The 144,179-nt window shown below is 38.8% G+C and overlaps 4 protein-coding genes across 10 annotated transcripts in view; 3 read left to right on the top strand and 1 right to left on the bottom strand.

The window, feature by feature from the left end:
* Positions 1-6,877: 6,877 nt before the first annotated feature.
* Positions 6,878-19,481, top strand: CYP19A1 (cytochrome P450 family 19 subfamily A member 1; the record flags this gene model as incomplete). Its single annotated transcript, XM_080626483.1, has 9 exons — positions 6,878-7,022; positions 7,974-8,124; positions 10,193-10,347; positions 11,561-11,737; positions 12,460-12,574; positions 14,422-14,536; positions 15,185-15,347; positions 16,836-17,077; positions 19,230-19,481. 9 exons carry the CDS (start codon positions 6,878-6,880, stop codon positions 19,479-19,481), a joined length of 1,515 nt encoding a protein of 504 aa, XP_080482609.1.
* Positions 19,482-49,650: 30,169 nt separating this feature from the next.
* TNFAIP8L3 (TNF alpha induced protein 8 like 3) lies at positions 49,651-94,929 on the top strand (the record flags this gene model as incomplete). The annotated part of the gene is made up of 2 exons (XM_080626593.1): positions 49,651-49,702; positions 94,367-94,929. 2 exons carry the CDS (start codon positions 49,651-49,653, stop codon positions 94,927-94,929), a joined length of 615 nt encoding a protein of 204 aa, XP_080482719.1.
* Positions 94,930-99,972: 5,043 nt separating this feature from the next.
* Positions 99,973-122,023, bottom strand: AP4E1 (adaptor related protein complex 4 subunit epsilon 1). 6 transcript variants are annotated; one of them, XM_080626717.1, is made up of 21 exons: positions 121,836-122,023; positions 121,303-121,374; positions 120,339-120,462; positions 118,107-118,180; positions 117,008-117,129; positions 115,946-116,105; positions 115,254-115,420; positions 114,555-114,628; positions 113,891-114,013; positions 113,692-113,801; positions 113,276-113,415; positions 111,835-111,947; positions 111,577-111,722; positions 110,561-110,863; positions 110,182-110,296; positions 107,997-108,132; positions 106,670-106,925; positions 105,316-105,891; positions 103,518-103,702; positions 102,534-102,691; positions 99,973-102,101 (listed from the first exon to the last, which is right to left on the bottom strand). In XM_080626717.1, the coding sequence occupies exons 1-21, from the start codon at positions 121,992-121,994 to the stop codon at positions 101,941-101,943; spliced, it is 3,474 nt and encodes a 1,157-aa protein (XP_080482843.1). In that variant the 5' UTR covers positions 121,995-122,023; the 3' UTR covers positions 99,973-101,940. The 6 variants fall into 6 exon arrangements, with proteins under 6 accessions (XP_080482843.1, XP_080482844.1, XP_080482846.1 ...); XM_080626718.1 differs by having other exon boundaries at positions 111,577-111,695; XM_080626720.1 differs by lacking the exon at positions 113,891-114,013.
* A 4,496-nt stretch (positions 122,024-126,519) lies between these two features.
* SCG3 (secretogranin III) overlaps positions 126,520-144,179 on the top strand; it is a gene marked incomplete at both ends in the record, with an annotated part of 25,549 nt that continues 7,889 nt past the window's right edge. Inside the window, 8 exons of one of the 2 annotated variants that reach the window (XM_080626094.1) lie at positions 126,520-126,835; positions 127,535-127,587; positions 128,140-128,185; positions 128,279-128,494; positions 129,532-129,674; positions 130,658-130,819; positions 131,142-131,319; positions 133,469-133,585. In XM_080626094.1, coding sequence (XP_080482220.1) covers positions 126,751-126,835; positions 127,535-127,587; positions 128,140-128,185; positions 128,279-128,494; positions 129,532-129,674; positions 130,658-130,819; positions 131,142-131,319; positions 133,469-133,585 — 1,000 coding nt within the window. The remainder of the gene's footprint in view (positions 126,836-127,534; positions 127,588-128,139; positions 128,186-128,278; positions 128,495-129,531; positions 129,675-130,657; positions 130,820-131,141; positions 131,320-133,468; positions 133,586-144,179) is intronic. The other variant, XM_080626093.1, reaches the window with a different exon arrangement.

The following is a 144,179-nucleotide window of genomic DNA, read 5'->3' as shown; positions in this document are numbered from 1 at the left end:
CTAAAGTAACTAGAAATTTCTAGAATGGTACATCTGAATCAAGACTTTCAGAATACCGGAACTTTCACTGACTAGTCCCAAAGACAACATTCAAACCAACCTGACAGTATATTGTATATACTCTATTTTGGCAGCTCACTAAGCTCTAAGATCAACAGCAACATAAAAAGCTTATTTAGCCATTTCAGCAATAACTCATCATCTGGATAGTTCTTGGTTATATGTTAGGAACATCAGATCTCGGGCATTAAGGATCACTAAAATGATCCAGTAACTTCTTTGCAATGTTTAAAGGCAGGACTTGAAGCTCCACAGTACCAGAAAAATCACTTATATAAAACCTAAGAAGAGCAGCCTATAGGACGGGTATTTTGCTATCACCTTGCAGAAATTACAGCTCCAAGTTCATTACAGTGGCTTCAAATGGCTCCTCCATGATACCTGTATGTGTGTAAAAATGAATCCCTGTTACAAATTCTAATTTAACCCAAAACATACCTCGGTAGATGACCTGGAATGATAGGCACAAAGATGCCTTAAGTTCACAAGATGAAGGCTGTACCACCGTGTAAAGGCACAGAAAAGAGGCACTGCCTTTACTACAGTTATCCAAACAAACAGTAATATTCAAGTAGAGTCCTACAGTCATAGAAGATACTTTTAATATATTTGTTTCCCTGTCAGTGGGTTCAACCTGAATTGACCAGTTAAGTTTCATACACATGTTGGTACTAGCTGGTGCTCAGAAAATTAACTGAGCAAACAGACTCCAAACAATAGGAATGTCAGCATTTACAAAGAACTGCAACTACAACCTTGTCAGCACCTTGAAAGCTTACAGTACACTAAGTAGGAGGGGTGACAAGAAGTTGAGTTCTGTGGCCACTGAGGGAGATAAGAAAAGCCTACTATTGTTTACAGTTGTGTATGAGACACTGGTGGCCACCATTAACATATAACAAATATGCAGTAGCATTTTAGAAGTGATACTGAAGGCAGCTGACAGAACTTAAAAAAATCAGAGAAACATACTCAAGGGATAGATCCTATCCAGCTATGAAACAAGATAACAATGTCATAAGAAGGCTCAACTAAAATGAAGAAAATTGCAATTTCAAATAATAGCAGCGTCATCAAATCTAACAATTTTTCTTATCTACAGTACAGACATTTTTTCAACCCAGGACAACTGCATAGTCATGGATATTTCTGCATCTCCATCTCACTTGCCCTCTGACACAACTTTGGGCTCCCACCTCCTCCTTTACTTGTGAAAAGCCCTTTTAGATCGCCAGGATGACCATTATTAAACTCCCACTTCTAAGCTTCTGCTGAAAGCTGTCACCCCTTCCTTCCCCTCTTCCTCCTCTTCTAACCTAAATAACAGATAAAATTTTAAGGGCCATCTAGATCAGATTTCATAGTAAGCAAGTGGTATGGGATTATTCTACAAGGCTATAATAATCATTCAACCTTGCTAGAATACATTTCCTTAGCATTTAGGTATTATAGACCTCTACAACTACACAAATTTTAGCCCGCTGACTCAAACTCTAGAAATGACTGAGAAAGATAACTATATACAATGTATTCATTCCCTAACGTTCACATCTACCATAATCATCTTTTTTTTGAGCTGCAAAGGATTGAATTAAAAGTAAGAAAACACCTAAACAAGTCAGAGTGCTTTCAAAAGCAGAATAGTATAAACATCTAACTTTAAAAGGCTGCTCTGCACATTGTGATTGCAAATGAAAACATCTATAAGAAGACAGGTATCTTCAGGACCAAAGGATCAGCTCACTAAAGCATGGATTCAGAGCGAGTGAAAAATTAAGAAAAAAAAAAGTTATAGTCAAAGAACATCACAACAAGACTAACACAACATCAGATGACCACTGAATTGTGATACAAATCTCTCAGTGACATCCCCATTCCCTCCTGAAAGAATTACAGCATTAGAAGAGGCCACAGAGTATCAGAGAGAAATTTCTAGGGTGTTGCCAAGTAAAAATGCAATCTGATGCTTACAGAATAACTGCACAGCTCAGTTTGCAAGGAGCAGTAAGCACTCCCAAGTTTAAAAGAGTCTTTTGATCTGTTCTTAACTTTAAACCCCACAGACTTTCAAGGGAACAAGACAATCTCTGTGTCAAGGTTTATGTGACATATGCTGTACACCTGAGGATAATTATCCACTTCAAATTAATTAATTGCTTAAAAGGAATGTAACAGTGTAACAAAAAGATCTATTTTTTTTAATGGGTCTTACAATAGGTTCCACAATGCAACTAATTTTACAGTAGTTCCACATATGACCTCTTATTCAACAGCTGGGAACAGAATGCCTGACTTTGCAATAAAATCCACAATTTAAAGGCAGTGTTAAAATAGCTCTGTGGATCTTTTTCAGCACAAGCTCCATTACACAAGTCTGACATGCAGTTAAGAATCAGAGACAGTTCTCATCCTATGTTAACTGCTATACTACCAATACAGCAAGACAGTTACATGTCTGAAACTAATTAAAAACAACTACTTTATTTGTCGAAAGATACCGTGTTCCTTTAGGCCATATCAACGTTAGCAAACACCATGATACAATGGGAGCAGATCTGCCAAGCGAAACAGTTGGTGATGATTCACTCCCTACACTATACGCATTTCATGGGAGTTCACTCTGATATAGAACTAAACCTGGTTTGTCATTTGAATCCCCATTAAAATCCCTGGTGTCCTTGAGAGATAGCTTTAGAGAACATTACTTCATTTATTTTCATCCCAAAAGACCCCAGTTTGTCCAGGTCCTCCTGGACTACTGCAACATCAGGCAGCATCCACAGAACAAATACAAGAAAACCACTATTTACCTAGCTAGACATTAGCCTTCTAGTTGTTAAATGCACACCAAAAGCTGTCTACGTACTTATGTGTAAAAAGGTGAACCTTTACATTTTAAGCATCAATCTTAACTGAGGGAAAACAGACAATATGTAGAATCATGTTCTAGAAAGAGAGGAAGGCTACAGAATTTTATCTGGAAAAATAAAGACTTACTGGACTTATATAAGCCAATAGATTTCTTTTCATGTGAAATCAGTCTATTTAAAATTTTACTTTTCCAAACTGTTTAAATAAACCTATGTCACTTCTTCGGATGCTGCTAGTATTGGTCACTAACATTTTGGGATTTATAACAAGTAGCAGATTTTTGCCCTGTGTCTCTCCTGACAGAGGAACTGTTACAGAGAAAAGAACCAAAAATGATTCTTCAAGAATTTTCAGACTGTTTTATGAGGGCCTGCTCAAAATTATGAGTAGTTTTCAGCTCCAATTATAAAATACGATACATGATTTTCCTTTCATTGACACAATGTTTAAGTACAAAGCTTTAACTGGAATAAAAGGGGTCAAACAGAGTTGTCGTTTAGACATATGCACTTTTTTCTTTCCTGTGGACTGTCATAATTCATCATATCACTTTTTGTAAGAAACCATTTAAGAGCCTAGAATTTTCTCACAGAGCTTTATAGTCAAGACTTACAAACCAGTAATCTAAGAGGCCCTCAGCTGGCAGATGCTTTTCCAGCTGTTAAGATCCACAGTTCTTGTCAGGTCAGGCAGCCTGTGCACATCACCTGTATTTTGTCACAAAAGCACTTCCTTAGTATAAGTCTCTTTTCTCTTTTAAAATTTGATTTTAAAACCTTTCTCGCCCCATCTCCATCCCCCCTTTATAGTATAAGTAACAGAACTGACAAATCCCTCTGATCAAACACATACCTCAACCAGCTGCAAGGAAAGGAAAATTATGTGCAGAAGATTTCAGGACAAAATGAGAAAGAATAATTAAAGCTTCTTCTATGAACAATGCGCACTCAAGGTTTGTTCCATTTCTAAACTTCTGCAATCTATTCAGTGTCAACTTACTTACTTGGCTGAGCTTTTATTAGGAGCAATTGGACAGTTCTTAAAAAATACAATGGGTACAAGCAGGACGAGCAGTTCAGTTGAAGTAGTTTTAAGGTGAATTTTTCATGGTCTGGTTGGCTTTTGCAATTTAAACAAAAAAGCATTAGAAATGCAAACCCTGAAAGTGCTTGGATTATACTCATTGATATGAGGCAAAGAACCTGCCATGCAAGAAATGTCAGTTGTCTAAGAGCTTGAGGAGCCACGTTAACTAAGAATTAGACTGCTTTACATCAGTTCAAGAGTATGAAAAGGACTTAGATTTAATACAGTGCCTTTAATAACTTTTATCTACATGAGCGCGTGATCCTGCATATAAAAATTATAAATTTAACAGCACTGATGTATTGGATATCATGTAACAGCAAAAAATATTTTATTCCTTTAGTAAAAAATTTCTCTGTCAAAGCAAAGATAAGCTTTAGCTGTGAATAACTAAGAACTGAGGAAGATCAAAACTCAGGGTCAGTTTTTAGTAAATAAAAGGGGGAGACTCATGCTTGCAAAGTACACCATGCAAACATACCAGCACCTTGAACTCGAAGCAGGGCTTAACCTACAAATATAATATTCACGGATTCATGTCTGAACACATAGGTGTTTTTATTTCCTATCAAATGCAAAACCACCTAAATACTTCTCTTCATAGGGAATATGAGGCAGAGAAAGTACTGTACAGACATACCAGAATGTCTTGGAGACGAAACAAACAACAAAATCCAACAAAAGCCTATCTATTGCAATGAAGTACAAAGATGAAGTTCATCCAGACCCAGAGACAAAGCAGCAAAAAAATATGAAAATAAGTGCCCTAAGTGTAGTTATTTCCTTCAATAATGCTGTAAGCTCATGTGAAAGGCACTGAAACTAATACGAGTATTTAAACATACATAGAGGCACATGCTTGTTGTGGTAATAAGTAGCACTGAAGAAAATTTAAAGCTAGCATTTTTCCTTGTTGAACAAGCCTCATTAGTGCACAACAGCACATCAGTTAAACTAATAAATCCCATTATAGGATTAAAAAATGCTTCTGATTACAAAAACATTTTTTACAACATGCAGGACAATGCAACGGACAAGATACATGTCTCCATGTACTTATCACAAGAGGTGTACTGCTAGCTATTGGAATAGCACACATGTATCTAAAAGGTCATCTGGCATATTGTGTCATAGTCATTTTGGATCACAACAATACCAGCAGCCTTGCATAGCAATCATCCAAAATACTGGAGGTGTTGCATGCACTTGTGAAGTTTTGAGCTACTGCTTGCTGCCTTCCCCAGGGTTTTGCCTGTACACTATTGATTTTCTACTTCAACTACAATTACCAATCTTCTCACTATTTAAAAAGCATCCATGACATACTTGGCTTAGTTTAATATAATTATATCATTGACAGTTACTACAAAGTAACCTCTACAAGCTGAGACCAAAGCACAGAATAAACAAGAAAGCACTTGCTGACCGTAAACTGTTACTAAAAGCTTCCTATTAAGTGGACACATGCTTCAATTTTGAGCTATTGCTGCAAGAAGGACCAAAGCAAATCTATTCTTAATTACTGTCAGAGTAAAAGTAAGAAGATGCTTTGTTAAATTACTGTGCAGATTCAACAAGAATCTGTCTGTGGTTATGGAAAGGGGCTCTTCATCAGAGATAGGACAAGAGGTAGTGATAGGACAAGAGGTAATGGATTTAAACTTAAACAGGGGAAGTTTAGATTGGATACAAGGAAGAAATTCTTTACTGTGAGGGTGGTGAGGCACTGGAATGGGTTGCCCAGAGAAGTTGTGAATGCTGCATCCCCGGCAATGTTCAAGGCCAAGTTGGACAAAGCCTTAGGTGGCATGGCTTAGTGTGAGGTGTCCCTGACCATGGCAGGGGGGTTGGAACCAGATGATCTTAAGGTCCCTTCCAACCCTAACTATTCTATAATTCTATGTGAGGTATCATTGATAAAATAACATCTTCCTTCTCAGGTACAGTCATCTCTCATATTTTATGATTTAAGTCAAAAACACACAAAACAACTTTGAAGGAATCCTTCTACTCCTGCATTAACAAGCCTGTCCATTTGCTTGGGGTTTTTTTATCCTGTGCCAAGTGCTGGTTACTGCCTCACGAAAAATATGGTACCAGACATTCCATGATCCTGGTTTTTTGGGGGGTTTTCCTGGGTTTGGGTGTTTTTTTTCATGGCATACACTATATTTTTCAAATTATTTGGCAGAACCATAAAGCAATACAATACATTATATACAAAGGTTGACAATTACAAAAAACCCCACAAACAACCAAACAAAATCCTCACCACCATAACACATTGTTTCAAACAAAAACCTGAGGTACTCTTTATGTGCATCATAAAAAACTACTGTAGTCAGTCTGAAAATTCAAGGACTCTGACACTACAGGCACGCAGGAAGGAAAAAAAGCTAACAGAGACAAAAGCTTGCGAATTAACTCATTCAAGGCTTCCACACGTGCTAAAAGCTTAATTTCTTGTGTTTTGGTTCAAAATTTCAAGGAGTAAACCTCAGTATTGGCCAGCTGAGTCAGTATCAGAGATAAGAGATCTGTCAGCCAAAGTATCCAAAACTATGCTTCAACACCAAGGTCAGGAAAGCTTTGTTATGTCCAAACAAAAAGAGTGTCTCTGCTGCATGTCTGTTTTGACTTGTGACGCATCTTGTCCTGGCAAGCAGTCCAGGCGGCAGTCATCACTCTCAGTATAAAATGAGGCTACCTCAAGTGCTAATTTGCTCATTTACAAGACCTACAAAGGGGTTGAGAGGTACCAACTAAAGCTGAATCTATCTTTGAAAATAGAAAGCTTCGACAAACTCTGCCTCTTTCCCCTTTCTCTCTCCCTAAAGAAAAGCAGGATCTCCTGGAAAAGATGGTACTGGAAACTCTGAATCCAATGCACTACAACATCACGAGCCTCGTACCAGATACGATGACAGTGGCCACAGTTCCCGTACTCATTCTCATGTGTTTTCTGTTTCTAATATGGAATCATGAAGAAACTTCATCAATACCAGGTAAATTACCTTTTTTGTTTCTCAAATTTAAGTGGGAAGTAATGCTGAGTAATGACTGCATACCAACAAAATTTACTAAGAGTCAGTTTCAATAATACAGTTTTTCAAATAATTAATAAATCAGGCTCACTCTAACCTCAGAACCTCCATAATAAACCTGGCTTAGCTATGTAAGTATATGATATTCAGTTTTCTGATTTATTATGTATGTGCTAGAAAGATACTATACCATTTTACAGATTCTAGATGTTCATATTTTCATGTGCATTATAAACTAATTTTTACACACTAAGTTTAAAGCTTTCTAAACTGTCTTTACTAGACACAAACTATTATCTAGGAAATTGCTCAGATTTTAGAAGATTATAAATTTTTCTCTCCGTATTTGCCATCAAAGACCCTAAAGAACAGAAAACATCAAATGTTTTCCTTTTCTGAGGGCCTCTTCTCTAACGTGGGGCGTCTGTGGTAGACCTTACTGATTCAGCCTATATTTCATTAGATTCAATGCAATTACATACTCCATGAATGAGAGCAGTGTACACATCTCACAAAGGTGTTTGACAAGAATAATCCTAAATCAATTCAGAGGTAACTGAACAAAGTTCTGAGAGAAGATCCCCTCCAAACATCGCTCAATATGCTAAAACTCTTCAAAAGTTAAGGATTTGTTAAAATAAAAAATTAGAAACCATATGCGATTTTTCTAGATCATATCTTCTTTCTAATATGTAACCATGAAACAAAACATAAGCAATCTCAAAGCAGCAGTTTGAAATTGTACGAAGTAATGAAAGTCATTAGTTGTATGTACAATGCAGGGGCAAGTTTCTCCAATGCAGGCCTTGACTGTCATGTCTAAAAGCTCCTTTCATTCATGGGTGATGCTCAGAGGTTTATTCTTGTCAGTGACTACTGCTCAGACCAAACTTTTCTTACCTTATTTCTTAGGGCCAGGATACTGTATGGGAATCGGTCCCCTCATTTCACATGGGAGATTTCTTTGGATGGGAGTAGGTAATGCCTGCAACTACTACAATAAGACATATGGAGAATTTGTGAGAGTTTGGATCAGCGGTGAAGAAACATTTATAATTAGCAAGTAAATCCCTATTTTCTATCGTTAATAATATGAAGAGCTTTTCATATTTTTACACCCTCTTTGCTACTTTTTTCCTAAATTAAAATTGAATTGAATTCTATGGGAATTCTCTCATTTTCTTTGTGGAAAGGAAGATTAAACACTGTGGCTCAATCATAAGAAATGTTTACCATCTCTTTTATTATTCCATTTAACATTAGGATTATGTATTATACAGGAACCTAGAGTGATGCAATGCAGGATTAAGCCAAATTTTAGTTTCCTGGATTCTTAAATTTCTCCTTAAAATGGGAATAATGCTTGAAGATCATGGCTCCAATTCAGCAAGTTAATTAAACAAATGCAACGTTATAGGATTATAAGCAGTTCCACCCAATTAATAGGATTACTCATAGACTTCAATTATACTCAGTATTAAATGTAACTGCAGTCTGTCATTTTATTAGCTGTAGTGAGCAGTTGCTTTATTTTTACACTGGATCTTCTGGGTGCATATGAGCTATGCCATGAAAAAGAAAAACACACCCAAAAAATTAAAAATTATTACCATGTGTAACTGGTGAAGAATCACAAACTTTTTATTAGCAATGTCAATCAATCTGTACTCAGCTTTCATTATGCAAAAGCTTTTGAAAGACACCATAGTACAGAGGACTAACACAGGATTTGCCATGTGAAGCAAGTCAGCTTCATCTCTGGTTTTATCTAAGTAAAATGAGGTAAACATGACAAGAAAGCTATTTACATTCTTATTCTACACAAGTATTGCAAATATCAACTAATGCACCACAAAACTAAACCAGAATTTTGTAGAAGTGTACTATTTTCCTCAATGCCATCTGAACTTTGACCATGAAATCTAATCATACTGAGATACTAATGCACAGAGAAAAGGACTTGCAGTCTTAGTTACAGCAGATGTCTTTTGGAAGACTTAATTAAATAGTTTCGTAAGGAAGATATGCTTATACAAGGTCATATGTCAAAATCCTCCCTTAAAACATTATTTTGCATCTTCTATGTAGATGTGTTGAATAGCGGGAAGCAAAATGAGCATCCTGCACCTTTTCATTCCTCAGCACAGATGTCATAATTCAACATCATCTTCTCATGTTCATTAAAATATGGATGATGTCCCTGAATGTGCAAAAAGCCTTTAAGATTAACTTTACCTCTAGCTGTGCAAAACTAGGGTAAAACCCCAGCACTGCCCAAGTCAATAGCAAAGTCCTATGTACACTGCTTGACTGAAAAAATAAATTAAACCCATGTAAGAGGCCTGGGATTTGATCCATAGAATATGCTACATGGTAAAGAAAGTAGGGTATTGTTTCATTTCAGTCTCTATTCTGTTCTTCTTTCTTTTTCTTGGATTTCATTTGATCAGGTTTTTACTATGTCAATGATTCTAAGATGCTATCTCCCTCTAAAAGAAATTGTATCCTAAAGCAATAAAGCTGGTCACAATCTTTTTGCCAGCATGCGTGAATAAACCTAGTCAACTGTAAAAAGAAAGGCACATATCACTGATTTCTCTAACATGTCTAGGAATATTTATCCCACATATATAATCATATTGTGATGCTGCATATTTAAATTGTACATATATATTTATACTTTCTGTATGTGTCTGAGAATGACCAAATAGCTATAAAAAAATAGCTGTAATTTAATATACATCATAATGAAAATAGCAACTGTCAAATACTTACACCTTATCTTCTGAAATATGTGACATTGGTCATTGAATACATCATATCTATGTATTTCTATGTATACACACTATTTAGATTAAAATATTTTTTAAACCATTTGCATTTTAACTTAAAAATAGTTTTAAATCTGAACAGAATACATTATTGCTTTATATACAATCTGAAGGCATTTCTCAGTAAGATTCTTAATTACGTAAAAGGAACAACAATTAAGGTCAAGCATTATGTGTCCTACTAAATTAAGATTGCAAGTCTACTTCAGAGCTATAGAATGACAGTAGGAAAGGTCTGTGTACAATCTATGAAGCAGTATTTTTGGTTTGGGCTTTTTTCTCCCTCTGTTTCTTTCCTAGATCCTCAAGTGTGTTCCATGTAATGAAACACTGGCATTATGTTTCTCGATTTGGGAGCAAGCTTGGATTACAATGCATTGGCATGTATGAAAACGGGATCATATTCAATAACAACCCAGCACACTGGAAAGAAATTCGACCCTTTTTCACCAAAGGTAAATCAGTGTGCATTAATTCACTGCATCACTATCTCTTCTGAAATGCTTTTTGTCGTTTGCAAACTTAAATTACAGAAATCAGTTCTCTTTGTATATCCCATAAATTATTTTATTGCACCTTCTTTCACACTTATCCTGCTTGGTGCGCTATTTGAAATGCTCCTGAAGTAGTTTCACAGATTTTTAATCTCATCCAATTTAATGGTACCTACAAGCTGTGGTTTTAAATGTTTTACATTTCAAGTCCAGCACGTGTATTAGTTCAACTGGCACTTCCATAAATAGAGTTGGGTGTTCCTATCCCAGCTCTAGCTTCAGTTCTAACTGGGAAAAAAATAAAAAAGCTTTCATTACAAAACTAATTTAGAAGAGTTCACAGGAAATCTATTTATTAATCCTTTAATATACTAGGAATCAATGTAGTAACAGAGAAAAAGAATTAATTAACATCACTAAGTTGAAACCAAATAGGAATTTGCATTAACTCCTCTTGTCCACAGACTGAAGATTTTCAGCAACTAGTTAGAACTATTTCTTTCCTAACTGCCACGCTTGCACTGCAAGCTGCACAGTTCAGAAAAGATTCTCACAAGCTGAGAGACTGCAGTAGTTTCTGACAGTGATTCCAGAATCTGAAAATAAAGCCACACCTAGAAGAAATCAATTATCTGTTGGTATAAATTTTCTATATTATTTTATTGATATACCTTTGGTCCTCCATGAAACTTGGCCTTTCTGTTTGATTTTGCTATTGAAAAATACCAGCAACTTTGTACTGGTTGAAGATGACTTGAATTTTTTCATTTATTTATTTTTCTACTTATTCCTAGAACTACCAGTCCTTTCTATTCACAGAACAGACCTCCTCTCTTCTCAGTTACAAACATCCAATCCTTCTCAACATATATTGGAAAATGTTCTTGAAGCAAATATCTTCCCTTAATGTGGTGTGGACCTAGCATTACATTTGTGAGATGAAGTAGCTCAATGCAAGGCATGTTTGGACTTCAGGTTCATTGCCATTTTAACTCAAAATACTTACATTTTTCTTTCAAAATATGATAAATCACAGGGTTTCAAAACGATTTTAAATCAGTCATTCACATGATAATGTTTTACATTGTATTGACACCTTTATCACCAATTGATTAATTATAAAGAAGGTTCAAAAGTTAACCAATCTTTTGATCATTTTGCACATGTATTTCAGCTCTATCTGGTCCTGGTCTTGTGCGCATGATAGCAATTTGTGTTGAATCAACAATTAATCACCTGGACAAATTAGAGGAAGTAACCACTGAAGTAGGAAACATCAATGTGTTGAATCTTATGAGACGGATCATGCTTGACACATCTAACAAGCTTTTTCTTGGGATTCCTTTGGATGGTACCAACAGCTCTATTTTTATACTTTATGGTGGCTCTAAAATGCATGTCCAAGGAAAACTCACTGACATCACTCACCAGTTTCATTCCAGAAAACAGAGCAAGAACAGACTTCAATATCACCATATTATTAATTGAAATAAATGAGTCATTTTAGTTATAGAAAGAATTTTATATTAATAAAAATATACATTAACTTGTGACACTCACCTTAAATACTACCATTTAGAGAAGTTTTTTTATGCACTGAATTGGTGCAATACCAGTATTATATGCATGTAAGAATAGGAAGTCTTTCCATCAAACTAAATTATTTCCTTGAAAAGTTTGCCTGACAATTTATGTCTTCTATGATTTCTTCGTCCTCAAAACCATGTGACAGAAATAACATTATTGTGATGTTTAATTACCCCATTTCAACATGCTGTAAGAGTTCTGCTTCTGCTCCCTTGTGGGAGGGCATTTGGCTTTGGTTGACATACCACTGTCTCCTTTAAACTAGCTATCAAAAAGTTTTACAAAGATCTATACTTTTTCTACAGTGTGCTACAAATGTTTCCTAGTACTCTCTACCACCATTAAAAACAACCTTTTATCAAATCCCCATGAGTAGGGAACAGGACCTTATTAATTTTATTTTTTATTCTTTTTTTTTTAAGCATTTTGATATTTGACTATTGAGGCTTGTATTTTATACTGCTTTTTGTTAACATTTCTTTTCAGAAAGTGCCATTGTCCTCAAGATTCAAAACTACTTTGATGCTTGGCAAGCACTTCTATTAAAGCCCGACTTCTTTTTTAAGATTTCTTGGCTGTGCAAGAAATATGAAGAGGCAGCGTAAGTATCAGCAGTTTTACAGATCATTTGCATGGGATTCTTTCTTTCTACAAAGATTTTCCTTGATGTTTTCCTCTGACTTTTTGAAAATAAATTATAAAACTTGCAAAGGTGGCTGGAGGAAGTCCTCTGTCTGCAGACCTAAGATAGGATCAGAACAAGATTTGCCACAATGCTAAATGTGCTATCTTAGGGGACAAGTTAAGGCTGTTGTCTATTTAGCCCTATTTTACTCACCGAAATATTAGTTAATACCAGCTCAAATGGGAAATTAAATTGAAACCACTGGCTAAGTTCAAACAGACATTGAAAAGCCGTGATATGGTGTGAAGTTACCATTTGCCATTGAGTTAAAGATGGTCAAATAATAAGCTACAGCTCATCCAAACAAGAAAACCTTCTATGTTCATGACTGTGTCCCAGAATTGTTCATCACTGAACATAATTCTATATATTGGTTCTCCCAGCATTGATTTTTGAGCCAACCACTCATTTTTCAGTTAAAACTTGGTACTCAGCATGATAACCCATTTCAAGGGGTTTTTTGAATCCTAAGTAAGGAACAAATACATTTTGCCATCTTACTATTTTCAAAACTACAAAATGCATATTCTATTTTTATGACCCCATTCTCTGCCTTCTGCCAAAAGAGGACTGGCTATAAAAAGAGCTGGCAACCAGTTTGTTCATTTTGGATTTGGATTCCATCTAGTGAGAGAAACTACTACTTATAAAGCATGCGTAATAAATTGTTTTGATAGTGCTATATAACATAAAGTCTTCAAAGGAAAGATGGAGGTTCGTTTAAAATAACTGACAACTCTTACCAGCTAGACACAAGATTTTGCTTCCCTAACATTCGCTTCTTAGTTTTATTATGGCACTAATTAGTGCTTTACCCTGTGATTCTAATAATAGCTAACTGTGGTGGCCCAGTTGTTACTAGAAGCCCCTGCAGGCAAATATTGATGTTTCAAGAGCAATCCTATTAAAATGAGTTTATTCATAAATTTCTATTGCATAAAAATTATAAAGATCACTAGACTTAATACAATACAAAAAATAACTTCAGGGCATAATGACTTCTGACATTCTTCTGATAAAGTTTGCAAAAAGAACTACTTGCTATTTCTAATACATAGAAGATGTTAGAGATAATAGCAACTTTACCGGGTTTAAGGTTTTAAATGTATTTACCCCTTCAAAGCCAGTAAATTTTTCTATCCCAACAAAAACAAGCTCAAATGGAAGGCCTGAGGATTTAATTCAAAAACTTTTCAAAATACTTTTTAAAAAGCATTGCTTACACATCTGTTGCTAACTGAAAATCCCAGTTATAAAAAACTGTTGGACATTGCTTTGTTTTCACCTTTGAAATAAAAACTGTTGTCACGGTGTTATTTAAATATGAAAAATTTGGATCAACCCTACTTTCAAGATTGTCCAATTTTTCTAACAATTATTCCTCATGTTCTTTAAGTTCATTTTATTAGCTGATAAACTACAGTATAAAACAGAAGGAAATAAACAAATTCTTTGGAAATGTTTATAAATCTTTAAAATCTCCATTAATAGCATATACAGACATATCTTCATCCTTTTCAGCCTATCCTATAAAAAGATTCTAGCCCAAACTACTAAGCAATTATTTAATAAGAAGATGAAGATACATCTTCCCTTAGTACTATTCCTTTTTCAGAGAGCCACATAGCCACTCTTCAGAATATTTCATTTCTGCCATCCTTAGATATTTTCCTTGGTATAATCTCTATGTTTCTGGTCATACCCTAGTGCACACTAGAAGTCTGCAGATATTTATCAATATGTTGGATTTCATCTGTTTTCAGCAAGGATCTGAAAGGAGCAATGGAAATCTTAATAGAACAGAAACGACAAATGCTTTCCACTGTTGAAAAGCTGGATGAACACATGGATTTTGCGTCCCAGTTGATTTTTGCACAGGTATTGGCAAAGTACTCAAAATATGGTTAACTTTGATTTTTGTGACATTCCTGGCAATAACAACACAGGCTTTGACACTTAAACCGTATGTGTCTATCTGAAAGTCATGTCTTCATAAAGGGATACAGAAATTAGCTGGTTCTGTAGAGTCCCTAACAGTGATTCAAACATTGAATACTTACATTTTTGGGAACAGGTGCTTTTCTCTTTTTTTTTTCATGGCTTAAACAACATTCTTAAAACTCTTGCATCCATCCCTGAATGTCCTCCACTCTTTCTCTAACCCTTGTATTTTATCTTGATTTATTGCATTTTGTTGCAAAGGCTTTAAATGCTATGTAAATCCTATCTTGTATAACCTCCGACAGCTCACCAACTCTGTGAGGAAAGGCAATAAATCAGTAAGAATACAAGCTAAAAGCAAACTCTTGTCTTCAATAAGATAATACACACCCAGCAAAACATGAGGTTTCTGTTTTTCTGAAATAGAAAAAGAAAAAAAATTAATGAATGTGAGATAGACTGTAAGGATTTTTACTTTGCTTAAAACAGAGACTCTAGATCCTTCCCATTCTATTCCTATAGGACCTTTGTTGGCATCAGAGGTCAGCAATCCATGTTTTCTCCAAAATTTCCAATTTTTTTCAGAACAGAGGGGATCTGACTGCTGAGAATGTGAACCAGTGTGTGCTGGAGATGATGATTGCTGCTCCTGATACTCTGTCTGTGACTCTCTTCTTTATGCTAATACTGATTGCAGAGCACCCCACAGTGGAAGAGGAGATGATGAGAGAAATTGAAACTGTTATGGGTAAGCAGGAAATGCAAAGTCAATGATGTGGGAATATAATTTTGCTTCAGTAGTGAGTTGAGTATTCAAAGGCTGAAAATTCTGCTTTCTTTTATCAGAAGCATATGCTGTAAAATACATGAACTAAGATTTTATGCAACAGATTTTATTCAAAGTCAAAGGAAAGGAAATGAGAATTTACTAGATAATTTCAAATAGGAATCATCACAACTGACAATCTATTAGAAAGAATGTGCTATATTTACTCCTCAGTGACAGCACAGAAAATCAGTGCTCATAAGTTTCAGCTCAATAGGTTTAGTTGAAATTTTCTATTTACCTTGAAATAGCAAAAGGGGACACTAATTTCAAGTACTTCACCAATATTTCTCTGCATATGTCCAGAACCTACCTAATGTTTCACTATGACTGCAGAAGGGAAAGATTACAGAAAATTAAAATTATAAATTATATTCTGCTGTCATCCATTTGTATAGCAAACTGGTCTCTTCCAAGTACTAATTATTTACCATTCAAAACACAAGATATTCCAAATTTTGATTCTTCCCCTTCTCTAGACTTCATTCAAAGCCTGCACTGGAGTAATATAGAATCTAATTTCATCCATTCTTATTCAAGAGTTACTTCTGGTCAGTTAAACACTGAAAAATGTATAACTCCTTTACTCTTTTTACAAGGTGCTTTTAATAAGCCTTATTTTATTGTCCTCATGAGAGTTAAGTATACATCTTTCCTATTTCCTTTTGATAGCTTTGATCTCTAAGGCAGTAGCATATTGTTCTTTTTCCTTAAGCAAAAAAAAAAAAAAAACAAAAAAAAAAAAAACAAAAAAAAAAACAAAAAAAAAAAACAAAAAAAAAAAAAAAAACAAACAACTGAGGTAGTAAAGCTGCCTTTTATGTTGGAAATCTATTGCTGTAGATAAACTTCCCTGTAGTTCTTTAACTGCTTGTGGCTTGAAACTTAAGGTAAGGCTCCCACTAGCAGTCCATTGTGGCACTGACACTGTGCTGATGGCACCAAGCTGGGAGAAATTACTCAGGGTAACTGAAATAGTCCACAGTAGGACCTTGCTGTATATTCAGCCAAACTCAACCACATGGTGAAAATCTAAGGTCCCCATACAGTTCTTTCCTATCTGCAGAGTATTCCCAGATTCTGTTTGCTGTCAGCTCTCAGGAGTTTCCTTTGTTGTGTCTTGTTCTCAGTCATACGAAAGTCAGGGAAAGACTTTTGTCACTGACAAGAAAGCAAAACAAAGACTGGTCTTAAGAAGGTGAGAAGGTAATAAATTAATGAACTAGGGTTTACGCTGATGAACAATATACCAGATTTCCAAAACATGTAAGACTACATAAAACTTATTAGAACCTGTTGGATCCTTCATACCATTCAGGACCTGAGAACTTTCCAAAAAAGTTTTGTAGTTGTACAATGAAGCTATTAAATTCCTAACCAAATTCTTCGCCACCTGTTTTCTTCCACAAGGTGACAGAGACATACAGAGTGATGACATGCCAAACTTAAAAATTGTGGAGAATTTCATTTATGAGAGCATGAGGTACCAGCCAGTTGTGGACTTGATCATGCGAAAAGCTTTACAAGATGATGTAATTGATGGCTATCCTGTGAAAAAGGGGACAAACATTATTCTCAATATTGGACGCATGCATAAGCTTGAATTCTTCCCAAAGCCAAATGAGTTTTCTCTTGAAAATTTTGAGAAAAATGTAAGTTTCCTATCTTATTTCTTACAGAAAATTGGGTATTATCTATTGATAATGTCTCTTTCTCTTATTTTGATCAGGAACTTTGTGACCATAAGACTGCTTTGCCTTCGTCTAAGTGCCTCTTTAGCTGTAAATCATTATTTATGAAGCTGGGCCAATTTTTTCCTATCAAAATATATTTTAATTGAAAAATAGTTATGAAATCAAAACCAAAGTTTTCCCAAACATCTTAATTTTAATTTAAATTTCTGATTAAATTTGTCAAAGAAGCACATAGTTCCCATTATATCCCCTGACACTAGACAAAATAAAGAGGTTTTGGGGAGCTAGAGCCATACAAGTAGCACAAAACACTGAGGCCATGTAAGGATTCTCTGGAGAGATGAAGCAGTATAGTAATTCTTGAGAGTGAAAATCTAGCACCCATTTGTTTTAAATCCTAAATAAAATTAAACATATAGACCAAAATTAAAATACTAAATTTGAACCAGCTCAGCACTGCAGATGTTGAGTAACTCAGTCCCAGTTCAGATCAGCATTCCAATTTAAGTTAGAATATAACTCCCCAAAGAATGAGAATTTTCTTTAGTCTACATTACCGAATCTGGTATCAAAAGCAACATGTGAATTTTTTTACCTATATGTAATGCTATCAGACATCTTGGAGTACCATGTATGCCACACACAGAAATGAGCACTAAACAACCTGGTTAATTTTTCTAAACTCCTGTGTGATTACCCATAGCAAACTCTGCACTCAGTATTGAAAACAACAAATCAAGAACAAAGTCATAGTAGAAAATTCAAGAAAAGAGTAAGTTCATTGAAATAACTACTCACTGTGAACTGTTTCCATTTTGCTACCCATTATTTTCATTGTAAGTATTTCTTTCAAAATGGATTTCCTGTTCATTTCATAAGTACATTTTGCTTCTAAAAATATTTCCCCTTGACCAAATGTTTAACCACACATTTTCTATCTGACTTGATGCATTCTGTTTGCCACACTATTATTCTGGCAGGCACAATTTTCACACAGTTTTCTAAGTGAATAACAACGCACACCATCATTTATGATAAGATGAGCATTGTTAGAATCCAAACATTTTTCCATTTTCCCAGGCTGTGCATTTGCTATTGTGCTGTACTGCCAGCTGCTGTACTTGCTCTGTATTATAAACACTTGTATTTAACCATCATTTTTTTAAAAGTACAGCTCATTTTATTTGAAAAAACTTTAAAGGGAGAACATTTTTCAAGCTGAAAATGAGAAAAAAAGGGACACTTTTCTAGACAATTTAATATAAAGCAACCTTTTTTACTTTATTCTTGGGTTAAATAGGAAGTCAGAAGACAGCCAATATCTTACTTTTTAAAAGAAAACTACACAGATAAAGAAAAAAATTTATAGCCAGACTTGCTTTTTCTTACTCATAACAACTATCTTGGCAAATCATTAGCAGTACTATTTATGCTGTTGGCTGCTTTGGATAACTGATCTACTCAATGTCAACAGGAGGAGAAACTGGCTGTGCATTCTTCAACAGTTCTGGGAACCCTGCATTTCACATTTTAGTTGATAGGACAGAAGATAATTTTGTGTTAACTCTCTATCAGGTATCAAATAAAATTTTCACCATTACATTTTATGACTAATTCTCAGAAACACTAGCATTCCAATGACAACTGTAGTAGGTTCAGGGCTTTATGATTCTCTTTAGACAAGGCATCAGCCTGTTTCTCAGATATTTATGGGCTTTGTAATGAATATTTTCTGAAAAAAAATGTTTAGTGAACTCTAATATGGGTTAAAGAGCAAAAAGCTTTACTCTATTTCACAGCTTGTGGAAAAAATCCCTGTAGTTCACTGAACGAACAGATTGAAACACACAGGGAGAATTCAACTGCTTAAACCTACAGTCACTGCTATCTTAGCATTTCAAATGGTATGCTTTTCCTAGGTGTGTCTCTATTTTCATCTGACCTGGATGGGAGGGATTGTTCATTGTAAGGGAAAGAAGTAATTGCTCTTAGGAGATTCTTCCCACAAGTTTTTCAGAATTTTTCTACTACAAATTTCAATCATAATTTTCACAAGTTTTATGAAGAAAAAAATCATCTTAAAGTTTATGCCTCATGTTATTCTGTGCAGGTTCCTTCACGCTATTTCCAACCCTTTGGATTTGGCCCTCGAGGCTGTGTAGGAAAGTTTATTGCCATGGTAATGATGAAAGCAATTCTGGTGACTCTTCTGAGACGCTGCCGAGTACAGACAATGAAAGGAAGAGGCCTTAACAACATCCAGAAAAACAATGACTTATCTATGCACCCAATAGAAAGGCAACCACTGCTGGAGATGGTTTTCACACCAAGAAGAAACACAAACAAGAACCAGGGTGACTAAAATGGATCAGCATTAAAGTTACAGGGCTTTCTCAGTCATAGCAACTAAGAAATACACATAATTTCTAGGCAAAGATAGAGAGTAAAACATTTTGTTGCCCCTAAATGGCTAAAATTTCCACTGACAACTTGTTCTGCCTGCACAGCAGAACCAGGTTCCAGCCACAACTTCAAAGTCATAAAATAATCCTGTTGCTAGGTGATGCCACAATATATGCAGGATTCCTGGCTACTTTTTAAAACCAAGCTCAGATGATGTTACGCTTTGCTTTTCAAACAGTGCAAGTTAAAAGGTTTGGGGGTCAACAAAAGAACAAACCTGACATGTGTTTAATTCCAGGACTACACGTGTACCCCTCTCCCTCACCTCCCTGAAGCTGGACCTAGCAGTATTTTGACCATGGCAAAAGCTCTAATTATCTATTTTTGAACACATCTGTATGAATAATATCAAAGTTGATTTTAAGACTAAGAAACAGTTTAAAATATTTAGGACATATCAAGTTATAAAAAATGTTTGTATAAAAAGTCATTCAAACATTTTTCTTTGCTGTGTTTCGCTGTCATACCGTGCTATTTGATACCAAAGACTTACAGTGTCAGATTTTACTGAGGGCAATAATTTTCAGAGTACTGGGTAAAAACCATAGTTGAGGTAACTGTTTTAAAAAGCCAACATTGTGCTATAGAGTATGCTAGAGAAGATCTGTAAACATCTTGGTAAAGACCATCTAAAAATAAGATAATGAATATATAACATTACAACTAGTATTACACAGGAGCCAGGGGGCAACACCCATTTCCACCTCATGTGGTTAAAAGTAGAAAATTCCCACCTCACCTCAGTGACATAGTGGTATAAACCTTTGGAATATCTCATGTAACTTCTACCATCTCCATAACTTTTAAACTAGAAAACTGTTAGAGCTGTTGGGAGAAGAAAAAACAAACTAACACAAAAAAAGCCCAAATGGAACCTCCCACCCCCCAAAAAATTGTTGAATCTCATTCTTATTCATTCTCTATCATAAAACACCAAAAAGGGCACTTCACTGGACACACATTTCTTATTTGTACAAGAAATTTAAGAAGAACTACACTGAAGGGTCTTTTTCTTGGGAATAAACTACTCTTTTATACACAGTATGTATCTTTGCTTATTTCACACAGAAAAGCATTTTCATAGTGATAATTTACTCTCTGATTTTCCATCTCATAATTATAGGTCTCTCGCTATGTTTTTTCACAAGGTTGGAATTAATAAATTACTTTTATCATTCAAATTTTTAAATAATTATACAAAATCATATAGATATATGGAACATGCATGCTGCTCTCATTCCTTTAATATATTATATAGTGTTGAATTTGTAGGCTGGAATTTCAGAAACATGATTACCATGATTATTCTATGGAAGAAAAAAAGAAGTATCATATTTTATTTTTTGTAACTAAGACTGCAGAATTATTTCCCATTGTATTTTAAGTATATTCTTTCTGATACGCTTTGCACATAGTGTTTCTGGTCCTCAAATTTCTACAGTACTTAATTTTGTCCACATTTGGACAACAGACGTGTTAATCCGAGCTGTTAGCTAGTTTGAGCCGTTAGCTAATCTGAGCCCTGTTCTCCATTATCTGTACTAGGGCTGTTACACAGTGGTCTATTTGCATGAATGTTTGCACGATAAGGTCCATTTCCACTCCTCACATACTTAACATATGTTTGAGAACTGCAACTGGTGAAGCACTGTGTCAAAGCTTGCCATGTGGATATAAACAGTTTAAATCTTTCCAATGTATATATGCCATTGCACAAACAGGGCAGTGATTGTTACCAGGTACTGTAAAAATTTAAGAGACTTTTAAAACTACATCAAGTCTACTATCAGCAAGTGACTTTTCCATTAATATTCAATACATCAACATAAACCAAACCTGATGACTATGTTTTATACATCACTGTGATTATGGGCTGCTCACAGCACATAAACACGGATGTTGTTAGAAAATAATCTAATTATCAAATAAAAGTTGTATTCACAAAACCAAGCTTTAAATCATGTTTCACTGTGTCTTCCCAACCTAAGAATCACAAAAAAGTACTTAAATGTATGTGCATACAAGTGTGAACTGATTATTGAAGTATTAGATACGAGGATGAAACCTGGGGTATTCTAAAATCAAATTTACCACTGCTGTCGGGGGATATAGTATTGCAGATTCTTAGTAGTAGCAAAGCAGAAAATAGAAGTAATTTGAGTTCATACAAGACTGTTTGCCTAGGAATGCACTTTATTGAAGCTTTAAAAAAAGGGAAGAAGGAAGAGGAAGTTTCGGTGATTCTTAAGATAAGAGGGATTTGTGGATGTAACAAAAAAGCTTGGCTTGATGACACAAAGGGCTCAGCTATTTCTGGGGAAAAAGAAAAGAAAAAAGAAAAAAGTATCTGAAATAATGAAAAAATAAAACCAAGCAAAGACATAAACTGACTACGTAGTTCAAAGTAAATTTCATCTCTTTCTACTCGTATCATGATGGCATGACCCATTCAATTTGCATCTGTAGAATTAATTTATTTCACTTTCAAATGAAAGCTTGCAGACTAATGATTCTTGTATTTGGCTAAATGACAAAACTGGAAGGTAGTAAATGGCACACTAAAAAAAAATAAATCTAAACCCCCCAAAAAAAACCCCCAACCCCCTCCCACCCTCAAAAAAAACCACAAAAAAGAAAAAACCCAACAAAACCAAAACCAATCAAAATAAACCCCACAGGAACTCTGACATAGCAGCAGGAAATGGATACATTTGTCAGATGGTAACCAATCATGATACTCACCCAGTGAAGACATTTTCCTCTATTACTAATTTTTAAACATTAATAAACAATTGCCATTTTATTAGTTTACTTTCTGCATTCTCCAACACAATTCAGTGTTATAGCCTCAGTCAATATCCCTTTAAATTAAATTCTTATCTTTAAAATTCTAATTGAAATTTTACAAGAGCAAGGAATTTATCTCTGATGGACAGAGAAAAACAGTTGATATGTTGGGCCAAATCTGCTCCAATCTATTGTGAAATAAAATCCTTCTCTAAAACTGGAATTTGTTGCTGTCATACTGATTTTAAAGGGGCAGTTACCAAGGACTTGCGAGGTTAAAACCGTTAGGGCTCAAAACAACATTACTTATCTGCTATGATTGTGAGCCTTAAACTTGTGATATCTATTTATAAAAGTTCTGGGTTTGTATACTGTTACACACGCAATGTTTTGAAACACCGATCTTTAATTTTATGACATAGACAAGCACTCAATTCTACAGATCTATACTACTGTAGCAATAACTCTATTCAAATGCATCAATGCATTAAAAGCATAATCCAGAATTGTCACCTTTGTATATTGTGAATTACAGTCACTCAAAAAACCCTACTGCTTTCGTAACGTGAGATGATGTTATGCTGCTCATTTTTGCAATCATCTCTTCAGTTGCAGATAAGGTTATTTAGGTACAAATACAATTGAAAAGATCTGAGTTAACACTGCACTCTGAGCATGGTCCAGTAGATGGCACACACAGAAAATTTATTCATGCAACAAGAACAGCTTATATATTACCAAAGGCCCTGCTGATACATAAAAGCCAACAGACTCCTATGGTCTTACTCAGTTATTAAACACTTCTTTAGGAAGAAGTGAGTCATTCTAGATTCATTGAAAGTGCAGAAGGTGAAAGAAAACTGACCCTCAATAGTGTGAATGAATTTATTGGTATTATTCCAATTAGTCCTGGCATTAGAACAGTTTTTTCAAACATCACCTTTTAGTAAAAGTGTTCTCCCAGTCTACTTGAATGGAACCTGTATGCACCATCTGGCATCAAGACTGATAGAGCCCTGCTTAGTAAGTTTAAAAATTATTGCTGAGAGATTGTAAGGCTCTGATGGTATTTTAAGAATAATTTAGCTTACTTTATTAATTGGATGCATTGATACTAACTCACTTTCCCTTAGTATGACATTTTTAGATTATATTTTACCCTGACGCTTGGCTAATTTAATTTAGTGCTTCTATGGCATTCTTCCATAGTCCGCAGTGGAGCAGGATTCTCTAATGAAATATTAGCATCTTTGAAGAAAATTTGATTTTTGCATGTTGATCCTTCAATGAGCAGTGCAAGTCCCAGTACTTCATGCAGCCTCACCACAATTCTACAGTACTTACTAACTCATTAACACAGTCGAAGAATTGAGCAGGTCTTCTTGGTAATTCTTTATTCTTTAAATAATTGTTGGTCAAAAAGCAAAACCACTTAATTCAGCTGCTAAAAGGATACATTTGGCACAATGTGCACAACTCCATTAAAACTGCCTGATTAGGCCAGAAAATACCTCCCATCGGATTTCAATCATTTAATTCCTCTTCAGTTTTAGAAGAGTTGATTAGCACCTCACTTAATGCTTTATAAACTTACCCTTACCTTGTAATGATATGTAGATGGAGTTGAATTTTGTTCTCCATTTAGAGTCATTGAAAGATTCTTGCAAGTAATTATAGATCAAAATAGCTACGTTCAGAAACTGCATCTTCTAACACCTATACACATATTTGTATTTAGACACCTTTTTCATTCCAGCAAATGCAAGAAGATATTTTTGAATGTTAAACAATAGTTTGTGAGAGACATGAGAAGAGCACAAATCAGTATTATTATAATATTAAGTATGTACGGTGCTAACTGCATTAAGAAAATTGCCCCTTACTTCCATTTCAGAAAGCACATAATTAAATTTTGCAAAAGTGACTGAATGAATACTAAAGCAGCTGCAAATGGATCTTTTTCTGTTTGATGTGAAGTGAAATGTTTTCAAATGAAGTTTCACCAGCTCAGATATATAAATACAGATGAAGCTATATTCACAGGTCTTGTCTTTTTCCTCACACGAAGAATAATGCAAAGATACATTAAAACTACAGAAATGTTATCAATCCATTATACTACTGCACCTAAGGATCTCAAAGCATGTTAAGAGTATAAGTCTTGAAAACAGACCTGACTTGCTAAACTCATGCACCACATAAACATTTACAGTAAAAAAAAAAAAAAAATCCAATGTACTGTGTAGCTCAGGAACTAATTGCCTGAGGGCCCCTTCACCTAGATGAAAATCTTTGGTCAAAACCCCAAGACATCAGGATCATAATCCAGTTAAAATGCCTTTGCTTAGACACCAAGATATATGGCCAGGGTCTGCATCTATGAGGATGCATGCATTGTGTAAGTAAATAAGATTATATACGCAGTAAAAATTTCTCTAACACTATGTAAATCACATGATCTAACAATTTAGCCAGTGGTTATTAGAGCAAGAAATATACAATAAGTGACAATACTTTGGTTAGAATGTAGAGTAAAACTCAGAGATAACAATGTTGCAGACTAAATTAAAATGAGAAGGTAAGCCAACTGTTATTGTAAAGGCATTCATGCAGCTCCAGGGATCCTACATGTGCACAAGATGACACAACCATCAGATATAACACCTCCTTGTCAGAACTGGGGAGGCTAAAGTCTTCTTGTGATACTCCACCTAGGGAAGAATAGCCATCAGCCTGTAGACTCCACACATAACCAAGATGCAAGAAGAACGCTTCAGGAGGAGGGATATATATAGCCTGCTAAAATGTACTGACTATGGTTCATTAGTGCTTGCTTACTAACCAGGTTACCAGTAAAATATTGACTGACTGTCTTCCATTTGTTTTCCTTCTTTGCGGGCAAGTACCCTGCTTGAAACAAATGCAAGAACCTCAAGGCTTTTTGGGTTAGTTGGTTTAACAGCTACTTAAAATTACATCAAGGAATGACAACTCCCCATTTTCAGTTTCAGCTACACACTAGAGCTCTTTGTCATAACAGGGGAACGACACATTGCAAATACAAAAGCCTGTTGAAATTCTCTTAAAGTTGAGTCATTTACCATCAATCATTTCTGAAAAGTGCCATGGGAACTGTAGCACGACCCAACAAAGGATAAATTGTTTCGGAGAACTACATCTTACAGGGTTAAAATGTTTTCATATAGCATACTAGTACAAAACATTGGCATGAGATAGTGAGACTTGTGGTTCACAGAACAAGGAAGTTTGTGCAGACTATACACAGAAGATACACTCTCTGGTGTGGATTCTCACCTGGACTCTCTCCATACTCTTTGGAACTTGTGCTAGTCCTTAAAAGCCCTGTGGAAGAGCTCAAGTTTAATAAAGCCAAGGCTCTTCAGTTTAGCTGCTAATGCAGATAATAGAATCCAAGTTCAGACAATTGTAAAAAAATAAGATAAACAAAAATACCAACAACAACCCACCGTATTTTTTTGAAAGACAGGGCAATAATGTAGTGTGCAGTACTGAAGTGCAGGAAGTCTCCAAACATTGTAAACTACTGAAAACCGAAGTTTGCCATGTTCTTTAAAATTCTCATTACAGATCATCAATTTGTGAGCAGCTTAAAGTATAATATTAGGCCTACTTAAATTTCAAAGCAGTCATTGAATTTGTTTGAGGTCTACTAATATGAATCTCTTTCCACAGATTATTTTAGATTTTAAAAGAATGTTTTATATTTATTTATTTTCATTTTTTGGCTATTATTTTTAATTAAACTATTAAATTCCCAATTCTCCTCCAAGAAATCAATGAGTTCTCTGTAGAACAGGGTATAGTCACAGAGCATGGATAGAGCAATATGAGATTAAGCCTTCCTATTTATAGTTTCATTATGCCATTACACTACTAAATTTCTCTTTCTATAGCATTCTGAACTCTTTCATTCACTTCCCTATCCATTTTGCAATAACATGACAAAATACAGCTACAACAGCTTAACTGATTTATCAGGTGAGAAACTTTCCAGAGCAGAGACTTGGGTCACATATTGCATAGTATTTAGTCCTTGATCTCTTTTTTCCACTTATGAATGTCTGAAATAACCTAAGTTCTGGACTGGAGGCCTCCAATGCAGCATGAATTTATGCATAAAACTACACAAAACTAAAGGTTTTAATGCATGCTTTGATATAAATATGAGAACATGCGAAAGAAGTAAAGCCTGTTGGCATAATGGAGAAAACAATACTTGGAGACCTGTCACACTGTCCCTCTGTTGTGGAGAGAGCTAGTTAAAGGGCTCCAAAACACAGCCAAGGGACAGATTAGCATTGCTACAGCACAGGCAAACAAGAGCAGGTCTAGTGCTCAAGCTCATTCCTTAGCACTCTCATTTAGCAGCAGACAACTCCTAAAATCAAGGAGTTACTGATGCACAAGTAAACATCCCCAAACATTAAGAATCATAATAATGCACTGTGAATGGAAGAAACCATAGAATTCATCAGGAAGAACATGTGATAAGAAATAAACACATCTTTTGTGATATATTTAAGGTGGTTTATTACCCTTAAGAACGAAGTTCCTTTTCAGTGAAATTCATGATAGTTTACTAAGCTTTTTTATACCCACCCCTGCTGAATTACATTTAAATGGCCTGCTGTAAGAAGAAAACAAACCAAATAAACCCCAAGCTTTTGTATTTAAGACTAGTTTATTTTCTTCAGTTTGGGTTGAAAGTAGATTTAAGATTAGCACATAAAATGGGTTTAGATTCTGAACTCCCTTTGAGAAAAATGAATTCAGATATAATACTGGCTTCAAATCCATTTCCAGAGTATAAAACAAACACAAAAGAATATTTAAACCTTTTCAACTCTGGGAGATTTAACTGCAGGTTACATTCAGTGACACACTTTCAACAAGTTCCTGTAGTAGCCAGACATGTATATTAATCTGTTTAAAATTTAAAACTATCTGGAAGAACTAGGAATTTAATTAACACCTCTTAACAGCCATTTCTGAAATCTCCATATGACCACAGATATGTTCTAACCCTTCACTATAATTTTGAGCTTTGATGTTACAGAAAATGCAGAAATAGATATGCATTAGCTATGCAAGACTATAAAGCATATGGTCTCCTGATTACTTTAAAATAAGCACTCAGAAGTTTAATGAAGAGAAATAATTGCCCTCCCCTTACTAATGATGATTCTACATCTGATGCATCACATCTTTTGTATGTAGCATAGTAGGATACTGAAATGGAGAAACATGGATTGTTTTACCTACTACAGATGCATAGATAAGTGTGGAAATCAAAGAATAATGCATACATTGCTAATTCCATTTATCCAGAAGTAGGGATTACAGTCATGTATTGTTTTTCTGTGTGCTCTTCCCAAAAGCTTTTGCACTAAAAGAAAAGAAAAAAAAAAAAAAAAAAAAAGAAAAAGGAAAGGAAAATAATTAAAAAATATTTTCAATCTTACAAGTTTTCTAAACCATCCAACAAGACAGAAGAGAGAAATGCTGTAACTAAGAAAACCACAATAGAACAACAAACCAATCAAGCCACCTTTAATTTATTAGACATCAGAACATGTCTGATGGACACCCAATGGAGCCTTCTTACACAGATCCAGTTTTGGTGCTCACAATTCATTAAACTAGAAAAAGCTCAAGAAATGAATAAGAGTTTCCTAGTTCTGGTGCCACAGAACTATTAGGTTTCACCAAACAGAATTTTCATGTCTTCCTTCCAGCTCTTTAGGAGTCATGTACTAGGCAGCGAAACTGCTTTTAAGAACCCAAAAAAGCAGCAAAGACTGAAACAGAATAGCTAGATTTAAATCACTGAAATTCTTGAGAAAAACAAATTGCTTCTATTGAGAACAAACTGTACAGATCACTTGAACCCATCTGTTATCCCCTAGAAGATGACAGAGCACCACATGGATGAAATGCAGCCATCAAGAGCCATGCTTAGACAACATACTTCCCAAATAATCTTCTGTTTAATAATCCCTCAGTAATAAAAATATCAGATAATAAATTTAGACTGTAAAGTAGGGCTAGTTGTGCATTCAAAATTAATGTCCAAAAGATGCTAATCAAGACTTTTTAGAATTAATTAGGAAACAAGTTCTGTCAGATCTATTCGAAATCCTCAGCCTCCAATATCTCTTTAGAGTTAAAAACCTTTTAAAGACAAACAAGAACAAAGCAAACATTTCAAACTGGCCTAAATTATTTTTCAAAGCAGGTTTCATATATTAATAGCAATACGTTTTCGCCAAGTGGGCATAATATCTTTGGGCCTAGAACAATGACTCAGAAAAGTAATTATTCTTGTGTAGACTGATGTTTGTGCAAAAGGCATATAGCTGATAAGCAACAGAGTTGTCCATGACAACTGTACTGTTAGTTTCTTATTAAAGAATATCAAAGGACTGATTATTATTGAGCAATGATTATATTAATTGTGTGTATGCATAGGAAAGGTTCTATAATTTTATTTACCTATTACAGTCAATGACAAACCTCTTAGGATTTTTTCCCCTCAACCTTTGAAAGGAAACCCATGCTTTCTTTACTAGGAAAGATTCCTTTCTTTGCATGCCATCATACGTTTGAATACATGTAGTAAATCAAAGTGCTTATTTGCAATCGTATCCTTCTGCTCATACACTGGAATTGAATCTTTCAATAACTATTTTATAAGACAGTTATCTTGCTGTTCTCATGTATTCTGGATTAATCTTCTTTTCACCTTTGCAAGTGTTATTAATTGAAAATAAACAAAGAGCTAATTTTACATTGGACAGTCAGCTTCAAAGAAAGTCTAAACCATCTGGAACGGATGCGAGAGGACTCATAACACTCAGTTTCATTAGATTCTCATATGATCCTGAATGACTGCATCAAAGCTCAAATCTCCCTAACACTATAAAATATGTAACGTTTTGTTTATTTTAGTTTATCTGGTCAGCCTAATAATGCCATTACAGAATGCATATATTCAACTTCTTTCTTTTGTTACTATTCAGAATCACATTATTCAGCCAGTCTGCATCCTGATTTCAGGCTGAGCAGTAGCAACAGTTGCTTCAAAACTACATTAGAAAAGGATTTTCTTATCCTCATCTTTATAGAGCACAGACTTATACAGATAGTTCTAACTGCTATGGTCCAGCATAAATCCACAGGAAATTCTAAAACCATTAAAACTTTCAGAAACTTTCCAAACTAGAGATCAGAGTAGTAACATCAGCAGATATCAGTGCTTTTGTCTTTCACTGTTATGATGCACAGAATACACCAAGCATGACAACTGAAAGCCATTCAGTACTAAAGCAATGTGTCAAGTTCCCACTTTCCAAAATGTTTGCAATTGACAAAAAAAAGTCCAATTGTTCTTATATTTTACAAATACAAAATGGGAAACATTTCCACAGAAAAAGTGATCACTTCATAAAATTCTCATGAAAATTTCATCTCTGTACCTACATGAGCACAGCATGTTCACAGCAAAGAGACATGAGCACTAGTTATTCTCTTTAGAGCTGAAAACAGAAAAAAATGTTGTGTGAAATATACTCCTGAATCAAAGCAAAAGTTTACTACAAGACATCTTTACTAGAACAAGTGGCCATGAACTCCCTCTCTCTCAGTCCTTGTTCCTAATAATAAAACACTGTTCATAACAGGGTTGGCACAAAGCCCAATGAAGGCACAAGAAGCTTTTCCTTTTATGCACTTTAGCTCAAGCTCTGTATGCTTTTATAAGAACATTCTAGAATTCTGCTTTAGAAAAATGACTGATGAGTGACAGGGTGAAGGAAAAATGGGAAAACATCCTGTCAGATTGCAGACATCTCCTGCACTGCCAAATGCTGCTTAAAAAGCTTAGTAAGATAGCCCTTACTAAGTTTTAACATGGTCAGGCATTGCTGTCTGGATTACTAGGACTCACAGGCCCTTCTCACAAACCATAACAAAGTCAAATCAATAAAGCTTTAATAATACACTTTGTAAATATCTTAACTTTATTCTAATTTTGAACAGCTTTACCATGCTCATCAGTGATAAAAATCAGAGCAGAAACACTAATCAAATGAGATTGGTCCCATCATTGCAGACAATTGAAGAATCAGTAACAACTTTTTGCTATCAAAAAGTCTTGTAAGGATGTCCTTGCCTTTTTTCATAAAAATTTGCACCTCTGTCTTCACTACCTACAGCCTCAGAAATCAGGACCTGTTCCTATTTTATGTCAACATACTGCTGACACACAGAAACCTAAGGATCTATAGCTGGGACATAAGGTATTATTTTACTTTGTTCAACTGAGCTAGCAGACAGCAGACATTGGCTGGCTTTCAACAGCACCAGGAAATCTTGTGGAGTGTTCTCTTTCCCCTCTTATCAAAGTTCCCCCTTTTACTACTTAGACACTTCAGACACCATAGTTCTCAAACCTAGATATTATATAGGACATATTGTGCAGATCTCAAAGTCAGAGGGCACTCAGAGCCATTATATCATCACAGCAAGTTGTGAAAGGTTCTTTTCTCAGAATTATTAAAGGCAATCCTTATGAGTCCTATTGATAAAATGTGCCAAAAAAACCCAAAACAAAATATCTCTTCTCTCCTGACTGCCTCGTCCTAGTCTGTCTCTTGATGAGATGTTTTCAGAGACTCTACTCCTTCCGTTTGCTTTTCATCAAAGCTGATGTCTGATAGTTTAAAAGAAAATCTTTTGTCTCACATCAAGCCTCAGACATTGTCCCATCACAGCAGCTAATAATAAGTGATGTTTCACATAATTCTCAGGTGTGGATGTAAAATTCTATGCAATTCCATAAACAAGACCAGCCTATGAAAATACATAAAAAAAAAAGATTGATTAAACTGTAGAAAACCTTGCTGAATCAAGTATGCAACCATCAATAGTTTCCCTCTCTCTTTGCCACCTGTGTCATAATATAGAAATATTTTGCTTTTAAGTCAAAGACTTCAAATATCAGGGAATATAAACATTCTGTCATCAAATACTACACATTGCACTTTTTTAATAAGTGATAAACATTAAAACATACTTTACTCAATTCATCAAGTTTTACTGATCATCAGGAATTGAACAATTAGTCCAGTGCAGTTTAATTGAAATCAAAGATTTACTGAAGTGGTATTGCATTTGTACTGGGAGCTTGACACTTTTTCTCCTCCCCCCCCCCCCCATCATGTTCTTTCAAAACCCCCATATTACCATATGATAAAGAAGAATTTATTTTTTTTTTAAGCACATTTCAGTTATTCTAGGAAAATAGAACGCTGCAGCCTTCAAAAGTCCTGCAGCTGTGAAGACTTATAGGCTAATTAATCTTTCTTTTCTATTTTCCCCCATAGAAAAATAGCAAGTGTACATACCACAGTTTAAAGGTTTTACTAACTACATCACTTTTCTTCCCAGCATTCACTCAATATATACTCCTCCAAAATGCTTCAGCACTTTTTTTTTTTTTTTCCTCATTAAAACAAGCTGACAATTGTATTATGTTTTAAAACTGTATGGTAGGGGGGTTGATCATGGGGTTCACATCATTAAATTACTAGGTGAAAACCTATAAAGTTAACTGCCTATTCTTTATATTACCATCTCAAGTTTCTTGTAGGCAGGTATGAGCATGCTTTGTCCATGGTTCTGAACTGGGAGGGAATCATGCAGTTTCAGCAGCTCCACAATAAACCTGCTTCTCAGCAGGACTTGGTAGTTCGAGCATGGCAATACAACAACTGCAATTAGGCTCTTGCAGTCATCTTGGAAGAGAAAAAAAAAATATTTGGTATACAGGATAATGATCACATGAGGATAGAAAGACACAGAGGTCAGTGCTCCAATAGATATCAGGTAGCCTGAATCAGTCCTTTCTCAAGCCCTACTTAGCAGTGCTCCCCAAACAATCAGATATAGTGAAAGGAGGGACTTAAATCTGTTTCTTAGAACCAGACACACAAAGAGAAACTTTTTTCAGATCATTTATGGACAAACAAAAACCAAATAAACCAAAAACTCAACATGTCAAACTTACTCAGTATTCTTTTTTATTATTATTTTATTTAATTTTCAAGCAGATGTTCAAAAGTTCTGAAAGGGTAAAAACTGAAACTTCTTTGTGACAAGTTAAAGTGTACATAATGATGCACAATCTCTGCTTGAATGTAATGAATTATCAAACTGAAAGCACTGAAGTGCTCAGAACAATTATATCCAGGAGAACGTCTAATTAATGTAGCTGCTATAAAAGGAGCATTGCATCTTTTGATAATTGAGTTTTATTAGAAATGGAGGAGCAGAGGCATAGGATTAAATTGATTGATTAAATTGATCTATTGTTTTCTGGATGAAAAAGAACAATAGCTAATGCTTGGCACTCAGAAAAAGAACCATAATTTTTGAGAGACTGAAGAGTAGGACTCCAATAAACCTTGTTAAAAGACAAAATCTTTCTAAAATCAATTTAAAATAAAAGTAGTGAAGAAATGGCTATAAATTGCACTTGGAATAATCTACTTAAAACAATTTCTTTGCTGATCAGTCATCACAACATAACTACCACAGCTTTTTCTCACATACCAAACACAGTAGAAATTCCAGCTTCTTAGACTGTTACAGGTAGTCAATCCATAATGCATGGATCAAGCTGTAAAATTCTGATATCCTGGACTGCTATAGTTAAATAAGTTTATTCTAATGAGTAAAACTAATCATACTTCTTTGACTCTGCAAGTCCTAAATAGGACTGATATTCAACAACCACTTAGATAAAGAAGCCAAAAGAGTAATTCAACTGTCACTCCTTACTGGGCAGCAAAAGTATTGCTCAGTTGGGAATAATTTAGCAATATATATTTGGTTCATTTACATGAAAGAATAACATCTGTGCGAGAGAGTTTTCCTGCATGTCAAAGACAGCCTTCTCCTGTGAGTGGTCCTTGGCTCACTGTCTCTTGAGTATAACACAAAGTGGAAACACAAAACCCCCAACAAGTTAGCAAAAATTGACATATAAAAAAGTGCTTTTCTTGGTATTTTCTCTTAAGTACTCTGCTGTGATATCGCTGATCTGAGAGTTCAATATCAAATAAGGAAGAACAGTTTTGGATATTATACGTATATAAATTTATTTCTGAACTGTGAGGAAGGTAAAACCCTGTAAATTTACAAAGCTACCACGCATGCAGCTACTCATAATTTTTCAGAAACTAGATATACCGTGGACTTCATTCAATCTGATACTGATTTTTTTCCTGCTCTCTGCTTGAAACAGGACACGCCCAATCTGAAATCATTTACCTAAACTTCCTAATTTTCCAAGTTTTGTTGAGTTCAAACAATTTCAGAGAGATAAGAATTTAATGAGATAATGTCTCAAGGAAAAATCAAACTAACAGTGCCCTGGAACTAGGATTATGTTTCATGCCTTTATATATTGTATTTGTGCTTCAGAGATTAAAGGTGAACTCAATTCATCAGCAATTATACAAGGAAAATGGATCAGCAAATGAAACTCTGCTACATGATAAAAATGGACACATCGATTGAGCTCTTTTTATGAGTTTCTATTTTTATTGTGTTCCTATATTCTTCTTTGTTCGATAATGAAGGGGAGGGGATGTAGGCGTCCATTAGCTTGGGCCCCCATATGTAGAACAAAGTTTCCATCACTGCACATTAGCAAACTGGTCTTTAATTTCTTCCAATTTTATTTAAACTTTGCCATGGGACATCTGTTCTTGTGTGCTATATTGTTGACGCTTTCTACATACTCACAGGAAGATGAACAATAATTTTGAAAGAATGTTTCTGCTTTAACTTAAGTATTCTAGAATGTCCTTTTTAAAAATTAAAATGCCAGCACAGCTCTCTCCTTTCATTATGGTAACAGCTGAGTATCTCTTTCTAAATTGAGGATGTAAGAACAAACCAGACTTAGTGCAACATGTGCTGCAGCAACAGACTTAGGGTACTTACTGGTCTGCATTATACAGACCAAATAAGAGATACTTTCTTCCTGCTAAGCCCTTTGAATCTGTGAACAATAAATGGGATCCAGGTCCAAATGATTCCAAGTTCTTTTTTATGAGGCAAAACCCAACTGCAGTATTCTTTTCTGCAGCAAAATCAGCCCTATTTGTTCTCAATTTTAATTGAAAAAGAAATCAGCTAAAGGTGGAATCAGTCAGATTCCTTTTCTACTCAAATGTCAGTGAATTTGTTTATATAATTGAAGCTGAACCCAAACCAGGTTTTATCTGGAGCTTTAAAATTAACATTGCAAAGACAACCTTATGGGTTTAATCCATCATGCAGCATTAAGTTAGAACTGGTTGCCAGTTTCTAATAAAGTATCCTTTTATCTGAAAATGTCATTTGCCCAAACTAAGCATATTCAAAACAACAGCATTATTTGAGAAAAGGGAGACAGCAATCCCAAAAGTAAGATTTATTTAAAGCTATTCTCTGTTGGCAGAAACTTAGCTTGAAGTTTCTGCTCTGAAGAGCATTTCCATGATCTTTTGTTTCATAGTTTAAAAAATTAAAGGTTTCCAGACTAGCATGGATTGTGCTAAAACGTAAGTCAAGGAAAAATAATGACAAAATATTTTGACCAGATTCCTAAATGTCAGTGTAAGATTGCAAATATCTTTCACTGATATCTAGAAGAACTGTATTGGTAGCCAAGACAGAAGACTGCGCATGGGATTAAATAGGTTCAAGTTTATACTGCATAGGTTATTACTGAAGCCCTCAGGTCAATGGACCACAGTAGGAAAGAAAAGAAAGGTCCTAGCTTGCAAAATATCTTTCTCTGGATTCCTTAGATATTTATCTCTTGTTTCAACTTGCTTACCTAGTGAAAGAAAGAGCATGAAGGCAAAAACATGGCTTAAAGTGGGTATGGCTTAAAGTACAATAGCTGCTACTCATGAACACTCTCTGTGGATGCTTATTTTGGTGTAAGAGAGATTTATCCACAATTAGTTTCATACATTTATTCTGATATTATTGAATGCAAGCATAGAAAGTTACTTTAAAATGTCAGGAACAAAAGAAGTTTAAAGCTTTTGTTTGATTCAAATACATTTTTTAACAAGTATAAAACTAGGGATTGTATTCTAGGCCCTTTAAGTTGACTGAATTAATATGCTGGTTGGGGCTAAAGGAAGAAGAGCACAAGACAACTGAGAACTTAGGATGATGTATGTACAAGAAAGGTGAAGTGCAAAGTGTGACACATGAGTTAAGGGCTCTGCTATTGTTCAAAATACACTACTTAGACTTTGCCAAACAGCATACACAGCTTTCTTGTGGCATGTAAGTAATAAGCATTTCTTATTGCAATACTAACATTATAGAATCATAGAATAGATAGGGTTGGATAGTCTTTTCCAACTGATTTAAAGTTGATAAAAGTCTCATTCAATTGAATTTACTTGACAGTGAACACTTCTGTACTGCTTCTTACTGAAAGAATTTTATTTTAGTGACTGCTACTAAAAAAAAAAAAAAAAGCTTTATAAGTTTTGAAGAGTTCACTTATGCTAAAAAAACCCACAAAATCTGTCAAACCTGACTAGACTTTGTTCACATATTCTACCAGATAAATGCATAGTGCAAAGAGTTAATATTTTCACTCAGAGACCTTCATTTGGACATGAAACACACAAATCAGATATGCCTTTAAACCTGCTAGCCTGCCAATAATCCAGCTGTGTTACAATGGCAGACAATGGTATGGGAGTAACATCCCCATCATAATAAACAGCTAAATCAGAGACAATTTCATTAGCAACCAAAATGAACATTTTGTCAGCTGTTGCTATAATACACAACTGCTGAAAATAGGGTGTCACAAATAATGATAAATATCCATTAGGACATCATTGCAAGGTTTTGAAAACCATGGCTCAAGCTGACTACCATTGCCAGTGTGTCCTTTTTACAAGTCATTATACCTTGTCTCTGAATGTTAACTCTCTTAGCTGATCCTGAGCAATCATTTGACCTCGATATCAGTAGGAAATGCGCATGCTTAGCATTTCACTGCAGACCCTCAGTGCCTCACAGGAGTGAGCTTTTAAAAGAGAAACAAAAGGAGAAGAGAGTCTACAGGCAGATGGTAGGCAGACAGAGAAAAGTCATGCTGGGTTGGCTGACCAGCTAAAAAGAAACAGAGGGAGATGGTCCAGCAGACCCATTATGGAAGAGCCAAGGGGAAAAACTTGGGGGGGGATCACACACAGCTTGCTTCTGTTGCTGCTGTCCCTATTCCCTGAAGTGCAAGGGGTCAGAACAAAGAGGAAATTGGCAAAGAAAACAGCAGCCTTGGTCAATTCACATACCAACAATAGTCGGCACAACTGCCTCTTTCCTTTCTGCTGTTGTCACTGCTTAAACTGCCACAGTTTCTGTAAGTTTATTGTACTGAAGTTGATTTAGACGTTCAAGCAGTAAGCAGATAACAAAACAAAGATATAAGAGAAAGTCCCAGGTTGAGCATGCCTTAGAAGACAGGATTACTGTATCAACAAGCACTGCATCCATTCAACTGGGTGTAACAATGTCCTTGAGAAGTTCCACAACAACATCTGCAGTCAACAGTTACCCTTTATTATAAGAAAACTGCGACTATTGGCGTATATTTATGTACTTATATTGCTCCTGCAACCTCCTAAACTGTCATTAATTCTAAGCTATACTGATGACACCTTCAGTTTAGAAAACTAAACTAGGAAGTCCTGCTTTCCTTTTCCTTACCTTGTTCATGTCTGGCCCTTTCTCACTGGCACTTGTGTGATTTCATGTTAAATTTTTCAAATTAAATAAGTAGAAAACTATTAACTTTTATTTTTACAAGCTATTTTTCTGCCAGTGTTAACTCTCTTTACTGGCTTATGGGAGGAGATGGCAGGTAAGTTGGACAACAATTATGGCAAAAGTAGAGTGCCAGCATTTATGGAGAGGGAGTGGAGAAGCAAGCTTGCTCTTTTTAAGCAACATGAGGTCAACTTAGCTCTGTTACCAAGCTATATCCTGATGTGTTGCGTAAGGAAACAGCATTTAGTGTGGTGAATTATACTGGTCAACCTTTACCAAAAAACAAGAAACAGAAAAGCCCACTTACCATTGCGGTGTACCAAGAATGGCAGGTGCATTTCTGTTACAGACCTTTGAGTTTTCATGATGTTAAAAAGAAACAGATGACCACCTCCTCAACTCCCACATGTGTATATTTATGTATGTACGTGTTAATGTCCTAGCTTTGCAATGATCACCTGGTTTCTAAATGCCATCACCATCCACAAAGGTTTAAAAGTCACAAATGGAGCTATACATCATTGTGAAGAAGAGATCCAGTTAATTATAGCATAATAATATAATTGCAATATAATAATTATAAATAGTTCATCTTTTAAAACACAGGTTCTTATTTTGTAAGAAATATGAAGCACCAAAACTGTGATGGTTTTCAGAATGTTTATAAGGTGTCTGCCATGGGCAGCCAAATTACAAATTTAAGCAGATAGTACAGCCCCTCCATCTTCTGGCTACATTTCATGTATGTGGCTTGCAAGTCACTAATACAAAGTTTAGGTGGGAACTCGTAGGCTACATTTAGTTGTACAAGACAAGTCACATTTTTCATCCTTTATTCAAGGAGATTTTATCAGCTAATGGGTCATACAGATCACAGAACCCAAAATTTATAATGATACAAATCCTCATAAGAACAAAAACCAAAAAACCAACAACAACCCAAAACACCACCCGAAAACCAACCAAAAAAACCCCAAAACCAAACAAACAAAAAAACCCCAAACAAAACAAAAAACCAAAAACAAACAAAAACCACAACCACCAGGAAAAAACAAACAAACAAACAAACAACAAAAAAACAATCAACCCCACACTGGAAATTTTAATAGATGATTTCACCCATTTACCAATTGAGACCTAAATCACAGTTAAAATATTTGTTCTTTTCAGCGTATTTTTCACATAAACATTCTGCATTGTATCCTAATTGTTCACTGGATTATCAAATAGTCTGGCAAGGTCACAAAATGAGAACACTTATTTTGAGAAGATGAAATTCATAAAAGGCATATTTCTCTTAAGCTTTACCTATAAAAGCACTTAATTGTACGTAAAATCTGACAGAGAAGAGGGTAGGTAGAACTTCCCCATTACATTGAGTGGATTACCAAGAAAGTGAGTGAAGAAATGAGGGACAAAAAAACACCCCAAAAGAGTCTTGCCTGTGACAAGAGGCTGAATTTTTAGCAAATACCCAAGACAAAAATCTCATGCTTGTTCCAGGAAACAAACACACTGTGTTCCTCACTGAACCATGGAAATTCACCTAAGTGTACAGGGAAGAAAAGAATTTCTTCATAAGTCAGAAATAAGAGAAACAGTGAATAAAGACTGAGTCATCACAACTAAAACTTCAGCTTCCACCTACATCTCTTACACATGCACATACACAAGATGAACAGCATTGTTTATGAACAGACACATCTTAATATCAGATGAGTCATTACAGAAGGTATTTCAGGATTCATTTTATCACAGCATAAGAGGGATACAACAAATGGACTAAACTCCAACCCACACATGCTTTGTCCAATGCTTTTTAACACTCCCTTTTCATACAGTATTTTTCAGTACCAAAAGCATCTCACTTTAGACAGAAGTCCATTTCTGAAACTGAACCTGTTATCCCAAGTAGGTTTGGCTAGTGTTCAGTGTGATAATGTATGTTCTGTCATGCTAGTTGTATATATCTTTGTACTACTTCTGTTTATTGTCATTTTCACCTTGTATCTATCCTTAACTTGAAAAAAATTAAACAGCACATAATTGGTGAACTACGGGTCACCTCTCCTAACAGTTCCAGTAGTTCACATCAAAATCTGGTTGCAATGGTATCTCAGCTGTGACTATTTGAATCATTCCTCATTCTCACTGTAGATGCTGTGAGGAGGTGAGAAGAACACCACAGGTCTCCTTCACAGTGTTAAGCATTGTTCATTAGAATTCTTAAAACTCCTAGAACTCAATAGAACAAAGAACACTGTCCTTCAGTGAAACCATGAGTAGCCAGACCCTGGAAAAGAAATTTCTATCTCCAGAATGACATCAGCTACTAACTACTTCAGATCCTTCTCTTGAAATTCTCAATACACTGTTAGAACTTCATGGTACATGGCTGACTTCAGCAAAGCTCCAAACACTCTGTTTAGAGATACGTGGCCTCATTAATAGAACTGGCGTTTGTTGTGCATGATTTTCAGTTAATTATGGGGTCCAATCACAGTTCATTGTCCTTCAAAATGGTGGGAACCTTATCTCATTTCTTTACCTAATGAAATGGCATGCTTGCCTTGGTACCCTGCAGCATTTCAGCTTGTAGACTTTGTAATGGCTTTCTATCATTCTTCAAATTCTTTCATTATAACACCTGCTGCAGCAGTTGATCTGTCCTTGGGTCTGTAATACCCACGATGAATCTCTGCAGTGACTCAGCTTGCTACTCATTGTAACTGCTGACAGAGAGCTGAAAGCGGTATATAACCAACCCATGGATACTGTCTGAAATCTGTTGGATCTGTTGGTTTACTCTTGTTCTCCATAATGAACTGGGCTTCTTAGCCATACACAGAGAAAGAGGTCTTGGATTCTCACATTCTAAACCACATTTTGCTCCACATGCTGCTCATCAAGTCATCCCACACTAGCATCCTTCACATCAGTTCCCCTGTCAGAGCCCAATCCCTCTGTGGTGCTCGGTGCTTCCTGTGAGATACTGAGCCTCTGCTTCTACCCGCTTGCCTGAAAACAGAAAATGCTCATGCCTTCCTGTGCCTTTATCTTTACTCAGCTTTCTTCACCCCAATTTTTCGACTGTCAGCATTTTGTACTCTTTTGATCTGCCTTTCATGATTAAAGCATATTATTATTTTATCTCACTACAGTTTTCATCAACATGAATGGGAAAAAAAAAAAAAAGGAAGTCAGGACAAATCCAACTGCCTTCTGGTCAGAATAAAAATGGAATGGATCATAATGAGTCATAAAAGTGATTTTCTGCACTAGTACAACTGTATTTCCACTTTCAAAAATGCTGTTCCACATGCACAGGAATTAACATACTTTCTTTCCTGTAGATGGGGGTCACTCCTATTTTCTTCCTCACAGTAAGTTACAAAATTTACTTTCCAAAAGACCTACCAACAGAGTGCCAGCATGTGATACACTAGCTAAATCTGAGTAAATGCATAACAACTGCCCAGGCACTTGCTGCCAAACAAACAACAGAAGAGATTTCCCTGCTTTCGCTTTAGCAGAGACACCAGTTTGGTTGCTGAGTGAAGGAGGGAGACCCAGTTTTCACAGTTCATAGAAACTGAATCATTTTTGAGGCATGCTTTCCTCTTCTGACCTTTTGGAACTGGTTAGTTGTATTAAGAGTTATTTGAACAAGACAGAGAAAGACAGCCTGAGCTTGTTTTTTTAACAAAGTCAAAGACACATTAAAGCAATACTCCTGTCTACCTTCCAACAATTTTCTTCATAATTCTGAAATCTGTATCTCCTAGGACAGAAGTACATCTGCTATGATTTGCCAGCTGCAGGTATTCCTATATCATCATACCTGCACTAAGGTATTAAGCCTTGTTCACAAAGAGCAGTGAACCCAGGTGTTTTTGTTCTAAATCACACAATACCGGGTGTGTTAATAAGCACTTTTCCTTCTTAACCCTATGGTATGCTTACTTGCTGCATTCTCTTTTTTTGCTTCTCAATATTACTCTTCCCCTATATACGCTGGAAATAGGTAGAATTTACATAAAATTCTTGAGTAGACATCATTAAGCAGACACATCTCACAGTGCTGACCTCGGCAATATTAAAGGAAGATGGTCTTGGTATTATTTATCAAGAGAACAGGTGATTTACATCTGTAGCCACTCTTCCTAAAGCTATTCACTTTGAATAACTATGTATACGTGCAATGAATCAGAACAACTCATAGACACTTCGTATGATACAAGATAAACAGATAGGTGAAGTCTTCATCTTCAATATGGTAAATGAGGACGGTGAACCAATCTAGATCCAGTAGAAAGTCCTAAAAAATAGGACTGCGATTTGCTTTTGTTCCCTTTACCCCCAAGTCCGAAGCCTTTAAATCCTTCTCAATGAGATATCATCTTCCTCCTCACTCCTGAAAAACATTAATAATGATTGCAACAATTCTCATGCTCAATGAAATGCTTTTCCTTGAAAAAGGTGGGAAAGAGGGAAGATGGAACTAGTAAAATTCTTATCCAAGCTTTTCCATAAATTCTCCTTTCAGGAAACAGCAGGACTTGCCAGCTGAACAAAGGATTCTCCCTAAAGACACACAGCCATCAAGGAGGGGCTTTATTGGAAAAAAAAAAAAAAGACATCTGGCTTGAAGGCTACCTCTTGTACTGGAGTAGGTTGTCCTTAGTGCTTGCTAATGGCAAATAGTCTGTAGAGCTCACTGAAGCACTATGGAAAGGTATTGACGGCTTTTACATTTTTTGTTTTCTTCAAAGTTCTACCAGTACTATAAAGGGTTTATGTACTTTAGCTGCAATCCAAAAGTTTAGTCATAGAAAAGTAAAGGCTGTAGATCTACCTACCTACAGTCAAAATTTGTGTTGTCCAAGTTGAAGTCAAGTCATTCAGATACTGTATAAGTACTTCGAGTCCTTCAATGTTTGCAAGAGAAATAGTTTACCTGGAAGAGATCTGGACAGCAAGTTTCTAAGTAATTTCATTCTCTTTGCTGGAGCTGTTCTAGGACTACATGTAACCTAATTACCTATGTTGCGTGTTTGTAAGACTACCCATAAAATGCAATTTTATGTCTGAGTGGATGACAGTCATTTATAGATAGGTGGGTAGCATAGTACCTTTTGCCATGCTTTGAAACAGGCATGAAGTAATGCCCATGCACTGTCAGATGAAGATGATGTTTCTATACTGAAAATCACATCAAGCTCTACAGAAGCCAGAAATGAGTAGATTAGCATTCTGCCATTTGAGCAAAGTCTGTAGATGCTGGAGAATTGCTCCACAAAAAAAAAATTGCTTTCTCTCTCTGTGATTGCCTCTCAGAGATTATGATTCCCTTTAGTCAAAAAGAATAGATTTTAGGAGAAACTCTATACCAAGACTAATCTCAGCTGTAGCACCACTACTTCAGTTACAGGTGCATCACTCCTGGACCGAAATCCACTGCATTAATTCAGTCACCTTTCCAATGTGCAGACAAGTCTTATGGTTGTAAAATGGGAGTGACAGCATCCAGTGTAAAAGAGCAACCAGACCTAGTCAGCTGGAGAACATTGTATGCTTTAAGACTTCTCCTGATAGTATCCAATTTGAAAAATATTACTAAGTTTCTATACAGAAGGTGCAACTGCAGATCTCATTTGCCTTTTGTCAGAAAGCCCAATCTACCATATCCTAATAATGCAGCATGTCTAGCCTACATTATCACATGAATAAATATTAGTCTTCAAAACACAACAATCTGAAATATTTGGTGGAGTGGGTTTTGTTTGCTGAAGAGCAGAAGAAAGCAATATAGAAATAACCACAAAAAGAATGCATTTTCTAGTATAAATAAGTGTATAACAAACATTGTGACTAGGAAAAAAAATGTGGGTTGTTTGCATAAAGAACAGGTTAAGAAAAGTTAGTGAAGTAACTGATGCTAACTATAAAACATTCTGGAAAGACAATACAGTATAGGTCCTCCATAGTTTCCTAGCAACAAATTTCTCTCTGCTTTCTCAGAGTATCATGAAGTTGTAGAATCCTCCTACACGTAATATGAAATCATGGATGAAAACAAGGATGACCCATCTTCCAAACTGGAAGAAGAAAACAGTTTCAAACTTGCTGAAACACAGCTCAGTAACAAGCAGCATCTGTTGCTGGTTTAACTGCATTTTACCTGCATCACAGACATGGTCAAAAGCTTATATGTAGCCATCAGATAATCAAGCCTCGTAATTAACAGCATAACTGAGCACGTGGAAAGTAAGGAACGTGACATATTTTAACATACCTTCAGCGACTATCACTAAATTAAAAATACAACAGTGGCAGACACTAAAACAGTTTTGACTGCAGCTGTTCCTGAGCTTTCTCCAGATAGCATCAGAATGGGGACAAAACAGGAGGCAATCCCCTGCCTTACCCTGTATTTTTATAGTGATACCTAAGAAAAGAAAAAAAAAAAAAAACACCCCACAAAAAAACCTTTAAGATTTATTTTCCCAAGCCCTGAACAAACAAAGCAGAAACCAAGCTCATGTTTTGACTAATCAGTCTTCAACATTATTAGCATCCCACTTTAAATTGCAAGTAAAATAAGCATCTATCAGGGCTTTAAAATAGTAATGCCTAACTCCCTGCTCACAAAAACAAGTGAAGGTCACAGCCTAATCAGTAAAATTTCCACACATAATTTCCTCAACAGAAATTTTCCGCCACCAGAACTACCAGGTGTGTTTTCCATTTGGGAAGGTAGCTTTCATTACTTAAATCACTTAGAATGAAAGGTTTTGAATGCAAGAGTTTGCCAGTCTATGGCAAATTGCATACATAACTTATAAGATAGGCATCCTCCCGAGCACAGAACAAATCATCATCCCCAAAAAAGAAGGGTAAAGCATCTTTAAAAAAATAAACCCAAATATCATTAAAGCAGTACAAAACTGAAATGCCCATGTAATTCAATTTACAGCTTAATATAGAAAAATCTTATTCTATGAGCCAAATCCTACTCTAAGGGAACAGAAAAGTAACAATATTCTCATGGTCAAAAAGTGGACATGAACATTTATGCCATTCAATTCCTGTAGGAGCCTGTTTGTATAAGGTAAGTTACTACTTTAGATAAAAAAAAACAATATACAAAGCCAAGCATGCCACACAAGAAGTATGCACTACTCCAGCTGTGCTGCTTTCCTGTGTTAATATGCATAGATGTCGGCAAGCTTGCCTCCTTGTTTAACTAGTCCTTCTTTAAAAGTTGCTGCCTTTGTTAAAGGTTGCATCAGCTCAAAGATATTTATTGTTTCTTCTTCCTTTCTTAGTATAAGCAGTCAGAAATCAGATCAGACCAATTACTTACTGCTATTAAACCTTACCTGGGACAGTCAACTCACATTCCTAACCTACTCTTAGCCTACAGATGAAAATATTATTTTCTGACAAAATTACCCTTTCTGATAACCTACCAAGAGTAAGCAGTTCAGCAGGATGTAAGTTGCACAGGAGTACAATATTTTTCCATTCTACTTTATTTCATAGGGGATTAAAGTATCTAACAGCACCCAACAAGGCACTGAAGCACACACAGCTAAATTTCAGTCCTAGATTTAAGTCCAGTATTCCAAAAACATCACAGCACAGGTTAGCATCAGTACTAGGCTGCAGTCTCAGTCTGTAACTGCTTCCTCAGCTCTTCTTGAACAAAAGTCAACACTATAAAAAGGCAGAACATAATTCAGCAAATCTAGTGGCTAAATATATGTCTATACTATGGCAGGTAGTTAGAACACCTGGAGGCAGAAAATACTGCACTCTTCAATGCTGGCACATGAGTAGGAATTAAAGAAATTCAAACATCTTGCTCACTGTTTGAATTCTAAATCGAATATTAAGAGTGTTTGCAGAGTACCAATAGGTGCATTATTTCAACTAAAATCTACTAAAACATATGCAAAATGCACGTATGTATATGCATGTTGACTAGCTTCCAGACACCAGTAAGAATCTCAGTTCCTGGCACAACAAAGTTGTTATCAGAGAATCCACTGATCCTTGATACCAGTTAACCACACTATGCCAGTAATGGTGCAGATTGTGTGTATATTTCATGAAGAAAACTTACACTGACACCACAAAAAAACGAGGGGGGGGGGGGGGGTGCGGGGAGAAGGATCTAAAATCTGCCAGAGTACATTTACATGAGTGTATCAGCCATGGGAGATGCTTCTCAGTAGCAATGGCGCTTGAATATGAAAGATATACTATCATAAAATGCGAAGCAAAATATTAGCCAACAATATTAAAAATAGTATATCCTAGGGCAGACCTTTACTTAAATAATGTTAAATTATTTGTGAGAAAAATATATTATCTTACATTTTTACATTTGGAACCAGAAAAAAAAAAAATATAATCCTACCCATGCATCTTTACAGTCTAAACCAGGGAAGTCAAACACAAAGGTGGTAGTGCAGGGTGGGTTCTGGTACGTTTAGTAATGGAAAGAAAAGAGGCACTGCTTCCTGGAATAAGCTTTAAGGCTCAGTTTGAAGGGGGAAAGCTTGAGTAGCAAAGCACAGAGGCAGCTTGCCAATCTTTTAATTAGCAGAAAGTGATAATCTAAGGGTTCAGGTACAGCTCTAAATACAGGTGAAAGTCTGTGCTTCATGTTGGACTTGAAATCACAGCTTCTCAGTATCTCATTTCCCTCTCTCTGAAAGTGAGAAATACTATTATCTTATTTCACAATAGTTCTGTAAGGATAAATACATTAGACATAGATGCTATGGTAGTTGGCCTACTTACTTAGAATACAATGAAATTGTATTTGCGTGAACATGCAAGTATGATTTATAGCTAGAACAGTGAAAAAGCATGAATCCTAGAAGCTCTCCCAGGCAGATCTCCAGCGCTCAGATACAATGAGTGGGCAGAGGAGGATTTCAGGTAAGTTACATATGGAATGAAGATCAAGACCACATGTAGCCAAAATGTGAATAGAGGAGCCATACAGTGATGTAGCCACTACAGGATAGACAGCATCATCTAACTGGGAATACATGCAACAGTTCCAGTCGGCTGGGTTGCCAGCTCCCCTCATAAGTCATATTTGTAGAGACTTGCAGGCAAATGTATTAACCGAGCCTTGAGAAAAAACATTCCAGTGTTTAAGTATCCCAACAAAATATAAGTCTACCCTAGTAATAAGGAAAACAGTCACAAAGCCGGAGACACAGAACTTTAGATTATAATAATGAGTAAATAATTGTACACTAAATTAAAAACATAAGTCATGACATGTCAACTTTCTCCATGCGGAGTCTCATTTAACATGCATCTACCTAGTACATGCATTACTGTTGATAAACCTTTTGTGCTTTTCTCTGCACCAGTATTGTAATGAGTGGAAAATATGTAGTTCAGAGCTGTACACGCATGGAATTTTCCAGGCCACATGTTAAACCAAGTGCTGGACTCTGCTGGGCAGAGAACATTAGGAAGGAGAAAAACTGAATTTTAACCATATGTTTTGAAATGAAACAATATGCTCATTCTGTGACAGCTGAAAACTTTAATAACTGCTTTACAGTTAGCAGCAATAAAGAGGGAAAGTAATCTTGAAATAGCATTTACTGTGGAATAGAAAGTAATTACAGCATACTAGTAAGAATGCTCCATGTATATATCACAACTCTGACACAATACAATACTGATTGAGTTACACCATTTCTATCATAATCATAATATATTATTACTGTGGTAATGCAAGGATAAATTAAAAAAAGGCAAAAATTAAAACAAGCGGGATTCAGTTTCCTTTTAAACTATTCCATGCCAAGAATTTTGTCTTTCAGAGGATCATGAAAAACAATGTGTCCTTTAACCAACTGAACTATAATCAGTGCAGAGAAGTGTGACTGTTCAGAGTTTAACGTTTAATGCAATTGTAGCATGGGTCATACACTCAGAAAAAGAGCCCACACAGAAAACTACACCAGTTCCAACTGGGGGTTGGAACCCGATGATCTTTAAGGTCTCTTCCAATCAAAACCACTCTATGATTCTATGATACTAGAATACCTCGGAAGCACATGCACAGCTGCATTGTATCATGACCCAGAATATACTGTAAACCCTTTGCTGCTGAGGGAGCAGGAAAGGTTCCACTGTACACAGGTCCCTGCATAAAACACTTTGGTGTTTGCTTATGTAATTACAGGCATTATCCTTAGCGAGGCAGAGGCAGAACTTGTCCAGGTCAGAAATTCTGATTTCAAGTTAGATTCTAATTTTCAACTGATTAAGAACCATGCAAATATTTGCACCTCAAATACAACTTTCTCTTCCCATTAGACAAACTCTTCTCTTATTGGGGAGATTTTTAGGTTGCATTTCTGCTGGTGAAAAGACAAAAAGAATGACAAAGAGTCTAAACCATTTCCCGTTTTCAGATTCTGTCCTTGGTGTGGTAGCTAGGATTATTTTGTGTAACTTAATATTTGCATTTTTCTGTAGCTACATTGTTTGTATATCATGCTTGTAGACTCTCCACATCTACTCCAGATTTTGCACTGGCTCCTCATAACAGAATCCTAAAATCGCTTTAGTTTAGATGGTTTTCGTTAGATGATCCTAATTTATAGGGTTATAATCAGCAGCAGTTGGAACATCATTTAAAATTTAATGAAAGCAATTAAAAACAAAAGTCAGAATTTGTTTTCATAGAATAAAACCAAGAAGTGCCTTAGTACAGGCCTAGGGTATGACAGCAACATTACAAATAACTAACTTTATTCCAGAGGCTGAAGATTTTTGTGTCCCAATTCAACATACAAATGTGTGTACTCCAGGGCCAGAAAACTTGAGGTCTTCTATCTCTTCAGGCTCAACCTGATTTGAAGGCAAGGGAGTGTGCCAGGATTCATCCTAGAACATAAGGCAAACTCTGGCTTCATTTTTACTACTGTAGTTTTAGTTCTTATCCTCAATATTGCACAGGATAAGACATCATTGTCAAGAACTTAACAGGACCCACTGAGCTGAAAACCAACCATTCTTATCTTTTCTTAAAGCCACGCTATATGCTAACGGAGAAAGTCTTTACATTTGTTGAGAGTGTTGGGCATAGCCTGATGACAATAACTGCATACATGCAGCTTCAAAGCAGTGTCCAGGCATTGCTTTTTCCAGTAATGAGGACCTATGTGGTTTTGGGGGAGAGAGTTACAGAGTGAAGAAAGAGATATTTGTGGTCTGCAGCTACAAGCATAAGGCTCTGGCTGGAGATTGCAGTAAGCTGCAGTTAAGTGTTTCAGGCACTGACTGGCTTTCAGGGGTGGATCAGTTAGATTATGAGGTCTGGTTTGGGATGACATTCGGTTTCCCATTAGAAAAGTACTCTTACTACTGTCTTCCTGGCATTTTTGTTCTAAAGTTCAAGTGATCTTTGGCCTATAACAGCGGGAAAAAAAATAGAAAGTAATAAATGCAAAAGGAAAGAAAGATTTACCTAACCTCAGAGCTGAACAAATGGCCTTAAACAGGTGAATTAGGGATAGCTCATGACAGGAGTAGCTTGTAGGAGGACACAAGCAAAGCCTGCTTTGCATTCAAGCTATAATGTTTTCCAAGTCAGAGTTCAAAACAATCTTCCAACATGGCCTTCATTTACCAAGTATTACACTTTCACCCTGAGCTTGTGAATAATGTACAAACAGGCAGCAGCAAAACTCACTCCTTCAATATTCTTTTGGGCACCAATATCCAATGGGAACTGACTCTTCCCCCCGCTGTTCTAACGACTAATTTTTTGTGGATACTGATCATTAAGGAGAGGGCACTGGTGAAAAGTGGCAAGGCAATGACTGGAGGTCAGTGAAGGTGCCCACAAGACAAAATAAACGGGGATGCAATGGCAGCAAATGTAAAGGACTGTCATTTCGGTAGTCTTAAGTCCTGCCTGAGCAGCGGCCCTGGCGCGGGTCCGGCTGTCAGCCCAACCACCGCCGGCGACCCGCGGCCCCGTGTCCCGCTCAGCCGAGGCTGCCGGGTCGATGCCGGCGGCTGCGAGAACTTGTGTAACAGGCTCGGGGAAGAGCCCGCTCCTCGCCGCGCCCCCGATCCCTCCTCCCCTCGACGGAGCCTGCCTGTCTCCGCTCCTCCTTTGCAGCCAATGGCACTAAGCGAGGTGGCTGCATGCGGTGGCGCGGACCCAGCGCCCGGGCTGGGAGAGGAGGAGGCGGCAGCCGGCTCTGCTCTCCGCTCGCTCCCAGTTCCCGCTCCCCGGCTGCGGGCACTCCTCCTGCCAGCGGCGGCCAGCCGCACTCCGCCCGCCCCGAGCCGCCCCTCAGTACTTCTGCCCCGCCGGTTCCGGCAGCATGGACTCGGACTCCGCGGAGCTCAGCGAAGGCGAGCTTGTCTCGCCCGCAGGTAAGAGGGGCTGCTGCTGCCTGGCCCCTCGAGCGACGGGTCGGGGGCAACTGCGGGAAGGAAAGGGTTCCCCACACACACACACCCCGCTGCCGCCGGGGCAATGCGAGGCTCAGCGCCGAAGCGACAGCGCCGCTGACCCGCAGCTGCCGAGCGGTCCCTGCCGCCCCGTGCGAGCCCCGCCGCAGGACGGGCACTGTCAGAGGCTGAAACCTCCCCTTGCCCGCCCGCCCGCCCGCCCCGCGGTGGTGCGAGGGGCGCCCGCTGCTCCGGCGGCTGCTGCCGCACAGACAGACCGCGGGAGCGGGACGGGTGCGGCCCGGCGCTGAGCTCCGCTCTGCCGCGGGTAGGGGCGAGAGCCGCGCTGAAGAGTTGAACCGCGACGTGACAGCCGGTTGAATGAGCAGCGCTGGCGTGTAGCGGATGCATTGTGCTCTGTATCCAGAGGCTGCGAAGTTTTTTGGGTTTGGTCAGAGCTATTTTGCTATCGCTCCAGGAGCACAGCAGTTAGCCCTTGTGCAGAAGAGGAGAGTCCCCCTCAGCGGCCAGCATGCAAGGCCCTCGGGCCCAATCGCTTTTGTTTTCAAGCCTTAACTTGTTACCAAAACCCATAACGCTGTTTGTGTAGCTGCTGCAGCCACATAGTTCTGAGATGAGACAGAAGAAAAAAAAAACATAAAACTCTCCTGCCATTTCCAAATCTCCACATTCCTGTGCCCTGCACAAAACAAGCCACTACTGGTGAGCCACAATTAAAGGCTGTCCTGCACAAACAGTAAGTGGGGACAAACTTGTGTGAAAGCCAACATTACCCGGAGGTAGGTTTGCTCTTGGGGCACAGCAAGCATCCATGCATCCTACTGCCTGTCCGTGGGGAGCTACTGTTGGCTCAAAGCCACCCCCTTCCTCATGCACATGAGGTCTGCAAGTCATCCTCGGTCAACAGTGGTGTTACCTGGCTTCAGCAGAGCAGGCTGCAGTGGTGCCACACACTGGCACGTGATGGATGCTGGGCCATTACTGACAGTGAGTGCAGAAGGGACCTGTTTGACCTCCAGCTTCCCATGGTGGAAGTCACAGGCACCTTCTCGGAAGCTGTTTAACTTTCATCAGACACGAGTAAGCACAGTTGGAATGTCTGAAGCGATCCTAGTGATCATAAATCCCAACAGAAAGTTACCATGTTCCATTACGAGATCTTCAAGAAAGGTCTTTTTGCCAAAAATCTGTCCAGTTTGGGCATGCCCTTTATCCCAGCTGGCACCTCCTCCCATCCCCAAAAAGAAAGGTTTCGACACCAAACAATATTTTAACTACAACAAGAAAAAAATGCCAGCTATTTCGTGAAATATATTAACTGTCCTATTAATACAGCAGTGATGAGCAATGATAGGATGAACACCACCCTTACCATAAGATCAATAGGTGTTATCTTGCCTGGTCTCTCAGCAGAACAGGATTTTACAGCAGTCAAATCCCATTCAGTTTTAAATATTAGGAGTCTAGGAGGGGCTATCTTTTTTTGTATTTTCCTACTTGTGATCTAGTAAAATAAGACTAACAACAGGTCACAGAGCTCCTTACATCCATAGAGCTCCATTAGACTGAACTTACTAACAAAGACCACCAACAGCTATACTTTTTCAGCCAAATATCCAAAGCAGTATGTGATGCACAAGTTACAAACATTACATTTATAGACAAATTAATGTACTAGCTCCTGCCAACAACTTACTCCTGTTCTGAACAGGATTTTCTTTTAAATAAATTAAAAATAACTATGCCTGGAGATTGCCATAAGTGCTTTTTATGTCATCACTTGCTAGCTGCCAAGAGTTGATGTTCATCAGTCTCCTCTTCTCTTTTCTATTCCTGCTTTGTACTATCTAAGACAAGAAAAATCTGGAATTTTGACCATATGTGGCAGATGCCTGTGCAGTAGAATAGAATGAAAACATGGTGGTTTTGTCTTAACCAGTTGCAATAATTTTTTCTGCAGTAAAGAATTTCTTGCCATTTGTATCCTTCATCCTCTTCTGAAAAATACATTTTTCCTAAATTTCATTTGGTCTTATTTCTGTGCTCTACCATATGTACAGTGCTGTATCTCCCTGTATGTGGGTGTTCAGTAGTCATGCTGTCAGTCACTGTTGCAGGCACAAAAGCTGAGGGGTTATGGTGTGGGAATCAGTCACCACCTTCAGGGAAGCACTACACCACACAGATCCCAGTGACCAGGAGCATTCTGCCTGCGGCTTATAGGGCAAGCAAAGTGCATCAGAGCAGTATCTGGGACAAACTCCTAGTAATGGTTCAGTTTTGGCCTTTGGTTAGCTGGGATTTTGTACTGAAAGTGGCACCAGCTTGAATGTTTAGCTTACTCTCTTAGGTTCTTAAAGCAGTGACTTCATTTTACACAGTTAAAACTCCTTGTAGCCACTGCCTGCTTCTTGGGCTGTCTGATTGTTCAAGCCCAGTGTAATCCAGTTTAGTTTATCACTAGGGCTCCATGATGCTAATGCAATACAGATGTTTTAAAACACATCTCATTTAAGGGTTTGTACTACTTGTGCAGCACTTATCCAGCCTTTTGCTGTCCCAGTGGAGCAGCACCCCTGCCATTCCTGGGACTCACATGGGCGTGCACAGGATAGGCTACCTTGTACGCCCCTACCATCTGCCACACATGCTTGGCTTCCAAAAGCCAGCTGGAGTCCTACTCAGAGATCCCAGCAGCCTCATTTCCTTTAATAACCAACTTAAAGCCGAGTCTCCAAGGAGGCAGAACTATTTTTTCTGTGTTTATTCTGAACATGTTGTCATGATAGCATCTTCAGATTTCTTTGGTGCAAACAAAAAAGCTCCTTGTACTCAAGTAGTGCAAGATGTTAGCTGTTCTTTAAAACAAACAGAAAGCACCACACCTCTGTGCACAAGAGCATCGAGCTCCATGGCCTTGCCTTCCACGGTCTCACACCCATCCCTTACTGCTTTGCTTTTGAGTTGTCTATATAGTAAAAAAGTTTGGGTTTTGCCAAGAAAGTTACTCATGAGACAAACCCCCATTTAGAGCATTACAGAGGTCTTCATGATTCTGGAAAATATATATATTGTACTGCAAAATAGAAGAGTTACATGCTTACTAGCACTACCCTCAGTGAAATTCCTTGAGTTTTACTGCAACCGGTCATATTTCTTTTCCTATAGATAAGCTTTTGAGAACTGAACAGGTAATTTTAAAAATAGAACACTGTTCTCATTTTTTAATGTCCACCTATTGAGAGGTGGGTTTTTTTAAAGAACTCTTTGGTGGAGCACTGGACTACTTGTTCCCAGCCCTTTCGTAGGCAGCTTAACACATGAAAGTATGAATCACCTGTACCTGCTTTCAGAGCAAGATTGCACAAAAATCCAGGTCATCACCACCAGCAGTGATTTTTGCAGTGGGTTTGGAGATTCTGCATGTGAGAGAAAGAAGGCAACAGATCTTCATTTGGTGTGGCTTGCCCTAAGTGCCCTGACTGAAGCAAGCAGGAATTCAGCCATATAGCTTTTAGGCAATATTGATTTAAACCTTTCTACAAGCTCCTAAGTGAGAACATAATAGTTCCATTAAAAAAAAAAATAAACACGGAATTCTATGTTACACTATTAATATATGATAACTAGAAGCTAAATTGCCTGCATAGTCCTTGAAAAAAAGACAGATTGTTTTTATTAACCTTAACATATCTTGGAGAGCTGGTACCTTCTGGCTTTCATCCTGCTGAAGTCAACAGGTATTTGGCCTAGGAAAGACTACAGCTTGCACTCTAAGTGGAGCTCTAAACTGGTGACAAGAGTTTTGATTTTTGTATTTGAAGCATTAGCACTGTGGAGCATGCAACTTTGTCTGATGCCAGGGATGACAAAATGAAGACAACTTTATCACCAGGCTTGCATCCATAATGGCAGTAGGAGTTTTATTACTGTGTTCAAGAGGGCCAAGATCTTACCCTGAAACTCCTGGCACAAGAATATTAATGCATTTCGGATTTTTAATAAATTATCTGAACTCTACCCTGGACAGGAAATGTATTCTTAGTAAAAACAAGAATAGGCTTAAACATTATTTACTGTTGTAAAACAGCCCCGACAGACACAAATAATATTACAGCTACAGAAAAATTATTTTATTTGTATTGGTTAGCAAATAATTTTCCTTAAAATCATATATCATACTACATGAACTGCCTGTACTTTCGTGATATTAATCTTTTAAGCCTGTTACATATTTTAATCAGTTTTACAAAGTTAAATGCCATTGAAAAGCTAATATATTCTTGTTAAAATTAATTAGAAAGTGTACCATAAGATATTTAGCACAATTATTTGAGTCATCAGTAATATACTTCCTTGACATAAAATGCAAGTAGGCATTTTATAACTCTTTTTGCAGTATTATACTGGTCATTTGAATAACATTTGTCATGACAAAAGGTATATTTTGCCCCAGAGTGTTTGAACAAGGATGGTTTTGATTTAACAAAGCTGTATTTTGATTCTACATAGAAAGTTCCAACTCAGATAAGCAATAATATTTATCAGACTTTAGACAAGCCAGCAGAAATGGTAGATAAAAGCATGTTGTAAGTATGGAAACTAGAAAATAAACAAACAAACCACAAACCAATAAAACCTGTTTGGAGTGGAAGGTGCAGACTCTACTGGATGCTTCTGTTATGAAGTGTTTTCTAGCACCTATCTAATAAACGGCTCTCCTTTCCCTTCTGCTGGAAAACAAAGGAAAAACAAAGCTAGTTGAAAAAAGATGGACAGATGACAGACACGAACTAGCACATCATGGGGAACCATGCTCCAAACTCTCTTACAGGGCTTTTTGGCTCACTGCAAACTGAGGCAAGCATGTGTCCAAGTTTCTCTGCCAAGAGCACGGGCAAGAGACTCTTCAGGATGAGCAAGCAGCAACTGCCTGTAAGAGCAGCAGCTAGGGCAAACACATGAGCCAAGAGCCTGGTTGGGTGAATTTTCTTTGGATCTCTTCACTATTCCCTCCAGGAAACACCTGGGCTGCTGATATACACATAGACCCCTCTTTAGCACAGTGACTGTCAGATTGTCCAACTGGAAAAATCCTGCTTCTGGCAAGTTGAATAAACAACTTGGACAAGCAGGATGGACAGTTTAGCAGAGCAAGTCAACTTGTTCAGCTTTTGGGTTGGGTTTTTTCTTTTTTTTTTTTTTTGTAAATCAAGTGGAATTATGAACTTTATAAAGCACTGGATTGAAGCCTGAGCTGGCCTGCTGCGCAGTAGCCAATAGTAACTGCTAAGCATCAATAGCCAATGTCACTTTTCAGTAGCTTTAATAGTTTCTTCCTACTTTTGAGGATGGCATATTGAAACATGTGACCTTAAGAGGATTTGTCTTCATGGGTGAAGCACACTCTGACTCCCAGGTAAGGATAGCAGGCACATGAAGGATGTTGCATTAAGTTGTTTTAGTGCATAAGTATTTGATACTCCTGATCAGAACTACTCATTTTCAGTACAGGGCATGCTAGTGCCACCTAGATACACATATAGCATGAAGAAGATATCCACAGATTTGCAAGGTCAGAGATAACCTGTTTCTAAGGCATGATGGTTGATTTTACACTCACATGAATCATGTTTGTAAGGGGCTCTCCATAGCCCCAGACTGAGCTGCTCCCACCTGAAATTATGATGCTGTTAGCAGTCAGTGACCAGAAAGCCTCTACTTTTCCTAATAGGTGAATAGGGACAAGCCTTGGTACAGGAATTTATGATGCCAGATGAAGTTCATAGACAGCAATACAAAGCAATATCCTGACACACAGCAATCATCAACCAGTCCTGTCTGCCTTGCCAAAGGCCTGGAATGAGAGTGAGTTCTATTTGATGTGATATTTTGGCAAAAGTCGATGCCTGTACAAGGCAATGAATGCATCTCCTCAAAAACCTCACACTTCTCCTTTGAAGAAATCAATCTTTCATCTTCTCATCTACACCAAAGACTGAGATGTCATGGTAGGAAGACTATCACCTGACTGTTGGTAACAGAAGAACAAAGCTATAAACCTCAGATAAAAGGGAAAACAGTGGGCCGGAAAAATGAGAAAGTTCCTGAAGACCTAGTCTGCCTGAGAAGCCATTGATATTTGCATTTACCCACAGCATCAGCCTTGGGGGTAACAGGCCCTCCCAGGAAAGTAGGAGAACCGTGTAACTTTTTAATGGCACTCGTCTTTTCTGGTAAACTAAGCAGGACCTGGCTGTGAGCCCAAGCAGTGGTACACAATCCTCTAAACTGTTTATCTATTAATATACTTCCTGGCACTGTTTCAGCCCATGCCAGATAGCCTCCCACAGAATGTCCTGGCACTAGACAGAGGATAACAGTGGCCAGTATGAATTAAACAACATTTGGAGTGTGGGAAAGAATTCAGCTTGAATCCAGATGGCCGTACAATGCATGTACAACAGGTTCTGTCCCAGTTTATTTACATAGAGCCTGTGGTCAGCGCAGGGTGCAGAAATTCTTCGCTATTACCATGACTTCTGGTGCACTGCTCAAGGCTGTCCAGCTGCTAGACTGCTTGTGGACCACTCTCAGGGCAGCTGCCCTGGGCCAAGACCTGGATTTGGAGTCTTGCCCAATTAGAAATGTGTTGCTTGCTGTTTGTCTGCAGAAATCTCTCTGCCAGTTTAGAGTTTGGGAGGGCACCTTATAGGCTGGTAAGTCTGACTGAAGGAGGCTTATAGGAAGCTAAGACTAACTTGCTGTAATAATTATGACTTTATACTCAAGACTCAAACATCATCTGGAAAAGCCAAGTTCACTCAGACACTGGCTGGTAGCCCATGATTTTCCTGCTTTTAAGGCAACCATCTTTAATAAAAAAGGCTGAGAAAAAGCGAAAGTCACTTTGCTGTCCTTTTCAGCAGTCACTAATCCTTCCTTGCTAGAGATTCTGTTTGAAGTTTTATCAGTTGGTTCTGTCTAGCCTCCCTGCAGAGGAACTAGTCTCTCTGTATAGATGTAGGCTCCGTTTAACATATGTTGATGCGACAACAGGAATTAGAGCAAGATTATTTCCATCTATGATACAAAACACACTTCACTATTAAGATGTTCCTTTGGGTCCTCTTACTGGTGCTAGTTTAATATGAAAGGTAATCTTCTGAAACACAAATACTAAAAACTAGGAGAATACCATGCTACCACCAATGAGCATCTCATTTCTGGCATTAACTTTGTTTATCCAAGCAGCTTGTGTTACAGGAAAAGCCAAATTTTCTCTTTGAAGAAATGCATGAACACTATTATTGTGTTACTGTTTCCTTTCCAAACAGTTTTCTATTTACTTTTAGAGCACATAGTTTACATGGTCCAATCACTGACATATGCAGATCAAATACAGGTTTATTGAACTTGAAAGCAAGTTGCTCTTTGTTTGGTTTAATTGTTTGTTAATTAAAACAACCATCTTTCAGATGATTCTTTTAGCAAAACCTATGTGCCATATAATGTTATGACAGGTGAATGTCTGGGTTTTGTTTACTTGCATTTAATTTTGACTTTATTTGTGCATCTTTTCACTTTAACTCCCAGAATTCAGAAGGAAGTAGGTTAAAGGTATCAAGAGCAACCTTCATGTTCACTTCAAAGCAGGTTATACTTGGTGCCTTGCTATTTTGATACTCATTAGCACTTTGATACATTATTTCATTAATGATCTCTGTTAGCAGAAGTGTTTACTAGTAGAGGCAAAAAAAAAAAAAGTACACCTATTACGATGGACCGCTACTGGATTTTTTTAGACAATAAAAAATCTATGAGGAAAAATGTTGACCTGGATTACAGATCTGCAAATGGGATAACAAGTTAAAGCCTAAGTATATGTAAAGACCACTTCCACAAACGTCAGCAGGAATAGAGTATACTGGCACTCTACAACTTATTTTTACAGGGCACCAGTTAATCCAGCAGGGTCTTTATACAAGAGGAAGGTTCTGTTCAGTGATTAAACCTCATCTCTATCAGAAACCAGCTTCTATCCTATAAAGGTGTCCCTGCCCATGGCAGGGGGTGGTGGGGAAGCTAAATGATCTTTAAGGTCCCTTGCAACCCAAACTATTCTATGACTTTAAATCTAACCTGAGCTCAGCTATGAGGTGTGTCTAGCTTCTCTCTTACCTGTACTTAGAGGTCTATTTCCACAGCAGTTCTTAGAGGTTGGTATCAGATATTATCCTGCATAAGAAGGAATGTCATAACACTGTGTGTGTCCTTGGGGCAAATATGGCTGAGATTTTACTCCTGCCTGCTTGCCTGACAACCCTCAGGGGAAAAAAAGACCCTAAAACAAACCAACCAACCCAAGCCCAAACCAACCCACAACACAAAAAGACCCCCACACAATCCAAGCCCCCAGACCAGTATATTCATCCAAATGGCATTTCTCCACGAAACACTTTCCCTTACAGAAATCATACGGAACTGATGGAAAAATAAGGGGGGGGAGTCATCCAAAGGACAGATAAATTCCAATGTTCTCCATGATTCCATTATGTCTGGGGGCTTAGGGCAGTTCCAATACCTAGCTGTTAATCAGCTGATATCTGTTTATCCTCCAGACAAGGATCTGTCCTGTAATTTTGAGGCTGACTGTGAACTAGGGTTCTTTTTATCTAGTTGGTATCATTCACTTCAACAGGTTCAAGAGAAAGCTGTGCTGATTTTACTCCGTGCTAGGCATTCAAAAGCATAGTTATGAAGAGCCAGAAAATAGCCACTTCCAGTGTTACGTTGCTACACGCAGCAGCTCATGCTGGTAAAAATGGTTATTTTGACTACATCAGGAGCAGTGAGTGGAACTGCTCCCTGGGAGGGCAGGCAGAAATGCCTCATGCTTTGAAAAGAGGCCTGGCACATGCAGCACACTCTGGCTCTCGAAAGGCAAGGAAGGTCAAAAGCCTTTCTGAACCCTCTCTTTGAATGCCACATTCTAGCAGAGAGGCCAAGTCCCTTGCAGGAATGCAGATACCAAGGTTTTGTCTATATTCTCCATCTTCTAACCTCTACAATCATTTTTAATTCTTTCTCTTTCCACCTATCCTCACCTTTTAACACTAACAATTTGCGTTCCTTTTCCGGGTATTCACATCATTCTAGCATGTAGCTGATGTCTCATTTCCCCATGCCTTGGTCAATATGCTATTCTTTACAAGCCTGAATTGTTCCCATATCGATCTGATTTTACTTCCTCCACTCATTTCTTCTCAAATATTCTCAGGTTTATGATTTCTGCCACTGTAAGAGGGAGTAAATGCTGTCAGGTTATATTTAATGAAAGGGAAAATTGATGGGAGTAAGATTCTGTCTTGTCTTTGTAATTAGAGGTATTAGAAACAGATTTGCCTTCCTAGAGGAACCAACCTGCCTCCTCTGGCAAACAAACAGTACAGGCAGTGGGTTTGAAAATGAGATTGGTGTCATCTTGACTAGTAACGCATGCCGAGAACAGGAAAGTTAATTTCATCTTGAAATACTGAAACAGATCCAATATTTGCCAGAGAGAGAGAACACAAAAGCATCTCCACAGATAACAAGAGCTTCCCTGTTATTTCCAAGTTATTCCTGAACAAAACAACTACTTGAAGAAACAGTATAGCCTCACCCCTGTAAGATCAAATCATTGAGCTTGAACAGCAGATCCAGGGAAGAAATTGCATTTCTCTCCAGACACAGAAGCCTATGACTGTCATTGATAAAATGAGGTCAGAGGAGGACACTGCTTTCTAGTGACATAGCTTAATTACAGGGAAAAAGGAAACCAGAGCGTAGCCCTTTTGCAGAGTATTGTGGTGAACCACGGCGCGCAGATCTTCTCCTCTCCCCCCACCCCCGCAAGTTTACCAATATATTTTCTTAAAAGTTCTCATAATTTTTCATTAAGAGATATTGCAAGAGGATTCACAGAGGCTGCCTCTAGAAATCAAGCAAAAGCTTTAAACAACTGTAAAGAGGTAGCAAAGGTGAGACATGCTTCTAGAAACTAAACTCATGTTCTCTTAGGACAAAAATGCCTCTTTCACTGTTCTTCTGCCATTGAGACAAGTGCTTAGAAATACACCAAGGTAGGCTTTATGGAAACGACCTGAAGTAGAAGAATTGCCAAGAAGATGCAGGTTCACCAGAACACCAACACAGCACCTGCATCCACCTTTCCACTCCACTGCTGACCTAGCTGAGTTGAATCAAACACAAATCAGAGCAGTCTGTCCATTGCAGGGCTAGCAGCTTCCCTGACACCCAGGTTTCATCTTCCATCTCCAGGGTGGCTAGAAACAGGGTCCTCATTCTCATGACAACATCTCTCTGGATCTCTAACTCTTAATGCCAGGCCCACCTCATTCATCCTCAGTCAGCAGCATCTTGTGTGCGATTTGCCCGAACACACGAGGACACACAGTCCTACCCAGCAGATTGGGTGACAGACAGGGAGAGCACTGCTTTGCTCTGGTGCAGCCATTGCCCATGTACATGGTGCAGCACTGGAGGAGAGACATTAACAGTACATGATATGATTTTGCAGCCAGGATGCCTGTGTAGCCTTCAGATTCCCAAGAGCTGTGTCTACACTTGCCCATCCATGTACAGAAGATGAGTAACAGTTGCTTTCGCACTGCCTAGAGCTCTGTGTACTTACCTTTTAGAACTTCTCTAGGAAAATACTGCCTTAGCAACAGCTGAACAGTATTGAGACCGAGACAAGTGATGTGTAGGAAGAGAATTTAAGGTGATGATGCGGGGAACCATTGTTCAATGTTTTACATATTTTCACAGAAAATAATTTAATTTTCTTGAAGTTAGCACAGTCAGTGACAAGGAGGTAGAAAGGTGCATGTCAAATACCTCTGGCTCTGTATATATGAAATATAACTAGACTTACCAAATAACCAATGCAGGCAATCACAGGCTGCGGGTGGTTTTTTATTAATTTACTTGCTAATGCAATGGCTTTTCTATATTGGTGGAGTTCTTTTTCCTCAGCCACATTTGATGGGAATTCAGATACTTGCTTAACATAATGGCACACATGCTAATTCTGTAATACTTTGTTTCTTTCTTCACTTTTACAGGTAACAAAGCAGTATTTACACTTAACAAGGATTGTAATTTAGGGACAGTTGATGCCTGTGTTTAAATCACTTTATCAATGACATACAGATTGTCTGCTGTACAGATCATGTGTTACTGAAAAGATTGGAATGAAGAGCAATCTTTAAATAAGGACTCGGCTTTGAAAGCAATGTGGCTTCTTTACCATGATGAAGTGATGCACAGCATCATAAAGCTCATAAAACTCACAGCAATTTTGTTGCCGCAATTGACAGTTATTCAATTCTTTTTGGGTTGAAACTTGCCTTGGTCTAACTTCTGTTTTGTTTTTTTTGTAAAAGGAGCACATGTCTGAATGAAACTGAGCTTTTTCTTTTATCCTTATGTAAAGCGGACAAAACTAATTTTCCTTAAGGAAATGCTATATATAGAGAAGCTAAATACTTTAAAGTCCTAGACTTCAGTAGTTTTTTTGACATCATCCCCAGAGAGGCCGAAATGCAAACAAACAATATAAAAGCAGTTTCCTCCATGAAAACACACAGCACCAGGAACAGCTTAGTAAGTAAAGAGACCAGTGTCCTGCAAAATGGAAGTCTTTATCCTGTTGGTTCACATTTTTCACTAGCAATGATCATGTCCTGTTACCACAAATGCACACACATCAGTAGGCAAGACTTTAAAGCCACATTTTAAGTATTTTTAACAAATGTCAAGAGCTGAATAAATCATAGAAGGTGCAGGCTCTGCCACTCAGCAGGTACAGTGTGGAATAACAGCTCTGGGAAAGAAGAGAATGCTACTGGGCATTTTTGTCCCATCAAATCTGCAGACCTATGAATCAATCTCTGCCTCCCCATAGCTGCCCCTGGGGAGCACTGTGGCTGGAAAGCTGCCTCTCGAGGGAGAGCTGCACACAATGCTGCTGCAGTGCTGGAAAAAAGCCCTGCATTTTGACCTTTTGCAGCTCTTTCTCAGGCTTTGAGGGTAGCACACCTGCATTGTGCCAGCTGTTGGAGCAGGTTCTCTTGATGGGGTTTTTCCTGGTTTGTTTCTAGCAGATCCACAATACAAAGGTTTATATACACAGACACACAGGAAATTTATATTTAAGGTTACTTTCACTTGGGCTTATACATACACACACATGGTTTTCATGATGTTAAGGGAAAATGGACCCTGGCTTGCCTAAAACAATTTATACTGAAATGGCAAATAAAAATTGATCTCAGGACAGTCCTATCTGAGCCAGTGAAAGCAGGATGACCAGTTCTGCAATAGCACAGTTACTCAAGTAGAGGAGACACCATAGAGGAAACATTAGATAGCTACAGTTAATAGGACAAGAGGCAATGGCTTCAGACTTAAAAAGGGGAAGTTCAGGTTAGATACAAGGAAGAAGTTCTTTACTGTGAGAGTGGTGAGGCTCTGGAACAGGTTGCCCAAAGAAGTGGTGAATGCTCCATCCCTGGCAGTGTTCAAAGCCGGGTTGGGCATGGCTTTGAGCAACCTGGTCTAGTGTGAGGCATCCCTGCCTGCGGCAGGAGCATTTGGAACTAGATGATCTTAAGGCCTTCCAACCCAAACCATTCTATTACATGGTCAGATACGTCAAATTTCAACAGTTGGAATGCTGATTTGGCGTTTACATAATTCTAACATTACAGAAGGATAGACATGTGCAGAGTAGCAGAAAGTGGGAGTATTAAGAAGCTTCCTCATGTTTCCACATGCTCATTTGGAAGAAGACAGAAAGAAAATATCCTGGTTTTCCAGGTTGCCTTTTTTTTCTTTTTCTTCTCTTTTTCAGTTTTTCCATCACAAAAAAAGAAAGCGCCAAACTATGGCAGGATTCCTTTCCTCATATAACATCCCAGGGGCTGTGTGTACTAGTAATACTGTATTCATATTAAGCATGGACTTCCATGTTAACAGTTTGTCCACTGATTTAACACACTGTAAGAGTTATATGTCATACGCATGTCTTCTTAAACTTCGCCACTTTGGATTAAATAACACCTTCCTGAATTTCAAGTCAAATAGGATTTGAAATTTAAGGACATTGTAAAGATACTGGTCTAATTTCTTTGTGCAGCCTCCCATATCATATCCTTTAAAATCTGATGGATGAAGTACTGGACTGACAGCAGGGTCTTAATCACAGCCTTAAGCAAGTATTTCAGTTGATCTGTTTCTCCTCCCATTCCTGGTCTGTTTTGTCTGTTTACCTTCACTATTTTTAGGCCAGAGGTCTGCGTTTGTGCAGTAAGAACCCCAAGATGTTTTATTAAAAGCTAGTAAATAGCAATATCAATGCACTGCATGGTCACTGCAAGTACTTTTATAGGTATAACTTTCAACCCTGAGAAAGAAGCTGCACCTCCGCAGTTAGCACTTAAATATCATCTTAAATATAAAAGCTCCATATGCATTCAATATGGTCTTTCAGAAGCCTTTCATAGAAGGCTGCCATTAGAGCACTAATTCATCACAGTTGACTTTGTCATATTAAACACATTACTGGGATTATTTTTTCTCCAATAAGCAGAGCTACTGCATGTCATGAGACTATGATGTCTTGTGACATAAGATATGTCTACTTCTGTCTACAAACAGAAGTAGAAATTTCGTATTTTTTAGTAATTAAACCAAAGAGAACACACATTTTCCCCCCCCTCATTTTTCCATTTGCTTCCGATTCTGACTGTCCAGCTCTCTGGCAGTGAAAGCATGTTTAGAATAAAAATAGAACCCACAATTTGAAACTTCTCTTTGTTTTGCTTTTCCCTTTTAATACATGAGCCTCTGACTGAAATGAGGAAAGTCTTTCACCCAAAGAGAATTTACCAGAACAAAAGCAGCTTGGCAGAATTAACATGCTCATATTTTGGCATATTTTCTGATACAAGTCTTCCAAAATACAGGGTGGATCAAGAACAGAGAGATCCTGATCAAGTGATAGGACACAAACTTCCTTCCACGACTGTGATAAACCACAGTCTAATAACACAGTCTCACTAAGAAACCCACTGTAAGTCATAGAGTGAAGAGCATTCCCTACAGCACGTAGAGTCACTGTTTTCTTTATAACTCCAGTTTCTGTTCTTCCATGTAAAACAGTGTGTGTTGACCTTACGTACGTAACCCACCTACATCATAATCTTCAAGAGGTTGCTTGCTGCCACACTCACTTGTGTGCAACCCAAGGAATATGGACATTTTCCAGTCCTGTCTGTTCAGACTTTTCTGCAGGTAAATGGCTTTCTAGGATACGGAATTTGTGCTTTAAAACCATTCACCTTCCATTGCTTCATCTCAGGCAATGCCCTGGTGGAAGGAATAATAGATCCTCTGTAAGGTGACAAGATCTGGTAACCTGTCACTAAACCTCAAATTCTAGAAATTCAAATGAATTCTGGCCTGAAATATAACAAACTCCAAAAATAGATCCATCTGAGGCATAGCTTTTCATTAATAGAGCTCTAACACTAATCTTGCCTGTAGAAACAGAGATTGAGGTTTTAGTAGTGAACAGTTGTAGTGGATAACATTATTTCCTTCTCTTACATCTCAAGATCAGTTCATTCAATCTAGAAATGAGATCACTAAAGAACATTTCCCACACACACACACACACATACTGGAATATTGCTAAAGTTAGTTAATGCACACAGGGATCAATGTCTGTTGGAGACAGAACAAGAAGCACTCAGCATATTTAGCATACTTGCAGCCAGGGAGATGGAGTCTGACATTAGAAAAATCTTTCTAGCTGTAGGAGTTACAAGCACTGCATTAAGCCATGAAGGGATGTTAGTCTTTAGCAACAGATTAGACAATATCTCTTCTAGCCTGCTGGTCTTATCTCAGAGAAACAATGGATTGAATGGTTGTTAAAACTTTCCTTCAACCTCATGCTTCTGCGATACTGAAACAATAGACAGCAATTCGAAGGTTAGCTCCGTGATATGAACGATTTTCTACACCAAACCAAATTGTTATCCTGACTTCGCTTTCTGTGTGAGCACAATAACCTTTGCCAAAAATTGGTCCCTAACTCTATCTCATTTTCAACACTGATAGTCTTGCAGATAAAACCTCCAATCTTCCTGTAGAGTGCTCACTTCAGTTAATATCTGCATAGAGAGTCCACCAGTTCTAATGTTAGACAAACAACCCTCACTGTCTCCAACTTTAGAGCTTCTGAGCCTTGGTCACTGATGGGTTACCTAATCACTAGGCTGCAGGCGGTTAACAAACATTGATTTCTAAAGTGTAAATGCAAACTGCGCAGTTTTCAAGGCTCATACGACACAGCTGGAAAAAAAAAAAGAGAAAACCACTGGATTGTTCTTATCCTTTCTTCTCCACAAGCTGAAAAATCACAGATGTTAAACCATGAGATCAGGGTGCACCACTTGTGTGTATCTTAAGCTATCAGATCACATTCACCATCCATTCTGATCTCCCTAGATTCAATTCAGATTAACCCCTCCCAGCATCACCTCAGGTGTTACTGATGCTTAATTGCTACAGCAGGCACTGCCCTGTAAACTGCAGACTGCCCTCGCCTCTCCAGATGCTAATGTTCCTCCAGAAGCCAGGTGCAGCCACCCTCTGTGCCAGCCTGCTTGGAAAGCAGAAAAAGAGGCAGTCTAGGTCATCGGCAAACTATTCCTGGAGGTCTGTCAGTGATATCTTGTGTTTACATACCATGTAGCCACTAGCCATTATTAACACCTAATGGCAATCTTAAATAATACTAAAAATATATCTCCTGTAGATGTTGTAGATGCATCTTGCTTAATGCCCGCTAGAAGCATTTTGTAGGTGTAAATTACACCTGGAGAAAAGGAAGGTGGATTTCTGCTCCATTAAATTACACCATCCTCTCCCAGCCTACACACTGATTAGGTGTTGCTTAACACTGCAGTGAGACCAGGAGGCAAATTAGACCAAAGCATAACACCAAGTGTGTTGCTGAAGAGCAGATGACATTGTTAACTTTGCCAGAAAGTGTATTTTATACATTAAACATTCAAGTTCCCATTTTAATCTTGTTATAACAATGCCATATATAGCAGGGAGGGGGAGAGGGGGGGAAAAAATAGAACTGTTCCTGAAGTGAACCAAGATAGACTAAGCACTCATCCATCTTAGGAATCAGAGTTTTATCCAGGAAAAATAAAGCAAAAAGCAATGTTAAAAGCTAGGAATTATAGCTAGCCTTATTCCTTTCTTTGTAGAGCTATAACTTTCCCCTGGAAAAATCAAAGCAGACTGAAGGAGGGGGAAAATACTGGAATATTCCAGAATCCTGTTGTGAATTCCAACCTCATCCTGGCCCATAAAAGGAGAGACTTGAGACACTTCAGCCTTTCTCCCACAGGCTTTGGTTTCTATGCAAAGTAAGGGAGAAGAGATGCCTTTCAGGTGGTCACTGTGAGGACCAGGTCTTGAGTTGCTCTGTCAAGTCTGTAGCCAGGAACACCAAATCTTTTGTTCAATTTTTATGAATTCAAAATAAGGCTGAGAAAACAGACTCTGCAGCTCCAGACTACAGAAGGAGAAAGATGCAGGCTGCCTTACAGAGACAGGAGTCCAGACCAAGTACAGTCTTGCCTTCCATCTACCTGCAAGCCAGCCTTTAGGAGTTGCAAGTTTGGAACTTGTGAGCACAAAGGTTTTCTTAAGTTTAATCATAGGAGGGAGACAAGGGAAAAGCAATTTTTCCTCTCAATGAGTATGCCACAAAAGTCACTCTGGGCTACGCAAGGAAAGCGCATCAGAACAGAATTACTGAAACACAATGCATGAATAAAACTACTACAGAAAGCAGTTGGCATAATGCTCAGCTATTCTGCTACTAGAAATAAGCTAATCAAGCCTTGATGATACTCTTGAATATTAAAGAAGGAGTTAAACACTCATCTACATCTTAGATGAAAATACCTCAACAGAAAGCATTTAAATCTAATAGAACAGTATTCCCACAGACCCTTTGAGCTCACCATGTAAGAAAACACCATTTCTGTTAACACCACATGAGTATGGAGTATGTACCTGCTTACTTGCTTATACTGGTTAACCCAACAGTTTCCTCTCTTTCAGACTACTAAAGAATATCTCTACTTTAAGGAAAAAAAAAAGGGGGGGGGGACACACACAAAAAACCCAAAACCCAAACAAAAACCTACACAAACTAAACAAGCAAAAATATAAATGCTGCCAAACCAACCTTCAAGTCACAGGGTAAACAAGACCCCTTTAAATACACTGTAAAACAGTCTGGTGGATGTGTTACTGCACATAGTGCCAGCAGACTTGAGTCCTTCATTCGCGCAGGACTTTACAGAATGCTCTGCCAAACTCCACTGTAAGTTTATGGCTGCAGAATTACAGCTTCAGGTTTTTATATGTTTAGCTTGGCTTCTTCCAGCAAAAATCAACAACTTACACAAGCAGTTGAACCCATTCTCAGTTCCATGAAATAGTGAAACAAAACTGCAGTGGCCAGCCAGCCAAACTCCAGTTCCACCTGTGCCTCATGCCAGAGCAACATAAAATGACCACAGAAACTCTACCCTGTACACATACCCTGTAGTGGTGTGAAAAAGCTACTGTCCTGCAGAAGTTTTTCCACACAGACTCCACTATACTGTTGTAGGCTGCACAGAACAGTCACTAAGTTAGACCAAGGCTCCTTTCAGCCCAGCACCCAGCTTCTCACAGCAGCAAATGCCCAGACAAGAACATTGTAATACCAGAAAGTTTCCCACAGCCTCCAACAAGAGCCCCAAGATGTTCCAAGTTCAAAGACAGACCAGCAGCACCAAGGAGCTAAACACCAACCTCACAAGCTGTGCATCCTGTGTTTCAGCCTTCTGTCACTGCCTTCTCCTCCATGCTCCCCTGCAGTGAATAACACAGCAGGGTAGACCCTCCCTCTCTCCCCTTTCAAGCAGCAGGTGAAGCTGGTCAGTGAAACTCTTGATTTGCTGATGAGGAGCACCTTGCGCTATGGGTGAGACAGCAGCAACGCAGTGTTGCCATGTGTATCTCCTATTACTACACGTCTCAGATGCATAGACCCAAATCTGACTCCATGGTTTATGTTATTTTGAGCCATTAATGAATTTTTATCCTCACTTTGGTGCTTTGAAGTCTACTGTGTGGTTTTCCATTTCAGACATTCCCATGCTCAAAAAGCAAATTACAAAGAGGATCACAGAGACCAATCTTCCAGCCCTTCCAGAATACAAATTAAGTCTGCAGTATTGACAATGCCATATGGAAGTAGCAATTGCAGAGTAGGACTGCATAGCAACGCATAGAAAGATTCTGAAAGTATTAAAGGAATTTAATTTTTAATTGGATGTTCAGCTATTGACTGGTTTTAAAGTTCTATGAGTATTTTTGCAAATCAGTGACAGCAGTGTTTGTCGTGCAGTGTAAAACCAGTTACTATATGAAATAAGTATCTTCAGAGTACAGCAAGGCAATTTAAAAGTTCAAAGATACTTTGTTAGTATTATGGGGAAAAACATAATTACCAATTTTGCTCTTAATTAAATTAATTTTGTTTATTAGGCCTGAAGCAATGCCTAATCTTGCAGTTTTGCTTCAGTAAAACTCCCATCAAGTGAGGGGTTAGTGCTAGACACAATGTGGGAAGGAAGCAGGAAAATACTTTTCTAATGAACTTTTACAAGTTGGTTGGAGTAGGTAGCTGGTATTACCAGCTCTGTGGACATGCAATACTTCAGTGCCATCTTGGACGGTGAAAATCACAGTTAGAGCCTGCAAGGGACATAGCTCTGAAGTAGGCAAAATTTCTAGTTAATATACTATCCCACTAGCAGGGTGGTTTAGGTGGAAGTTCTCACTCTGGAAAAGATGTTATTTGTGTCTCTCTCTCACATCCTTCACTATATCTTTCACGGTTGCTAAGAAACAGCAGCATTACAGTAGAGTAATCATTCCTACTCCATTTGAAATTGTAGCTAATTAGCCTCTGTGTGAAGTGGGATTACTAGCATGAGAAGAGAGAAAGTTTATGTTTAAATGCACAAACTGATACTATTGAATAACTGAGGATTCATTGTAAATCAAAATATTCAAATGGCAACAAGCCCTGGGAAGTTCACATGTCCCAGAAGGTTTTCTAATACTTGGGTAGAAAATAGGAATCATGATTAGCTGCATCCCAAAATCTATGCTTTTGCAGACCTTAATAAAAACTCTCAGCTTGAGTGTGAAATCTGATGGGTACAAAGACAAAGATGATGTGATTGGACATGGATAGCATATACAGCAGGAGGAGGTTTACAGCTTAGGAGAAGGTGAGAAGTAAAAATGTGCAGGTATAATTTTTATATGGAAATAAAAAAGAATCTGGTACAAATTATTGGGGAATAAACATGTTTAGGTTACACATATGTATCTGATTATCCATGTCTTCTGCATGTCTTATTTATCTGAACAAATTTAAGCATCCTGGTCTTAACAGAGATGTCTTGGTCTTGTCATTTACCAAGGAATTTTCTAATTAGTGCCTTTGTTGTATGGAGCTGTAGTCAAAGGATTTTGTCACTTGATTTCCAAACGTGAGTGAGAATTTGGTATTTCATTACTAAAGGACAATGAACGAGTGCCTGCTGTTTGAAGCTCAGGACAAATCCATCGTTATCTTTCTAGCAAATTTGTGGTAGCACTAATACCACTTTTTAACTCTTTAAATACTTTAAGTTTAAAAACTCTTTAACACTTTTTAACTTTTTAAATACCTCAGAAACTGATTGCTATGAAAGCCTTATTTTTAATTCTCGATACAATTTCATATGGAGAGAATTTTCATAACTTCCTGTTGGAGAAGAAAAGGAAAAGTTGTTTCAGTTTTTGTTTTTCAAATAGGGATGTTACAGAATGACCTTTCTAGCACAAATGCAAAGGACTTCTCAGTTCTCACTGAGCAGAGACTCTCATAGACTATGTAGGTGCTAAGTGTCAATATTAAAAACCTTCTATATCTACACTGTTAGGCAGCCTTCATTTTAGTATGTATTTTAAAGAGCCAACATGCTATGCATGATACTTTATTAAGCAAGGTACACTCTGTAGGCAAAATCTGAAAGATATTTTTGTTCAGTGTGCTTTGAGAGCTTTCAAGTTATAAAAAAAAAAATGTAGAAAAATATGTTTAAAATCCTTATTTTTAAGATATGTGTGTGTGTGTGTGTTGGTATTTGCAGACTAAGATTCAAAAGTTATTACTCTGATTTATCTCTCAAGCCTCTATTTTACTTCCTCTACATAATGGTATAAAGATTGATACATCTTGTAAGAAATCAATGATTATTTCATTTTACTACTGATTGGGATGTCAGGGGGCTTTTAAGATGTGTTGTAAATAAACAGTTTGACAGAGGCTGTGACCCGAAAGAGAAGCTATGATGATTTTTGGAGCAGCAAGGTGCTATTTTGGAAGTGAGCTGAACAACTAGCTGTTGTCAGAGAGGCAGAAGAAAGTTAGAGCAAATGATCAGCAGGGATGGATGCAGCCCTGACCTAGGAGAGTAGGATGCATTTTACAGCCACAAGCATATAACAAAACCAATGAATGAATTGAGCAGAACTGGGAATCAAAAGGGGGTAAAGCTTTCCTTTCTCCCACTCCTTCCTCTATCCATCCCAACTCTGACTCAAATTCATATGGGTAAAAAAGATCTCCATAAGATATACATTGATAAGGACTTAAGGTCCATATACTGCTGAGAGCTTATGGTTGACATTAAGCAATTTGCAGAGTTTTGCAGGGCTTCTTTGTATGTTCCATTACCACAAGACAATATAGTATTAAGAAATTCTTCAATTCTAGGCATAAAAGATTATCCATGGTTGATCGTGGTTTACAGAAGCTGACTTGTGAGAATGAAGTTTTAAACAGCAGAGTGCACATTCCACAAAAGTCTGTTTAATGGCATGTGATTAAAGTACATAACTATGTATTTTAGTGTACCGTTACTCTTTGAATGTCGTTGTGAAAACATAGTGAGGTGTGGTATAATTCAATGAGATGGTGAGTTTTGTTGCCCAATCCCAAATCTAATGCATCATTTGATTGTAAGGAATGTTACCCAAGGGACTGACAGTCCTACCTGAGCGTAGCACAGTGGCATTAAATTATCTTTTATGAGATTAATCTGTGAATAAAATTAACCATGAGTTAGAGCAGCTCAACTATAATAATCATAAATTCATCCAGTATCTTGTGAGTGCTCTTTGGTAATGCCTCACAGACTAACTCTGTTCTGATTTGCTCCAAAGGACTTTTAGAGTAAGAACTGCATTCACTGGGAGTAGCCAGGGTTCTGACTGCCTATATACAATGTAAAGGAAAAGCAGATGTATTTGGCACATGGTCAGAAACTGTCCTCCCCCTACGCAAAACACATCAATCACTACCTTAATTCTATCAGTCTCGTCAAAAACTACCAGTGTGTTGTCTCCTATGCAGAGATGAATGCAATGTCCTAAAAGCATCAATTTAGATGGCAGTTCCGTGCCCAGAAAGCTTGAGGTCCTGAAACTAACCTAAAGAAGCCTTTATTGAAACCAGTAGATAGGTCTCTAAGTGCCAGCTCCTTAACATGCGGTTATATGGAACAGCATGGCAGGGTAATTCCACTCTGTAGGAAGGAAAGCAGTTTGTGTCAAGCTGTGCTCTGCCTACAAGTCTGAGTACTGACCAGCATTGTTTCAGGGAAGTTCTTGTAGAGGCTGGTGAAGATGTGGATGAGTTAAAAATGGATTTGGCTGCATGAATCCTCTGGCTAAAACTCCTACTTATGGCACAAGCAGCAATAGCCACTATTAACGGCGTATGAGTTGTTGTAGCAGAACGGGAGGCGCTGGCAGGATGTACTGACACTAGGCAAGGGCCGAGTTCCTCTGTTCCCAGTGGCGCGCTCTGGCAGATCTCTGTGCTCCAGTGTTTCAGCTTTCAAAAGGAGCTTTTGGAAAAGGGCTATGGAATAGCCACTCAGTTTCCCCTTGACAGAAAGCAGCAGTTCAGACCCACTAACTGTAGAGTCTTTTTAGGGAACAACCCTAGAAATGAATCAGTGAAAGGCATAGCACAAAATAGGCTGCTGTTTCAACTGGCAACTGCAAAGTACGCTTGTGTTGGGCTATTTCTGTCCTCCTTGTATGAGAATAATTTCCATAATTTTAAATCATTTTTCCAAGTAACACAGTCTGGTTTCATTTTCCAACACTAATGGAGAAGAAACCTTTATTTAAATCTTGCAAATGAACATGAGTAACTAGATGAGCCTGTAACAGAGCTAAATAAATACTCCAGATACCCAAATGAGCTTACATATCTACTCCAAAGTACTGGAAAAAATAAATGATTCTGATTAGTTCTTTGAGTGGCACACTTCCAACCCCAGCAATAAAGGCAGGCCTCATGTACTCTGGAGCAGACGTACTCCCTCAGCCTAGAACAAAGTGAACTCTGCAGCAACGATGACTATAGCCAGCTATGGGAAGGCTGATCTGCCAAGGAATAAGCACTCAATAGTCTACTCCAGTGATTTTCAGTGTTTTATTTTGCAGTTTATTTAACTTTTCTTCAGTTGAGAGTGCTTCTATAGTAAATTTAAGTTTACAGATAATTGACAAGGTTTTCTTTGTTACCTTTTTCACTGACATCTTGGGAAAAGTTCATGGACTGCTCTGATCTGGGTATGTCCACAGTCTAAGACTCAGTCTAGATACGTAAGTTTCTGTAATATGGTTTACCTAGGAGATAGACCTCTGAGGAGAGCTGTGATTTTTTTCTCTACAGAGTTTCATCCATTGCAAGTGGGAAAGGGAATGCTTTATGGTTTAGGGATTTTTTTTTCTTTGGTTTGTTTCACATTTTTGTTTTTAATTAACGTGTCTTTGTTCCTGTGATAATAAATTAGGCCATGGAGTTACACCTATCTCCTCGCATAACTTTAACAGCACAGGCGCTACCACAGAAGCCAATGTTTTCTGTGCTGCACTGTTTTCAGTAGGCTTTTTTTAACATGATCACTATCAAAGAATGAACAATACAAATATAAATGAGCCATCAGAAGTTATAAGCTTTGAAGCTGTGTATAACAACTGGTCCTGAATAAAAGGAAGAACTTAAGCACCACCAGCAGCATATGGACAAGAAAGAAACCTTTCATGTAGTGAGTACCTACAGAGAGGCTCCTACTGATCACCACCACATGAAAGGATACCAAAGAGGAGATGTGCAAGACTTCAGTGGTAGGAGGTTAATACGTTATCTACATCAATCGTGAAAAAACAGAAGAAAGAACACAGGACACTAAGAAGTTAAAAAAAAGTCAGACTGATTTAATTGGAAAGCATCATTCGGCTCTCTTCTTGAATAATTGTTGGAAGCCATCCCAACTCTTTATATATTTAGAAGCAATATAATTCAACTCATAAATAATTTCTTAATAAGCAACAGTGTTCCCAAAGTATGTGATTTAATCCTACTGATCTGATGAGAAATAGGGCTATTCCCTTCATACAAAAATACATTTAGAACATTTTATGACAACAATAATTCTTCCATTGTATTACTCCCGTTAGAAGTAGGGTATCCTAATAAATGCATTTGGTAGCCTGTGAAATGACAAAGGGTTTGGACAGTAGGAAATAACAAATGCTGAACAAATCATTATTGTCAGTCCTGTGGTGTCACAGAGATGAAATTACAATATCATTAGGGAAATCTACATAAATATATGCAAGATTAGACCTGATTAAAGGCAGTTTTAGAAAGACTAACAAAATCCAGTGGTGCTGTGTTGTCACTAATTTCCTGAGAAAATGTAAAAATATGTGTGTCTATACATATTTATGTGTATATACACGGGGGGGTTCGTGTTTGGTTTTGAGTTTTGGTTGTTTGGTTGTCTTCTTTCCTCAAAACAATACTGAGTCTACAAGACCAAGGTCAATATCAGCTCTGTTTGAAGAGGAGCAAAGACCTGGATTCCCTATCATGCAACAGGAACAACTCATTTTTTCAGCTAAAATCTATGCAGCAAAGCTAATGCAAATGGCAGACACAGGAAGAAAGGGCTGTCTGACAGCTTGGGAGATTGACAGGAAAACATACGGAATTTTATAAATAGTACACACATTTCCAACAGGATTACAACCAGTCAATATTTTCCATCAAAATAGCTTAATAACAACATTTCCAGCTTATATTAATGCTAGGTATAACCCATAATTTATGAGTTTCCCTGTTCGTAATTGCATAAGTAGATACAGTAAATACAGCCATAATACCTGTCCAGTCTTAAGTCTCTTTAGGTCCAGAGTGATTATTGTTCCTCAGTCAACATGTCAAATATATATCTGATGAAGGGAGTGCGCCCTTGCTTGGTATAAAACCGCAGTGGTTTATCAGTGCAGGTGGAACTGTGCCAGTGTACACCAGAGGATTTAGCTTCTTAGATTAAAAAAGAACAAATAGTTTCAGAGGCTGGATCTGTACTTTGGGATGAAAAGACCACAAATTCTTTTTGCTTCAGGGTTTATGTTTTTCTATGACTTCAGTGCAAATTTCAGCAATGTTCTGACTCATCTTTGGGATATTATTCAATATGACTATTAAACATTAGATCCATGAACAGGGTTACCTTAGTACAGGCAAAAACTTAGGATGTATTTGGAAAAATATTGGGGGGGGGGGGGGTGAGAAATCAGTTCTTTTTAAATTCAGTTTCACACTGAGGTCTGTTCGTTTCACTCAGAATATACCCTATAAAATGACAAAGCTATTTACATGAGTAAGTTTAAGCAGGGCTTGGGTGTGAAATCCCTGGCTGTTAAAGAAGCGTGTTTTGATCAGTTTCAACTTGCATAGGTTTAAAAAAAGTAACAAATAGTGCTGAAAATCAGCGAGGTGCCAAGGCTGGCAACTGGGAGTCCCCCAAGCCGCCAGCCATTCTAATCAGGGTACTGCTGAAAAGCGCTGTTTGGAGAGCTGTTCTCTGGCAATGGAGAAAGAACTGGCTTTTCATTCATTTTCTTCCCACTTCAGTGGGTTAGTCAGGACTAAGCGAGTAGAATAGGCTCATTATTGTAACTGTTCAAAGGATAAGGATTTTATATTTTTACATGGAGGTGGCTTTGCTGGTGTTACTAACCTCTCACAGTTAGTTAGGACTTCAAAAGTGTTACTTCGCTCCACTTACCACTTAGATAATTCAGTTTATTCCTGTGCATCTCAATTAGGGGAAGCAGACCAAACAGCTTTACTCTCAGGAATTCATTCATGAGCTGTGCTGTAACGTAATGTTGCAAATCCTGCAATGAATCAGAGGAAACTTTTCCCACTGAATCTTTTAATGGTTCCACATAAACCTGTCCATTACTATAAACTTTAGCTAAGCATTTCCCCCTCCCAAGTAAATACTAAGTCTGAAACATTAAGCCAACAGTGACCATCTTAAGCTGCAAGTCCAGAAATACAGCAAAAGGCAGCAATTAAAACTAACTGACACTTTAGGAATTGCTATACTTACAGATCACTTTTGCTGGGAAATACCACACTTGATAGTGCATGAGTAAGAAAAATGTAGTTGTGAAAGAGAAGTGATAACGCTGCTGAATTTGGTGCTTTACATCCATGTTACCCCAAGGGTTGTATCTATGAGCCTGTTTGCCATGCTAGCAAATGGCTCCTTTGCTGTGTCAGTGCTCCAGAGGCACAGAAGTGCAGGGAATGACCTGTTTGTTAGATTACATGCAGGCTTTGTATCTTATCTGAGGAAACCAAGAAAGTAGCTCTTCAAGGACATGAGGAGGTCTTTATGAAAGACACCTTCTTTTATCAAGAAACCTCATACAGCCCTGTACTTACCTGCTAAAAAATATTATCCAAAGCAGTTCCTGGCCACATTAATCTCCTCGGCCCCTAGCATGATAGCACAGCTCATTCTTAGGGCAGGAGGAGCTGAAACCACATTGTCACAATCACAGCCCTGTGTTTGATGAACAGTTTCCACCTCTGCATCACTGCTGCTCATGTACTGAGCAGCGCAGAGATAAACCTATTCGGAAGCATGGAGGAGAGCATGAGGGTGCTTGTGTGCCTACTGAATTATTATTATAAAACAAGATATCTGAAAGGACATTATTTTGTAGAAATGAGGGAGGAAGGAGAAGTCCATTTAGCTTGCACCTTCACCACTAAAGAGAAATAAACCAGGTACATTTTGCAATGGCCTTGAACAAAACAGGAGGTACTGCTATTAATGCAATACAAAATGTCTATTAAACAATAAAGAGTGAGTTAATGCACTATGTGTTGTTCTACGCTCTCCATCTAATCTTTCCTTACCAGAGTAGGTATGTGTTGTAGATTTTACAGGGCAAATGAGTACCTACAGACAACTGGGAAAGTAGATAAAATCGAAATCCATAGAAGTGTACCCATTTCATTTAGACCATGCTAGATGCTGTCAGAGATCTAACCTGGTTTTTGGCATGGTTTTTTATTTGAAGTCCATTTTTCTTGTATAACAAAGAAAGGGGAAAACATTACACAAGCAGGCCCTGAAGAGAGAACAGAGTGTGATTACAGTTGCCCATATTTAACAAAACACATTAACTAGCATATGTGATAAGAATGACAGCCAAGAAATAACACAGAACTAAGAGTTCCAGAGATGTTATAAATCACGAGAGCTTGGTAGAGCTAGCCTATAATATTTCAACACTTTGGAGGTTCTCATCATTCACTGCACACATTTATCCATTCCTATCTCTGAAGCTGTTCTTTTCATTTAATGCTTTGGTGACCTATGCCTTTTGTCTCTTTACTTCTGAAGCTAAAGCAAATATAATGTCATTAAAAGTCACTCCTAACTCTAGCCATTGACTGAAGTAATTTATATTCCCATATTCCGGATGAATTGCATAATTATTTTATGAAAAGACAAAAAAAAAAAAAAAGGAGGAATGAGGCAAGAACAGACTCAGTAAGATTCAGCTTGTTCGCTGTTTGAGAAGTTGTCATAGTGAAAAATAAACATAACTAAGAGAAATCAGAAAACAGTCCTGCCCTGCACTTACTGATCCAGTCCCCAGTCTGGAGAATGAGAGTATGCGAAAGACATACTGTTTGCATTTAGGACATTAATTCAGGCAGTAACTAGTGTGCAAAGCCTGGCTATCCTCTAGTACCTGAGGGAAATCAGAACAATAACAGAAGGTATCCTGTACAGAGACAATACAGTGAGAAACATGATGCAAGGAATCTCAAAAAATATGGTTGATTGGAATATGTCCCCTTTGAATAGTGAGTTCCCGGTAATAGAATTAGGAAAGAGCACCTGCTGGATATTAAATCTGTCTTGGATGAGAAAATGGCTGGAGGCAAACCAAAGTACGTCACGGAAAGTAAAGAAGCATCTTTGGAAAAATAATCTCCCTGTCATCATACATGACATCATAATTTTACATGGCCAGTTTAGGCTATTATCACTGGTATCAGTAGAGACTTTCTCTCATGAAACACTAAATATAGCACAAGGATTCTGATCTATGCAGGAGCAGGTAGAATCATGTCCTAAATCAGCTTGTTCATATACAACCTTAGGACCTAGATGTATTTCAGGGACAGAGCCTCATATAGCAAATGCTCCTACACAAGGAGGGTGTATCCTCTGTGTGAGTTTCAGGAAGAAGATGCATCAGCCAGCCATGGGCATGAGCATGGGACCAGTACGTGGGCAGTGACAGCTGACTACTTTTTGCTTTTTAAGTGACTGTTTCCATTTGTCAGAAATTTTGCAAGCTGTGGCATGCTGCTTGGGGTTCGAGACAGTCTCTCACTATATGAGAGAGAGATTTCTGGCTTTTGGAGGTTTATTTCTTTGATAAAAGCTTTCAACAAGCAATTTCTGTGTATATGAAAGTCAAATAAGTGTCCACTGATGCAACATCATGCTAGCACCACTGGGCTGCACTTGATGACAGTTCACATAATGGGAAGCTAGTCTGAGAGGCTCACTGGGGTGCCCATTTGCTGTGAGAAAATGTGATTTTATCATGAGCATATTTTGCATTGGAGGGATGGTTGTTAAGCATGCCGGAAGGGTAAAGCTTCTGCAGTGTTTTCTCTGTAAGCATGAGCGTATTTAATATTTAGGCAGAGAATATTGAAAAGCAGCGAGTGGTAAATCATATTCAGGCTTTAGGCTTGAAGACAGGACAGACAGCTGGCTGATGGGGAGATGCTGATAGCATATCTCCTACAGCAAACCTGAGAGGACTGTAGCTAGGGAGGACCCAGTGCTGCCAGGAGCTGAAGAAGTGCAGGTGAGCAAGTTCACCCCAAAGGCAAAGGCAGGCCTGAATACTTAGCACTATGCCAAGGAGTCCTCAACAGCACACCATGAGGCCCAGAGGAAGAGAACAGATTGCTGCAAAAGAAACTGTTTGAATAGACTTGGGTGGGAAAAAAGAGAAAAAAAGCATGCCAGCTCTTGAGTTTGGCAGCAAACCCAGCTCCACTAAGGTGAGCCCAGCTGAGCTACAAATCTGCTCAGTTATTTGCCAAAGGAAGCTTCAAATAGATTGTAGTGTAAGGCTTAATAGCATAACACTGGCAACTCAAATTTGCATTAATTAAAATGAAGAATAAACCAAAGGGCTCCTCTTCCAGACCTTTCATGTTGAATAGATAATGTACTATGTCTCTATCGGGAGGACTGAGAAATGTGTCTCTTTTGGCTTAAATCACCCTGGGAAGTTCCATTGAATTAATAATGACTGTTGGTAAAAGTTAAATTATTCTAGAGCATCATTCAACTTAATGATAGAATTTACTTAAATGTTCCTGCAACAGTTATTCCCTATGAGCAGTATAGCAATACCTATATTCAGAGCACTAACACTGGATTATCATCCTCTAGGCTTTGTGGTGCAAACCCGTAGGAATCTCTTGCGATTTTTTGGTATTTGAAAAAATAGTAATGAATGACAGGTACTCAGTCATGCCTTTTTAAGGCTCCAGTCTCCACTTAAAAGCGTACAAATATATCATTTGATTAAAGGCTCTGCATGGCAGTGGTTGCTTTCCACTAATTGTTTAGCAGATGTGAATGTCTCTGGGTTACGCTACTGCGGGAGCACAGAGCAGGAACTACAGACAGATGTTTCAGGAAAAGCTGAACCCTACAAAACTCATGAGCATAGCAGTCTGTAATCCAGTTCCCATAAACATGACACAGTGGAGAACATACAGATAGAGGTGATCCTGCCCCTCCACTCGTCTGTTGTGAGACCCCACTTGGAGTATTGTGTGCAGTTCTGGTGTCCTCAACATAAAAAGGACATGGAACTGTTGGAACAAGTCCAGAGGAGGCCACGAGGATGATCAGGGGACTGGAGCACCTCCCATATGAAGATAGGCTGAGAAAGTTGGGGCTGTTCAGCCTGGAGAAGAGAAGGCTGCGTGGAGACCTCATAGCAGCCTTCCAGTATCTGAAGGGGGCCTGTAAGGATGCTGGGGATGGACTGTTCATCAGGGATTGTAGTGACAGGACAAGGGGTAATGGGTTAAAACTTAAACACAACAAGTTCAAGTTAGATATATGGAAGAAGTTCTTTACCGTGAGGGTGGTGAGGCACTGGAATGAGTTGCCCAAAGAAATGGTGAATGCTCCATCCCTGGCAGTGTTCAAGGCCAGGTTGGACAGAGCCTTTGGTGACATGGTTAGTGTGAGGCGACCATGGCAGGGCATTGGAACTAGATGATCTTAAGGCTGTTTCCAACCAAAGCCATTCTATGGTTCTATAAGTCCCTCTTCAAGAAAGGAATTCTTTTTCTTCATTGTCTAAAAAGTTGAATAGGAAACATGAGATAGGGCAGAATTTGGTTTGTTCCTACGGGACTGGGGAGACCTGAGAAAGAAGTAGATTTTGTCATGCTTCTTCAAGCAGAAAGAGCACTGAATTCAGCAGAGCCTTAGAACAGGCCTAAGAAATGCAATGTTAGGTCTCTCTGAAAAAGGACTTACCTCCCTAAAAAGCAGTGGTAGGAAGCTAAGCATTATTTCCCGTCAGGCAACTGCTAGACTATCTGAGGAAACTCCACAGGGTGTTCACTCTTGGAATACCATATCAAAATCCAGGAGAGATAAAATGGGTCTAAATTCATCTTTGGCAGCTTTCTTGGTAAGCCTCAAGAAGATGCCTATGCTTAGAATGGCTCCAGACAGAAAAGTAGCTCTGTTTCTTCAGCATGTACTACAGACACTAAAAAAACATGCTTAAGATTGAGAAATGGCAAAGTTGACCAAATTACAAGTTTTGATGGAATGATTTTTTTGGTCCCAAGCACAGTATTTTAGCAGAATTTTCTATTATTCTGTTACCATTAACCAGATCTAAAGGCAGCAGCAGTTTTGCTGTTATCTGAAACAGCGAGATGGTAACAGCATGTGAGCTGTGCTACATTTCTTTTTCCTAATATCAGGCAGGGCCTCATTCAGTTCATGTGGAGTCTCTCTAGAGACTGTTGTTGCTGCTGTATTCAGAGGTAACAATTCTGCATTATGCTGGATTCAGCTGATGCTTTCAGTACAGGTGTAGGTATCAGCACATATAACCTCAGTACATATGTACTCAGACATTTCTCAGAATTGACACCTCAGGAGGGATGCCACATTCTGCTTATCTGTGCTTATCGTTGAGACTTGTCCTTTCAGGGTTTTCTTTAGGTAACATAAAGGCAGTGATTTTTTTCATGTTTCCTCTGCAGATTCCATCCTCACTCCATATAGCTGCAGTATCATATGATGAGGATACGCATATGTATATTAACAAGAAACAACACATCCACAACACATTGCTGTTACTCACATGCCTCAGAATAATGAAGCAGACCTCCTAAGAGCAGCCTTGGCTGTTTCAGTACTTGTCCAGCATCTCTTCCATTTCTGCTTTCTTGAAATAAAGAGTTGCACTTAGAGTGAACTTCTGCACCATGGGTGGTTACAGCAACTGCTGTTAAACTCTTATTAGAGACTCCCTGATGACAAAGAAAGCGTCCCTGTTATCAGGATACTTCTCCTAACGTGATATATTTTGCAATATATGTACACACCATGAACAAGATAAAAGTGCAAAACCAGATTATTTCATTAGCGTTTATTCTCTAAAGGAGTTTTGACTGTAAGATGTTATTTATGCTGCTTGGGTCAGTTACATCCCTGTGAAAGTATTGATGATATGCTTAGAACTTTAGCTTAAACCCATAAAAAGGACATTATCATTTATAGTCTAGTTTCTCCTCCTTGTTTTCCAGTATGACCTCAGGATTCTTTTCTTTCCTTAGTCTAAGACAGCAAGACACTGTAATTCTCAGCAGATACTGTTCATGCAGATCTTAAACCAAGGGGGAACAGAACTGATCTGCAAATCCACCTTACTGGATTTTGTATCCTTCCACAAGAAATAAACTTTTGCTCTTACAGTTAGACTCCGCATACGTTTTCATTAGGCTGTACTAAGGTTTTCATGGCTTCAAAACTATTCCTTTTGGTAAAGAAAATTCTGGATAAATAGTGGTCATTCTTCACGACTGGGTTAAAGAGAATGAATACGGAGAATACAGCAGGCGTCCTACTTCATGTGGGATGGACAGATAAATAATCTGTGTCTTTTTTTTCCCACGGGGATGGAATCCATCACATATTCCATTCTTAGTGTTTTGTGCATCTGGATTGGACGCTTGACCCAAGAGTGCAGATGAGCAGGCTTAAACCACGACAGCAGGGCAGGGCAGATCAACCTAAGGACATACTAAAGTCCAAATCAGGCTTCATCTTAAAGGAAAGCAGGGTTACAGATCACATCTGAGACATGAGGCCATATGTGCTTTCTTCCTACCAATAAATCTCCAATCAAATGCACCAAAACTTGTAAAAGATGGAGAGCATGATGGATCCCAGCTGCACTGACCAGTGTTAATTTTTCCTTTGCTCAGGAGTTTTCCATTTAGAATCAGGGCTGGCCATCTCCCCAGCAGCTAATCCTTCTCTAGAGGCAGGGTAAAAAAATCACCAGGGAAACAGTAAAGAATTGTTTAAAACAATAAGTAAATGAAGACTCCTCTAGTTTTGTTGTCCTTTTTTTGGGAGCGACAATAAACAGGCATAAGCAAAGTCTGTTTTTAAGTATTCATGTCTTTGGCTTTCCAGTTTCAGCTTTGCTGCTAAGAAGTACTTTTCTAACAGTTGCAGACTTAAAACAAGACATTGTTTTCACGCTAGATTAACAGTATTGACACAATCAGTTTAGATTTTTCTTGTAAAGGTGCTCAGAGCACCAGTGTTTGTGCATGGCCACTATTCCAGCATACCACACACCTCATCTGTTCTCTGTTGAAGAATGGGGGAAAACCCTAAACTACAAGGAAAAGGAATTTACTTACTTGCTTGTCAGCCAGGGTAAGCAATGACATTATATATATATATATATATATATATATATATATATATATATATATTTCAACTTGTAACACCACTGGTTCATCTATAGCTATACCACTGAACTAATTCATTAAAGATGGATTCTACAGTATCATTTCTGATGGTTATAAACAAACAGCAAACTGGTTTTGTTTCAGCAAGGCCAGAGTGGGATTGTCTGTTAGAAGTCTCTAAAGAAATCTGTATAATTCTACTGGGAAAAAACAAATAAATGCTTCAGATGAGTTAAAAGAAACCAGAGCAGGCACCATTCAGGCAGTGATATTATCAGCAGCTCTTACTCAGAAAGGGAGGATGCCCTCAGGTCGTTTATGGACTTGCACAAGCAACATTCCCATCTGGTGTTGCGCCAGTATTGTAAAGCTGTCCCACAGAGCATCAGATAATTTGAGCTGGAGGAAACAAAACTGTCTGCTTCAAATGGCAGTGAAATTCACACTGCAGTGTTTGTGCGGGTGGAGCAAGGACCTGTTTACTGAAAACTACTATGCTAAGTTTAAAACCTGGGTCTGAAAAGCTGATGGTCCCTCTATCCGGCAGGCAGGCACAGAGCAAGGGTAATGCATGGCCACCTGCTGAGGCACTGCGTACTGAGGCAGAAGGATGTGGGGCAAAGAGAGCAAGGGATGCTCTGCAGCCAGGAGGGTCACTGGTATGGCAAGTGGTGAGTTAACCTGGAGCATTTCCTTTACCCCAAAAGACTTCACAAGTTGCAGTAACAAGATCTTTTATAGTCCTCCTCTCCCTCCTGAATATTCTCAGACTAGGAATTAGTATTTTGGACTGCGCTTAGTGATACATCAGGTATTTTTAATCTAGGCTTTGCATTATGGAGGGGACGAAAACTGTTGTAAGTACACAGGCATAGGTCGCACCCACATACCTTGTAAGTAATGATGCTTTAACACAGCAAGTATTATAAGTGGGCATGTGATTTTTTCTTTTAATTGACTCCCCCAATGCACATAAGCAAAGAATAAAAATAGGACAACAAACAGTCTATGCATAAGGTTAATTAAACTTTCTTGAGAGTTTTAAATGTTTTGGTCAGTATAGTGTGCCTGTTCCTGGCTTGGAAAAGATAACTGCTGCCACACTTCTTGCCACTGTTGCCTGCTTCGTCTTTCCCTCATTTGATTTTCTTCTCTGGTTTAAAAACAGAGTTTGGAAGCATGGCTGGTGCTAATTGGAAAAATTAACAGTTCCTCTGGCATTTTATTTAGGGATCCATAGTATGTTTTTCCAGATATACATGATCTCTGCAATTCATTTATTCCGCTTCTATGCATCACCTTCTTAAAACCTGCTGGTCAAGCAACCAAATACCAAAGTAGCAGGACAATAAAGCGCATGGTGTTCATAAAAACCAAAACAATCAAAGATACACAAATGCCATGAACTTAAATCAATTCCAAAGTTAAACAGCCTGCCTTTCCCCTTCACCCCCAGATTCCCTTGGCCTCTTCCCATTTACATACACACACTGTTCAGTGTTACCCCTACCCATCCAACACTTACACTGTCTCGGTGTACTCAAAGCATTTCAAGCACAGAAGGCTAAACAGTACTGTCATGGGGTTTTTGTTTTTAAAAACAAGACAAAAACACATGACAAGAGTGAATTTCAATGTTGCTTCCAGTCACTCCCCTCTGTGGGACAAGGTGGGCTATTTTGGGTGTATCTGAACAGCACACTGGAGGATGGTGAACAGAGCCATATGCTTGGCAGAGATAGATACTGGTGTAGTTCTGCAGGGATGCAGTGCTGGAGCTGCCAACCCCCATCGTCTCCCCTTGGATGTAACAGAGCTCAGACTTGTGCAGCTGGGAGCCCGCTTGGTCAGCAGCAGCTTGAGACCTTCTGCAGTTACAGCCTATAGTGGGGGTTTTGAAAGTTTATTCACCTTGACCTGCTTTAACAGAAATACTTTTCCCCCTATTTTTAAGCCTCCTATTAAGCTATAGAGAAATGCCAACTTGGAGCTTCAGAGCATCTTCAGACCAGCTCCCCTCGGGTCTCGATTGCTTGCTTTCTCACGGAATTTTGTACATCCCTAGAGCATAGATGTGGTTATTTTTCATGCCACTCTTAATATATTAGAGTTAAAAATAGAATTACTCTATGTAAAAGGCAAAGACGTTGTGACTCTGGAGAAAGAATAGTGTACTGCAACAACAGGCAACTTTAAGGCACAAAAATAAACCCTCAATTTTCTCCCTGAGGGGGATGAGAAATGACAGGTGGGGGAGAGAGAGATCTGTGAATCAGTACCCAATCGCCTGTTTCTTAGCTGCACTTTTTCTGTTTAAAGCACACATATTACACAGAGGTTGTTTAATATTTAGGGCTGATACTGCCAAGCCTTGCTTTACTAACAGCATATTATTATGTTCCTACTGGGAACAAGTGGCTCCTGCATGCTAAAGAGACTTATGTGGAAGGAATAGAAAGCATTCGGGCTACAGAAGCACAGGGAAATCTGCACCTCCTGTTAACCAGGAGTGATAATGTGGCAATTGCCAAGCATCAAGCCCACAAAAGCACAGATGCTTCTACAGCCCTCATCTTTCCCTCACCTTATCAGAGAGGGTATGCAAGAAAACACAGAAAAGCTTACGCAGCCTGATCAGGAATCCATGTAATTCATGAACATGGACTCAAGCCCCCCAAGATCTGTTGCAACTGTCATATTGGTCAAATAAACATCAGAAAAAGGGAATAGCTGCTTCTGGACACCAAATCCCCCATCTACAGCAGGAAAACATAGCCAGAGGTTGAACCAGGAGATGTGCTTCTGCAGGTGATCACTGTGCACATATATAGCCAGTGGAAAGCACCTACCATACAGTCGTACACTGCCTGCCCCGGCTCTGTTTTCTGTGCGTATGTGGTCTGAGGCAGGTGGTGATGTGTTTGTTTTAGAGCGGCAAGAGAAGGGACCGAATTGTTACTGCATTTTTGGATCAAGGAAGATTGTATGTACTGAAATCAGAAAGCCGCAGCAGCTTTAAGCGATCCTAGCTGCTGGCTTCCAGGATGTATAGCTGTGTTCCCCATGCTTAGATAACACAGGCTGGATTGTCTATGATTCAGTGCTTGCAAGTTTGTTTTTTGTTTTCCTCTTCAAGTCTTTGTTCAAAACAGAATTTACTGGCTTAGAAACCAATCATAAAGTAAAACTGCAGGCAGGTTTTACAGATCATCTACAAAGAGAAGTTGCTACAATAATTGCATCTGGATAAAACCAGAATAGCTGCAAGATCTTGAAGGGTTTCTCATGGCTTCTAAGAGCCACGGTAGCAAATAACACTTTGGCAAGAAGTCCTTTCTTTTCTAGGTAATTGTTACTTTTGTGTGAAAGAATGCGATGGCAGAGTCTTTTTAAAGAAGCCTGTGAGGCTTTTTACCTTAACAAGATAATTGGTTTATCATTCATTATATGCCTGATGCTTCCCCAGAGACTTTGTCCCATCTAAGCAATAAACAGTTCCTTAGCACATATCAAAGAACTCATTACTGTCCTGTTGTGAAAATTACATGGCCAGACATTAAAACAAGCATAATTTTCCTATAGAGATAATAATTATTTGTCTAATTAAGTATTTTTGCTATGTAGTCACCATGATACCTTATTCTTAAATGAAGTGTGGTAATTGTGGAGAAGACAAAGGAGATGAAACACAACTGTTTCAGAGACTGAAGTTACATTCTTTAACAGTTACTGCCCAGGATTTGCTAAGTAGCATATATTAGGGGGTGAGGAAGAAGTCGCTGACAGCTTGAAGGCCAGAAAATCCTCACCTGTTGCCACCAAAGCACTGTCCTAAGATCCTGCTGTAGTATTTTGCACGTATCAGCATGCCTCTCTGCTCCAGAAGACTTTTTTTGATCAAAGTTAGCATTTAAAGAAAAACCCACTAATATAATCATAAATACCTATCTCAAAATATAGCAACAGGATCAATAGGTCAATGCAATAGGTAGTAACCAATGCTCCCACATTCCCATTCCCTAAAGATCAGCCCAGGCAATGCCTTGGTCTATTGTGTCTCAATCTGTTGCGCATTCCTCCCTTGTCAAACCTTTGCCATCAGTGTGCAAGCTTTGTCTTGTGGTGTCCAGGCAGAGTTAAATCAGCAGCTTCTGGGGTAGGGGTGCTCAGTCTTTTCAGTGGAGCTTGCCACTTGCTATCAACATAATGAGTTGACACTGAGAGACTTCAAACCACTTTATGAAATACAGCGTTCAGTTTAAAATCTGTTTTAGTTCCATAGGAAAGCTTCAACAGCCCAGACACCACGGTATTTTGGTATCACTCCTGGCAGACAGAGTTACTTAATTCTGTAACACCTCGGCACTTTCAGATAAGAGCAAAGCCTTCTTCATACTTGGTGTGTCCCCCACGTGTGCTGTTTAAGCAAGCTCTGCATTGTTTACACACCACCAGCTGCCAGAAGCTAACCAGATGTGTTTGCTGCCTTGGCAGAGCTTCCCTGCATGCTACAAAATGGGAGGTGCAAAGTTTAAACTGAGCACCTGTAAGTCACTCTTCAAAGATGCCATTTCCTGGGCTGCAGCTACGTTTAGGTTTGGTTCTGATATATGCTATCAGGATAAAATTAGTATCTTAAGTAACTGGTTTTGGAGAGGCGACTTTCCTGCTTGCATGTGCCAAGCTCGTACTTGGCAAGCCAGACTCCAGGGCTGGGTTGTTAGCAAAGCAGTTGCTGCCTGGTACCGGGACCCAACACATGGAGATGATCCTCACTGAGCCTTTTGTCAGGGAGTGGTTTCCTCTCTCACATGCTGGATGTGAGTTTACAGGATATGGCCAAGTGTATTAGTGCCAAATAGCAGCCATAAAAAATCTGGCATAATGTCAGCTGTGCCATATAACCCAAAGGAGCTTTTCTGAAGGTTTCCACACCATGGGCAGTTCCAGCCACAGGACAGCACTGTCACCCAGACACCACTTGCCAACTACTGTGTTTAGACAGGGTAGAAGAGTACAACACTGTAGTTCAATCCCCAGCCAGCTACAGGGGGTAGCAGGAGAACATCTTAGCCAAACCCTTTCTTGGCAACTCCAGCTGAGCCGATGGAAACTGCAGCTGAGCTCCTCTCCCCCTTGGTATCATCTCTGGAGGCATTACCAAGACAATGACAATAGTTTCGAGGCTTGTTCTGCATTGTGCCTCTTCTTTTTACACAAGGGGCTCCCCAGCCTACCACCACCTCTGCCAGGTACTGAAAGGCACGCTCCAGTATGTAGCAACAAGAATTGTTAATAAAGTAAATGCTAAATAAAAACCAGCTGCTGAAATAAGACCATCACTACAAATTTCCAGTTGCTAGATTCCCAGCGAGTGCTTTTTTGTGGCATGATTGCTGCTCATATAAAGCACTGAAGGGAAAAATGGTCTTTTTCCTTTTTCCATTCAGTCATGTTCCCTCTGTACAGGGCTATTGCTGCCATTTCCAGCGTGTGCAGCTTTTGCCTTCAGACATTTGGATACCCGTACATTCCCCCAGAATCATATAATTATCAGCCTGTAATCTCCTGTTCCACTATGGAGATGAGCAACTCTTTTATGTTCATAGTAACAATATAGAAGTGTTAAGAGTTTGAGCATCGAGCCCCTGGTGCTTACACATGTTTACATTGGCCCTCCCAGAAAGCTGATATATTCCATCTGGTCTATTGGATTTCTTGGCTTAAAGTTACTGGAAACACTGAATGTTTCTTCTGCAGTGATCCTGTAGCTGTCCAAGAGCAACACACTCACTTAGAGCTAACACCCTGGCCGCCATGCTAAATGCTATGGAAGAAGTGCTTTTAGTGCACTTTTTTTCCTGTCTGCTTTTAGAGCTATTTTGAAATCCTGAGTTCTGCGGTTCACTTTTCTAGTCAGTCTTATAGCATGTAAGGGATTCTTAAAGGATAAACAAAACACACAGGTTTGCAGCTCATTACTTCTATTTTGCCCAAATGCTGCAAATGAAACAACCAGATCTTTTTGCTCTTTGTTTTTCTACACTCTCATTTCCAAATCTGCACTAGATTTTTCTTTTCCTTATAGCTTTACATATCAGCTTAATAAAACTCCTTGCTCTTATTTTCCTCAAATGTTGTTTATGCTTTCTTAACTATTGATGTCAAGAAAAAGAGACATCACAGATCACTCCAGGTTATAATGGAACAAGCTGCCAGCCTTCTAAATTACCAGCAGCAACACTGGAATAACTGTGCAGATATCCACCACTCATTTAGCTCTCTGCAAGAGCTTTATCATGCAGCTGCCTCCTTCCTTCTGCTTGGCTGTCCGGACTCTCCAGGCTCAGGGGCAGGTAAGCACCAGGTTAAAATACAAACTGGGTCACACAAATCACCAAAACAGCACATTCCTACACCAGTATTCACAACCCAGCTATCCCATACTGTGGCAGACTCCTTCGAGTGTGCCTGTCCCCTGGCTTAGTCCATCTCCCACAGTCTTGAGCAACTGCTAGCAGCTGGAGGGATGCCTGCATTTCCAACAGCACTGCTGACTCCTTAAAGCCTGTCTTTTGCTGCAGAAGCTGTTCTGCATTTGAAAATTGAGGATTCAGGAGTATTAAAAGTATTTCAGCCTTACATCATCTTTACTTTCCAGTGTATTTCTCACTTGTTAAGATTCAGCCCTTTGCCTACTTACAGCACAAATGGAACACAGATGCAGGGACCTTTTCACATTCCCATCACCTCCCATTCCTGCCAGGCTGCAGAATCCCACTGCAGTTCTGCAGCCTCTTCATGCCTTTAGCTCAGTCCTTTAACTTACCACAGCTCAACTCACCTCTCAAGCTAAACCCCTGTCCAATACACTGCTTGGCAATAGGTTGAAAACAGCCCATCACCAACCACTGGAAGCTGGGGTTGTACTCGCAGCACGTGGGAGATCAGACACAGCTCCAAGTGTGATTCACTTTAGACCAGGTGAAGTCAGTGGTGGAGGTAATTGATTAATTAGTGCAAGCTGGAGCAGGCACTACGGAAACAACTCCCCGTGTCAGGTGTAACTCCACAGAACCAAAGAGGTTGCTTTGCATCCCTCCTCTCCAAGCAAGCCTGCTAATACAATTAAAACTGCACTAGACAAACTCCACAGAGACACTTCAGATTAACTCCTACTCTCCCCATTTTCACCTGTGAAGCAGCACTCCCTCCAGAGCTCACTTCAACACATCTTTCAGCCCTTTGCCAGCAGAGAAAATACCCTGGCTGCAAAACTTTGTTAAGGCTTTGACTATGAAGTGGCAAACTGGGAGGGAAATGGATTCATATCAGGGGTTTGTTTCTATGTCTGCATAATTGCTTTCAGAAAACGTCGACCAGGCTCTCTCCTGGGCATTGTGGGAGCATGTTCTGGTTCACTGGTTCTGCCATGTGTTTTGTACCGAGTGGCTGAATGCATATTTACATGAAAATAGTATTGCTGAGCATTTAGTTCTAACCATTTTGTACTGGGTACAGCCATCTGGAACCAAACTGCTTCAAGAATATTACAGATGCTCTTGCATGTTTGTCTCAAAAACTTTTAAAATACAGAACTTCCACATCCACCCTCTAGAGTTGCCAAACTTTTTCCACACTTCTGTTATTAGGCAACTCTGTTATTAAGCAATCCTGTTATTAAGTTTAGTGGATGTGAGACATCTTTGTCATACTCAGCACCATGTGCCAGAAGCTGGGCTGTCACTGGCAGGGAGCGGTGTACCATCCTGACCACAGGACTGCCCAGGCACGGGGAGCCTCTCCCTTTGGTCCCTCACGAAGCTGGGTCTGTGCCATTCCCTCTTCAGGCACCACAGCTGTGGAAATACAGGTCTGCAGAACTGCACTTTCTGGAGGATGGAAGATTGCTGTGAGACCAATCCCATCACGAGGGCCTTTTTTATTAGCTTTTATCATACACATCTCTCCAGATGACAGAGAGAGAGGGAAAGAACAGATCTGAAGGCAGAACTGGTCCTTACTTCAGTAAAAACTAAGATGTCAGACTTTCTATAATGGAAGCTAATCACTACCCAGCAAAGCAGTACACTCAGAAGTTGGTTTCTCATTTTTAGCTTTGGTGTAATGTTCCTGAAAGCTAATGGCATCTATAATGTTGTTGCTGATTTGTTTTGCTGTATGAAAGCAAGCAGAAAATAGAATTGCTGTATGTAGGAGGCAAAGATGTTGTTTTTTTGTGTAATGAGCAACATGCTGCAGTAAGAAAAGACTGCCACAGTCAACCTGCAGTCCCCATGAAAGCCTGGATTTAATCATGTGGCTAACTACTTGTGATCTTGGAAAGGCAAAGCATCACCTTGGTGTCTGAACACGACGTGATTTTGGAGGCAGGGATCCAAACAGCCTCTCTCACGCCTTCCAGCATACCCTGCTGTAAAGCTGTGCATGCCTCGAATATAAGCAAAGCTGAGCACAGCCCTTTGCAAACAGCCCCCACACCATTGTCTGGGCTGCACAATGGGGCTGATGACTGCGATCTACCTCCTCCTCACTGCATGCACATTGCCTGACCTCACCAGCAGGCACTCAGGCAGCTGGAGACCAGGGACTGAGGCTCTGCGGAGTGCTGATCCCGGAGTCCAGGTTGGCCACTTGCTCATGCAGCTGGGATGCACCAGTTCTCCTCCTCCCTGAGCTTTCAGTGGTTTCTTGATGTGGTGGAGGGACTGTGGCAGCAGGCTGCAGCTTCTGGATTAACATACAGCACCATCCTATGCTACAGGTGCTGTGTCCCCACCAGGCACTGCCCTTCTCCACTGGCACCTTGTCCGCTTGGGACAGTAGACTGGGAGAAGTGCATGGCAGTCTTGGTGGTGAAACTAATTACCAACTATCACAGATTTTACAATAGAGCAGCACAAATCATGGAAGGAGGCAGGGAAAGGAGTGCACAAAGTAGTTGGATCTATCTGGTTTCCGAGGGCTCTGAGCACCCATGGCTGGCCCAGCTTAGGTGTAGAGCTGCCGTGGTGAGACAGGCTGGAGAGACAAGAGCACAGAGTGGTGAAGGGGGCCACAGGAAGGATAGGAACCATGAAACTGGGGTCCTGGTTTGAGCAGAGGAGAGCAAGAGATATGAGAGGAGGGGATGGATATAGCATTAGGGCCTGGTAAAGGATGAAGGAAAGGGGAATACAGCTTCTAGAAAAAAGTTTAGCAGCGCCAACGAAATAACAGTGTTTTATTTCACTTCTAGAAAGGTGAGAAGGAGCTCAGCCTCATGCTGTTAAGCAGCAGATACCACTCTTGGGATTTGCCATGGAAAAGTGCTCCAGCCCTAACATTCAGTTAAACTCCTCCTGATGCTCTCTAGCTGCGCTGCCCATTTCACAGCTTGTGCACCTTTCACTGGGAGCTGTGTTACTGTCATTTAAGGTACCAAACCCAGGGGTGTCTTGGGGGAAGAAACCCACCTTTTAAAATCATGCTCTGTTCAGTTTCATGGATGACAGCCAAGGCTTTGAATACAGGAACATACCTCAGAAGTACTTATTCGGGGCCAGACAAACCTCACTTCTGCTAAGTTTACTGGAAGCTTTGATGTGCTCATATAGCATCAAATGTCTCTCAGAAAGCACATAGATGGGAGGGCAGCTGCATGCCTGTGTGTGTGAGAACGTGCTGGTGGTTGTGCTGGTCCTGGCTCCCACACAGATGTCCTGGCACACCAGAGACGCATGATGGGGATGCGGTGCTTTGCCAGCCACTGCTTTCTGTGCTCCACGACCGCTGCTTTGGCTCCAGCTGTGGAATTGCCATGGCTCGGCAGAGCTCTCCCTGCAGCGGAGCTGGGCACAGCAGGAGCCATCAGGTCTGTGACCTGGTGCCAGTGACACACAAATGTCATGAACATTAGAAAAGTCAATATTCTAACTGCAGTTATTTGCAGGTTTTGATCAAAACAGATACCGAACTTGATTAATAGCAAACACTACAGGAACAGACGCTAATATTAATCTTCCATTTTACTGTATCAAACGCATATAATTATTCATCACTGATACTATTTATATACCCATGTACTGCTAAGTGAAAGAATGCTTTCATCCTGGTTTTATCATTTCTAGATTAAATCACAGTTTTTTCCATTTCCTCCAGTCGGCAGCTCAGCCCCACAGTTTTCTCTCCAAATGACAGACAATTCTTTTAAGCACATTGAATTATTTTTTCCAGGTGGTGGTTCATTTGCAATTAAATGTTACTCTTTCATGCTGCGCAGTAGTACAGCTGTAGCACACAAAGAAAGATGACAACTTCAATATTCCAGCTAACTTGAAAAACAGAATTTAAACAGAACACTTGAAATTCAGAGGGTTACTTATTCAAAGTGAACACAGGCACCCAGCACCCCTTTTTCCTTATGAGAGGATGTAGGGAGCACGGGGAGGAAGGAGAGGGTGAACCCATGGCAGCGTGAGCGAGGCTGCGGAGCAGACTGAGCCATGGACAGATGTGACAGACGGCAGCTGCGCAGTGGGGTGACAGCATTCCCATGCTGAAGGCTAGAAAAGGGCCCCAGAGCTCACCCAACCAGCTTCAACCCACCCAGGCTCCAAAATCAAACCAGCACTGGAAACTGTGATTGTCACTGTTATCCATAACCTGTTGGTGGTTACCTCCATCGGTTACCTCAATTCCTCTTGCACCAGCCAAGGCTCTGGTCTACCAGTGAGCAGAGTGAGGTCTACGGCTGGCAGGTAAAGACAGGCATCACCTCTGCGTGAGCAAACACTGAGAGGAGGTGTGAGGGAAAGGTGAGGAAGGTATCTGGTACCAAAGAGGCCTCTCTGCTGGCACTCAGCACCCACCTCATCAGCTGTAAGCCCAAGTACATACCAGAATTTGGCTACAGCGACAAAATGCACTTTGATCCAACAGAGACTTCAGTACCCTAGTATTAAACTGGATGATTATTTCATACAAAAGCGTTCTGTTTCGTTTACTTTCTCCATACAGGGTCAGTTAAAAACCAACATTAATGTGAAAACCAGAGGAAGGTCAAAATAACCTCTAGCAATAATTATAGAAGCTCATTGGATAGAGTCCAGCAGGAGTAGCCACATGCTCACTCAGGTGCTGAGTGAAACTTGCACAGATGGGTAAAAGATTAAAAAATCCAAGATATTTATTTGATAAATGTAAAGCAAATAGCTCGGGTGCTTGCATCTGGTGGGACTGCATGCACTAAAGTATCAACATGTCACAAAAATCACATCCTGTAACTTCGCAAACCTGTAACTATCAGGAGAGGCATTGCTACTAGTGATTAAAGCAAAATAAATCATAGACTCAGTCAGGTTAGAAAAGACCTTTAAGATTATCAAGTCCAACCATTAACCCAGCAGTGCAAAGTCCATCACTAAACCATGTCCCAAAGCCACACTGATGAATTAGATCTGTCTTGCTAGTCCTTGGCTGAGATGCTGCTTAGTCTAACAGTGTAACAACAGTGCCTCCCAATGATGAAAGTCTAACTCTTCCAGGGTCATGTATTTATTTGTCACTATCTCATTTTGCTTGTCTCTGATAGCTTATGTATTATTTTGACCGCAACATCTCAAGGGATCTCTCTGCCAAGAAAGCTCTAATATTGAACTTCAAAATTAAAAGCCTAGCAAAGAACCAGAACAAGATATCCCCTGCCAGAATGTTCTGTTCTTAATTTGTAAGCAAAAAACCTCAGTGACAGCAAGACCTGAAACATGGATGTCTGAGACCCCAAGGGTACCTGGAAATAGTGCTGGAAGTGCTCCTGTTACTGCAGCTATGACTATATGTAATGATCAGTGTCACACATAATGTTAAGCACATGGGTCCTACTTTCTTAAGTGCTTGTGAAAATTATTCACCAAATAAAATTAACCTTTCCTCTCTTCTCTCCTATTCTGAAACAGGTCCTGATTATTTCAGCTCCAAGAATCTCGCACTGCAAGCCCAGAAAAAGATCCTGAGTAAAATGGCAACCAAAACCATGGCTAACATGCTCATTGATGACACAAGCAGTGAGATCTTCGATGAGCTGTACAAAGTAACGAAGGAACATACGAGAAACAAAAAGGAAGCCCATAAAATTATGAAAGACCTGATTAAAGTGGCAATAAAAATTGGGATCCTGTATCGAAATAATCAGTTCAACCAAGAAGAGCTGGAAATCGTAGACAAGTTCAGGAAGAAGCTGAACCAAACTGCGATGACAATTGTCAGTTTCTATGAGGTAGAGTACACTTTTGACAGAAATGTTCTTGCAGAACTTCTGAATGAATGTAAAGACCTTGTGCATGAACTGGTAGGTCGACACCTGACACCAAGATCCCACGGGCGCATCAACCACGTCTTCAACCACTTTGCGGATGTGGAGTTTCTAACTGCCCTGTACAGTCTTGATGGGGATTGTCGGCCGTACCTCAAAAAGATCTGTGATGGCATCAACAAGCTACTTGATGAGAAGATCCTTTGAAACTACGCTCCAAACCAAGAAGCCAACCAAAAACTTCTCTCTAGAACTGGCCACCCTTCATGAGCCACGGTGAGCAAGCGAGCTTCCTTCCCACTGGCATCTTAGTACAGTCTCCAACAACGGCCAGAAAGTGCTCACCAGGCTCATGATGAACTTCAATCAGAAAGCTATCAATTTTAATGTTTTGTTCCAATAACTTGGTCTTTTCCAAGAAGCAGAGAGAACAAGGCTGCTGATATTGTGGAGAAAGAGATTGCTACACACCATGATCTTACTACCTTTGTGTACAAGGCTGACATGGGAAAAGAAAAGTAAACTCAAGTGCATGGCTATGTAAAACTAGACAGGTGAAGGCTAAAGAGCAATGCGTGGAATTTACCCCCAGGCCCTTAGTGCATACGTTTTTATTATCTCCATGAAAAAGCTGAGGCAGAAAGTAGGGCTGTAATGGATTAAGCTCACTCCTTTCAAAAGGATCAGGAACCAATATGAGAAGCCATCTCTGATTTTGCATGGTATTTAAGAAGTCTGATAGGAGAATAACAAATAATACAAACTGAGTAGAAGTGAGAGAAAATTTAAAGAACTGCTCAATGAAGCAATGTTTTCATTAGAGAGTTTTGGTTCATACCTGCTAACATGAGGAAGGTTTCATTTTAAATTGGAAAAGCAGCTCAACAGTTTGAGCTCAGTGGTAATCAGAAAACTAGACAAAGCAGTACATCAGTTTCCCCACTCTCAGGGCTTGTGCATCTGGTAACATCAGGCAAGTTTAGGTCGAAGGTTGTGCTGCTCTTTGCACTCTTACTGTTTTGCCTGACAGAATGAAACATTCTTTGTGAGGATTTTGAAATTGCACTTGTGAAGAGGAACATGACAAAGACACCAGTGGAGTGACACCAATGGAGCAACGTTTACATTCCCTATCCTCAAAACATTCAGCATAGATAAAACGCTCAGTTTAACATGACATTAATTTGTGCCTACAGTGAACCAGGTGTGATAAAGGAAGCCCCACTCATGCTTGCAGTGCCATCCAAGGGTAGTACATCTGCAGGAGCCTGAAGAGAACAGTCTTAGACCCTCCACGGAGCTTCGTGAATGATTTTTTTTCTTCAGAATGTTGTTGGTGACTTGGTTTTTTTCCCCTTTTTTAATGAAATAGATCAATGTCTTCAATCTGGAAACATTTTGCAAAGAAATATTGGTTTCTGTCCAGTTTTGTTAGGATTAAGGGAGAACAGGAGTTGAGCAGATAGACAAGCTTGGCACTTGTAGAATCCTGGAGCTGGGAAGGTGCTGACACTAAAGGAAGTGTGTTCAGAAATCTATCCTTGCCCTCTACAAGTTATCCTCCAGCCTCACTTTCATCTACTGGCATTTTAGGGTCATGTACCAGCTCCTTTTAGTTGACACAGATAGCAAACAATCCCATTATCTGGAGATAACACCTTCCATATCACGTATTATACAAAGATGCATGTGCTTGAAAATTGACAAAGACAAGAAAATATATTTGAAAGCCATTCCTCTCTATGGAAAACTTCCAGTGTTGATAATTTATTACTCTAGGATTAAAAAAAAATCATGTTTCTCATTTGAATTTTTAAACACTACGATGGTAGAGAAAACTGCTCAAAATTTTATTCTTTTTCTGTCTTTCCTCACCATAACTGTATTTTATCTCTTACAACAACAGTTCTGGCTGTCACACCTTTATACAGAGAATACACACACCCAGATCATATTCACTTGGATTGTGCTACATGGATTTTTATCTGTTCCCAGGAGAAATCGTTTGGAGCACAGTAAAAATGGCAGCACAAGATATTAGCAGAGCAGCTTGTAGCGATGTAAATTTTCCCCTCATCTTTCCTTTAACCATAAAAATTAAAATTAGTGTCAATGAAGGTGGACAGCTCCTTTGCAACACAGCACAGTAACAAACCGCCAACATCTGGAGCTGCAAACTCAGTCATTTGCAGAGCCATACGTACATGCACCATTAGCTACATTTTTTCCAAGCACGTACTTGTCAGACGATGCTTTTGAACAGTATTTATTGTATCCAACACTCTTGTCTCAGTGCCCACTTCAGATTCTGTGTGCTCGTTTCACTTGTGGCAAACAGATTTAAGATCTTTTGTTTTTTAAAGCCAGAAGAAAGGATTATTTAACATTCAAGATGTCCAAAGGAAAGGGATCTCTGTGACTTTCTGTTTGTGTGTTGCAAGTATCAATATTCAGATTCTGGTATTTTAGATACACCAGCTGAACATCTGTGTTTTATTTATAAATCTGAGTAGCCTTAAGCAAAGAGATGTTTTCAAGTATTTCTCATACTTGCATATCCTGTATATCCATTGTTTACTTTTGTATTTGTAGCTTGGTATGTAATAACATTGCTAAAATATGGGCAATGTTCAGGTCACCCTAAGTATATGATGTATTATCATATTTGTGGATTAAAAATGCGTGATTACTGCCCTTTTTGCTTCCTTTTGATTTATTTATTCTACCATCCAATGTAAACTGAAATTAAGCAATAAGAGAAGGGAATTCAGGGAATCTCAGTGGTCACCTTCTGCAACCTGCATGCTCTTTGATGACCAGATTTTTGTGAAGGTAGGAGCTAGGTATAGTTTAAGGGCTTAAAAAAAACCTGGATATCCACATTTCTGTGCTGTCACACAGATGAAAGACAAACATGCATCAGCAGCAAATGAATTCTGTTTGCCAAAGTTCTCAAGCACTTGAGCTAACAAATGACGTTGACTCAATGTGTTCAGCAGTGCAGCTAGGTCACCAAGGCTCAGCCTAGAAAATGCACCAGCAGTCTGTGTCAGAGCTAGAGCAGATGGAAAATGCTACCAAGCCCCTTCCTGCAAGTTTTCCATGACGTATGTAGCTCAGTTTAGCTAATGTGATTTAAGTTGGGCAGAAGACACATCCTGAAAGATTTCAGATCCCTGCCCTAAACATAGAGATGCTAGAACCTATCAGAATATTTTAACAACAGCAAGCATATATTCTTCTATCCTTATTCCCAAAAAAGGCAAAGTGTTTTGGCTGAAAGAGCTCAAGATTTGCAAACAACTCACATGGCAATTATACTGGAAGCAATTAAGAATTGGCACAGAGAAAGCTGCCAACTACCTTAAAATAAAAGTTTAAAGCAATCTTCTTAAATGGTGTTTTGAGCCGCACTGCTCCTAAAACATTGCTGCCAGATTAATTTTATGAATCATATCATGGCAGGACACAATATTCTTTGCTTCATCACTGCCAACCTAATGTAATGAAGAGAAAAGAATGATCAAGAAACTCTCAAGGGAGTGACCACTTCTGGCATCCTAATGAGATTGCACGTGTACCACAGAACAGTACACTGCACTGCACATGTAATCTTATTTGTGTTGGAGAAACATTCCCACAGAAAGGTATATAAATAGCTGACCCTGAAGAGAACCAAGAGGTAAAGCAGAATTAAGTCTTATCACAACAGCAGAAATGCAAAAGCAAGTCTTAACTGGACGATTTAAGCAGGTCCACTTCTGTCTTCACATCCTTCAATGCCAGAGACAATGTACAGTCTCACAGAAAAGATAATACAGCTTTTCATGCTGAAAAACTACTAGTGGGACTTTACAGGAGGTAAGTACCTTCCCAATATTTAGAAACCATCAGATAATGTCATTTATGACCTACTTGCAAGCACATTAGAACCTTAAGACAGTGCCATGCATAACACAGATTTATTCTCTTGGGTCCTCAAAGGATGAGAAGGGATTTGGAATACCTAGCAGAAAGTAATATAACACAATAGCAGATCTGACCTATGTTTAGGCAAAGGTACTGCATCATACTGCCGCGTTGCACTTCCACCAATTTTCTTACCTAATCACTAGAAATACTTGAAAATGCTCGGTTTAAGTGGGGACAACCTGACAAAACACTTGAAATATGGATCCAGTACAATCACTTACCTGTTGACTCCAAAACATGCAGAACTCCAAGCTGCCCATGGCACAGAGCAGTAAACAGTGTCATCTCCTGGTACCGAGGGTTTTGATCCAAAACTCCATTAACCTGCCAGTTCAGAAAGGTCAGTATATGCTGAATGGCCTCTGGTTGCCTCTTCAAAGTGAATTTCTTTGTGCTAACCAAATTACATGCTCTCTTCCTTCTAGCCTATTTCTATGCACCTTATCTCCCTTTCCCTGAAAACAGGCTAAACCCCCAAGACCTGGTAAGTTACAAAGAAAAATAAATGGGAACACCACAGACAGTGAAGATACTTGCTAAAGGATTTTCAATACAGAACTAGATGAAAGAATACTCCTTTGTGCAATTACTTATGCAGCTATATCTCATTTTTGAGACAAATGGATTACGGATCACAGGGATTCCCAGCACTGAATTGCTGATGTTCTTTAGGGCCTAAGCTTCCCACTTCAGCCAGAACTGCCGTGCCAGGATGCACTCTTAGAACATACCAACAGCCCTGCCATAAAAAACAGCCTCATGGTTTAGATGAGGGCTGCAACCACCTTCAACTCAGCAATTACATCAAACTTCCCAAAATCCCAACTCCTTCTCAGCACTATAGCAAATGGTGTGTTATGTTAGCATTGGACTTAAAAATAAATGCTATTGCTGTCAACTATGAATAACAAGAGACCCTAAAGTCTCTTGTGATGCTTAAAAACAAATCCTACAATCTGGCAGCATTACAAAAAGAGTATTGGGTAACATGAGCTGGCACACAGAACGCTGTTCAAAAGATCCGAAGTGTACGCCTTTGCTCTTATGCCTCCAACAGGCTGCAGGACATATCAAACACCAATGGATTCAAGACTTCCGCAATACATTCTTCATCACTGTTCAGATGCAAAGAGAAACAATTAAAATAGAACCTTGTTCTTAATATGCAGAAGTACCGCTACGTGTGGTAGCAAAGAATATTTAACAAGTATCAAGCTAATTCTTTCTTAGTGAAACTGAATTTTATTAAACTACAAGAAACACAAAGATGGTGCTAGATTAAGAAAAACATTTGCTGGACAATCTAAAAATAAAAACTGACACGGGTACAATTCCCTGCAAACTCCTTTATGTGATGTTACAATACAGCACTTTGAATTCGCATATTGATAGCTTAACATACACTATTCATGTGGTGAAAAAGGTTATAAAGAACATTATATGAACAATAGAAGGCATTATTGTCTTTTGCTGTTCTTTTTAAACACCAGGACATCGAACATCTCATTGCTGAAATGGTTTAAATGCATAGGCCACAAATATACTTGCATAACACAAGTCTGATTTACCAGCAGGGAAACAGTTTGCTCGAAATTATTCCATTATAAATCAGTTTTCAGTTATATAAACTATCTTGAAGTGCCAAGTAAACATGAAAGTATGCAGACATTAAGTATATTTACAGGTTCAGTGCACTTTAAATTCTTCAGTAAGAAATTACTGAAACAGCAATAAAAAAGGAGCTTATATTACACTTGTGATAACACAAGTGGCTTGACTAAAACAGACAAACAAACAAACCAACCAACCCACCAAAATCCAAAACTATCAGCACATTTAACATTCTTATCATGTTTTCATGAACATTTACCAAAACATTAGCAAAGTAACAGAATACTTTATTTTCCCTTACAACCAGTGTTTATCAGGCAAGGATAACACTGAAACATAACAAAGAATTTCCTTGTTACTATAAAACACAGAAAGGAAAGAATGCTGCTGTAGAATCCATTTATACCATGTCTGAACTGTGTGTACAAACCTTGATGTTTTTAAATAACAAACATGAGCAGTCATAAATAATATTATAGTTTTCATTTAGCATCTAAATGAATTAAGACTGCTGGATTTTCAAGACTGTGAAGTTATTCCAGGAAGGGGACAATCTAGACAGGCACATTTATCACATATGCTGCTCTAGTTTAGATGTCCTATGCTTTACTGCAGTTCCTGGCCATGCCACCTCTGTGCAAGTCAAAGGTTTAAAGAGTCATACTGAGGTTATAAATAATTAGAAGTAAAAAGAAATGAAAATTTCTTCCATGTGACTTTTCATGGACAGAGGTATCGGCCACATTAAATTTAAAGGATTGACTGGAGAGTCATGAACATGTCCACTAGCCAACTCCCAACAAGTCAACATGTCCACAGACATCTATCTCCAGCTCAGATATCTCAGACTTGATCCACATTAAACCTAATTGTCAGACATACACACATATTTAGTGACTGTCACAGGAAAGGGAATGTGACTGAAGCATGAAGCAGGAAGAACCGCAGGCAGGAATTAACCTGAAGGGCCTTAGATCACCAAGTAGATGCTTCCATACAATTTCACATGCCTGCTTCCTATCACAAAACTACTTAGCTGTTACCACTTAAGTAGTAAATACCAAAGATCATGAGAATTGTGTTGCTCTCTAAAATCCTTTAACTGTTTTCCAAAACATGCATTTGTTGCTACATCAGTTACTTTGTGCAACCACCAATATGGGTCTTGTTGCCAGCAGTGCTTAAAAATAGCTTTACAAAAATTATCAAAATAAAATCAGGTGATCCTCATGACTGATCAAGTCTGACCTCATAATGAAGATACACTTTAAAATCATATTTAAGAGCTTGCTGTGAGGAATAATTGTAGGCATCTATAAAAGCTGCATAATAAAAATAAATACTTTTAGTCATTTACAACAAAATTGAGAAATATACATTTCACTTAAACAACAGGTAACAATACTTTAATGGATTACTTGTTCATCACTGTACAGTCCTGAGCATGTTTTTGCAGGCGTAATTTAGGTCATCAGTCTTCCCCCACGTCCACATGAGATATGCCAGCTGGAAGAGAGCTTTTAATACTTCTGAGAAGCAGTATCTTAATTTAGCTTTGGTAATTATCTGTGCAACTATATAAATCTTTGATTTGCTTTTCACACACCAAGTAGATTAAGTCAGGCACTATTGTTATTAGCATTCCTCCATCACTTTTTGACACTGATAGAGCAAACCATCTGGAAGAGCAGAACAAGGCGATCTGAACCACAAAGCCAGCATCCCTGAGTGAGTCCGACAGTGCAGCAGACAGGGCACAGATGGAAGTAGCTGGCATGCCAGTATTCCTTCATTACCTTAAAACAAGAGACCACACAAAAAAGTAATTAATAATTAATGATAGCTATATTCTAGTTCACAGAAAATGCATCCTTTTCTCAAACTCCACTTTCACTGTTCTTACTCTTCTAACATCACCAAAAATCATGCCTCCTGCATCATCCCAGCTTCAGATTTCTCATATAGCTTAATTCCCATTTTTTTGTCCTGTCCAAAACTTTCCACAGTACAACAGTTTTCTCCCTTGTAAAATTTAGTGTTTGCTGTACACTTGTACCTTTATATTCACACAGATCCCTGAGAAAGGCAAAGTCCATAGGACAACACTCTTATGTTTACTATGCTCCTAAACATTCCCTGCCTTAAACTGTTAGATACCTGCTTCCATGTACTTGCTTTCTTGGACAAATTACAGGTTAGAAGCAACCTTACAGTACACTTTCACTCACCTATAACATCAACTATATGGAGTTTCAGCTTCTGCTGCAGTGTATTCAGAGTCGCTGAAAGGGAATCTTGAGATGACGACATTTTTATATTCTGTTTCACATCGTTGGAAAGGGACAACCATAGCTTCCCAAAGTCTTCTGTAGTCATTTCCATTGGCCTAAAAATAAGTTTACCACTAAATTATCATAGCAAAATAAGATATATTATTCAGCATATATTTAGTATCCCAAAAAATAGTATCTTGAAGCAACTGGACAAGAGAGAAAGCAATAAGCAAATAAAGATTAAACAAACCCCTCCTATTCCCAGCTTAACACTTTTTAAAGTTTGCTTTCCTTGCTTTAGATTTACAAATTAAAAAAAAAAACAAACCAAACACATTATTCTATGTCAATGGAAGACCAAAGCGAATGGCCTTGAGATATCAGCCCATTGAATGAGACAAAACAAGTTCAGCGAGAGGTAGGAAAACAAGGTGGATTTCACTATAAAACAGAAGTCTACTGGAAAAAGAGTGCTTGCCTTTTCTACTCCTAAAATAAATGCAGCGTTCAAAAATGGAAATAATGAGCTTTCTTCTTCCCCTGCAAAGGTTGTCAGCCTTTTTATATAATGTATGGGTCTCTATTCAAAATCACTTATTTCAGTTTGACATGTTTATATTACGACACAGTTAAAACAGCATGCCCTTCTGTTCACTCAGTTCTCTTAGCCCCCTCAAAAACACATTCAGTATTTCAAGACTATTCTAACCTGCAGCTACTGTCAATATTCTCACTAGATTTGTACTTCCTGGGACTTTGCCCCTTTTTTGTTAAGTTTAGAAATAATCATTTACTATCTTTAACAGTCATCTCAATTAGATTAAAACCAGCTGCTCAAGATGAAGCCTATTTTCATAATCAATACCCAAAACATTCTGCCCTTGTCTAATACTTGTTTGAGTACACACATTTTTAAAAACTGCAGTTTATTTTATTTACCTGATGAAGTCCATCAAAGATAAAGTGACTGAAAAGTCAAGGCGCATTTCCGTCTCCGACTGGTAATAAACAGAGCCAGAAAGAACTCCCTGTGTACAGATTTTGTCCATCCACACGCATTTCTGGCAACATTCCACACTTTCAGCTTCAATTGCAGGAAACTGATAGCTGGGACTCTCCAAAATCTATATAATTTTTTTAAAGGAATATAGAATGTAAGTCTTGCTGTCAAGTTGTGTAAGTGGCTAAGATATAGCTATAACATTGTGTAAGTGCTTTTTATTTCAATTAATTTGTCTCAGACTATTTGGCAAGTGAACAGAGCTACCATTTCTCAGTATTCATTAACCATAAATCAATCATTAACATCTACAAAAGTTCTATGAGAATTAAAACACTGGAGAAACCAATCTCTTTCTGCCAGTTGGCTTCCCCTCTGCCCCTGAATGATTGCTCAAGAAAGATTAAGAGCTGATGACCAGGAATCTGGATTCCTTAGTTCAGTCCCTAAGTAAACTAATATACAAGAGCCCTAAATAAACTAATAAACAACACTGCAACATATAGGCTTTACAGGCTGCCCAGGGAGGTTGTGGAGTCTCACTCTCCCGAGACATTCAAAACCCGCCTGGTCACATTCCTGTGTAACTGCTCTAGGTGGTCCTGCCTTGACAGGGGGTTGAACCAGACGATCTCCAGAGGTCCCTTCCAACCCTAATGATTCTGTGATATTCCAAGCTATATGCTAAAAGCAAGAAGTTGAGAAATCATCCCTAATAACAAGGAGAATTTCAAGATCACTCAGCATTCCCTGGCCTCTCCAAACAAACCAGTAACACAGATTCTCTCTGTGAGAGTGATCTTTGTGGAATTTTAAATGAATTACAAGCGAAATCTAGACATGAGATACCCACTTTCTATCAATGTCATGACAGATTTGATTCAAACCAGAAACAGGAATGAAGGAGACTTCATAACCAATTAGTGGTTCCTTGGTTAAGTCAATTCTAGAAGAAACATTCTCCTTAATTCTCTTTATCCAGTTACCACTTGTAACTGTATCTACCACTTATAATTCTGTGCTTCTTTCAGCAAAATCCACGGATAGTCACACCAACAGGCAATTCTTAAACAGCTTTCCAATTATTTAAGTGAAGTTTCAATCAAGACTATTACATGCTTTTACCAACCAGTAAATCCCAGATGTAGCCAGTGTCAAGTAATAAACTGACAGACTCTTCTCCACTATCAACTGACTGCATGACAGCAAGAATGCAATATGAATGATGTCTTTGGAAAAGCAAACAAACAAATCTTGAAGTAAGCTTACATAAATTTTATGTGAAGGAAGAAACAGCATCATGTCTGCCTATCATAGACACAAACGAATGCACAAGCCCAACAGTCACACCCAGACAAAGTTACACAACGACTTCTCTGGCAACTCCGGTTATACCATCCTGAGTATGACTGGTTAGGTTTGCATTCAGTCTTAAAGACCAGGAAGATGCTGAATTCAGAATTGGAAAATCATATATATTTGTTATATGGAGGCAAGCTCTACTAAGGTTAATTAAAAAAGTGATATGCTAACTTTTATACCAAAGGGCACTAAGTGTAGTATTGAGATTTCTTTCACTACCCGTTAGGATATAATAACCATACCACAGGTTTTATGGACATGCAGTGGGAAAAAGGCATGGTTATTACATTAAACCAAATACCATACACTTAAATGCAAGCAAAAAGCAAGAAGGTCCAAGTGAATATGAAATATAATGGAAACAAAGATTCTTACCTGAAAATATTCTGCTTCTTCAAACACTAAGTTCACAGCATTAAGTACCGCAGTGGTTTTATTTGAAACAAAAACGGTGAGCAACAGAGAGTCATCTGTCCACACCTTACATAAATACAGAGCTAAGGCATCACTCTGACAGAGTTCCACTACTTCAGAGTGAGTGAGCTCTTCCAGCTCTTCTGGTAAGGAAGGGATTAATGGTGTTTTAGTGGCACTTTCACATTGAGCACTTGGAGAAGGCTGAAAAATTTCAATATTACTATCAGCAAACAGAGACGACTGTGACAGCCTATTATCTGAAAGCCTCTCATCCAGCCCGGATTTTCCAAGGGACTGAGGCATTTCAAACACTAAATTATCTTCTACAACATCTGAAGAAGACAGAGAGGCTTTCCTTAACCTTGTATGCAAATTTCCCTCAGAATCTTCCATGTTAATAGGTCCTGTATCAAGTAAGGGACCAAAATCTGAAGCAGCATTATTTTGGAAGTCTGACGCCTCCTCACTGTGTTGAATTTCATTTATCTTCGATCTTCTTTTGAACTTCTGAGTAGCTGTTTCCGCTTTCCCCATCTGGAAAGAGAAAAGATTAAAAACAAAAAAAAAAGGTGGGCAAGTTTCTAGCAATCAGCTGTGTTACTGTTAACAGCATGAAACAGAGTGAGCAAGGACAAATCAAGACTACGGAATCAATTCAAATGACAAATACAAATAGATTCCAAACATTTTAATGGATCCAGTAATGGGCTTTTGTTGTATTTTTTACAGGGTATTGGGTTAGCCTGTAATGCCAGACTGAATCCAAGCTTCTAAGAGACAAACTAAAAGCTCCTATTAAAAAGCAGGCAGAGGTAATTTCTGGTTAAACCAGTGATAAAAGCCAAGATTTGAGCTGGCTAATATGATAATGCCAGTCTTAAACAGATTACCTAATGGTGACTTCTTTAATGTTCTGCATATTACCATACATAAATAATAAATGGTCTTGACATAGGGCATCAAATTCCAGCCTTACTGACAAAGAATGTCAAAAAAGCTCCGCAATGTTGGGTCAAGGAATAGTTGTTAGGGAAAACCAAAACTAATGCTCAAAGCACAACTTTTTAAAAGGGGAGTTCTAGTCACTGAATCAGATCTGACCCAGAAGTTGCTTGTCAAGTAATATCCAACTCGTTTCAGGTTCTTAACAGATTATCAGATTACAAAAGTAATTTCAATAGTTTTTCAGTGACTCAGAGGTTTTTTTGCCTTGTTTTACCAAAATATTAATTTGATCTCCACTTGCATCTGTAACTGTAAATAAGGCAATATCTAAACTTTAAACTGGGAAAGTCTCAAAAGAACCACTTACCAGACTGACACCAGCATTTGATCCTAGGCCAATAAACAAAGTTGATGCTAACTGCTGCTTCTCTTTGTCTTCTTCAGAGATGCTGGCAACTTGATCAGACCGCAATGCAGGAGGGTCACCCAGCTGTCCTGCTGACAAGGTGCCACAAGAAGCAGTTTGTGGCTCTTTTTCTTTCCCTTCTTTGCTTTCTTTCTTTGGAAGGTAGCCTTCTTTACCCCACAGCTTGCGTACTCCCTCAAGTTTCAGAGTACTCGTCCTAAAAAGGTTAACAAAAAGCAGGATCAACCACATGAACATCACATTTATAAAAATATACCAACACTCTACTTCAAACACTACTCACAACTTTGGTACGTTGATAAACACAGCAATTAGTAGAATACACACTTGTTCATGTTCGTCTTCATTACCTTTAGAACACCCCACAAACGCAAACCTGGACTAGGCTATATAATCCTAAGTATAGACCTATACTAAGATAGGTCTATACTGTTAACCCCTACAGCCACTTGTAGACTGTGTTTGCCAGCTCCAGAGTTTCAGACTACATTTATTATGTATTTGAATAATTTTTTAAAAGTGAATACACAAAACACAGTCTGTGAATCTCTAAGCGTATTTAAATAGTTCTACTGCTGATTCCTTAAAAAATCATTTATATAAGGGACTGAAAACTAGGAGAAACCTGGAAAGTGTTCATGTTATCAGATACCCTGAATTCTAGCAGAAGTTAGTTCAACAGACACAGGCTAAATGCTGCAAGTCCTACACCTAAAACCCTCATTCAAATTTTCTTACACAAGCTGATTAAAGAACCTTAATTCCTAGATTTCCTGCACACCAATTTACCACCAAAGTATAAATAAAGTTATTAATTTGTGTAAGACTGTGGATATGGAATTTATCTGCAGTGTTCTGAAATTTAAAGAGTATCTTACACTGCAAATCTTAGCGTCACTTTTATCTGAATGAGTTTCCTTAAAAGGCCCATTACTGTAAGCCCAAAAAAAGTAAGCACAGCCTGTAAGAAAAAGAAAGAAGCCAGGAAAAAAATACTTAATCATGTCATCATCAGGCAATCCTGTCCCAATTTACTGCATTAACCATTAGTTAATTAGTTTGTGAAGAAAGCAGAAAAACACCCTAATCACATTAGCTTTTTTCCTAGCTATTTCCAAGAAGATGCCATCTGAATTTCTTCTTACATGATAGAAGTTTCCAAGTTCAACTGTTCTTTTTAGTTCCATGTAATGAAGAAGCAAAGACATATGATACTGACAAGAACAGAAGCTTACATGTACTTCATTTCAAATACAAATTAACTCACTCTTTATGCCCTGTCTCAGCACTATTCACAGACGTATCAGAACCAAAAGATAAACCAGTAGGGGACTGTCTGCCGGTGATGCCAGATGAGGACACACTTGAAGCAAATGACAATCTGTAAGGTTCAAAATTCAGAGCTGCAAGACAGACAGAATCTTAAAATTACAAGAGGCATAGAAAGGTAAAAAGGAAATCCATTTTCTGAGAAGAGATACTCTGTACAACTGCACTTTTCAGGCTTCCCATTCAGGATCCTCTATCCTCATAAAAAATAGACATTTCTGCTCTCAGGTAAGTTTTTTACACAGGCAGAGGATTTCTCTACAATGTATTAATTTGATTTTAAATACTGGAATTAGAAATAGTGACTTTACAGTATATCACTAAAACATCTGCCAATGCTTGCAGTATTTGTAGACAGAAGTACTGTACTGGATCTAAATAAGTGAGCTTTTCAATTTCTAAATAACATTTTGAGTCCACAGCATTATGTCCATACATCACTGTTTGCTTTGCAAACACACTTGACACCTTGGGCGAGAAACTGTTTTCACTAATACTTACAATCAGGATTCAGAATCAGCCACTTTTGCTACGCTTTACGAATCAAAGGGTAGTTTGAATAGCTTCTAAAAATGGTTTTGGACTAGAACACAAACAGTCATTGTTACGTATGAAGCAGAGCGCAGACTCTCCTTTACAGCCCTGGAGCTATCAAGGAGTACAGTCCTTTTCCCTCATCTCCATCCCAGCCTTACACTTTCTTCTTCCCAGCAAAGTGAAGCAGCAGGGCAAAGCTGTTGGGCATCTGGGATGAGAGGTCTCCTAATAAAGGAGTAGGCAATGCTAAGAAGTGTCCTGTCCCATAAAGAAGCACGAAGGAACAGAGATCCAAGGGGCTTTGTGATAAATAGCATCCACATAAAGATATTCAAACTCTATCAACCCATAAATTTAGTTATCCATAAAAAAGAATTGCAATAAACTCAGTAGACTCCCTTTCTAGAATACTTATGAATATTCCACTTCACCTATATCTAACCTCCTAAAATATTTATGAGCCAGTGAAGGATACTGATCAGTACTTGTGATTACTGAGAAAATCCAGCAATTCACAATCTAGTTCCTACAATGGGGTAACACTGCAAACACCAGAACGCTAAACAGATGGTCTTCAGCAGGAAAGACCACTAATTTCACTCTTAACACCTCAGTATGAAGCACTGTTACAAGCTCAATCTGACAAACAGGTTATATCCCTCACTGGGTTTATGTGCATGCAAAACCAGTGCACAACATTCAGTTTGAACATATCTGACCTTATTCAACATTTCCCCACCACAATTTTGAATTTTCTAGTAGGCTTAAATTGGAGGTGGCAGATGTAATAGTCTCAATTTATAAGTATCTCAGAAAAGTGTTAAGTTCTGCAAGCTACAGATGCAAGCAGATGGCCAGTATTATTTATTGTACGCATTAACCTGCGCAGTCAAAATAATCTTTTAGAAACAACAACTTAATCGGAGACAATGCAATATACAAGACTCATTTTTCTAATTCCTCAACAGTAAAGCTGAGAAATGGTTTAGAAAAGCTTCCCAACCTCAAAGTGAATTATTCAATGTCTAAAAGAAACCCTTATGTGACAGGCTATGATAAAGTAAATGAGTATTTCTACAGGGAAAAAAAAAAAAGGTCAAAATAAAAATAAGCACTTTAGTTAATGTTTTGGGGTATTTTTAAATAAATAAAAGCACATACTGCTGTCTTATCTGTACCTACACCAGGTATGAAATGTAAGTTCTGTGTCATAAAATAAGTTCCAATGGTTAATACTGCAAACTATGATTCCACAGTCAAGACTAAGTGCTCAGTATAGCAAAGTTAGGAACCCTTTGCTTTCACTTTAACAATCCCCATAAATTTCAAATCCCATAGACTAGCAGAGATTGCAATAAAACATTCTGATCTGCAGAATAGCAACCTACGATAAATTAATAGTTACATACACCAGGCAGACAGATGTGGAACTTAACTAACTTGCGCTTGGCTAAATCTACAGACAAGAGATGTATTAAGATAACATTACTTTAAGAAATAATATTAACTATACACTTAGGATTGTTAATTAACACTTATCAGGTAATTTACCAGCTATTTTATAAATGCAGTAAACAAAGTGTCACCTTTTTCCTGAGAAAGTTTCTCCTCTTGTCTCTGGTGATGAGGCTTATATGGTGCTGCACCACGACCAAGTCCCTCAGCCACAAACCCATCCAGAAAAGATAAGGAAGCATCTACCTACACAGAATTAAGAAAGGTGAGAAATCAGAAGATAAACCAGCATATGAAGTCATAATTTTGTTAAAAGCTGCTCCAGGTTACTAATTAAAAATCACAAATGCCTGAAAAAGCATGTTTCTGAAAGCTCACTGTAAGCAGACTGAAGACTGGCACCACTCAGAACTGTCGAATATCATTCATTTGAAAACACTTTCTTATCAAAATATCCAACCCCCCAACTACAAACTGGCTCATGAAGAGCACACATTGCAGCTGTCTTACCACCATGTCACTGCAGCTAGCGTCAAATGGAAGCAAGCTTTTCATCAGTGCTTTGTCCTCACACAGATTCTTCAATTCAAAGGCATACTGTCTCATGCAAGTATCCAGGGAGTTGCTGAACTCCTGGATTATTTCATCAACTGCTTTTGAGCAGGAGGTACGTGATGCTATCTTGGTGACTGTAGCCATTATCCACACTTTAGTTTCAGAAGTGACAAAAGTCTTCTTCAGCAGGCTGTGTAGCTTTGTCAAAATAACTTCTGGATCAACATCTGTAACAAGGCTAGAATATTCCCCCAACACCTAATTCATGAAGAACAGACAAAATAGGCAGTTAATCACACAGAGCAGTGCTTTCAGTTTTAAATAGAATTTAGTACTAAATACCAGCACAATAAAATCCACCTCACATTCAAGAAACTACTATTTAAACATGTTCTACATTTATTTCTTTACCGTTTTGTGGCTTAAGCGTCAAAGGTTTAAAATTATTTGTGTGTTTACCTCAGCAGACTCCAACTTTTATTTTCTTAGAAATCAAATCGCTGTATTGAAAAGAAAGCTAAATATAGCAATTAGGCCATGACAAAACATGATCTGCTCATACTGCAGCTTTTCCCTTGGGTGGAAGCAGAAGCTTATGCAGATATCAGACAACTCTAGCATCACACTTGGCCAGTCACCTGCAAGGCTAAAAATGCACTTCGCAACCACATCTGGCCTAGTTCTGATGAAGTCAGAAAGGCTCTCAGCATGCAGTCAGATTCATGTGGCTGCTAAACCATTCGAATAGTCACCTGCCTTAAAGGGAGCAAGTCAGCTTTTTCCACAAACTATGACTCGGGCACCAGAAGAGGTCACTAAAAATAGATTTTGGCATATTATCTTGACTTCAAGTCAAAACAGAATATTCACGACTAAAAATAAAACAGTTTAAAATATCTATTTAAAACACCACCACCTTTGACAGTTTTCTCACATTTGTGTATTCAATTTTGACCATGTGTCTGCCATACCCAACTCATAACTTGAAGAAATTTCTGTGGATACAGTGCATCGTCCTCTTCTAGTAATGCTAAGTAAGACTTGACTGCATACATCCGTAGCTTATCATCTTCTTTTCCATCATCAAATCCTATACAGAAAACAATACACACTTTGCCTAAAATGCAAATAACACATCCCGTCAAACATTTCAAAGTTCAAGAAAAAAAAAAAAGCCAGATGATCAAGAAACACGTCTAATTTTTCAGAGCATTCATGGAATTACTCACCTTCAGCCAATAGCCTAAGAAAGTTGTTTGGGATATCCGTATGCACAAGATCACCTCCAACTGAAAACACTGCATTCATTGTTTGGATGAACCACTCATTGTTAGGGGCATACGTGTTCAGATGTTAAGGAATTAAGTGCTAAGGCATAACTTTTTCTTTTTTTAAGTGTGTTTCCTAAGGAAACAGATTTTCCACAATTAAGCTACTGTCTTGCTCCCCGCAATAAGTTGGAGGCCTATTGGTCGAATATCAGCTCAATCTAGCTGAAGATGAATTATTCCTGTATCTTTTATAAAGTGTTCCCTGTAAACTTCATGAAAACTGGTGGTAGGGAGAGAAGTCTTAAGTTACTGCCCTGTTGAAAAATCCTGCACGTGAACCTAAGTTATCCATTTTGTGCTATTTGCTGCCTTGTCAATCAATACATCTTAAGTTGTGCATTAATAAATGCTAGAGTGAAAAATAAGAGTTTAAGCAGAAGTCACAGTAGGAACAGACAAGGATTTAGCTCTGGAAAACTGTACTACTGTATTTTAAGTTCAGACTTGTTCTGTGCCAGCTTTCCAGCATAATCTTTCGAGTTTGTTTATCCAGTATCACTTGATCAAGACAGCCAAGCTGTTCATCAGTGTTTTGCTGGTGATTTGCTGAAAAACAATAAACATTTTCAAGTACTCCACAGAAAGCAACATTGCTTTTTTTTGTATATTTAAAATCTGATCAGCCTTTGCTAACTTTGGACATTAGCTTCTGCCTTTCCTTAAATAAAGCCTGAAAATGCACACTTACTGAATGGAAATTTTCAACACTACAGAAACATTAGCATTATTTTTGCATACTGCATGACAACACAGCTTTTTTTGTACATTACTCTGTGCCAAGCAGTGTACAAACAGGATGGTAAGGTAGCTCTCCATTATAAAGAGCTCACAACTCAAATTATCAGACAAGAATACAAATAGAAAATCAGGCAATGGCAAGTCTTACAGCAATGTCCACCATATGTCAAATCCCTAATTTGGCATAGTTAAAGAATCTTTTCTTTATTTCTATGAAAGTGTATATTCTTAAAATCTATACATCCACAAAGAGTTCTGATAGGAACATAATTAGAGAACACCACTCATTGTAGCACTGAAGCATCCTCTCCATGCAGCGGTGTAAAATTTCAAAGGTTTAATTTCAAAACACAAAGTTTTTATGCTAAACTCCACAGCCAAAATGAAATCTTTTAAGTGCTATTACTTTCTCAATGAAATACAAGAGATACTGTAGTCATTTTCGTATGCATTTTCTTTTGTGTCTTTTTATTTGTGTTTGAAAGAAAAGCATAGCTGTAATACTTCCTGCTTCAAGACATTATGAAAGGTGCTTTGAAAGGTACAAATGCTACATTTGCTTGAGCTCTGACTCCAAGGTTTCAGAAAAATAAAAGGATATTTCTCAGCTAGTTCTGCTATTTTGCCAACTAAGTTGATGATAGCATATTCTTCTTTGCTTTCTTTTAAGTAGTCAAGCATCTTCTGAACTATGACAATTACATTCTGTCCATTTGTAATTCTGTAGAGAAGCTCCAGAGTCTGAAAGAGAAAGCAAAAGAATATATTTAATTTGCTCTGATGACAAAAAAGGAAGCAGGCAAACAGAAACACTGTAGTACGATGCCAAATTGAGCAACCGCCTTTATTTGGCAAGTCTTAAATGAAATACACTGCTTGTCTACACAGCTTGTCACATTGTTTGTAACGGCTTTCACAATAACCGAGACAAAACATGCCTTTTACACAACCCCTTTTAGAAAACCTTTCACCCATCTTAAAAATTAACTGAATTTTGAGGTTTAAAAATTCACTGACCTCCCTTTTAACAATGGGATCTGGATGGTCCAGACATTCAATTATTGTCATTTGGTGCTGAAGTGCCAGATTAGGATCCTGCTGGATAACATAGGTCAGAGCCTTTAAACCTAGAATACAAATGACTGGAAGTGATATAAGAGAACATATGCTACTATGACCAAATTAATAACATCTTAATGAAATCAGGTATCCTTACCTAAGTATTTCAAATTAATTTTGGGTGACAAAACAAATTTTCCAATGCACTTGGCAGCCTTTTCAAGTAGTTCAGAATAGGGATAAATTGTATAAATTGTTTGGACACATTCAGACAAGATAGCTGCAGGGGGGGAGAGACACATAGTTAACGTGTATTAAATACTTCTATAATGCAAAACTTTTGAACAAGCAAACTCACTGATTGTACCAAGGACTTACAGTGCCATCCCACCTCCATGAATCTAACTGTGGAGTACCTACTGATGTTAAGTAAAAATAGGATGAAAGACTATCTCCTTTAGCACATATATATTTCTTATTAGCTTTTGCCACTGTGCATAGAACTCTGAAGACAAAGTTCTTCCAACCTCAAAATCTCCTATAGTTGCTCAAGGGACTGGGACAGTCTGTAGAAAGCCAACAGGCAACTATAAAGGATGTGAGACAAAGCATTTTTCAATAATGCATTAATAATACTCCGATGATCAGAAGCTGCACTGTACAGCAATGTATCACTTGCTTTACAATTTACTAGTTGGGCACTTAAGAATTCAGTTGTTGAATAAAAATATATTTTCAAACTGTAAGTATTTCAGCACGATCAACTACTCACATTTTCAATCTTTCCAATATCAATAACTACGTAAAAGAACCTCACCCACCATATGTAATGTTATGATTTATCTCTGCTCTTCTTAAAGATTCATCTAGGACATCATACATCAATTCACTTGTCCTGTTTAACAAGAAAAACTAAATTATTTGCAGCACCAACAAGCATGTAGTCTTATATTACCAAACAGCTTAAATCCTAGTACTGAAATCTGTAACACAAATTATTCATGTCCCCAGGTTTGCTTTAACATGGAAGAGCTCCATAACACGTTCCTAAATGGCATCTAACAAGACAATTGCAGCTTTCAAAAGAAATATTTACTACATCACCAGACTACAAACACTTCCCTCACTGCTTGTATAAAAAGAAAACATCAAGAGGAAAAGGACCACAGACAACAAGGTTCTCACAAAGCAACACCACTTTTTGAAGTATCTTTACTCTGGATTTTCACATAGTTGTTTGGTAACCCAGTAACAGAAGTCCGAGCAAAAAATGTATTTCAAGCATACCCCACAATAACCAATCATTTATTCAATCCAGAAGCTAAGAAACTAATTTTGCAGTTTAAAAAGTATCTACTCACTGCATTGGTTAATAACAGGTATGTAAATTGGCAGTGTAATTCACTTATAAAAAAACCAAACCAAACCAACCAAAAAACAGCAAGCTGTCTATGAGATACAGGTCATGACTGTACTCTTTGTACCTTCAAAATAGTAATTAGAGAGAAAGATCTGGTTACCTTGGATCATCTTTTCCTAATAGCCTCAATATTCTTAAAAGCTGAATTTGTAACCATGGTGCTGGCACACTGTGATAGTTGAAGTCAATAGGGAGCTTTCCTCCCACTACCTGCTTCAGGATGGCTACAAAACTCCCAGTCAAGTCCTTGTACCCAGATGAGTTTTCCTACATAATGAAAAAGAAATATAATCCAAATATTTTCAAGCCACACCTCAAAAGTAAAAATATTCCACAACTTGAGTAAGATCAAAATACCTACACCAATGGTTTCATCTCTTTAAAATAGAACTTCTACTCTCATCCCTCAACACCTGTAAGCTCTACACTTGAAATCAATGCTATTTTCTCACACATTTGCAATGGGAGTGAATGTAACTTGAAGGCAACAGTAAAGAAAGATTCACAAGCAAATTTCAGCAACCCCTTTAACACAGAGTAGAAGTTAGATCTTCTAGCTAAGGATGCCAATGATACTGAACATTCAGATCATGCAAGAATTGGATCTGTCAAGCTAAATGGAGACCTAGCACAGACATAACACATATCCATGATCACATAAATTAACTTTTCTAATCATTACAAGCTTTTTTCTGTGAAACTTCTGTACAGTACACTGTGCATTGAAAATTACATATATGTTTATATATAAATAGCTCCCAAGTTAAATTGTGCTTCTAATTCTTTACCTACCTTAATCATTTGAAGATAAATATGCAAAGAAGCAGCCATGACTCCAGCATCCCTGTCACATAAGGCTTTCCGGAACTTGTCATGAATATGCTGAACTTGGTTAGGAGCAATGAGATAGAATTTATATAAAGCTTGAACAGCTTTTCTTCGGATAATTTCCCTTAAGAGAAATGAGATTTACACAAAATAAAATGAAGCTGCACATGCATTTTAAGTACTTGACTTAACAAAACAGCTTGCACTTGTTATTTCTACAGCAATGTAAAATTATGTGTTCAGCCATCAGAACACTGAGATTTGGAGAGGCAAGAACCCATGTTTTACATGTCTGATAACAAATTACTTCGTAAACAATATCTGAGGAAGTGACAAAGCAAAATTAAAAGAATAATAGGGCTTGATGCAGATTGACAAATCAAAAGAATGGCCAACAAATGAACAATGAAATTGGACACTGCTAATCTGTTGTGGTCACATATGCAGCTCCAAATAAAACACCTGTCTGGAAGTTACTAAGTCAGCTCATTTTGCAGTTCCTTTTGTAATCAACACCACATTTACAAGGCTATCCTATGTGATATTATGAATTAAAAATCAATCAACTCAAAGGTATTCATATCTGCAGATACTTTTATCAAAGTTTCTATGAAGAGCTTTATTAAAAAACGTATCAGTGAAGTACATCAAGGTTCCCAATCTGCTTCTCCACTCGCTCTATAAACACTGTTCATCCACATATTTCCAGCAGATAAATTCAATTTCATTTATGTATTAGAACTGGTTATGAAAAAAAATAAGACCAGAATAAGAATAATAATATTATAATAATTATAATTATATTTTATATTTATATTATAATTATATATATAATTATAATATAATATTTATATTATAATTATAATAAGAATAAGAATTCCAGAGAAAAACTATACAACGAAAAATCTCTGAAGGTAATGATTAGAAAAACCAACTCAGAAAAAATATCAGTTTACTAAAACTACCTACAGAATGAAGTCATTCAGCTGTACAAGACCACTTGAATTTCCATAAATGAGTACGTACTTCGAATGCTGGAGCTTGTCTTCTATTAGAGGAAGAACAGCTGGAATCATCTCCCGTGGAAAGATCTGGCTGACAACGGTTAATGCCATGCAGACCTCTACTAGATTAGTGCTCTGTAAGTCCTGTTACAATCAGTGAAATAAGACAGTATTAAAGAAAATGACACCTCTGAAACATTATTAGGTGGCAGATTTTCAGTGTCACTCCAAAGCATATTTCCATTTCCTATTAAAATTATCAGAGCTCAAAGAAGCAGACAGACAACTTCTGTCAGCTAAAAGCAGAAGTTTATATTGAAATATGCATGCATGGCTCCTCCTGGAGCTAAGAATGTGTATAATTGGTACATTTTATAAAGGAACTTTTAGGGTGTATCTCCTTTGAAAACATTTAAAAAATGCCTTCAACAGAAGGAATGCCAAGATTAAATTAAAAATCCAAGAAAAGCGATTTATAATTTTCATTGCTAACCAAAGAAGCAACAACCTTAAGAGAGCAAGATAGAATTAATGAGTACATAGTTTAGATGTGTGAAAAAAAGGGAAGAATTGGTCCAAGTTTAGTTTATAGAGTCATTCAGATTGGAAAAGACCTTTAAGATTACAGAGTCCAACTGTTAACCCAGCACTGTCAAGTCCACCACTAAACCACGTCCCTGTGTGCAACATCTACACATCTTTTAAATCCCTCCAGGGATGCTGACTCCACCACTTCCCTGGACAGCCTGTTCCAATGCTTGACAAACCTTTCCATTAAGAACTTTTTCCTGATATCCAATCTAAACCTCCCATGGAATGACTTGAAGCCACTTCCACTTCTCCTATCACTTCTTACCTGGGAGAAGAGACCAACACCCACCTTGCTACAACCTCCTTTCAGGTAGTTGTAGAGAGAAAAGGTTCCCCTGCTTCCTCTTCCCCAGGCTGAATAACCCCACCCAGCTCCCTCAGTCACTCCTCATCAGACTTGTGCCCAAGATCCTTCACCAGCTTCATTGCTCTCAGGACCCACTCCAGCATCGCATGGGGATGGGCCTGCTCCTTATGCCTTTAAGATTTTCAGTCATTATTTTACCTCCAGACCTCCAAAATCACTGTACCTTCACAACTGTGTTCACAAGTAGAAGTAGCAGCTCATGATTTTCATGTAGAAATAAAGAAACTGCCAAGTAACCTATAAAAGAAAGCAGCCTCCATTACTACTTTCAGGCAAATAAGCAACTTCAAGATAGAAAACTTAAGACTGCCTGTAATACAAGAAGCGTTAACTCAAACAATTACAAAAACCCAACAAAAACCCCCGCAGTTGGATGACAGTTATTCATGTTTTACATATCAAGACTTTGTTTTGTTTCAAGACAAATCAGTTATATGCAAGTTGCAGTAGAGCTCAACAGCTAAGGATACATAAGCTGTGAGAAGTAAGAGACATAATAATACTGTTAGAACTAAGGAGAAGCTAAAAGCACTATGAGAAATCACTTCCTGGAAAACCAGTACTGTCTGCACAGAGAAGATTATTACCTCTAGACTCCACAATACAAACACACTTGTTAGGTACGTTTCTCTTTTTTCAAAAAAATAAAGTTCAATTTCAAATAGATTTCAACTTTCCATTTCAAATAAATTTCAACAATGTATTCAACTTGGAATACAGCAGAGTAAATTCACCATCCCATGCCAAAAACTTCCTTGTTATTTCTTAATAAGGAGAAAACAATTCCAGAAGCCCAGAAAATAAACCTTTTTCTTCAAGATCCCTTTTCCTTTTTACCTAAGGGACTTAAAATGGGGGGGGGGGAGGTGTGGGGAGGATGCCAACTCATGACAATATCTGTGTTACACAGGCAGATCTTAGAAAAGATCCGCCCCAGTTCATTCAAAACTCAGGGATCAAAATGAACAACTTAGATACAAATAACTATTCTCTTGGGCTACCAGATTGTCTATCTTCATGTGAAACTTGATCAGCTTAGTACACTACAAAAACATAGCTCACTCTCATTCACTGAGGCTCACAATGGGTAAAAATACAAGGTAAACCCACCTTGACTGGATCAACAGACAACAATTCCTTAATAAAAACTGGTAAGTTGCACTGAGAACTGACAAGGTCATCCTCATTTATCACATAAAACTGCACAAAACAATGTCAGAAAGCCCACACAATACAAAATGCCCACACGATTGATACCATCCTTTTACCAGATCAAAGCTTAAGGGGCTTTGCATCCAGAGAACATTAAGGCACCTACATTAAAAAAAAAAAAAATATAAACCAATGCTGCTTCACCAAACCCTTCTCAAAAAGAGCTCTAGTATGGAAAGGTCTCAACCCAACTACTAGCAAGATACATTGGTTCTTGACACTTGGAGAGGTCACAGATTTTTCTTCGTATCAGCTTACCACCTGCCCTCCTAGGTTTGGTGAAGACAGAATTTCTTCATCCCTACCACAGCGTCTGTGCACTGGCTTTCGTTACTCAGGGTTAAAGCAACTTTAAATCATCACTTGTAACGTATTCTCTCAGAAACTCCAATACATGAGTAGATGATCCAGATGAAATTCAAACAAAGGATATCAAACAAGCATATCCCGCAAGACATTGCCTTCCGTGTGTGCAGACATTGCTTGGAGTTAAACCATTTTCTCTGCAAACAAGAAGAAATGTCTTCACTAGGCAGTTGAATCAGCAACTGCAAGGAGATTCTCCAGACGAGACAGGCTGACAGCTACTTCAAACTAAATCTAGTGGAAACAAGTTAATAGCCACACTGGCAGGCAAGGAAATCCAAACAGCATGGAAGTTCAAAGACTGCTGAACCAGCCTTTCAGATTTCCTCAGGAAATTCTGCAAATAGGATTGCTCTATTTGTTCACCTCACTTTCTACAACTGTTTCTAAATTAAAAAAAGAAATCCTACAAGCACCAAAACGAAAAATATTTGCCTGACAAATCTCTTGTATCAGCATCCTTGTCTAGACTTGTACTAGTACTTGAAAAGAAACCAGATCCTGACAGAAACTCTTTTTCAGCTTGATGTGTTTTTTAGCAAAATCTCAAATTATTTTAGTGCTGCCATAATTCAAAACAATGAAAGAACAACTGATGATGTCAGTGAGTCCCCCTGCCTGCTGCTCTACAAGCAGATACCAAGCACCTCACAAACCAGGGAGTTAGTAATTTTCAAACAGTAGTGAGAGACTATGAACCAAGGCCAAGAGAGCAGAAGAACATTTTAAGTTGTATTTTTACATGAATTATAAATTCTAAGACACTTTAAAAATACAGTTTGAGAACATTACAAAGGCTACAGCTCCATGCACATACCAACTCTTTTCTCCAAGAGATTTCCTTGCTGGGCAAGCTTGATTGCATGGATGTATCCAAAGGAAGAGTCGTACCCCAGCATTTCACAATAGATGAGTCTTACCATACATTCTTTCATTAGTTTCTGTAATACCAAGAACAAATAATCAAGATTTTGAAGTAAGCCATGTCTTATTCTCTTCTTCACTGCTGTAACAAAGTAGAGGATTTCATCTGACAGAAACACACGTGCACTTCACATTATTTGCTAAAATCAGGGTACTTGTAACTTCTCCTCTGCTATGAACCTCTTCTGTGAATCAATATTAATTTCTGACTACAGCAGCAGAATTCCCCACACTCTAGAGATGTTACCTTGATTACATGTGATAAAGAAGATTAATTATGCCTAAGATAAACAATATGAGTTCACTGAAGTGTTAAGACGATCACACTGCTAATGCAGATTGGTTTTTACCAATAACTACACTGACCTAGGATGGGTTTTCCCTATGTAAGAGTTCAAAAACTCTCACTCATGGGACTGAGATATGCATCAACTAACTCAACCAGAGTATATCAACTCCTGCAATTCAGACATGAACAACAGTGCATACAACAAAGCACAGCTGCTTATACAACACAAATCAATGATAAAACTAATGTCAGCCTGCAAAGAACATTATTTGATGGAAGCAGTTCATCACCTAGCTTTTTTGTCCGCATTATTTCAGGCACTACAGGATGACAGGCTCTGCATACCACACTGTTACAGCTTGTTCACATCACACAGAATCACAGTGTTCTCACTATTTTAACCATGCTGCAAAAACACAGACACTGATACCTTTTAATGCTGATAATTATGCCTCCTTATAATGCAAGTAATCTGCACACTCCACCTGGCAAAAAGAGTGAGAACACTGCTTTTCACCACTTTAGGTCTGCTGTTCCTGTACAGCCTGTAACCACTAACCACACTTACAAGTGTTGTGGTGGGGGCTGAAACTGCTGCTTTCAAACTGGTTAGCTCCTGCTGGATTAATTTTTCTTCTTCCTATAAAAAAATCAACTTATTTTAACCTTGCAGAAGTTTTGGGTACAAACTATGAAACAAATGTCAAAGACGTGTTAATTTCACAATATTCCAGGGTCTTCTCAAAACCAGCGTATGCCTCAGCAATAACATCGGGCTGCTTGCTGCAAGCACCGTGGGCAGCAGTATTTCTCGGCAGTACTGTGCTTGCGCACGCCGCATCGAGCAGGTAACACATAACAGCCCACGAACGCGCACCGCAGTGGGGTTTATCGCCGGGCTCCAGAGGATGAACCCCAGGCAGGACCCAGCGCCGCGGCTGAGAGGAGACCGGCACCGCGCACACGGCCCCTAGCACCGCGCCGGCACCGCAGGGACGACCGAGGGGTGGGAAGAGAGAGGAGGGAGGCCCGGCCCACGCCCGCTTCTAAGCGGCGGGAGAAGCAGAGGGCCCGCTCCGGGGAGCCGCCCGCAGCCCGTACATGCTTGGAGGTGAGCGCCGTGATGCTCCGGATGAGGCTCCCGAGACGGGAGGTGGCCGATGCCCTGCCGGGGCCGCCGCCCCCCGGCCCGGCGCCCGGGTCGTGCTGCCCTAGCAGCCCGGGCAGCACGCTCAGCGTCCGCTCCACCACGTCGCTCATGACGGGCCCCGCCGCTGCCCGCCGCCGCCCGGAAGGGACCGCACCGCGGCCCTCTCCGGCTTCGCACGCACTTCCGGGACCGCCCGGCGGCAGAAGGCGCTGCACAGCGCGCTGGGGCGGGACAGGAAGAGCCGGCGGACCTGGAGCCGCCCGCCCGCTGTCGGCCCGGGCCTTGATAGCGCCGGGTGGTGACGCCGCGCTGTGACGGGTGGGCAGGAGCCCCGGGGACGGCTGTGGCTGTGGAGAGGCAGTCACCCAATCCCCCGCCTTCCAGAGCGGGCAGCGGGCCCTGCTGTCAGATAGCACGGCCCGGTCACCGCTGAGCCGGAAGGTGGAGCTGAGCCACAGCGTCTAGAGCGGGTCAGCCCGGAGCGGGGAGACGGCAACCCCTGCCCTGCCTCCAGGGGTTGGTGCCCGCGGTCACCGGTCGCGTCGAGATAGGAGCAGATCCACACTCCGAGGGAAAACGTACATCCAGCCCCGTCAGGTTTACCTGATCGGTTAGGCTGTGCCTTCCCAAATTTGTGTATTGAAATCCTCCGCCAATTGCAACAAGATAGATACTTTACTGTATTTTTTAACAGAATTGGTTTTCTTCCAGTTTTTCCCGTGAATAAGGAAAAAGCATAGCGCTACTTAAAGAGTCAATCACCTCACCAAAGACAGCAGACTAGAATAATAGTGCATCTATGTAGGTTTAGATGCATAATTCCATTTTAGCCCACGTGTGGCTTTTCCAGTTACCCATATTTCTCTGAAACAAAATTACTTAACACTTTCTGGTTTGAATGTCAAAGGGGATATTTTTTTTTCTAGAAAGGGTGGGCAAGAAACTGAAGTGATCCCTTCCGAGCTATGTGTTTGCAAAGAAAAAAAGTATCCCTCCACCTCCAACATGGATCTGGTCAGACAATCATGCTGAAACTTGAAGCTATGAAGTGATTTATTACTGGGGAAAAAAAAAACAAAACAAACAAATAGGGACCAACTGAAGTCAGTAGTTCAAAAAGTATTAAAAGTTGGCATTTCTTTGAAGCTAAGTTGAAAGATTGGACACTTATTTTTTAAAGTTCATTTTATGAAATGAATTGGTTAAGAGTGTCTCAGTTAAGAACTGCTCATGTAAAGATGATATATCATATTATGTATTGATGTATTATGTATTGATGTATATACCATATATATCAATACATCATATTATGTTGTAGAAGCTAGAAAGCTTGTGAGCTTTGCAGACCGAAAATGTAAAGTCAGTAAGCAGAGGAAAAGCTGCTGGTTAAGCTGACGGAACTTCAATAAATGCTCAAATCTCAATAATTTGACTTTTTCCTTTTATTGATTCCAGGGTCTCAATTCTTTCTCTTTGCCTCAGGTGGTGTACAAATAAATGCTATATGTAAAATGACTTGTACAAACCCTCGAGCTTGTGTGTGATTAATTTCTCATACTGTTGATGATTGCATTGAAACCAGGAGGACTATCCATAGTGCACGCATGTGCACAATACGTGACTTATTGTCAGATGATTATCTATATATCTGATGCCTTGCAGAATACAAGATCACCAGTAACTCCTCCAACATATTTTTCCTTTTAAGCACTAGAATATGTAGTATATCTTTTAGCATAATATAAGATAGAGAAAGCAAATCCACAGAAGTAAGGCATGTCTGCCATCTAGGCATAAACTTGGCAAGGTGGGCTGTTGGGTTTTTTGGCTTTATTCTGCTTTCATCTGCCTTCTGTTTTCATCAGCTAGATGAAAAACCTTGAAGTGTGGTTATAAAACAACAGCAAAAATGTCACTGAAAGGCTGTGTTTCAGTTATTTCTCCAGGCTCCATATCGACTGCACTCACCACAATAAAAAACCATTCTAATTGCCATTCCTGTAAGTTCTCCTTGGCATCTGACAAGCAAGTGGTATTCTTTCTGGCTCATGAATCATCTCTGGAAATCAACAGTTCCAGAATAGAAAATGGGTTGATTGTGCATGAGCCAAAACAGAATCCAAAATAGAAGAGCTTATGTTCTTCACCGTATTGTCTCTGCTCTGGGAAGTAGTAGTTGATATAAATGATGCCAAATGAAAACAGAGATATAGTGAGAAACAACAGCAGCGCTTTTACCCAGGCATTTTCCTATGATGATTAAACATATTTTGTTGTAATTAGCAGAGATGATGCATTATCTGTCCTGTGTCACACAGCTTACCAGTGTGCTAGCCAGTAGTGTGGCACTGCAGGTGTGCTCTGGGTTGCCAGCTGCAGCCAGCCTCTATGAGCGCGTTGCCTTGACATGAAGCCTTCACGAATGGGGAAATGGTTTGTGTTTGAAGGTTCAGGCTTGGCTTTCCTGGCATGGTTTCTTTTAGCTTGTGATTTCAAGAGCTAGGGTGACTATTGCAGGCATACTCTTTTTTGATGATGGCAGGTTTTGAGTTCTTTTCTCTCTCCACCGTCAGCCCCAGACCCTACAGAGTCCTTCTGCATCATTTCTTGTTAGAGAGGCTTGGCAAAGCAGAAAGCGATTTAGCACAAGGAAATAACAAACTGTATAGAACTGGGAAATTGTATAAAAAAGGTTTCATAGAATCACAGACTGGTTTGGGTCAGAAGGGACCTTAAAGATCATCTGGTTCCAACCCTTCTGCCATGGGCAGGGACATTTTCCACTAGACCAGGTTTATCCAAACCACATCCAACCTAGCCTTGAACACTGCCAGAGATGTGGCATCCAAAACATCCATTTACCACATAAACAGAAGCATATCATGGAAAATAAACACATTTGAACACAATTAGACACACCATTAAACACAAAAAGCTATAGGCGAACATGTCACATATATAGGTGTATTTTTATCCAGCAACTTCTTTGCACTGTCGTCACCAACTAGAGTTCCTTTTCTGACCTGCTTTACAGCTACCTTCTTTTCAGCAAGTTTAAAATGTATTCACTGCTTTTGTATTGTGTGCTGGCTTTTGTCTGAATGATGAAATGTATAGAGTCCTATAAATGGATGCATGTTTAAAATGCATTGCAGGAAATGTGCAGGTGGCATAGAATATCAGGAAGGGTAAATGAGAGTAAGTATATATTTTTTTAACATTGAGAACATTAGACTTGCAATGAACTGTTGAATTAATACAAAACTGGGATAGAATATCAAGAGCATTGAAGTAAGAATTGATCTTTTTGTTTTTCTGTATCAGTAATATTCTGCAATTTTGAGATTCCTCTTGATGGGTATGTGTATATATACATATATATATATGAGCTAAAGCTGGCAGGCGAAGAGTCTACACGTTCTTGTGGAAGCTCTTGTCTTATGTGCTTCTGAAGTGAGGGAAGTTTAGTTTAGTCTAATAATTTTCTTGTAGGTTACCAGGCAATGTGTAAATAAGCCTATTTTGTTCTAACATACAGCCAACTGAAACCAAAATATCCTATAAATCCTAAATCTGGTGCAGATCCAAGGGTAGGAGCGCAGTAATAGGTAAGGAATATGGGGTTATTGGTGCACATCTGAAAGTTAGTGCTTTGGATCTGTGGATCACAGGCATATTAATTTACAGTAGTGAGCCTGATGTAAAATAGAGCATCAGGGTTTGTCACTATTTAAATTAGATACAAAGGCTTGAGTATTAATAACAGGGGAAAAAGAAATTGCAGTTTTAGTGCTTTTAGTCCAATTAATTATTGCTCTACTTCTTTGTATTCTTCCCAGCTTGTATTGTAATACACTGGTAAGGGATTGAACAGTACCCGTGTTCCTGGCTTTCAGTTGCAAAACCACTGATCCTCTTCATCTCCCCAAATAGAGGTTTTAGCCATTTTTTTAAGCAGTTAGCAAGTATTGAGACCTGTGATGTTGACGTGTTTTCAGCTGACCCCTGCACATATGCATCTATCAGTACAAGATGAGGAGGTCTTTTTTGAAGAAAACCCACTCTCATCTCCCATTTTGGAAGCTGATCCTATCGTGCTGAAAAGAGCTCCTGCTGCAATCCTTTGTTCTGCCACAAAACGCTGAAAATGTCTGCTCATCTCTAGGGATCTGTTGATGCTCTGTGTCTGCAAGGGCTAAATTTTAATTTAAGAACCTGTTCAGAATTAGCTGACATGCTTGTGGCCATCTCTGCTACTGCTTGGTTTGATTTCTAAATTTTGAAGAGCGAGATCCTCTCTCTGTAGGAAAAGCATCGTTGATGGCTGTGCCTTTGCCGTGGGAAGGTCTGGGCTAGATGTACGTGATTCCCGGGTCCCTTTGCAAGGCCGCATTGCACTTCCCCAGCTCGGGAAGCGTGCGCACACGGCCTCCCCGCGCCGGCCACAGCTTCCCCGCAGAGGCGCTGCCAGAGCGGCTGCGGCCTCCAGCTCCGCACCGCTCCGCACCACCGCCCCTGGCGGCCCCGCTCCCGCAGGCGGTGGGGCAGCCCCGCGGAGGATCCGGCCCCTCTCCCCCGGGGGGCGGTAGAGCCGGGGCAGCGGGCGCGGAGCGGGGCGCGCATGCTCCGCCCTCCCCCGTCTCCTCCCCCCGTGCCCGGGGCCGGCGCGGGGACGGTCTCGACCATTTCTGCGGTCGTGGGGCCGGGGGACAGAGCGCGGTGGCCGGCTCTGCTCTGCTGCGCTCTGCGGCTTCAGCACCGCACCGCTGGACAGCGCCCGCCGGGCCGGTGCGGGCAGGAACCTCGCGGGCAGCGGCCCCAGCTCCGGTCCAGGCTCGCCCTCCGAGGGGGCTGGGCGGCAGCAAGATGTTCCTCAAGCTGGCCGTCGTGGTGCAGGTGCTGTCGCTGCTGGCAAGCCGGGCGCACTGCTTCCCGAAGCCCGGGGGCAAAGGTAAGCGCCTTCCTTAAAACATTTTCTTCATTTTCTATGAATGGGGAAAGTTTCTCAGGGTACAGATAAAGTAAAAACTTTCCTTCCACTTACCTAAAAGCAATTAGATCCTAAAGAAACAATATTCCTCGTGCAAGACAGTGGATCACTGAAGTTGCAATCTAATATGAAAGTGAAGAGATAGGTGCTGGTAGAGGGAAAAGCTCTGAATTGTTTCAGTCTTTTCCAAGAGATGTTTTCAGCCATTCCACAGCAGTTTCTGCACAAGTCTCTCTCTCACTCCCAGTCTCCCCTGGTATTCTGGATGTAAGAGATTTTTAATCTCTTGGTTGTGCCAATCCGATTATTGCTATTTTAGTCAATCTCTTACAGCGTTTCCCCCCCACCTTTTCTTTTTACTAGTTTTCTTATCAGAAAGGGGTTACTAAGTCTGTATCTGTATTTGTATTATGTCTTTTGCAGAACCTCTCCTTCTGCCCCAAACAATCACGCTTTGTTTATATGTTTGACTTTTTTATTGTATTCTCATTCTTCTAGGAACACTGATTTTTTTTTTTTTTTTTTTTACAAGAAGTAGCAGCTGGCATCAGATTTAAGACTGTTTTATGAGAGAAAACTAAAAGAAAAAACATGCTGTCCTTTTGTAGTTGCATGCATCATATAAATGAGTGTATATATGTGTGTGGTTTTTTATTCTAGATAAAGCTATACACAACAGACAATTGAGTGTAGAAAGACCTTTGGAGGAACAGGTAAGTGAAATAAAAAATATTTACAATGTTTTTTGATTTCAGTATTTCCATAATGTTTTGAGCCTTCAGGTACCAGATCCATGAATATCCTAATGGCTTAACAAATGAATTAATAGATTTGTCAGTAAAGTAAATATTGATGGGCTTGCATACAAAATAGAGAACTGGCACATAGAGTTTTACCGTCCAGCATTCCAAAAGCAGGTTGTCAGCTCCAGCAGCTCACAGGTGTATTGCCCCTTTGTATTGACATCCTATGGGAATATAGCAGGAGCTTTGCTTGAAGTGGGAAAATGTAACTGGCATTTATATTTAAACGGAAAGCCCATTGCAGCTTCTTATAATGTCCGATTCTGAACAAAGGGTGTGATGGAACTGACAAAAAGTGCGAAGCGCTAGATCATGTTCTACTTATTAAGGCAAACTTCTTACTAAGAGTGAAGATCAGGCATTAAGGCTTCTGCTGATATTGATAAATTAAGAGATCACGTATTTTAGTGTTTATTCCTTCTGCCTGTTTGTTGTTTTACTTGTTTTATCTTTGTATATCAGATTGCTGAAGCTGAGGCAGACAAGAATAGGAAGATAGCTCCCACAGGTAAAACATCTTTCCTGGTTTTATAGCAATATTCATAATGAATTCAAAGAGGTGTAAGATTTTGTGTCATGTGTGCATTGATATATTTTCCAGAAAATAAGCCAGAGTTCAGGAATTATTCCTTTGTCGATGACCTGAATCTGCTAAAATCAGTAGCAGAAAAAGAGAGGAATGAAAAGGAGAGGGAGTCAATTAGGAGCTCTTTGTATGAACATCAACTGGCCATGGATGATGCAGACTCCACCAAGAACCGCAGGCTTGTGGATGACTATGACTCCACTAAAAGTGGGCAGGATTATAAATTCCAAGGTATTCTGTAATTATCTTTTGGTGAACTTTAGGTTAGACTTCTCTTGCAGTCTGATTGCAGTCATGAATTTTTCACTCACCTTTGTTACTGGAATGCAGTTTCGATTACTTCCAGTAGTGGAACCTTGTCATATTAGAATTAGGTTTTGAAACACAAGACTAAAGAATTGCTGTTGATTTTCAGTCTTCTTCTGTGGAGGAAAATCCAACTGTGTAATTTGCATTATGTTTTTTTGCAATTTAGATTCGATGGAAGGAAAATGGGACATGCTTCTAAATGAAAATATATTTATTCTGGTTTGAAAGGAAGATCCACTTTTATATAGAGCTAAATCACATATATTTGTTCTAAGTGTTCTGTGCAATGCTAGATAATTCTCTTCATCACAAAACTAAAAGTTACCGAAGGCCAAAGAACACTTGCCTTTACTACAGGAGTAGTTAATTGACTTGTAGTTTAAGTGAGTCCTCTGAGAGCTGTGAGCAGCATTTGTTCAGGATCTTCTTAATTATATCAAAGTATGCTGACCACAGACCAGGGTTTCCTCGTCATATTCACTTTCCCATTAGTCATGATGATATTATTTGCCATAAGTAATGATTGCATAATTAAGACTTCATTTGCTGAAATCCAAACAAGGAGATAGTACGCTGTTCTGTCATGATCAGTTTTTGTCTTTAGTGGCCATACAATGGAAGTTGGTACCAGGAAGATGCATATAAGCAGATATGTGAGCAGTATTCTCTCATTTTTACATTCTTTTTCTATAAGCAGGAGAGTATGCTCCTGACATTCATCTTTGCTCTTGCAAAAGAACAAGTCAGAATGGCATTTTTCAGGTGTGGAAAATGGACACAAAGAACTTTTTACTGGGAGTGATGTAATGGGTTCTAAAGTGTGTATCAAAGTATATTCCTAATGTGTCTAAAAAGTGCTGGTTTGCTCTGAAAAGATGTGGGCAGATATTTCTTTTACAAGATGTCTAATCCAGATGAGTTAGGACACTCAGCACACAGTTAAACTGTAATCCTTTTAGATGATCCAGATGGCCTCCATCAATTAGATGGCACTCCTTTGACTGCGGAAGACATTGTTCAAAAAATTGCTGCAAGAATTTATGAGGAAAATGATAGAGGAGTGTTTGACAAGATTGTTTCAAAACTTCTAAATCTGGGGCTAGTAAGTATCTTCTTAATACTTCATTTAGCTGGTTTGTGGGTTGGTTTATTTTAAAAAGCAATTGGATGAGCGCTGTGTCCTGCTGACTTGAGTGAAAATGAATGGGATTTAGGCTCTAGGCAAGCTTCTTGAGTTATTTGGGCACATTGCAATAATATTGTTGTTCCTGTGATAGCTTTGCAAAAAAATAGGCCAAGCTGCAGAATGTTTCTGATGTTGAGAAAACATTCACTGACTGTACTCCTCCCATGTCTGCTTGTGTTTTTCCTGTAATTTCTCTTCTCATTCTCATAGAGATCTTTTGTATTTTTAATTTCTTTTGGATCCTTACAGGGAAAGGCCTGAGCCTATTCCTATCCACCTACTAATTATTGTCATCAGCAGGCCTACAATGGTGCTCATTAGATGGGGATACATATCTCATTGTTACTGATTTTTGGCAAGACTGAGTTTGTCTCCCACCTCTAGATGTCTCGATGGTTTTAGCCGCTGCAATATGGGATCCTTATAGTTTCAAATACAAACCTTATCTTTCCTGCAATAGATTTTGCAAGTAGCTGTTGCATGCTGAATCCCACTGATATGTTGCAGAACATACATATTTATACACTCACACAAGTATATACACATGTATACTGCACTTGCAGCTCCATCTTTCGAGCTAGATTTAACAAGTGTGTTAAGCCCTATATTGCTTTGCTTTCCTACTGGAGGCTGTATGGGTGGGTGGGTGTTTTTTACGTATACCCACCTATTTCATATGTTTGTATGTGTGTATATATATCTTTATAAAAATATAGACGTATATATGTCTATATGTATAAACATATCCATTAGTAAAAGTATTAACCTAACTTGTCTGTGCTTAGCTTTGAAGCAAACATATTTGAAGCAACCTATTTACAAAGCTCAAGTTTCATATCAACAATTAATCTAGGAAAACCACAGTATTCTATAAGTACTCTGCACAAATGTTTTAACAGATCACAGAGAGTCAGGCCTATACCCTGGAAGATGAAGTAGCAGAGGTTTTACAGCAGCTAATCGCAAATGAAGCAAAGGACCGTGAGAAGGAGTCTGAAGATTTTGATTACCCTCCAAGCAGAGCAGAAAGTGATACAAAAGAGAAGCAACAGGAAAGAATGGTAACTTCTTAGCTAATTATTTTGATTCATCTGCCAAACGTACAAGCAGACCAATACACTGCTTTGCTTTAGGGAAAAATTAGTTCAGTCTGGAAACAAAGGTGTTCTTAAAGAAATTCCATTAGAGAGAAAAAAGAATTTTGAGTTACTTTGAGGTTTAAGTCAAATGCCAAATTGAAATAACTTTGAGAAAATAGTATAGTCTTCACCTCATAATTAGGAAAATGTTGGCATCAGATACTGATACTATTTATAGCTCTATTAACTCTAACACCAATAGCAATGTGCTTATAGATACTATTTTTTTATGTCTTTTATGGAGATACCAAGCAAAGCTGATCAGGATAGTTTTGTTAATGGAGAAATTGATGATACACTGGATAACACATGGTCATCATCTAATATCTTGGAAAGAAGAAATGAGCTGCCCTCTGAAGATAATTTTGAAGATCTCCAATATTTTCCAAACTTTTACGCACTATTAAAAAGCCTCAACTCAGGTGAGCTCATTGTGTGCTTGCAGGAATAATTAGGAAAAAAGTTAGAAAATCTGTGTTTTCTCTGTTTTGTTCTCATGCTTTCCCTTCCCCACAGCTGCTCTAGTTGCCAAAAGACCATGTGCTTTAAAAGCATTCTCTAAGATGCACAGCAGAAATTAACGATTAGTAGCAGAAATTAATGATTAGTGAGTATGGCAAAACACTGGGAGGAACAGCACTCAAAACTGCAAACTGTGTGACCTAGGTAGCCCTTCCCATCTTGTGCTGTAAGAGTCAGGACTCCTGAATTCTTTTCATTCCCGTAACGGCTTGATGGAAAAACTGGCAAATTGTTTTCTCCAGAGATCTTTCCAGTAACATCCGTGTCTTCTAAGCCAACAGAGATATGAGTAAGCCACAGTAGAATTCTCCCAGTGATGGTACCAGTAAATGAGTCTGAGCCACCCAGACTTTTCATAAACCACAGATTTGTTGTTTATTGCAATGAAAGCCCTGCATGTCTCTTCCTATTCCAGTGCTAGACATCATTGCCTTCCAGTTGTTTCAGGCAAGATTGTGGCAGCTCGCCACAGCCCCTTTGTCAGCACGCTCTGCCACACACCCACTCTCACCCTCTGCAGCCAGCATATCTTCTGCTCTTTACAGCACAGTCAGCAACAATTTATTCTGTAAATTCCTTGCCCTGCAGGAGCCTTAATCTTGCTTCAAACTGTCCTCATAAACACCTGAGTGGAGAGCTAGAACCTGAGGGCATATTTTGCTCAAGTCATAGAATCATAGAATCATAGAATAGTTAGGGTTGGAAAGGACCTTGAGATCATCTAGTTCCAACCCCCCTGCCATGGGCAGGGACAGCTCACACTAAACCATGTCACCCAAGGCCTCATCCAACCTGGCCTTGAACACCGCCAAGGATGGAGCATTCACAACCTCCCTGGGCAACCCATTCCAGTGCCTCACCACCCTCACAGTAAAGAATTTCTTCCTTATATCCAATCTAAACTTCCCCTGTTTAAGTTTGAACCCGTTACCCCTTGTCTTGTCACTAAGTCCAATCTACAAACTTCATACTCTTCTTCCTGTTCTTTTCATTTTCCCATAGCAGTTCTGTATGCTTATTCTTTCTTCTTCTACTCACAAAGCAGAAAGCCATGTTGGGTTTAACCGGTTATCAAGCAAATCAAACCAGGTCCCACTGACTGCACATCTCTGCCTGTCTCCTGCTTTATGCTGTTCACCTGCCGGCTTGTGTCATGCTGGAGGGCAAGGGATTCAATTCAATTGCATCCTACAGATACTTGTTAAATTGCAGGCAGCAATAAAAAACCTGCTGAGCAGCTCTCTAAAGGGGCTGACCCTCAGCAAGGCTGGGAGTATGTTTCTGACTGTCCCTGTCTGGCAGTATCCCCTGGCTCTGTTGGGTCCTTCAGCAACAACCTGGGGTGCAGGAAGAGCTTGTGTAAACTGTATGATGGGGGAGTTTCATGCTGCTAATGCAGAAATAGAGTCATATTGTTCAGCAGATAAACACAATGGAAAAACAAATCTAATAAGCAATGATTGTGAAGATAGAGATATGTATGGGCAAGAAAGATTGATTTTTATAATGAAAAATCATTCTTTGTATCCCAGTCTGGAGTCAGGATCCTTCCAACCATGTAATATTATGTTTTCCCAGTACCTAAGCCATGATGTTGTGCATGCTAACAATCTCATTTGAGATACTTTATATTTTTGTAATCGAACTCATGGATCTCACAGGAGAAAGAATCTCTGAGCTATCTTCCTGATACAGAGCCTATATGTGCCCTCTGACCAGCAATTTGAACTCTGTCAAGTCACTTCATCTCAGTGTGTTTAGTTTTCTTATCTGTAAAATGGAATTCATACCATTTGCCTTCCATAACATAGACCTTCAAGACAAAAAGCTATGAAGAACCAAGGCCTGAAGTTTTAAACTGTATCCATCTGTACTTTGCAGGAGCAGTTTAAAAGGAAACATATATAGGAGCTCTCTTTGCTAATCAGCACAGCATTTTACTTTAGTGAGTAGGTAATTTTTTATGCATTAAGTTTGTGCAGAATCTGCAGAACTGAGTTTTCCAAGTTACCTGAAGTCTGACCAGTTTTGCTTTATCTCCTCATGCAGAGACAGAGGCAAAAGAGAAAGAGACCTTGATAACTATTATGAAAACCCTGATTGATTTTGTGAAGATGATGGTTAAATATGGAACAATCACACCAGAAGAAGGGGTTTCCTATCTGGGTGAGAGCACATACTTTATGCAACAGTGTTATTAATGCTATGTTCTTACTTTACCAATAGTGGTAATTATCTTTTCTTTTTTGCTTTTATGAATCCTATTTTAGACTTGTTCATTCAAAATGTTAAAGCTGTACTTGGAAATGATTCATCATTCATTATAGCAATGTTGAATTCCAAACTGCTTTAATATTTCCATCAAATGAAGGAAAAGTTATTTATCAGATATGTATTCAGAAGATTATTCCACTTTCACACCTGTGAAGCACACTTGATTTCAATGGCTTTAATGTCAGGGGAAGATTAGTGTTTTGCTCAGTTATATTGATGTGGATCAGGTACTTGCATTTTCTAAAAAGAATCCAGCACTTCAGTACCTTTCGTCTGTCACCTGTAAGTAGCTAGAGTAGATGGGACCTGATGCTATAGTCTTCTACCAAATAAAACTCCTCCTGCCCATGGAAAGCATTACATCTTGGCACAGGAGTAGTTTTTGAAGCACTTTCTCCTGGATTTGTTTTAGAGTCTGTGGCTATGCAGACTTTGTGAAATTCCCTGAAGAGGGATGTTGGAACAGCCTGGTTTTGTTGTTCTGTTTTGTTCTGCTTTCTCACACACCTCTCCTGGTTTTTACAAACTTTTCTGTTAACTGTTGGTAGCCTTTCTAGATAAATAAGCAAAGCTACAGAAGGGCTCATCTGCATAAGCTCTGCACAAACCTTTTATTTCTCTTAGGCGTTCCTGGTCTGAGTTAGCGTGAAAGGGTTTTGTTTACATCAGGGCAATTTCTCAGCTTAATAAATCAGCCCATTACAGAGATGGGACTGGCAGCGATCTTTCATGATTTCTGCTGGCTTGTTTGATATGGGCCATTGCAGATACATGGTTTATCCATGCAACTGTAACTGTATAGATTATCAATTACTTGGCTGCAAAAAATCCAATGTATCATAATTCACATTCAGGTCATGATTGCATCTCTTCTCTAAAGAATTCATTATAACTCTAACCAACATTATCCCTTTATTTTCTGTAGAAGTCCTTGAATTTTACAATTTTTTTACTACTTCTGCTACAGTTCAGCTCTTTACTTCTCTGGTTAACTATACATTTAAAGAAAGATAAACATAAAGAAAGGTTGGCTACAAGCTCAGTGGTTTCAGTGGCATTCTACAAATGAAGATAATACAGCTTGAGCATATATTGCCCTCACTGATAGTCTTGTGCCAAAACTTAATAGGCTAAATTCATCCCTGATGCAAGACCACTCAGATAATGGAATTACACTAGGGATGCATTTTTTCCTGCTAAAATTCAGGGCAGTTGTTCACATTGGCTTTACTTTGAGTAAATAAATACTGTAACCCTGGAAACAAATTGCCATGATGACATAGTACGGAAGGCAGGGATTAGGTTCAGAGATATGATTCAGTCTGGATTTAAAGTAGGACTATCAACTGATGTATACTCTGCCTTGCAAATGAGTGATTTATGAAGAGATGGATTTTGTACTCCATCCGAGCATCTTACTGTAGTGGAAAGAGCTTTCTCATAGGTCTCAAATTGCTTCTGTGGTATTCTTTTTTTAGATTTGCTGTTAAGAAATTGCTGTAAAACTGACCTTCATTTATTGGGCTAATACTGTCAAAGATTCAAGAACAGCAAGCACTGGAGAATCTTAGCTTCTTGCAGTATCCCTAAGCGTGGTAGCAGTTTCACTGCCACCCTTATTCAACTAGAAGTTACATCGTAATATAGCCAGTAATGCTTGAATAGGTACTGTGTTTCTGGTGCAGTTTAGGTTAGGGGATTGATGCCCAGCTGTATTTATTTATAGCAGATAAAGTAATTAGTATGAATGACTGGCAGAGAGAAGAAACAATTTTTAAAATGGGCAGCTTTTTGCATACTGAGTCTGTGCAGATGGATTATATCCTTTCTCTGTTCTGTTACAGTAGGAAGCTGCCTAAATTACTTTTCCCACTCTGTGGCTGAAGCCATGCATAAGCTATGTCCCTGGATTATACATTCAAAATAATAAATCATTTACTGAATCAAGTCACAAGCTTTTGTGCCTCTTGCACAGATGCAGACAGTGACTTTGAATGCGTATACCAGTAACAGCTGGTTTGGGATTTGGAAACCACAGCATTATGTCATCATCATTGTATCCTACTCTAGGGAAAGTATCTTGCTGCTGCAGTGAATGATTTTATTAGGTTTAGCTTTAAGTTACAAAGGATCTAGCTGCAGTGTGATGCAAGAAAAACACACATGCACATACATACAAATGCAAGGAGGGGGAAGTTAATGTTTTAATATACATATTCAATATTAAATAGAAATTTAAAATGTTTCCATATGCTAAATATGTAACTAAGAACCCAGAAAGCCAGGAGAAAAAGTACTGCCTACCTTTTACAGTATCTATTCAGGAAGTATAGCTCTGGAAGCATTAAAGACAGGCTGTAACAAACTGATATAAACCGTGTTCAGCTGAAATGCATCATATGTGATAATTGCCCTGCTGTGGCAAAATGCCAGTATTTTCCATCACTCTTTACTTCCTTAACTATGAATGCTGTATTTTATTGTACTGGGTACAAATTCTTCTGTGGAGTGAAGGCCTCATGATATATGTCTAGCCTGCTCAAAGGCTTTCAGAAATCCTTCTAGAAAGCCTATCTGCCTTCTGAAGATTGAAAGCTGCTCTAATATAATTTTTGCAATTAAATTAATGGACATTCCTGGTACAGAAAGCATAAGGTAATTAATCATATCACACAGGATCTCAATTACACAGGTGTCTTATTAATTAGATCCAACTGTGGTATCAGCTTACCCATCTATGGGTTGGTTGTCAACATCCAGCAAATGCTGCCCAAACAGCTGAACTCTCCTTGCTTGCAGCAGCCTACCAGAGGCACAGGCTGTTGTCACTGAACAGGCTGAATATGAGGAGGGACTTAGGGTAGCTATTGAAACAATGATTGCTGTTGGCAAGGATGCAGTGACAGAATGGAATGAAAGAGTTGGAATCTTTCCACATGATGACCAGCAGAAAGCAGGAAGAAACTTTCAGAGAAGTTACGACTGATTCAGCATAACATATTTCATTATTCATGGCGTTCATACTGTTTCTGTTGCATAAATAGCTGATACTGTATATTCCATGCAGAACTGAAAGGGCTCTATCCTTCATGGTGCTTCAAGAGCAGAAGTGCTTTTCAAGCCACTCACTTTGATTTCAGCGGAGCAGAATAAGGAATGCATTGTGTAGATACTTTGCTGTTTGAATGTTAGTTTGGGAATAATACCATACTTTTCTTCATTTTCCTTCTGTCTGCTGAGTAGTGTCATGGTGGAGATTGACTGTGAGAGCTTTTCTAGCAAAGCCATCTATCACAGGGAAGATAAACATCAAGGAAAATATTTGTCTACACCACACAAAGAGGAATTTTTTGTGTGCTGAGCGCCTTTTCCTGCATACACCAGGATATCTAGCTAATTTTAAAATGAAAGCATACCAGTCCACTACCATCCCAGTAAAGCTCTGTTTGTAGTAATTATATAAACTATAGTTTTGTAATACATTTTAATAACATTGTTGTCAGCTTAGAAGTAGGAACAAATGGTTCCTGCTAGTTTGTTCAGATGTATTTGTAAGTCATCTCCCACCAATAAGAGTGATTTTTAGAACCATTCTAGGAAATATTTTTAATTAGATCCTAGTGGACCATAACAAAAAGAGAGCTTTGAGAGATGCTAGACAAATTCCTAAGAGGCACCACTATGTAGGTATGAACTCTTTTTACAAAGTACATTGATTATATTCTCCTGCTGTAAGATGCTTACAAGAGTAGAGTTGTAGAAAATCTATCTATTGCCACCCCAACCAAATGAAAATTGTGTTATCTGATGAACCCTAGAAATGCAAATTAGTTATGTGTACATTGTAGTCTTGCGTGGAGTTCTCACTTATTGACTGGTACATGTAGCACAAACTTTTGCCATCAGTACTTCTCTCTCTCACAGAGATATAGAAGCTTCACCATGATACCGCATATTTTATCACATCACATGATTGAGGTTGGTAATTTTGTTTTCCGTTTCTGAATCAGGGCTCTGTATCTTCCAAAACTGAACAAAGTTGGAAAAGAGGCAAAGTGTAGGAAGAAAATTAAGTTTAAGCACTACATAGCTTTGCTCTTTCTGAGGCAGATCCCACTTTTCACCTCCTTGGAGTAGAGCATTTTACTTATTGGAGCCAGTGTATAACACACAGCCCACTGCAGACTGGCTGGGGAGCAAACCCCCCTTTATTTAGGGGGGAAATGGAGAAATTGCTCCAGCTCATCAGTATGCAGTGTTTGAGTCACAGTTGCCTCCCTGCATAGACCAAACCAAAGCCATCTCTCACACTACCTCCCTTTGGCTCTGACTCACTGTCAGAATCCACACTCTCCCCCATGACTGAGTAGGAGATTGTGTTGGTTAGAAATGGACATGAACAGATGTCTCTGTTTACCTCTTCTACCCCCTCATCATTTGTTCTCCATGGACAATTGTAAAGAAGGCCAAACTTCAGGATTGCACTAGCAATAAACTAGGTGCACTAGCAATAGGGAGGTAGATGGTTCACTGGTGAGCTATTGCCAAGGTATACATGCACTCATCAGTTTGTCCTTTCCTAAAGTTACTGTTGCATATTGTTCTACTATAATACTCTCTTTTAGACAGACTGAGGCAGCATGAAATTCCCCCTGAGGCCACAGGGGAAATAGAAGCAGAAAGTCCCCTATTTTTAGGGGACATGATTTTTATCATGTCCCTGCCTCTGCACGCTAAGGAGTATGTAATAGCTATTCTGTTCTGCCTCTCACATTTGCACTTGGTAGCCTCCACAGCTTCACTTTCGATCAAGACAGAGCTCTGCAATTTCCCTGGCATAGGCCAGTGCGTAGTAGGTGCAATCTGGCCTTTTCTTGGTCAAGGAGAACTTGTTCGAATGTGATTAATGCTTGAAGTTCTCATCAGCACAGATGCTGCAGGCCAAAGGTCTGATCCTTATATTTGTTTAGGCAAGAACAGGCACAGAGCCAAAGGTGAGAGGCAAAGAGCAGATCACAGGACGGACTGGCATCACCTTCCCTTACTGTCCCCAGAAGCAGATGCTCCCTGACGCAGACACTGCGATTTCAGAGGGGTGAGGGAAGGTGTGGCTAAACCAGTGCCAGAAGCTGCAAGCGGAAAATGGACAGTATCATGTGAACCTTTTGTTCTTTCCTTCATTTTGACCTTGGAGATGAAAGGCACAGACAGTATTCCATAATACAGCTAAAAACAAGACAAATTTGCATGAACGTAAAATAAAAGGATGTGGGGACAGAGAGTGTGCAAAGGTCCAAGACTGGAACCTATGAAGCATGTTAATCACAGACCCCACTGCAACTTTATAGCTTTTCTTTCTGTACCTCTATCCCATGCCTCACCCATGTCTGTCTCATGCTATTTTTGCCTTGGAATGTTTTGTCACCCCTACTGCTTAGATCTTATCACCTATTTTCTCTCATTCAGACTCAGTGCAGAGAGAAAAAATGGGTAGCTATGGTGTGAAAAGTCTATTACAGCTAACCTCCCAGGTCTTAAAAACCAGGACCACCACACACTACAGTAAAGTGGGCATCACCTGAGAGTGGCAGTGAGGGCATGGTATTTCCAGTATCCATACGATCTAAATTTTCTCAGGAATCTTTCTGGGAGAGATCCAGAGTAGCTTTGTGATGAGAAAAAGAATTAGTAATCCTATTACATGACTATCAAATCATATGTCCAAGAGCCAGAATGAATATATTACAGTTCATTCCTTTGCTTATCACTATCTACTCTTTATGTTTGCAGCTTTTTCTTGCAAATATATTACCTCTTCTTCCATTTCTCTTCACTGCCTCCTCTATGCTTTCCCAACTGGATACTTTGTCAGAAATCTCCATCTCCACAGTGTCTCTTTTGACAAGTATATTGCTTAGTGCTTGAAAATCTAGGCTTTGCATCCTACCAAGTGGCTTGCATTTCTAAAGAAAGGAGGGCAGTGCTTTTATTTCCTTTCACTGTATTTAATAGCTGCATAAAAAAATCCCCTTACTTTCTGAATTCAGTATCTCTGTTGACAGCTGAGCACCAAGACCATAAGTTATGATTTGAGATGATGATGTGGGTGCAGGGTAAAGAAGGTGTCACTGAACTTTCAGAATTAAGCTCCATCCCACTCTTCCAGTAGAGGCGGCTGCATGCTGCTTCAGTCCCAAACCATCATGCTTTTAAAGTGCATGCTATCAAAATACATAAAATGTGCACACAGGCCATGTAGCAGCCTCAGAATTGGAAAGGATTAGGAAAGGACTGCACCACACAGCTCTAGGAGACCTGGAGCAATGCAACAGAAACAGGTTTTAATCTGATTGCCCAGCGATACTGCTGATGTTGTATTTCAAATCACTCTGACCATCTATCTTGCATGCAATGCATTTACAAGTGATGCCACTACCTTAAGTTTGTCATCCAACATGTCATTCCTCATGCACCATCGTAAAAAATCTGTCAAACAGGAAGATTCAGAAAGAAAATGCTGTATCTTGTAAGGCAGGGAGTTAGAAAGGAACAGGAGATTTGCAAGGCTGTAATTCGACAATGGAGGGATTTCTCTTGTTCATCTCAGTTTAAGCAGTTTATGTGACAAATGCAAGATACATGCATGAGCTAACTAAAGGTCAGACTCTGCTTTTGACTACACTGGTGAAAATCCAGTGGATATTGAAAGTTCTTGGACCTGCAGTCATGTAAACTAAAAGGAAGATTTGGCCAAAGAATTAATCAGGTATGCTATTCCCCACAGAATAGTCACAAGCAAATGCTGTAATGTCCTGAGTTTTGTCACAGATGGAAAAAAGCTTTATGAACTCTTAAGGATCATCTACTGCAGGAATCAGAGCCCTGGGAGAACTGTGCTTTTTTAATGCATGAAATATGTACATCTCATACAAGCAGTCATCAGCACAAAGCTTTCCAGCTGAAGCTTGCTGCAGTGTATGACCTCATTAAACTAATTTTTTTATCTATCATTAAGATTCTCAGGTAGCATGATCATCCTTTTTGCTCCTTTAATAAACACAGCCTATCTATGCTGTATGAAAACAGCAGCAAAGCAGGTCCTTCTGTGGAACTTTAATGACATGAAATCAATTCAGTCAATTTGATGAGGATAGAATGTGAAACTGCCTCCCGGGTGCAAGACAATTATGCAGATGAAAAAACCCTTTGCAGGAAGGTTCACAAGAGTGCAGAAAACACTGTAAATCTATCTATAGACAGACAGATTGGATCCTATAGAGAAGGGTCCATTTCAGGCTTCCATTACGAATTTGTAAATGCTTGAATGGGTACGTTAGTTTCTGCCTCTCTAATAAGAACAAAGTAATTGAATTTGTAATATTTTTTTTCACATCATGTCTTTTTCCATGGGTTTGAAGGGTGTTACCACAGTGCTTTCTCCCAGAGTACAGATAAGCATTCTGGTTTTATGCAATTCAGATTTTTGGATGCCCAACTCAGAGGACTTACAAGTTTGAAAACTGCTAGGAATCTGCATTTTCAGCTGCAATTAATAGGATCTATTGGTGTGTAGTGCCTGTAGAATGTGGGCTTAGGGTGTCTCAGAATGCCTACTCAAAATAGGAGCCCTCCTGCAGCATGAATGCTTCAGTGAGTCATCCCACATAAAAGAGCAAGTTAGAAAGTGAGGCAAGGCAGAAGCCAAATGATCTGACTCCTGGTGTCTGGTTCCAGTGATGAGATTATAGTGCTCCACAGAAAGCCAGCCGCCAGAGGAGTGACCTATTTTACCAACGTAGGTCACTTCCATTAGCTCAGTAGTTATTGTTCCGTTGTTTTAATTAGTGCCATTTCAAATAAGTGGCCAGCTCTGGGGAAAGGTCAGTACCTTTCTAAACTCTTCCTCTGTAAAAGTCACGTTGCTAGGGAAATGATACCGGAAAAGTAATCAATTCTTGTTAGACCTCCAAATCTGACATGCAGTTGCTTAGCTGCTGGCCAGGCACATCTCAATTGAGAAGATGACTCACTCCATCAGCCTAAATCAGAGCAAACATTGTTCAGCCCTGGCCTAGCCAAATATGACAAATACAAACACGTTTTGAAACAATACCAGCTGTTAAAGACAGGTAATTCTAAAGGGGGGAAAAGCACAATAAATCCTCTTCAGGAAGAATATGGATTCCCTGGTAATATTTTCTCAATGATACATATGTAGGTACACCACATAATCCCCATAAACATGAGCAGGCTTACATAATTAACTCTTCTGTCACACCGAAAATACAGCTGCTTATGAAATCTTGAGATGCATGTTAATGTGCCACCCAGGTAGCAAGATAGTGTCACTACTTCTCCTGTAAAATGCAGTCCTTATTAAAATGCCTGTCATAGTAAATTGTCCATTCTTTAGTGACAAAATAAGCTTTTAAAATGGAATATAGTTGATATATTCAGTCTGGATTTAACAGCAGAGCTTGGATTATTAGTGGTCAACATTGCCATATTATACTTGGTACACAATGTAACTGTTCAATGCATATGACTGGAAACCATTGCACATTACCATGTTACAGCAGGGGGGTTGGAACTAGATGATCTTAGGTCCATTCCAACCCCAACTATTCTATGATTCTATGAAGTATTATTTATTACTCATATATTGAACTCAAATTGTTAGCTAAAACAAAAAGACTCAGAACTCGTAATGGTATTTATAGAAGTAACTGAATAAGGGAGGAGTATAAATCCTATTGCCTTCAGTAGCACATGCTGTATGTGGATGTGTACAATTTTTAAACACTATCAACATCATAAAAAGCATCTAGAAATATTATCAGTATGCAGACATTTAAATCTGAAGATGCCTAAGTGGGTTATAAATCTGTCTTGTGGCAGAGTCTTTGTTTTCTGGTAATACAATCTTACTGCAGCAGTGCCTAAATGCAGACAGTTTCATGACAGGACATGAAGGGCACTTAGGAATCAATGCACTTACATATGTGTTGTGTTTTAAACACTTAAATAGTCCTATTTTAAAATACTATTATACTTAAAATTAAGCCTACTTTAATACATTTTGCTGGATTAAGGTGTAAAATCAGTGACACTTCTGCATGAATTAGCGTAGAAGAATAATCTATTCACTTGAATTTACAAAGGGGTTTTAAGTTCTTAGCTGTATAATCTTATTCTAAAAACTGTGCCTCTTGCAACAGAGGAACCCTTATATTCCTGCTGGAATACTAGTATGATACTGATTCAGGATAAAAAATAGTATCTTAAGCTCAACTGAAAGAGATGTTTACAGTCCTTTCAATAAGCTTTGGATCAAGTGATTAGTGAGGCATCAATACCACCACTGTAATTCTGGCTTGGTTTTTAGTTCGTCGGTCTGTCTGATCCAGCTTGTAACCCAGCCCTGACCTGCTTAGCTTAGGGCATGCAGCAAGGTCAGAAATCACATTAAAGGAAGGGACACGTATCAAATGATAAGAGTTTTCACAAAAAGATAACAACCCTGAAGTGATGTAGAATTGTCTGGGTGCAATCAGGCAGGGTGCCAACAAAAACTGCTTATGTTTTCATTTTATGTAAATAACAATACAGAGGACTCAGGCAGACAGGATTATGTGATCTCTGGTCAGATGGCAGGCAGAATCGCTTACGGTGATATGCCATGGAGAGAGATGTGCTTGCTAAAAACCTAGTCTTTAGGTTTCAGTGCTAAGTATCTTTCTGATGGAAAAAGATGCTCCTCGTTGATGGACAAAATGTTGGCATTACGTGGAAGATACAATCTAAAATATTTTCTTGCCCTATAATATCTATTTTACAACAGTTACCACATCTCATACTCTTTTATCTGTTTATATAGAGAGAATATTGACAATTCAAAACCAAGTCTCTCAAAAATACCCCACCAACATCTATCAAATTTTGGATCCATGTTTAATTGAAGCTTAAAAAAAAAAAAAGTTAATAAAGGGAAAGAAAATTTGACACCATGTCCATAATATGACTAAGGAAAAAATGGCACTGTATGATGTTATGTATTTAGAATTATATAATCGAAAGAACAGTTTGGGTTGGAAAGGACCTTAATATCCTCTAGTTACAACCCCTTGCCATGGGCAGGGACACCTTCTACTAGACCAGGTTGCTTCAAGCCCTGTCCAATCTGGCCTTGAACACTGCTAGGGATGGGGCAGCCACAGCTTCACTGGGCAACCTGTGCCAGGGCCTCACAGAGGCTTCACTAGCCTCACAGAGAAGAATTTCTTTCTTATATCTAACCTGAACTTCCCCTGTTTAAGTTTGAACTCATTACCCCTTGTCCTATCACTACAGCCCCTGATAAAGAAAACATATTTGGAATATTTAGATATTTAGAATAGGTATTTGTGAATATCTATAAAGCATTGTATCACAAGTACCTTTTTCTCCGCACACATAAGCATACAATGCTTATATCTAAAATATCCCT

The sequence above is a fragment of the Psittacula echo genome, assembly GCF_963264785.1.
Source record: "Psittacula echo genome assembly, chromosome: 10".
NCBI lineage: Eukaryota > Metazoa > Chordata > Aves > Psittaciformes > Psittacidae > Psittacula > Psittacula echo.
Note: the sequence above shows the minus strand (reverse complement) of the source record. Positions and strands in the feature narration are given on the sequence as shown.

Excerpts from the sequence above, each read along its gene's own strand:
- AP4E1 (XM_080626717.1), bottom strand. The coding sequence starts at position 121,994 with ATGAGCGACGTGGTGGAGCGGACGCTGAGCGTGCTGCCCGGGCTGCTA. Across the intron at positions 110,864-111,576 it reads TTCTTCAAGTTATGAGTTGG|GTGTTGGGGGAATATTCTAG; the intron begins GTATGGCAGACA and ends TTCATGAATTAG. Across the intron at positions 103,703-105,315 it reads AAGAAGCAGAATATTTTCAG|ATTTTGGAGAGTCCCAGCTA; the intron begins GTAAGAATCTTT and ends AAAATTATATAG.